The following is a 144,179-nucleotide window of genomic DNA, read 5'->3' as shown; positions in this document are numbered from 1 at the left end:
TCATTCTACCATGCATCTTACCTTCTTTCCCTCTTCCTGCCCCCACTGACCTCCTCAAACACTGTTTTGTGCGTATCACTCACCTGTTCGCCTTCCTGCAGCTCGGAACCCAAACAACGCAATCTGGGATTTAAAGTCTCCCACAATCTAACTCCTGATGTGAAATGCCATGAGGTTAACCTAAGGAGAAGTAGGTAAAGGAGGCCACTGAAGATATTTCCAGCATCTAACAGGGTGTTGAAGAGAGAAAACTAAGCCCAGGAGAGCAGGAAGGGAGAGAGATACAAGAGACCTTATTAAGAAATTAACGATGCACCATGTACCCTTCCTAAGGTTGGAGTGCACTCAGGAGGTCAAGACCAGAGTGAGCCCCACAGGAGAGGGAGGGAGAGAGACTGGAAAAATGGCCAGGGGAGATAATGGGAGGAAGAGTAGCTGCAGGAGAGGACTCAGCAGCCCCCAAAACAGTGTATATTTAAAATGCTGCATGAGTATAAGGATGCAGCTTAGTGGTGCATAAAAACACTCCACTAATGGTATTGATTTAGGCCCAAACCTTCTAATTAGAAGATAAAAGAAAAAAATGAGAGCATAAGGTAATTCTTTATGTGCTCCCAAAGCATAATGTTCACAATATACTGTTAATTGAGAAGGGGAGAAAGGACAACTTCCAGTACGGAATGCATAGGGCGACCTTGTATGCAAGAAAATGTGTTAAAGTCTGGAAGGGCATACCCCAAAACTGTTAGTAGTAGTTATCTCTGCGAGGTGGGGTTAGAGTGAGAGCCCGCTTTCTCGGTAGTATTTTCAGTTTTTTATAATAATTCTATGCTGGGTCAATATTTAGCCAGTTTAGCTGTATGGGTTGTTAAAATAATGAAATACTTCTGTATCAGTGGAAAAAGCCTTTGTCCCAAGAAGTCTCCCCATTCTACCCATGATCCAGCAAGTAAAGGGTTAACACCAGGTACCGCCAGGAGATTCCAGGTCCCCTGCTTTATCTCTAAGGCCAGTGTCCATTCTAACTGTTGATTTTTAAATATCTATTTTTATTCCAAAAAAAACTTGTATCCATTTTTTAAGCATGGTCCTGGCTCTCGTCGGAATTGCATAATGACAATCCTGCCAGAAGAATTTTAAAACATGGGTTTGCCATTTGTATTGCGGTCGCTACTCAGACATCAAACAACATTTACATACAAGACCCACTTGCTTAGGTTAGCCCAAATTTTAAAAATGATTTTTAAAAAATTGAAGCAAATGGTGCTGCAGGGACCTTGTTTATTCCTATTTGCATTCCACCCAGATGTAAGCTGCAGAACAGGGATTCTCTCTGCCTGGGATGCCTGTCACATGCCCAAGAGTGGTTGCCCCTTCCTAAAGGCCTGTGTCAGCTCCCTTCTCACCACTCATTTTATACTTGGCCTCTGTTCTTTAATATTTCCTATTATTATGTTTTGTCACCCTGACTGCTTTGTGAGCACTCTGAAGGCATATAATTTGGCAGGTTTCCTTTGCCCTCACTGTATCTAGCCTGCTGCCTGGCCCATGGTAGACTTTCAAGGATATTTATTGCTATTGATACTGAAACGTGTTATTTGCACAGTGATCCTCTTCACTTACTGCTGCCAGAGCCGTCTCTGGCTAGTGCTGTGCAGGATGCAAAGCCCACTATAGGGGGCATTAAAGGGGGATATTCACACAGGACTGGCATAAGAAATACTCCCCCACCTTAAAAAGCAATACCTGTACCCCTTGCTGTTGAGTCAGTTCTGACTCATAGTGACCATATAGGACAGAGTAGAACTGCCCCATAGGCTTTCTAAGAAGAGCCTGGTGGATTTGAACTGCCAACCTTTTGATTAGCAGCCAAATGCTTTTTTACAGGCCTCTCTTATTCTTAAAAAAAAAAAAATTTTTCTACCCATACCATTAACTGGTGACACCTATCATTCCCTTTTCTCACTAAAATGTATGTCAATGGACACAAATTCTTTGTCTATCCCATATGGTCCATGTTGGACATCAGAAGAAGCCATTGTCCTTATCAGCAACCCTGTGTTAGGACGTCAAGTGCCTTAAAACAGACGAAGACCTGCAATACCCTGCTGATTGGCTGATATATGGTTAATGAGGGTAATTCTAGTGTAAAAATGGCATGGGGTGGCATCTGACCTCCTCTGACTTCACAAGGAGGAAGGAGAATCAAGATCAACAGCCCAAGACTGATTCCTGTGAGGCGGAGGTCAGGCATGCCTCTACTGGCCAGCCCTTTTTGCCAATTCCGACACCATCTGTCCTTCCCATGGCGCTTTCTGCTTCTCTGCTGGGTTCGATAATTCACTGCAATGGCCATGCAGAACTCACAGGCGATACTCATGATTATGGGGTTTATTAGGGAAGTAGCAGGTTACAATTCAGGTTCAGGAATGCTCGGGATACAGTTCTTCCATCATGACAGCTTCTTCTCAGCCATGCCCACAGGCAGTCCTCTCTCTCGCCTTCAGCCTCTGCCCAGGTACGGCAAGTGTTATAAAGCTCTTTTAACTCTGCCAGTAAGTGCCCAGAGGCACCCCACTCTGCCAGTAAGCCTCCTGCCCCAAGGCACTAAGCTTTCTCGCGCTGTGGGACAGGAAGCCTACCGCGCTGTCTCCTGTCTCTGCTGCCGCTGTTTCTCTGCCACCCCTTCTCGCCGTCTTTGGTGTTACAGTTCTCTCTCTTGGTCTCCTGGTTCTAGGAACTTCTCAGTGCAGGGGTCCCGGGTCCAAAGGACGAACTCCACTCTTGGCTTTTCTTTCTTGGTGGTGGTGAGATCCTCTCCACCTCTGAGGTGGTTCATTTTAAGCATAGCAGAGTGGCAAAACTGACCAATCCCCTTTGTGGGCCACAATTACCTTATTTGCATAGTTACAAGATCATGGCGAGAAAGGCCATATAAAAGCAAGTCATTGCACTACACCAAGTCTGTGATAAGCAAACCCCAAATTCTGGTAGTTTATCACAAGAGTTTATTTTTCACTTGTATAAAAAGCACAGAGAGGGTATTTATGGCAACTTTCTCCCCTGCAGTGATTCAAGGGCCCAGGCTGTTTGCATCATGTGGTTTCATTCCCCACCAAGGTTATGGAATTATCTGCACTCAGTTGTCAGAGAAAGAAAGAGAAATGGAGACAGTACCCACTTCTTAATAAACCCTAACCCAGAAATGATACACATCCCTCTGCTCATGTTCTATTGGCAAGAACTAATCACATGACCACACACTGATGCAAGGGAAGCTGGGTAATACGGCCCCTGGCTGGGAAGCTGCCTCCCAGCTGCTATTCCACACTGCAGAAAGGGGAGCATGAATTTTTGGCAGACAGCTAGCCATCTGCCATAGCCAATGAATTTCAAAGGCTTAGATTAGAACATCATTAGTGAGGCTTTTAAGGAAAACCATCTCTAAATGGAGGCAAAGGAAGCATTTTTAGGTTTATTCTTTCCATGTCTCTTGATAACACTCCTGCTTCCTATCACAGGATGTGAATTTTTAAGGTAATGGTAATAGGGAAAACCCTGGTGGTGTAGTGGTTAAGTGCTACGGCTGCTAACCAAAAGGTAAGCAGTTCATAATCCACCAGGCGGTCCTTGGAAGTACTATGGGGCACTTCTACTCTGTCCTATAGGGTCGCTATAAGTCAGGATCGAATTGATGGCAACAGATTTATTTTGTTTGTTTGGTTTTGGTAATGGGGGAAGTTTTGAACTGGGAGAGGACATGTCACAAGGGTACAACTCATATAAATCTTCAGGCTTGGCTTGAAACATTGTATGGCTTGCTTCCATAAAGCCTGTGGGCATAAGGAAGTCAATGAAACATCCTACAATGCTTTAAGCCAATACTTTTACCACTGCCCACCAGAGTATCCTGGCACGTAACCAAGCCACACTTCTTATACTCGAGGCCAGAACCCACCTGGTGAGGGAAGCCTGCAGCAACACACAGAACACGTGTCTAATGAAGCTATCACTTTAAAATATATAAGCAACAGCAACTAGTCCATGATGGATGTTGTTATTTTTAAAGTATTTTCTTTCTTAGGCAAGAAATGTAATTCATTCTCCCCGCTCCCCCCCTCCAAAAAAATTGCTACTGGGAAAAGGATTGGCATTTGAAACCTAGTGGGAGATTACTCCAGCAGATGGTTTAGTGGAAAAAAGCTTTTAAGAATTTTTGACTGTGAGAGAAAAATAAATAAGAGATTTGATGTGATAAAAGAAAAAATGTGTCCCAAAGAAAGGAATCTTTATTCAAGGTCTGATGACTTAAATGATCCATGAACTAGATTATGGATTCCAAAGTCTGACTGTGCATCAGATTAGCATAGAAACCTTGCTTAAAAATACCTATGAGTTGTGTTTTAGTTACCTAGTGCTGCCGTAACAAAAAATAACACAAGTGGGTGGCTTTAAAGAACAAGAATGTGTCGTCTCACAGTTTTGAAGGCTGGAAGTCCAAACCATGGCATCGGCTCTAGGGGAGGAGCCTTCCTTCTCATTAGCCCCGGGAGCTCCTTAGCGTTTCTTGGCTTGTAGAGGGATCTTCATGTGGTATCTGACTTCCCCCTGTGTGTGTGTCACTGTGTCTATTCTGGTCTTTTTATAAGACACCACTCAGAAGGGATCAGGTTTAGGACCCACTCTGCTGGGATATGTCTTCATTAATGTAACAAAAGAAAACCCCTATTTCTAAACAGGTCACATTGACAGGTACAGGGGTTAGGACTTCCATATATATTTCTAGGAGGCACAGTTCAATCCATAACAAGCTGTTTCCACCTTTTGGCTATAATGAATAACGCTACTATGAATATGTGCGTACATGTATTCGTCTGAGTTCCTGTTTTCAATTCTTTTGGGTATACACCTAGGAGTGAAATTGCTGGGTCACATGCTAATTCTATGTTTAACTTTTTGAGGTACGGCCAAAGCATTTCCACAGCAGCTGGGATGAATAGATAAACAAATTGTGGTATATACATACCATGGAATATTATTCAGCCATAAAAAGGAATGAAATATTGATACATGCTACAGCATGGATAAACCTCAAAACATGATGCTAAGTGAAGGAAGCCAGACAGAAAAGGTCACATATTGTATGATTCCATTTATATGAAACGTCCAGAATAGGTAAATTCATACAAACAAAATACAGATTGGTGGTTGCCATGGGCTGGAGGGAGGGGGAAATTGGGAGCGACTGCTTAATTGGAATGGGTTTCTGCTTGTGCCGATTGAAAATGTTTGGAAACTAGAGAGGTGATGGTTGAGCAACATTGGGAATACACTAGATACCACTGAATTGTCCACTTTAAAAGGGTTAATTTTTATGTTATGTGAATTTCACCTCAATTAAAAAAAATAATATCTGTGGGTGGGTAAGGCCAAGACATCCATATTTCTTTAAAGCTGCGTAGGAGATTCTATTGAAACCCAGTGGCCCAGTTGTTCTGTTTGTGTGTGTGTGTGTCCGTGCTGTTGTTGTTCTAATAAAATTTTATTCTAATTCTAATGGAGTTAGGTGGCATAATCAGTTTAGCAAATATTCCGCACTCTTGGCCACACGTCTATCACATTGTATGCCCAGGCCACCAGCAGTAGGCTTTTCACCATACCCTTCATCTTTCCACACAAAGCATTTGGATGATGTTCTTAAGACCCCCATGGGCAAGGATGCCTATATGTTCGGTTATGTCATTTGGAAGCAAGGAAGGCAGAGTTCACGATCATTCCACACAGCACTATCTGCAGAAAATCAGAGCTATGTCAATCTCCATTGGCCACCTCCTCTGGGAAGGCAAGGTAACAGACTGGGAAGGACACAGGCTTCAACATAGTCAACTTTAACTCCCAGCCCTGCCACCTCCTAGCTGGGAGCCCAGGACAAGTCCTCCTAACCCAAACCCATTGCCCTAGAGTTGATTCAACTCATACCGACCCTATAGGACAGAGTAGAACTGCCCAACAGGGTTTCCAAGGCTGTAAATCTTTATGGAAGCAGACTACCACATCTTTCTCCCGAAGAGAGGCTGATGGGTCCTAATCTCCAACCTTTTGGTTAGCAGCTGAGCAATTAACCACTGTGCCACCAGGGCTCCTTCCCCCAACCCAGTTTATTTATAAAATTGTTGTTGTTGTTAGCTACTGCCAAGTCATTCCCTCACTCATGGCGACCCCATGTATGTAGAGTTGGAATGCTTTGTAAGATTTTCAAGGCTGTGACCTTCCAGAAGCAGATCACTCAAACCTGTCTTCTGAGGTGCTTCTGGGTGTGTTTGAACCACCAACCTTTCACCTAGTCATCCAGGGACTCAGGACTCATTTGCCATGTTTCTTAACCACTTCCTTCTCCCGGAAAGAGTAGAACCAATTAGCAAAGGCCAACAAAGAACATTCATATTTTCCCATTACTCCATGAATTTTCTACAAAAGGGTTATCCAGGATAGGATTTGAAGACAGATGTCACCCCCAACCAGAAAGCAACTCCTGGTACCTGAGGCCAATGGTAGGAAATGCCAGATGTGATTTTTGTAGCTATAACTTGGGTTATTGGAATGATTTCTATGAGTCCTGCATGGCCAAATACTAAATTATATGGAATTCAGATTAATCACATAGACAGGCATAAAACACCAGACTCTAAATATTATTTACCCAGCATCAAGCAGATGTTTGTTTCCAAAGCTACAACCTCCTCTAAGTGGCTGATGCTGTGCTGCATAAACTCCAATGCAAGCTTATGTTCTATAATGAAAGACAAATGCCTAGAAGAATCCTCTGTGAATTGGCAGCCTCCCCCTGTAGCATGCAAATTACATAGAAATTCCATCAGCAGACACAGATAAGCTCATCTGCATGATTGGCAGACTAGTAGCGGATAAGCAGACCCATGGATTCTTTGTCCAAATTCAATTTGGTTGTTTCATCTAAGTTTTTTGTTTGGTTTTGTTTTTTGTGATCGTTTATTTGTTAATTTATTCATTCATCCAGTGTTTATCGAGCAGCTATTCAGACACAGACATTGTCTCAGGTTTGAGAACTACAAAGATGAATAAAGATATGGTCTCTTAACTTTAATTTTGGTGAAAATACACACAGCAGAACATACACCCATTCGTAAATTTCCACATGTACAATTCCATAACACTGGTTACATTCTTCACATTGTGTCGCCATCCTCGCTGTCTCTACCCACATTGTTTCACCACCATTGACTTAGCCTCACTACCCCCTAAAGTTCTCACCTAGGCTTTAGATTTACTGTTGACAGTTTGATCTCATACAGAAAATTCTTTAAGAGTGCAATTCTCATGGTAAGCATTCTTTACTAGTTTAGCTAAATAATTGTTTAGTTTAAAGATGAATCCAGGGGGTAATTTTGGATTATAGTTTGTAGATTTTCTCAGAGCAATAGATTCAGGGGTTCCTTCAGCCTCAACGGATCCAGTAAGTCTGAATTCTGTAAGAATTTTAAATTCTGTTTCACATTTTTCCACTTGATTCCTTGATCAAAACATTCAGTAATGGTAGCCAGTCACCCTCCAGCTCTTCTGGTCTCATGGCTAAGGAAGCAGTAGTTCATGAAGGCAGATCTGCCATTCAGTTTCTTCTCCAATTTCTGAGTCTCCTTCTTTCTCTGCTGCTTCTACTGAATAGAGACAAATTATTGTATCTCGGATAGCCACTTTCAAGCTTTTGAGACCACAGGTACTGCTCACCAAACTAAGAAGATATGGTCTCTTCCTCCAAGAAGTCCACAATGAATTAGTATAGAAATAATTGATGAATGATTTGACAAGCACAATAACAGAGATGTGGGCAAGCTTCCAGGATAATACAGAAGAGGAATGATTGGCTCTAACCAGAGGGGTTGGAGACACCTTCACAGATTCTTGAGAGAGCTTAGAAGATGTTAGAATCAGATAGACAAGTTGTAGAAAGGGTGGTTTCAATAAAGAGAACAGCAAGGACACACAACAGAGCACACTGCATTCTGGAAACTATGAGCAGTTTGATCTTGCTAGAGCATAAGGTGCAAGCAAGTGTCTGCTCAATTTTGGCTCCTTTAAAATGTACCCAGGTGGGCATGAAAACTGCACAGCCCCTTTTAACGGCAAGATGACAATGTCTATCGAAATGCAAAATGTGCATGTCTTGTCTGAAGTAGCAAAAGATTTTTTTAAATGTGATCTTCTATAAACTATACCATAGTTTAAACTATGGTACATCCACTTAAAGAAATTTAATAACAAATTAAATAGTATGTTTTAAAAAAAAAAAGAATGTGTATACTCTCTGTACATATGTGAGAAGATTTTGAGATATGGAAAGATCTCCAAGGTATATTGTCAAATGAAAACAAAAGTGAGGTAAAGAAGAATATACATAGTATGCTACCTTTTGTGTATGAAAGAATAAAAATAGGAATATTTATTTTTATTTGCTCTATGTTCATAAATAAACTCAGAAAGTATATATATAAGTAGTATAAGAAACTACTACCTATAGGAATGGGGTCACTAAGAGTTGGTTGGCGTTGACTCAATGGCAACGGGTTTGGGTTTTTTTGGTTTCATAGGGATGGGGGGAGCAATATTAATTGAGATAGAGCTGGAGGTGAGACTTTGCAAAGTATACCTTGCATATCATTTCTGATTTTTGAATCATGTAAATGAATAGCCTGTTCAACAAGCAGAACTAAATTTTAAAGCTTACCTACTTCAGGGCCCAGCAATTCCAGTCTTGGTATCAACCATAGAGAATCATTCACACATGTGTGTAAGGAGGTATGTATAAAGATATTTGCTGTAGCATTGTATATAGTAGCCAAAAAAAACACCTGGAAACAACCAATACGTCCACTAGTAGAATCATGGAATAAACTTCATTATCTTCATATTTGGAAATAGTATGCACCAGTTAAAACAATGAGGTAGAATCTATGTCTACCAACGTGGACAAATCTCCAAGACTTAATGGTGCATGAAAAAAAAAAAAAAGAGGTACAAAAAGATATTAATGTAAAACACATACACCAAATAACACACTTCTATTACAGGCTGAAAATTTTCACACCAAACTGTTAGCAGTGTTCATTTCTGATCTAGAACAGGAGTCAGCAAACTTCTATCAAAAGGCCAGATAGTAAATATTTAAGGCTTTGTGGGCCTTATGGTCTCTGTCATGATTACTCAGCGATTACTCCGCTCTTCCACTGGAGCACAAATGCAGCCATGTACAATATGTAAATGAATGGGCCATTCCAATAAAACTTTATTTACAAAAACAGATGGTTAGCTGAATTGGACCTGTGGGCTCTAGTTTGACAGCCCCTGATCTTGAGAACCAGCTTGAAAGTATTGATCAAAGACTCTTTAATGTTTAATTATTTTTACAAAGAGAATGAAAGCATCTATTACTTGTATAACTGAAATTAATTAAAAGCAACTATGTGAGCCAAGACCTGTTCCTATAATAACAAAACACACAGTCCCCTCTCCCAGAATTCTGGAGAAATCAATCAAGAGCATGACTGTTCCCAGCATGAGGAGACCAGGCCAGGGGCCATACCTTCCTCTCTCCTAGCAGGTGCTTCTTCTCACTGGCAGGAATACTCCTTTTCCTAACAGAGTGCTGCTGTCCTGCTTGGGTCAGAAGTCTTTAAGTCCCTAGAAAAGGATACATTGAGGGAAAAAATGTACGGCAATAAATCCATATACCCTTTAGGGCCACATGGCAGTTTATTTGGACAAGCACAAAGCAGGTCTCTAACTCCCTATCTTGGAGGAAGGAAAGAGACACAGAGCTAGACTAAGTCCCTTAAGGAGCATAATAATGTGTAGCCCTTCAAACTTTTATTAGTTTAAGTATTTTTTCAACATTTATCTATAGACGGTCTGGGCCCACCATTAGGAAAGGGTAGAGCAATTCAGCTCTGGTCCAATTCCAAGCTACAATCAGGAAAACTAAGCCCTGAAGTCAACAGGGCCCCTTACAAGGCCAATTAGCAACCACCTGTTACTATAAGATCATGTTCCCTTCTGTGAAGGGCGGAGTGGTTTCTGTCCCCTAGCCCAAAGATCTAACAAGTGTTGGATTCTTTCCAGTTGCATTTGGTAGTCCCCCAGAAAGGAGTTCTGATGGATAAAATACTCTCAATCTCATTACGTTTCCATGAATTTTTAGCATCCTAGCCATATTTGTTGTCGTTGTTAGGTGCCATCAAGTCAGTTCTGACTCACAGCAACCCTATGTACAACAGAACAAAACATTGCCGGGTCCTGTGCCATCCTTACGATCATTGTTATGCTTGAGCCCATAGTTGCAGCCACTGTGTCAGTCCATCTCGTTGAGGGGTCTCCCTCTTTTTCGCTGACCCTCTAAGCCATAGGTAATGTCTGTTATAAACCAGCATGTCAGATAGCTGCCTGACTGGTCCATTCCATAATCCAGCACCGGAGAAATATGTGGGCTTAAAGCTGGAAAAGGCACAATCTTTGTTAAAGTCTTGCATGTTGTGTTTTTGTCTTCCAATATTCAAGTAATAATATTCATCAGATTTTTTTGTTAATTATGAATGCAGCCAAGGGAACAGAAAATTAAAATCATCTATAATCCCATTGACTACTGTCACCGTTTGGAAACAAGATATACACAATTTAACTAAAAAGATAAAGAAAACATTCTAAAGGTTTCTAAAAGAAAAACAGTTACCCTCGAATGAAGAAAAACAGAACATCATCAGACTTTCCTTCTCAATACTAAAGGGTGGAAGAAAATGCCACGATCTTTTACCGACCTCTGAGTTAAAAGTAATATGACCAAAGAATTGTATATGCAAAATGGCAAGGATTAAGAGCTATGTCACCCAGAGGATATTTCTGAAAAACCCAGTCAAGGGAGTCCAAAGAAAACAAACCCATTACTGTGGAGTCCACTTAGATTCATAGCAACCCCATGTGTGCAGAATAGAACTGTGCTCACAGGGTTTTCAGGGATGTGGCCTTAGGGAAGCAGATTGCCAAGTCTTTCTTCCAAGGTGCCTCTGGGTAGGTTCAAACTACCAACCTTTCAGTTAGTAGTCAAGTGCTTAACCCAGGGTTTTGTGCTACCCAGGACTTCCTCAAAGGAGGCCATACTATCTCTCTTTTATTCTCTATTTTAACACTCTATTTGTTTCCTTTATAAAACTTACCATGAATTTTTATTATTTTTTTCCTTCCTTTTTTCCTTCCTTTCTCCCTTCCTTCCTCTCTGTCTCTCCCCGACTAGAGTCTAAGCTCCATCAGGCCAGCAACCATGTCTGTCTTGTTCACATCTGTATCCACGGCACCTCCCAGTACTTTGTCATACTACATATGTATTAACTGTCAAATAAACGAATTAATGAAAGAGGTATGCCAGCTGAATAAAATACAACTCAAAATAACACTCTAAAAATAAATAAATAAATAAGATGGAGTATATAATAAACTCCAGTGAGCAATAAAATAGTTTAAATCTAAATAATCATATAATCCATGGTCTCTGGCCAGAATAAACTAGAAATTAATAAATTGACAGCACCTAACAACAACAACAAATATGGCTAGGATACTAAAAATTCATGGAAATGTAATGAGATCAAGAACAATTTATCCATCAGAACTCCCCTCTGGGAGACTACCAAATGCAGTCAACTACCACCACTATTGCAATCAAGTTTACACAGCTATAATTTTGAAAATATATCTTGGGTAGAAGAGGAAAATAATCTGAATTTTTAGGCTATCTTTAAGATAACAAAAATGAGAATTCTGCATATAAAAACATACAAAATGCAGCCAAAGGCATATCCAGAGGAAATTTTATAACCTTAGTGGTTTTTGTGTTTTTTTAATAAACAAGAAAAGTTAAAAGTAAATGAACCTAGCATTCAACTCATAAACCTATTAAAGGAACAAATGAAATAAAGCAAGAGATAGGAATTAAAAGTAGAGAATCATGAATTAGAAAAAAAGATGTTGACTTTTTTAAGTCTTCACAGTCTAATATAGTAATTAAAATACATATATGACATTTAGGAATGAGACAGATACAAAATAGATTTTGATTAAATTTTCAAAGGATTCTATCTGTAACTTAACTCCAAAAAATTGACTATTATGACACAATGCCTAATAGTCTAAGAAATTTTTAAAATCACAAAGAAGAAATAGAAGACCTGAGCAGATGATGGAAAAGAAAAATTTCAAAGACTGCTTCTTGAACAAGGACTTCAGAACTGGGGGAGGGAGGTACTATAGGCAAGTTCTACCAGATCATCAAGCAACCAGTGATTCATATTGTGACAAGGACAAATGCATTAAACTGTAAAGTATTTCTAGCCTGTGTCACTTTATTGCCTTCCAAGGAGGATTCTGTTTTTGGACTTCTCCCACGGCTCTTTCTTGTGTGGACAGAATTACTGAGAGGAGGGGAAAAATAGTAGAAGTTGCAGAGATAATACATTGATTTCTAGAAGAAGAGAGCGTGGCACTACTTAGAAGAATAGGTCCAGAAGGTAAGAGGAAGGAGAAAGAGTAGGGTGGGCTGGAGACATGGGAAAGAGACATTTAAGGGCAGGTGCTGCAGGGTGCCGGACTTGGAGAGAGGCAAAGAGATTTTCCAAAGTTTTCTACCTCTGTGCCTCTTCAAAAATTCACTAAAATGTTGCATCACTTCTCAAGGCTTTTGGAGTTGATTTCTATTTCTTTTAAACATGACACTGAGGAGTTGAGTCTCAACACAGGAGAAATAAAGCAGGGATTTACTCGGGTTCAATATTGTTAAAACGTAAGGTGGGAAGGAGGGTTCTTTCCTTTCATCTACGTGGGCTCCAACTGGCCCTTCTCCTTGGCTCTGAGGTGGCATATTTTCTCTGTTCAGCTATTCAGTTGCTGAAGGAGCCCAGAAGGGAGAGAGGGACCTGGAACCATGGAGACCTACAGCCTAGGATCTCTCTCCCTCTCTTCCCTCCTCCCTTTCTTTCGAGGCCCTTCTCTCCCTTCCCTCTTCCTCTCTCAGAATTAGTTAGAACTCTTACCCGGGCTAGCTGTGCCCATTTGGGGTTCATTTTGTGCATGTAAGACTGCTGGTGTAAGGAATATTCTTCAGAATTCCTTCCAATTCATCTTTAGGTGACCCACCACTTCGGAGTAGTAATTGCCAAGTTTCACAGTCTTCCTGTTCTGTGGCTCGGCATGTAGTTTCCTCTTCACTATTGCCTCTCTCTGTAGCTGCCAAGTAGATTTATTTCCAAACTCACCTCTCCTAGTCGAGGACCTGGGGCAGGTGTTTTTATGGTGCTGCTTGGCCAACTGAGGAGGACAGAGGAATCTAGAATGGCTTTGAGATTTCTGGGTTGGATCTCCTTACCCAGGATAAGAAAATACAAGGGAGACCCGGGTTGGGGCAAGGAAAGAGGTGATGATGAATACTTTTTGGGATATTGATAAGTTTGAGGTGCATCTAGGGTATCCAAGTAGAATGTTGGACATGAAGATCTGAAGCTCAGTCCTAAGAAATAACCCAGATGGAAAAAGGGGCAAAATATATGATCAGTTCACAGGAAAGGATAAATAACAGCTCTTCAATATATGAAAAGATGTTTAACCCCACCCATAATATGAGAAATGCCAATTAACTGCTCTGAATACCATTGCTCACCTCTCAGAGTGGGAAGAATCCAAAAGGTTGATAATGTATTTTGCTGATAAGGGCTGTAGGGAAGCAGGCACTCTCCTACATTGTAGGCAAGGATGTAATTTTATATCATCGCTCTGGAGGGCAATTTGGCACTCTCTAGAAAAACTACAAATGCATATGCCTTTTGTCCCGAAAATTTTACTTTGGGGAATTCAGCCTAAGGATATATGAAATTATATACAAAAACATGTGAAATTATATTAAATGTGTAAAATTATATTCACTACAACAGTTTTTGAAATGTAAGGGACTAGAAACAACTGAAATGTCTACCAGTAGGGGTCCAGTTAATACATTATGAGACGTCCATACAATGAAACACTGTGTGATTGTAAATTTTTTTCAAAAAAAGAAGTTATATACTGTTATGAAAATGTCTAAAGTGAAAAAAGCAAACTGCAGAATATAATATGGGAGTCCCTGGGTGGGGAAGATGGTGAAGCGCTTGACTGCTAGCTAAAACACTGGCAGTTCAAACATACCCAGAGGTGCCTCAGAAGACAGGGCTGGCAATCTGCTTCTGATACCCTATGGAGCAGTTCTACTCTGATATACACGGGGTCACCATGAGTCAGAACTGACTCATCAGCAACTAACAACAGCAACATGGTACCTTTGAGAGAAAAGAAGGAAAAATTATCATTTGTATTTGTATTTTCCTGAACATATGTAAAGAATCTCTGGAAGGATTCATAAGAAACTAAGAATAACAGTCTCCTAGGAAGATGGGAACAAGATATGGAAGGGAGAAATTTTACTGACCTTCCTTTATACTAGGAGGGACCAGTCCCTGGAGAAGGACGTCATGCGTGGTAGAGGATCATCGAAAAAGAAGACCCTCAATGAGATGGATTGACACAGTGACTGCAACCATGGGCTCCAACATAGCAATGATTGTGAGGATGGTGCAGGACCAGGCAGTGTTTCGTTCTGTTGTACACAGGGCAAGGGGTTCTGGTGGTGCAGTGGCTAAAGTGCTCGGCTGCTAACTAAAAGTTCAGTAGTTTGAACCCACCAGCTGCTCTGTGGGAGAAAGATGTGGCAGTCTGCTTCCATAAAGATTTAGAGCCTTGGAAACCCTATAGGGCACTTCTGCTCTGTCCTGTAGGGTCACTATGTGTCAGAATTAACTAGACCGCACCTAACAACAACAACCTTTATATACTGCCTGGGTTTTGTGTGTGTGTGTGTGTGTGCTTTAAGTGAAAGTTTACAAATCAAGTCAGTCTGTCATACAAAAACTTATACACAATTTGCTGTGTACTCCTAGATGCTCACTCCCTAATGAGACAGCACACTCCTCCATCCTGTATTCCCTGTGTCCATCTCATCTCGCCTCCAGTCAGGAGCTGCCCACACAATCTCATGTGTCTACTTCAGCCAAAAAGCTCACACCTCATAGTATCATTTTCTGTCTTATAGTCCAGTCCAACCCTTGTCTGAAGTGTTGGCTCCAGGAATGGCTGCAGTCTTGGGCTAACAGAGGGTCCAGGGACCATGAGCTCCGGCGTCCTTCTAGTCTCAGTCAGACCATTAAGTCTGGTCCTTTTACCAGAATTTGAGGTCTGCATCCCACTACTCTCCTGCTCCATCAGGGATTCTCTGTTGTGTTCCCTGTCAGGAATACTGCCTGGATTTTTACTTATGGAAGTGTAGTGCTCATTCAAAAAGATTTCAAATAACTGAAAAGGGAAAATCAAGTGACTGGAGCCTACAAAGGTATAGTTTGGAAGTCACACAGCCAGACAGTAGTTAAAGCCACAGAACAGATGAACTTGTCCAGGCCAATATGGAGAAAGAAGGCAAGAGGGTGGAAAACAGAACTTTGGGAAACAAAGGTAAGGGGTGAGGGAATAAGAAGAGGCTGAGAAGGAGCAATCAGGTACAGAACAGGAGAGACGGGTGGTCTCAGAAGGTCTAGAAAGTGCAGACTTAAGCATTTGGCAGCTGGACCATTTCTGGGATGACAGATTTAGTCGGAGCGTCTGTATAGTGTTTGCACTTTCTGTAGGAAGTATATCACACAGTTACATTTCTTCCCTGGATTTCCTTTGACTCCTATCAGTGAAACCTGATTGGAGATGTAAATAAACTGGGAGTCCTACCACCAACGCCGGACGTGAGCAATGATGGGTGGTACAAGGGCTGCATAATCTCCTCTTTTAATACTTGATTATCATCTCCCTTATCTTCCCCAGAACTGAGTCTCACACATTAAGATCGCTTTGTTCCTTCCACAATGCTTGTATCTCCATTGCATCTCCAGCCTCCTTTAATATTGTTCATTACTGAAATGAACACAGAAAACCAATTACCAGGGTGGCAGCAGGAGTTGGTCACGTGCCTACCCTGCTGGACGGAGACCCTGATTCTCTGCTCAGATGGACAAGAAGCCCTGGGCGCAACCAGAGTCTCACCTCCTCAGACTCTGGGGGAGCCCCCATGCGAGACATTCATGTGAGGTTAATTCAAACCATGTTTGTCAATGCAGGGTGTTGCAGGCGGGCACTGCAGGATGGGCCAGGCGGCTCTGCATGCAAAGCAGTTGTTAACACAGCGGTGAAGAACATAAAACCAAAAAAACAAACCTGCTGCTGTCAAGTTGATTCTGATTCATAGCAACCCTATAGGACGGAGTAGAACCGCCCCATAGGGTTTCCAACAAGTGCATGGCGGATTCAAACTGCTGACCTTTTGGTTAGCAGCCGTAGCTCTTAACCACTACACCACCAGGGTGAAGAATATAGACTCCCAGAATACCTGAGTTCGAGTCCTGGCTCCACTAATAAAGTTACGTAACCTTGGACAGGAACCCTGGTGGCCCAGTGGTTAAAGTGCTCAACTGCTAACTGAAAGGTTGGTGGTTCAAACCCACCAGCCACTCCATGGGAGATAGATGTGGCAGTCTGCTTCCATAAAGATTTATAGCCTTGGAAACTCTATAGAGCAGTTCTACTCTGTCCTGTAGGGTCACTGTAAGTCTATAGTATCACTGCGAGTCGGAATCCACGTGATGGCAATGGGTTTTGGGTTCTTTTTTTTTTGAATGATGTTTAACCTTGGACAGAGTCTGAATCTCTCAGGGCCTTAAAAACCAGTTCCCGTCAAGTCATTTCCAACTCTTGTCAGCCTCATGTACATCAGAGTAGAAGTGTGCTCCATACGGTTTTCAGTGGCTGATTTTTCTGAAGTAGATCACCAGGACTTTCTTCCAAGGTGCCTCTGGCTAAACTCAAATCTCCAACTTCTCCATCTGGACCACCCAAGGACTCCTGTAATGCCTTACACTCTGATTAATGGTGCCCATCTCAGAGGGTCGTTATAAGGATTCAATGTGTTGATGCTCGCAAAGCGCTTAGAAAACTGTCTCACATACACTGAATCACATATAAATGGATCATTATTGTTATTATTAGTCATTATTATTATTGGGAATGGGCTGTCCTTTTAACAGGCAAATGTTTCTCAGCTCTTTGCTGTCTGGGCAGATGGGTAGCTGTCCACATTTCCTGGGGCTGCTATAAGAACATGCCACAAAGTAGATGGCTGTAAAGCCCAGAAATTTATTTGCTTGAAGGTAAGCCCCCAAAAAACCAAACCCACTGCCATCAAGTCAATTCCGACTCATAGCGACCCTATAGGGCAGAGGAGAACTGCCCCATAGAGTTTCCAAGGAGCGCCTGGCTAAATCGAACTCCTGACATTTTGGTTAGCAGCTGTAGCTCTTAACCACTATGCCACCAAGGTTTCCTAGTTGAAGTTACGGAGGCTGAAAGTTCAAATTCACGTCTTCAGCAGGGCTATGCTCCAGGTGTTTCTTGATGTTCCTTGGCTTGTAGACAGATTCTCACACAGCACCTTCTCCCTGTGTGAGACCCTATGTCCGTTCTCGCCTTTTTTAAGACACCACTCAGAAGAGATTAGGACTAGGACCCTCTCTACTCTGATATGACTTAACTGATAACTTCAAAGACAGGCTCTATGTCCTCAAAGTCCCATTCATGGGCACAGGAGTTAGGACCATAAACATATCTTTCTGGGGAACACAATTCAGTCCATAACAGTTACCTGCCACCTTTACAGAAACCTAAAGATTTCAGGTGGTAAGTAGACCTTCAGTCCACTCCCTGGTGCAGGTGAAGAGAGCAGGTTCTCCTGTCTACACTGCTCAAGTCATCCTTTCAAGGGAATTGTGAGAGGGAAGGCGTCAAGGGCATGTGTGTAGGTCATACAACTCTTCAAAGATTGGGCTGGTTTCCGATATACTGAATCGTCCTAAGGAGACAAACCAATTCCTTAATTAAGGTAAAAATAGGGGCAAGGGATTAGAGAAATGCAAATTAAAACTACGATGAGATTCCATCTCACTCCAACAAGGCTGGCATTAATCCAAAAAACAGAAAATAATAAATGTTGGAGAGGCTGCGGAGAGACCGGAACTCTTATACACTGCTGGTGGGAATGTAAAATGGTACAACCACTTTGGAAATCTATCTGGCGTTTCCTTAAAAAGTTAGAAATAGAACTACCATAAAAAAAAAAAAAATGGACCCGTGGACAATGGGTTGCAGAGAGATGCTGATGAGGAGTGAGCTACTTGTATCAGGTGGATACTTGAGACTGTCTTGGCATCTCCTGTCTGGAGGGGAGATGGGAGGGTAGAGAGGGTTAGAAACTGGCAAAACAGTCACGAAAGGAGAGACTGGAAGGAGGGGGCGGGCTGACTCATTAGGGGGAGAGTAAATGGGAGTATGTAGTATGGTGTATATAAGTTTATATGTGAGAGACTGACTTGATTTGTAAACTTTTACTTAAAGCACAATAAAAATTCTTTAAAAAAAAAAAAAAGAACTACTTTAGGTGAAGAGAAAGACAGCACACAGTACAGGGGAGGTCAGTACAATTGGACTAAACCAAAAGCAAAGAAGTTTCCTGAATAAACTGAATGCTTCGAAGGTCAGTGGAGCAGGGGCAGGGGTCTGGGAACCATGGTTTCAGGGGACATCTAAGTCAATTGGCATAATAAGATCTATTAAGAAAACATTCTGCATCCCACTTTGAAGAGTGGCATCTGGGGTCTTAAAGGCTAGCAAGCAGCCATCTGAGATGCATAACTGGTCTCAACCCACCTGGATCAAAGGAGAATGAAGAACACCAAGGACACAAGGTGATTATGAGCCCGAGAGACAGAAAGGGCCACATGAACCAGAGACGACATCATCCTGAGCCCAGAAGAACTAGATGGTGCCCGGCTACAACCGATGACTGCCCTGACAGGGAACACAACAGAGAACCCCTGAGGGAGCAGAAGAGCAGTGGGATGCAGACCCCAAATTCTCCTAAGAACAGACTTAATGGTCTGAGACTAAAAGGACCCCAGTGGTCATGGCCCCCAGACCTTCTGTTGGCCCAGGACAGGAACCATTCCCAAAGCCAACTCTTCAGACATGGATTGGAATGGACAATGGGTTGGAGAGGGTTGCTGGTGAGAAGTGAACTTCTTGGATCAGGTGGACACTTGAGACTATGTTGGCATCTCCTGCCTGGAGGGGAGATGAGAGGGTGGAGGGGGTTAGAAGCTGGGGAAATGGACACGAAGAGAGAGAGTGGAGGGAGAGAGCAGGCTGTTTCATTAGGGGGAGAGTAATTGGGAGTGTGTAGCAAGGTGTATATGGGTTTTGGTGTGAGAGACTGACTTGATTTGTAAACTTTCACTTAAAGCACAATAAAAATTAAAAAAAATAGGGGCAAGCGGTAGCACTGTGATTAAGCACGTGGGCCTTAGAGTGCGGCTATCTGGTTCAACTCTTACTTCTCCTACTTGCCAGCTCTGTGACCCTCGGCAACTCTTTAACCTCTCTGAACCTCAGTATCCTCATCTGTAAAGTGTGTAATAATGTGTAGGTGAGTCTCCTGGGCACAGTAGGAAAGAGCAGCCTCTTCATGATCAATCCAGCTCCCTATTCTTTGTACACACACACGTGCGTACACATGCACACACACAAAATAGCCTGGTGGTACCTCCAAGGCTACCTTCACAACCCACTGTAATTCTTTTTTGTCTTTGTTGTCTGTCTCTCTGTCTAATCCAATCTCTTTCAAGATACGGGCTGTGTGTTTCCAGCACTTATCAGAGTAGCAGGCACAAAAGAACGTATACTGAACAAAGTGATTATGTAAACCACAGTTTCTCATTCTTCAGGCTTTCAAGTTCCAGTTTTATGATTTTTTTTTTTTTTTGCCATATTCACGTACTATTTGAACTCTTGTTTTAATAATACCAGTGGCCACCAAGTCGACTCTATCTCATGGCAACCCCATCCATGTGTGTCAGAGTAGAACTGTGCTCTGTAGGGTTTTCAATGGCTGAGTTTTCAGAAGTAGATCGTCAGGCCTTTCTTCCAAGGCACCACTGGGTGAAGCTGAGCCACCAGCCTTTCAGTTAGCAACCAACTTTGCTAACTGCTTGCCCCACCCAGGAACTCCATTTTAGTAATAACTTCATTTGAATCAGGGGTCAGCAAACTATGGCCCCCAGGCTAAATCCAGCCAGCTACACCAGTCTGTTTACATATTATCTATAGCTACTTTTGCACCACAATGGCAGAATCAAGTAATTGTGACAGAGACCAGGTGACCCTCAAAGCCAAAAATATTTACTATCTGGCTCTTTTGACTGTGAGCATGGTGCAGGACGGAGCAGTGTTTCACTCTCTGGTACATAGGTTCACTATGAGTCAGAACTGACTCGACAGCACCTAACAACAACAACAATCTGGCTCTTTACAGAAAAGTTTACCAAACCCCTACGTTAAGTCAACTCACTTTTTAATATAAGTGCATTTTTTTAATACAAGAAATATCTTTATTCATCCGTTAACGGACTTTTGTTTTGTTTGCTTCCTCTTTGGGACCCTTATTCATTATATCCATTCCTAGTCACGATATAGAGTGTCTATGTTTTTTATTTCGTTGTTGCTGTTGAGAATACACACAGGAAAACATACACCAATTCAACAGTTTCTACGTGTATAACTCAGGGACATTGACCACATTCCTTGAGTTGCACAACCATTCTCACCCTCCTTTTCTGAGTCGTTCCTCCTTCATTAACATAAACTCACTGCCCCCTAATGTTCCTATCTAACCTTTCGAGTTGCCGTTGTCAATTAGGAAATTTTATAACATCAATGTAATTCAGATACCAGTATTCCTTGTCTTAGATGGATGGTAACAACAGAATAAACATGTAATTATTAAAATAAACTACATAGCAGCTAAAAGTACCTACCATACCTCAGGAAACCAAACTGTAGTAGAGAAAGCAGTAGGCTAGGAGGGGGTGGGGTTTGCTGGTGGTAGAAACTTGGGAGCAGACTCCTCAGCAGGAACATGTGTAGAGAGAGAAAAGCAAAAGGTTTAGTGCTGGACCTTGAAGGCTATTCATGAATTAGTGTGGGATGAAAAAGAATAACCCAGTGTCTTAGTTACCGAGTGCTAGTATAACAGAAATACCAAAACTAGGTGATTTTAACAAATTTATTTTCTCACAGTTTTGGAGGCTAGAAGTCCAAATTCAGGGCACAGCCTCTGAAGGCTTTTTCTGTCTGCTCTGGGCGGGGGAGAATCCTTTTCTCAACTTTTCTAGCATTCTTCTTGGTATTCCTGGGGATCTTCCTGTGGCAGCTATGTTTCCCCCATCCATGCTTGGTTCTGTGCCTAGTCGGCTCTTTTTATATCTCAAACGTGGTAGGTTTAAAACACACCCTACACTGAAATTGCCTCATTAGCATAACAAAAAGAGTCTTATTCCTAAATGAGATTACAACCACAGCATACCAGGACCATTGCCTTCCAGTTTATTACAATTCATAGCAAACCCTATAGAACAGAGTAGAACTGCCCCACAGGATTCCCAAGGTTGTAATCTTTACAGAAGCAGACTGCCACATCTTTCTCCCGCAGAGCAGCTGTTGGGTTTGAACTGCTGGCCTTTCTGTTAGCAGCTGAGCACTTAACTACTGAGCCACCAGGGCTCCTTGTGTATAAGAGTTAGGATTTACTACACATATTTTTTTTTATTGTACTTTAGATGAAGGTTTAAAGAACAAACTAGTTTCTCTTTAAACAGAACACATATTGTTTTTATAACATTGGTTAACAACCCCACAACATGTCAATACTCTCAACCTTGGGTTCCCTATTACCAGCTTTCCTGTCCCCTCCTGCCTTCTAGTCCTTGCCCCTGGGCTGTTGTGCCCCTTTAGTCTCATTTTGTTTTATGGGCCTATCTTTGGCTGAAGAGCGAACTTCATTACTAAGCCAAAAGGGTGTCTGGGGGCCGTACTCTCAGGGTTTCTCCAGTCTCTGTCAGGCCATTAAGCCTGGTCTTTTTTTTGTGAGTAAGAATTCTGTTTTACACTTTTCTCCAGCTCTGTCCCAGACCCTCTATTGTGATCCCTGTCAGAGCAGTCAGTGGTAGTGGTAGCTGGGCACCATCTAGTTGTACTGAACTCAGTCTGGTGGACACCATGGTAGATGTGGTCCATTAGTCCTTTGGACTAATCTTTCCTTTGTGTCTTTAGTTTTCTTCATTCTTCCTTGCTCCCAAAGGGGTGAGACCACTGGAGTATCTCGGATGGCCTCTCACAGACTTTTAAGATCCCAGATACTAGTCACCAAAGTAGAATGTAGAATTTTTTTTTTTTTTTGTAAGCTATGTTATGCTAACTGAGCTAGATGTTTCCCAAGACCATGGTCCCCACAGCCCTCAGCCCAGCAATTCGATCCCTCAGGGAGTTTGGATGCAGCTATGGAGCTTCCATGACCTTGCCTTGGACAAGTTATACCGGCTCCCCAGTATTGTATACTGTCTTACCCTTCACCAAAGTTACCACTTATCTATTGTCTATTTAGTGTTTTTCCATCCCCACCCCTTCCCTCCCTCGTAACGATCAAAAATTGTTTCTTTTTTGTGTAAACCTTTTCATGAGTTTTTACAGTAGTGGTCTCATATACTTGTCCTTCTGTGATTGACTTATTTCACTCAGCATAATGCTCTCCAGATCCATCCACATTATGAGATGCTTCACAGATTCATCATTGTTCTTTATCATTGTGTAATACTCCATTGTGTGTTTGTACCACAGTTTGTTTATCCATTCATCTGTTGATGGGAACCTAGGTTGTTTCTATCTTTTTGCTATTGTAAACAATGCTGCAATGAACATGAGTGTGCATCTGTCTATTCGTGTGACAACTCTTATTTCTCTAGGATATATTCCTAGGAGTGGGATTGCTACATCATATGGTATTTCTATTTCTAGCTTTCTAAGGAAGGGCCATAGCGTTTTCCAAAATGGTTGTATCATTTTGAATTTCCACCAGCAGTGCATAAGAATTCCGATTTCCTTGCAGCCTCTCCAACATTTTTTATTTCCTGTTTTTTTAATTTGTGCCAGTAATGCTGGAGTGAGATGGTATCTCATTGTGGTTTTGATTTGCATTCCTCTAATGGCTAGTGATCCCGAGCATTTCCTCATGTATTTGTTGGCCGCTTGAATGTCTTTGGTGAAGTGTCTGTTCCTTTCCTTTGCCCATTTTTCAATTGGATTAGTTTTGTTGTAGTAGAAGTGTTGGATTTTCCCATAGATTTTTAGAGTTAGACCTTTATCAAATTTGAAATAGCCCAAAATTTTTTTTTCCCAGTCTGTACGTTCTCTTTTTACTCTTTTGGTGAAGTTTTTTGATGACCGTAAGTGTTTAATTTTTAGAAGATTCCAGTTATCTAGCTTATCTTCTGGAGTTTATGTGTTGTTGGTTATGGTTTGTATCCTGTTAATGCTGTGTATCAGGGCCTCTAGTGTTGACCCTATTTTTTCTTCTACAAACTCTATAGTTTTGGGCTTTATATTTAGCTCTTTGATCCATTTTGAATTAGTTTTTGTATATGGTATGAGGTATGGGTCCTGTTTCATTTTTTTGCAGATAGACATCCAGTTTTGCTAGCTCCATTTGTTAAAAAGACTATCTTTTCCCCATCTGATGGACTTTGGGCCCTTGTCAAAGATCAGGTAACCAGAGGTTGACTGATTTACATCTGGGTTCTCAATTCTGTTCCATTGGTCAATGTATCTGTCTTTGTACCAGTACCAGGCTGTTTTGACTACTGTAGCTGTACAGTAGGTTCTGAGGTCAGGTAGTGAGAGTGCTCCTACTTTATTCCTCTTCTTCAATACTGCTTTACTTATCCAGGGCTTCTTTCCTTTCCATATAAAGTTAATGATCAGTTTTTCCAACTCTTTAAAGAATGTTGTTGGTATTTGGATTGGGATTGCATTGTATTTGTAAATCCCTTTGGGTAGAACTGTCATTCTCAGAATGTTGAGTCTACCTATCCATGAGCATGGTATGCTTTCCCATTTAAACCATACATTTTTTGGAGTGCACAATTCAGTCCATAATATCCAGTAAGTGAGTCAAACAAGAAACACTCAGAGCAGTAGGAGAACCAGGATTTGTAACAGCAGGGACTCAGAGGGCATACAGGAAAGGGTGGCCATTGAGAAAGCCAGTGAAGGTTATAATCGAATCATGGCTCATCACAAAAGAATGGAGTAAGCAGAGGCCTAAAGAAAAAAGGACACTGAGAACAACAAAAAAAAATTATTTTCAACATCTGAAAGTAATAAGCATAATTTATAAACTAGATTAGAAAAGAACTTCTCAGCACCTTTATAATGAAAACAACTGATGCTAATAAGAGCAATAATATTTAAATAGAAATCTGTTTACCTTTGGGAAATTCTTGAATAACTTCAACTGCTGTACAGATTGACTTAAGGACCAGGGAACAGGCTGATTAATCCTCCTGGGTTTTGTTTTGTTTTGTTTTAATGGGTAGCTGGCTAGGGTGCAAAGGCCTACTGAGAATTCAACAGTCTAAACCAATGATGGGAGTAATTGGAACCAGGTGGAACAGAGGTCAGAGCAGCCAACCTGGTTGTATCGTGCTACAGTTCTTTCCTTTATGCACATCATTATCTTCTTTGAAAGCCTGGAGAAAGTTATGCCCTTCCTTCTCCGAAAAATACACAGAAATACAACACCAAAACTTTTGCATTTAAATGTTTCTACGTTGAAAATATATTTCCTGCACATGAATAGAAGTTAAAAACAATCTTTAAAAAAAAAGTCTTGGTTTCATTTTTTTTGTAACTTATTTTAAGATTCAAGGCGTATTTGAGTGGTAGGGGAAGTCGATCTCAAATTCCAAATAAAAATAAAATTAACAAAAAAAATTAATGTTGTGATTGCTTGGTTTAAATAAGATTATGCAGTAGTCTCTGGTTTCAATATCAAATCAATTTCAAATTTCCATTTAAATGGCACCAAAGGTCAAAAAGCCCTGACACCCAAAAACTCAGCAAAAGACAGAATTAACATTCCCATTTCTCACTTTGCCAAGTAAGAGTGTGGCTATGTCAGTAAACAAGGAGCCCTGGTAGCGCAACTATTAAGTGCTAACCTAAAGGTGAGCGGTTTAAATCCACCAGCGGCTCTGCAGGAGAAAAGACCTGGCAATCTGCTCCTGTAATGATTTCAGCCTGGGAAACATTATGGGGCAGCTCAATGCCACACAACAATATACCAACACCAAATCTTTCAAGATTTTTTAAGTTGAATTCATATCACCTGTTTTGCTTTTAAGTTAAATGAGGCTGAATTTGTGAATCCATGTATAAATTCTAAGATGGCTTGAGTATAAGTAACCTTCAAATGAGTTCTTCAGTGTTTCTAGATGTCTTCAGATTTTGGCACACCAAGAAATTAACAAGGCTTTGTCATTCCCAACTCCAGTCTTCAGAAACACGTCTTTCAGCCTTGTAAAGTTTGAGAGTTGCCCACCTGCAGTAACTGCTCGGCCAAGAGCTTACGGTTTTTCTGCAACATTCATAATGGTAACTGAAGGACCTTGAATGAAAATATTTGCTTCATTCAGATGGCCAATAATATCCTTCAAGTAAGTCTGGCAGTGAAAGAGTTCCCTGCCAAATTGTTCTGCCAGGGGACTTTTCATTCCCTCAAAAAGGTGACAATTCTGCCCAATGTTCAATATCTTGGGGACTTGTTTTCCAGAAAGGCAGCATATTTATGTGTAAACAAGAAGAACATAATATTCTGCTCCGTTTTGTGACAAAAACTCCTGAAAAGGCCAGGTTTCATGGCGCTAGACAAGACTTCTTCCGGGATTTTGGCTGAGTCTACTATGCCAACGTAGAGAGTAATGAAGCGTGCAGTCTCCACCCAAGCAAGGAGGCCATATGTGTTGTCACGCATGCCAGATGCTCCCTTCCATGCCTGAATATTTTCCCAGTAGAAGTTGTGCCTGAAAAATATAATTTTTCAGCTACTGTGGTTCCAAAAGGACCCACCAACTGAAAATGTTTCTTCTAATGGAGTCAAGAGTATGCATTCAAATGAAGAGTAGCTACTCTACACTGAAAGGAGTCAGGAGTTTCCTGCAGTTGCAAGCAGAAGGAAAGAGGAATAGCTGCAATTCCTGCTTCAAAATATCAAGAAGTGTTCGTGTTTCAGAGTAGGTGAGATTAGTTGATTGAAAAGCAAACCCACTGCCGTCAAGTCGATTACCACTCATAGCAATCCTGTAAGACAGAGTAGAACTGCCCCATAGCTTCCAAGGAACACCTGGTGGATTCGAACTGCCGACGTTTTGATTAGCAGCTGTAGCTCTTAACCACTACACCACCAGGGTTTCCTAGTTGACACAGGCACTGTTTTATTGGCTTCTCTACTCCAAACCATAAACCAGCTTGATCATTGCTAGAGCACAGGTCTTCCCCAAGACATCCCCTATTGTACGGATACTCCATTGTTGGGGAATGTGAGAAGCTAAGTTGTAGGATTTTTCAAGATGTGGCTTTGGGGTTAGGGCAAAAGGTAAGTTCAAGTGAAGTTCCATCCTTTACAAATACAACCTCCTTTTCAGGAAGCACACCCACACGGCAGGATGATTTATTGGGATGCTGAGATGGAAGGTGCTCCTTCAGCTTTGTTGGTTTTATTCATCCATTGACAAGTAATTTGCCTTCCAAGAACCATTGTATCGCTGTTGTTGTTAGTTGCCATGGACTTGATTCTGACTCATGGTGACCCCAAATGTGCAGAGCAGAAGTGCACATGACTGGATTTTCAAGGCTGGGACTTTTCTGAAGCAAATCTCCAGATCTGTCTTCAAAGGCCTCTGTGGGTGGGTTCAAAGTGCCAACCTTTCAGCTAGTAGTCTAGCCCTTAACTATCTGTGCCACCCAGGGACTCCTGCTGTAGCTCTAATGTCCCATTAAGTACAATGATGAAAATGAAACCAAAGGACACATGAGTTGCCTCAACCTTTTTTTCTTGATACTCACAACTTAGCTAAACTTCCTGTAAACAGAGACAGATTTCCTTAAGCATTATGGCAAGGGATATCTTCTTTAATTTCTATCAATGAGAAATTAATCTAGGCATTGACATATGAAGATCATAAACTTTGTATATAATCTCATTGAACAAGTATCCCATTCTACAGCACAATCATTAGGAATGGAACAATGCCTTAATTATATAATTTGACCCTAAAATTTTTTCATAGACATGATTTTTCTAAAGTAACAGGAAGAAAAAAGTATATATATATATATGTATGTGTATGTATGTGTTTGATTCATAGAACCCTTGACATTCACCCATAGGTCCCTATCTCTGCCCCCTTGCCCCTCACCTATCCCAGGTTAAGAAATTCTGCTATTAAACATGGACCCTAGTCCACCAACGCTTATAAGGTCTATTGGAACAAGGACTTAAAGTGGGGATAAACAAATGGAATTGTAGTGAGATGTTCAGGCAACCAGATCAAGAGATAGAGATCTCCACCCATTAGCAGCAAAGCACACATTCTTTTCCAGTGCACATGGAACATTTTCCAGAATAGACCACATTTTAGTCCACAAAACAAACTTCAATAAATTCAAAAAACACTGAAATAACACAAAGCATTTTCTCTGACCAGAACACTATAAAACTAGAAATCAGTAACAGGAAGAGCAGGGGGAAAAAAATTAAACATATGGAAACTGAACAACACCTTGCTTAAAAAACCACTGGGTAACTGATGAAATAAAAAAATTCCTAGAATTAAATGAGAATGAAAACACAACATACCAAAACCTTTGGGACACAGAAAAAGCAGTACTCAGAGGGCAACTTATAGCTATAAACGCACACATCAAAAAAGAAGAAAGGGCCAAAATCAAAGCACTAGCTCTACAACTCAAACAAATAGAAAGAGAGTAGCAAAAGAAGCCCACAGTCACCAGAAGAAAGGAAATAAAGATTAGAGCAGAAAGAAATGAAACAAAACAGAAAAACAATTGAGAGAATCAGCAAGATTCTTTGACAGGATCAACAGAATTGACAAACCACTGGCCAAATTGACAAAAACAGAAGAGACAAATAACCCAAATAAGAAATGAGTGGCATTATGATAGAACCAACTGAAATAAGAAGGATCATAACAGAATACTAGAAAAAATTGTACCTTAACAAATTCGAAAACCTGGAGGAAATGGACAGGTTTCTAGAAACACACTACCTACCAAAACTAACACAAACTGAAATAGAAAGTCTGAACATACCCATAATAAAAGAAATTGATAAGGTAATTTAAAAAAAAAAAAAAAACTCCCAACTAAAATAAGCCCTGGCCCAGATGAATTCTACCAAACATTCAGAGAAGAGCCCACACCAATACTACTCAAACTATTTCAGAGCATAGAAAAGAAGGAATTCTACCTAATTCATTCTATGAAGCCAGCATAACCCTGATACCAAAGCCAGACAAAGACACCACCAAAAAAGAAAATTACAGGCCAATATCCCTCATGAATATAGCCACAAAAATTCTCAACTAAATTCTAGCCAATGGAATTCAAAAACATGCCAAAACAAATAATACCTCACAACAACGTACCAAAAAATAATACATCATTACCAAGTGGTATTCATACCAGGTATGCAAGGATAGTTCAACATTAGAAAATCAATGTAATCCACCACATAAATAAAAGAACCACATGATTATCTCAATCCACACATAAAAGGCATTTGATAAAGTCCAACACCCATTTCTGATTAAAAACTCTCAGCAGAGTAGGAATAAAAGGGAAATTCCTCAGTATGATAAAGAGCATTTACACAAAACCAACAGCCAACATTATTCTCAACAGAGAGAGATTGAAAACATTCCCCTTGAAAATGGGAACAAGACAAGGATACCTATTCAATATTGTACTGGAAGTCCCAGCTAGAGCAATTAGACAAGAAAAGGAAATAAAGGGCATTCAAACTGGCAAGGAAAAAGTATAACTACCCCTATTCACAGATGATATAATTCTATACATAGAAAATCCCAAAGCCTCCATAAGAAAGCTATTGGAACTAATGAAAGGATTCAGCGGAGTGGCAGGATACAAGATCAGCATACAAAAATCAGTTGGATTCCTCTACACCAACAAAAAGAACTTAGAAAGGAAGTCAGGAAAACAACACCGTTTACAATTAAACACACACACACATTGCCAGCAAGTCAATTATGACCCATAGTGACCCTATAGGACAGAGTACAACTGCTCCATAGGGCTTCCAAGGAACAGCTGGTGGATTTGAACCACTGACCTTTTGGTTAGCAGCCAAGCTCTTAACCACTGCACCACCAGGGCTCCCACTAAAAGCAAAATACTTAGGAATAAATCTAACCAGGGATGTAAAAGACTTATAAAGAGAAAACTACGAAACACTACTGCAAGAAACCAAAAAAGACCTATATAAATGGAAAAACATACCATGCTAATGGGTAGGAAGACTTGACATTGTGAAAATGTCAACACTACCCAAAGCAATCCATACATACAATGCAATCCCAATCCAAATTCCAACAGCATTCTTTAACGACATGGAAAAACTAATCACGAGATTTATGTGGAAAAGAAAGAGGTCATGGATAAGTAAAGCATTATTGAAGAAGAGGAACAAAGTAGGTCTCACACTTCCTGATCTCAGAATCTACTACACAGTCACAGTAGCCAAAACAGCCTGGTCCTGGTACAACAGACACCTAGACCAATGAACAGAATTGAGAGCCCAGAAGTAAATCCATCCACCTATTCACCACTGATCTTTGACAAAAGGCCAAAGCCCATTAAATGGGGAAGAGACAGTCTCTTTAATAAATGGTGCTGGCAAAACTGGATAACTACCTGTAGAAAAATGAAGCAGGACCCATACCTTACACCATACACAAAAACCAACTGAAAATAAATCGAAGACATAAATATAAAACCTAGAGATATAAAGATCATGGAAGAAAAAATAGGGACAACCCTAGGGCCCTAACACCTGGCATAAGTAGTATACCAACCATAACTGAAAATTCACAAACAGTAGAAGATAAACTAGATGAATGGGACGTTTTAAAAATTAAACAGGTATGCTCATTCATCAAAAGACTTCTCCAAAATAGAATCTACAGACTGGAAAAAAATTTTGGCTATGACATATCTGAAAAGGGGTTAATCTCTAAAATATATAGAAAACTTCAATACCTCAACAGTAAAAAGACAATCCAACTGAAAAATGGGTAAAGGATATGAACAGATACTTCTCCAAAGAAGACATTCAGGCAGCTAACAAACACATGAAGAAATGCTCTTGATCATTAGCCATTAGAAAGATGCAAATTAAAACTACAGTGAGATACCATCGCACCTAGTTTCCTGAGGTTGCCATAATAAAATACCACAAACTGGGTGGCTTTGAAGAACAGAAACTTGCTGTCTCACAGTTCTGGAGGCTAGAAGTATGAGTTCAGGGTGTGATCAGAGCCACACATTCTCTGTCTGCTCTAGGAGAAGGTCGTTCGTTGCGTCTCGCAGCTTCTGATAGCCTCAGGCATTTCTTGTCATTCCTCGGATTTTAGATTCATCTTCACATAGCACCTCTGTGTCTGTTCTCCCCTTTTATAAGACACCACTCCGAAGATATTAGGACCCACCCTACTTCTGATTACCTCGTTAACCGAACTGATCATATCTTCAAAGAAAGACTCTACACCCAAACAAGGCCACGTTCACTGGTACAAGAATTAGCTTCAACATACCTTTAAGGCAGACACATTCAATCCATAGGACCACGCCCATCAGAAATATTGCCTTGCTTAAATTTACCATAGTCTTAGCTCCCATTGCCCTAAAATATCCCAGGTGAGTGTGGATGCTCTGATCAAAAGTGTTATAAATTAAAATTAAATGAAGTCTTTGGCACTTACAATTGGCTTGACAAAATGGGATCCGATGCATTCCCTTGCCCTTGGTTAAAATGTTTAATAAGGCCCTACAGTATAAATTAAAACAGGACCTTTAGAGATTAAAATCCATTATACAAGACCTATTTAGAGAAGGGGGAGATTATCCCCACTACTTCTCCATTTAACAGCCCAATTTGGCCTGTTCTTAAACTTGGAAGGAATGAATGGTGCCTCACCATGGATACTGCAAACTTAATGCCACATTCACCTCCATTAAGACACCATACCTCAATATGTCTAGGTTGAGGGAGAAGGTTACACATATTGGATGCTCCATAAATATCTGTTGAATAAATAAATGGTCCCAGTGTGTGAGGCTTGGGGACTGATTAGATACAAGGCAGAAAAAAAAAAGGAAAAAATCAAAAATAATTCAGAAATCAAGAATGAGAGGTTTGCCCTGATGTACTCCATCCCTGCACTTAGCAAACTTCCATGACTTAGAAAACAACAATTAAAAAAAAAAGTTTTGGTAGTGAGACATTCAGGAAGACCTATCAATAAATATCAAGGCCGGTCCTTTTTAAGACACTGTGTAGAAACGATTCCAAAAAGATGAGAATAAGTGCAGAAAGCAAGGAATCATTTTTTCCATATTATATTGATCATTTCAAGTGGAACTGTTAGCTATCTTAGAAAAATTGTGGTTCTGAATTGCTTTTGCCTCTAACTCTGAACCCCTGTTCCTAAAGGATTGTTTCCTAAAGGAAAACATTCAACCAGAAAATTTTAGCACATCAGAATCTCTCTAAAGATTAAGAAGTCTCTGTGAGGAACTGAATGTCTAAACTGAAAAGTTTTTGTTGTCACATTCAGGTATAAGTGAACTAGTTCTCCATACCCACTTCTTTTCCATCTGTAGCTCACCTATGTCAACTCTTCTCTCAGAAGTGAAACAAAATTAAAGGCCATGATACTGAGCGTCAGTCACGGAGGGCTGTGTCCCCAAGTTTGCATTTGCTAAAGTGTTTCCAGGGACACCAGTCTCATACCAAGTCTCCACTTAGTGGGCTGCACTTCTTTTCTACTCATTTTCACATAGTCCAAAAGTCACATTTCTGGTGCATAGTTTTCATTGGAGTAGCCTCATTAGGTCTGGCCACTGCCGCACCTACTTGAGACGTTTCTTATTTGAGGGATGAGTCCCCCCTCCACACTGTGTGAGTTGACTGTCTCCCCATCCAGGGTTTCTCAGAACAAAAATAATTGTCTTAACTCCTTGTCACTACAGCAAGAAGAGATGGCATTAGACTTCTCAGAAAAGGGTGTCATTATAGCTTGCTCCTTGTCAGCTACAGGTAAGACATTCGAGTGGCTCTCCAAGCTTCCCCAAGCCCTCTCTCTGCTGGCCTTGCCACACAAATCTTCCTGGGTATAGCATTTGACTTCCAGATTTCTGCCAGAAAAAGGGCTCAGAGGCCAACATTTTAATGATGAGGGAATACAGGGTTCTGGGCCCCCAACTTTAGTGATTTCACTGGCTTCTTTTGAGCAGTTGTGCTTCTACAGAACTAAGGGAATGCCTTTCAAAATGGTAGTCAACCATGTCAGCTGTTAGTTGGTCTGAACATGTAAAGCTCATTCTTCTCCATATCCAAAAGACAGTCAGCTGTTGGCTGGACCTCAGATGCTCAGGAAAGTTCCAAAGGCTACCTTTGGAACCCTGGTTGACATCACATGTGGACCTGGAAGAATGGGGAGGTACGGAAAAATCAGACTTCAGGCTTTTCTAATCTTTCCATCTTGATTCTCCTTTGGAACAAAGTTGATTTTTTCCTGCTAAAAGGACACTTTTATTAGGGCAATGGGCTGGGTGGACATGCCTTGATTCAGTGTTTTCAAATTTTCAATTCACAACACTTTCACCATTTTGGCTATGTATCATTTGTCCCATTATTTTCTGGGTTTGTGTATGTGTGTGTGTCTGCGTGTGGTAAATATATATGTGTGTGTGTGTGTGTATATATATATACATACATAAAACAAAGCATTTGCCATCTCAACATTTTTTACTCATGATGTTATCCAACCATCACCACCACTCACCATTTCCAAATTTTTCCAAATCAGCTCATTCTTTATTATTACTTTTTTAATCTGTAAAAATAGTGTGGCAGGGGCAGCATCTGACCTAGTCTAACTTCACACACACACAAAAAAAAAAAGGAAGAAAAATCAGCATCAACAACCCAAGGCTGATTGCAGTGAGACAAGAGCTCAGACATACCTCCTCTCGCCAAACCTCTTTACCAATTCTGACACCAACCATCCCTTCCACAGCACTCTTTACTTCTCTGCTGGGTTCAATAATTTGTTGTAATGGCCCCACAGAACTCACAGACTATACTCACAATTATAGGGTTTATTAGAGAAGTAACAGGTTACAATTCAGGTTCAGGAATGCTCAGGGTACAGCGTTCTTGCATTAGGACAGCCTCTTCTCAGCCATGCCTGCAGCCAGGTCTCTCTCTTGCCCTCGGCCACTTGGTCTGGCCTCTGCCCTGCTCCATCAAGTGTTACAAAGCTCTTTTAGCTCTGCTGGTAAGTGCCCAGAGGCAATCCACTCTCCCAGTAAACCTCACCCCAAAGACATTCAGCTCTAGCTCCATGGGTCAGCAAACTTACCCCCACCAAGTTCCCGGAGGCACCCCACTCTAACAGCAAGCCTCCTGCCCAAAGGCGCTCAGCTTTGTCACTCTGTGGGCCTGGAAGCCCACTACACCATCTTCTGCTGGTCTCCTGCCTCCCCTGATGCCATTTCTCTGCCTCCACTTCTTGCTGTCTTTGGTGATACAGCTCTCTCTCTTGGTCTCCTGGTTCCAGGAGCTTCTCAAGGCAGGGATACCTAGTCCAAAGGATGCACTCCACTCCTGACTCTTCTTTCTTGTTGATGTTGAGATCCTCCCTTCCCACCTCTGGGATGGCTCCTTATAAGCCTAACAGGATGGCAAAACTGACCAGTCCCTTCATTAGGGTTCCATACATCTTATTTGCATGGCTCTACTCCCACAGAGGTGCCATGCAGTTTATTTACATTTTTTTAGCAAGCTATCCAAACTCCTTGGTGGGCCACATGTACCTCATTTGCATAGTCCCACCCTGTCATTTGGTGGGAGTTACAAAAACTATGGCTAGAAGGGCTATGTTAAGTAATTCACTGCACCACAAAATCTTAAGCAATAATATCCAATAAGTAATGAGTTTGATGTGTTAGTTATATATTTTTTCCTAGTACGTAGTATACTAAATAGATAACCATTCAAATTTTTAAAAAATAATTTGGTACCACTGAAAATTATCTTCTACATCGTATGTAACAGTCAAGCTACCACGTGAGCAAGCCTGAACTAGCAAGCCTGAGCTAACCTAGTGGAGAATATGAGACCACACGGCGGGCAGTCCAACAACAGAGCCTACACAAGTTTATTTCCTAAGAATTTTTAAAACAGTATGGGAGCAATAGAAAGGCAAAAAAAAAAAAAAAAAGGAACCCTTGAGTTAACACAGAAAGAGTAACCTGTGTGAAGCTGTTACAACCCCGGAGGAAAAAAGGGAGGAGCCTAGAACCTAGAAGTTTGGAGGAAGAACTCTTTGGAGCTTAGACTCATGCCCTGACAGTGCTGGTCTCTCCAAAGAGCTCACGAGGCTAGTTTTGGGAGTGTAAGAGAAAAAACTAGAAGTGGGAATAACTGCTACCATAATTAACTGCCCCTGCCAACGTAAAGAATCATTGCTGGGGGGATGCTCACTGGAGGAGCAAGCAAATAAGGAAGGTGCCTTCTCCCTCCTCCTTCTTTTCAGTCTTCCTACTGACAGAACAAAACAGCCACAGCCACAGCCCCAGCATCACAAAGCAGAATACAGAATGGCGAGTTCACTGAGAGACAATAGGTTAACCGCCAGCACATCGTACTTGGCAAAATACTGCCGTAAAAGACTCTCAGAAGAGAAAAGCCAATTTGGGCAAATTATGTTGCGAGGGAGTATATGTGTGTGTGTGAGAGACAGAGAGAAGTTGGAACAGGCTTTCCAGACCCCCTCAAGGCCCAACAAACAAATTATAATTTAGGCAAGTCTGGGATTCTTCGCAGCTCAGCTTGTGGTGGGGGTATTAGCTTTGCAACTCCAAACAAGCTAAGCTGTCTGTGCGGAAACCCACTCAACAGCACCTCACTGGAAAACCTAGAGGTGCTGAAAACAGGAAGCTTTCAACTCTCGTTCCAGCCAAGGGGGTTGGTTTGGCAGATGGGCGCTACGTTCAGCCCTGGAAAGAACACCACAGACCTTGCACCCAAAGAGCTCGCAACCAAGATGGGGAAGTGTCTTAGCTTCAGTGTGCTGCTGTAACAGAAGCACCACAAGAAGGTGGCTTTAAAGAATAGAAAGTTATTTTCTCACAAATCTAGAGGCTGAAAGTCCAAATCAGGGTTTCAGCTGTGTCGATTCCTTCCTTATTGGTAACTCTGGGAGATCTTTGGCTCCTTGGCTTGCAGACGACTCTCACGTGGCATCTATTTTCCCCAGTTTGTGCATGGGTCTGTGTCTAATCTGCTCTTTTTATAACTCAGAAGTGCTTAGGTTTAGGACACATCCTCCGTTGATATGACCTCATTAACATAACAAAGAAAACCCTATTTCCAAACAGGATTACATCCAGAGGTATATAGGAGTTAGAATTCCAACACATATTTTGGGGGGACACAATTCAATCCATAATGACAGGTAGAGGGGTTAGGATTCCAGACATATTTTGAGGGCACACACAATTCAATCCATAACAATAGATATAGGGGTTAGGATTCCAACACATATTTTGAGGGGACACAATTCAATCCATACAGGAGGGAAGACATAAACTCTTGAAAGCTTCCATCACAATGCAGCACAAACCACCTTGGTCATATGCCCTATCATTGCCACTTCCTGCTTAAAAATCTTCTGTGCCTTCCAATCACACAAATTCCATACTTGGGTGAAAAAATACCCTCAACTGTTCACCCCTTACTGATACCACCCTTTATAATGTGCCTTTGCACATTCTCCCATCAAGAGTTGCAGTCTACTTCACTAAAGAAGATATGCAGGCAGCTAACAGACACATGAGAAAATGCTCTCAATCATTAACCATTAGAGAAATGCAAATTAAAACTATGATGAGATTCCATCTCACTCCAACAAGGCTGGCATTAATCCAAAAAACACAAAATAATAAATGTTGGGGAGGCTGCGGAGAGATTGGAACTCTTATACACTGCTGGTGGGAATGTAAAATGGTACAACCACTTTGGAAATCTACCTGGCGTTTTCTTAAAAAGTTAGAACTACCGTACAACCCAGAAATCCCACTCCTCGGAATATACCCTAGAGAAATAAGAGCCTTCACACGAACAGATACATGCACACCCATGTTTATTGCAGCTCTGTTTACAATAGCAAAAAGCTGGAAGCAACCAAGGTGTCCATCAACGGATGAATGGTTAAATAAATTGTGGTATATTCACACAATGGAATACTACACATCGATAAAGAACAGTGACAAATCTGTGAAACATTTCATAACATGGAGGAACTTGGAAGGCATTATGCTGAGTGAAATTAGTCAGAAGCAAAAGGACAAATATCGTATAAGACCACTATTATAAGATCTTGAGAAACAGTAAACCTGAGAAGAACACATACTTTTGTGGTTATGAGGGGGGGAGGGAGGGAGGGGGGGAGAGGGTTATTTACTGATTAGTTAGTAGATAAGAACGACTTTAGGTGAAGGGAAGGGCAATACTCAATACACGGAAGGTCAGCTCAACTGGACTGGACCAAAAGCAAAGAAGTTTCCGGGATAAACTGAATGCTTCAAAGGTCAGCGGAGCAAAGGCGGGGGTTTGGGGACTATGGCTTGAGGGGACTTCTAAGTCAATTGCCAAAATAATACTATTATGAAAGCATTCTGCATCCCACTTTGAAGTGTGGCGTCTGGGGTCTTAAATGCTAACAAGCGGCCATCTAAGATGCATCAATTGGTCTCAACCCACCTGGATCAAAGGAGAATGAAGAACACCGAGGTCACACAATAACTATGAGCCCAAGAGACAGAAAGGGCCACAGGAACCAGAGACTTACATCACCCTGAGACCAGAAGAACTAGATGGTGCCCGGCCACAACCGATGACTGCCCTGACAGGGAGCACAACAGAGATCCCCTGAGGGAGAAGGAGAATAGTGGGATGCAGATCCCAAATTCTCATAAAAAGACCAGACTTAATGGTCTGACTGAGACTACAGGAATCCCAGCAGTCATGGTCCCCAAACCTTCTGTTGGCCCAGGACAGGAACCATTCCCGAAGACAACTCATCAGACATGGAAGGGACTGGACAACGGGTTGGAGAGAGATGCTGATGAAGAGTGAGCTACTCGTATCAGGTAGACACTTGAGACTATGTTGTCATCTCCTGTCTAGAGGGGAGATAGGAGGGTAGAGAGGGTTAGAAACTGGCAAAATTGTCACAAAAGGAGAGACTGGAAGGGCTGGCTCATTAGAGGGAGAGTAAGTGGGAGTATGGAGTAAGGTGTATATAAGCTTATATGTGACAGAAGACTGACTTGATTTGTAAACGTTCACTTAAAGCTCAATAAAAATTATTAAAAAAAAAAAAAGAGTTGCAGTTTATTTCCTCACCTTTTGAATCTGGGCTGGCCATGTGACTTGCTTTGGCCAAAAGAATGTGGCAGAAACACTGGTTTGCCAGTTATAAGCCTAAGTTCCAAGAGGACTTGCATTTTTCCACTTTCTCTTAGAGCCATGCCACCATGTGAACAAGCCTGGCTGGCCTAATGGAGGATGCGAGACCACATGGAGGAGAGGCAACGTGCCCCAGCCAATAGTCAACCTACCTCCAGAGGCAGAGGCACCAGCTGACCCACAGCTGACTGCAGATGCATAAGGAGGCTCAGCCTAGACCAGAAGAACTGAGTGCAACCTAAATTGCTGACCTGAAGAATCATGAACATATAAATGGCTGTCGTTTTAAGCCACTATATTTTGAGGTAGTTTGACATGCAGCAATAGCCAACAGATACACATGGCCTACAAGGCTCTAAGAGAACTTTCCCTGCCTCCCTCTTTAGCGACATATTTCACTTTTCTCTCCCTCACTCACTATTTTTTGTGTGTGTGCATGTGTGTGCGTGATTTTTTTTTTTTCTCCCTCACCCACTATGCTCCAACCGAGGGGCAGATTACTCAATAAGGAAGGTAAGCACAGGCTTACTTGTGCTTACTTCCTAACGGTAATGAATAGTTTCACACAGGCTTCTGTGAAATCGTTCACTACAGATGAGGAAGAAAGCACAAGTAAACCCATGCCTACCTTGCTCACTGGGGAATCCATCCTTGTCCCAACCATTGCTGTGGAGTTGATTTTGACTCATAGTGACCCCATAAGACAGAGTAGAACTGCCCCATAGTGTTTCCAAGAAGGGCCTGGTGGATTTGAACTGCTGACCTTTTGGTTAGCAACCATAGCACTTAACCACTATAGCACCAGGGTTTCCCCCATCCTTGTCAGGGACTGTAAACTTGAAAAGAGGTTTTGATTCCATAGGAAGGTGCTGTGGGGTTGGGAGAGAGACAGATGCCAGTCATACCTAGAAGCAGAATCTTTGATGTGGTGAAAAAATGTCAAATTGTTCACTACAGATGATCTGGTAAGCAAGGTAAGCACTGTGCTTACCTTGTCTATTGGATAATCCACCCACCCCTGCTCCTTTCAAAAAAATTTTTTATTATAACAAGGTCTTTATAGAAGAGCTTCACAAACCATCATCCCTCTATTCCTCTTTCCCTTCCCTCACTCACCAACTCCAAACACATCTTTTTGATCTCAGTGACACTAGTTTTTTTTAAATATCACTTCCTCCAAGACCTCCCTCACTCACTAATAGAAATTAGATTCACATTTCATACTCTTCACAAAATCCTCTACTTTTTCCTTCACAGCACTTATCATAATTTGTAATTAGGTATCTAGCTGTGGGATCCTTCTTCTAATATCTATGTCCTCCACTCTCCTGGAAGCTCCATGAGGACTTCTCTTTACCCAGCACCTGGGCAATGCCTAGCACATAGCAGGTGCTCAATTAATTATCTGTTGAATGACTGAATGGCTTCCAAGTTAGATAGCTGGGCATCCTTAATACCAGATTCTTAAAGAAAGAAAAGTGGTCTATTTGAAGGGCCAAAGAGAAAAGTGGTGCTACTTTCTCTCCCCTACTATTGCCCCCTCCTTGTCCCAGTTAAGGATGCTTGAAATGGATATGACGAGGACAGATGCAGAACTATTGCCTCTTCCTGGACCATAATCCTAATGGGTTCTGAACCTGTGTGGCAGAGATGACTAACTGTCCTCCAACATCTATTCCCACCATCAACATCTATTCTGTAGGAAGGTGCTGTGGGGTTGGGAGAGATACAGATGCCATAGGGTTCTAGCAAGCAGGGCAGTGGTGGTTCAGTGGTAGAATTCTCACCAAAAAAAAAAAAAAAAAAAATTTTTTTTTTTTTTTATTCAGGAGACCCAGGTTCAATTCCCAGCCAATGCACCTCAAGCATAGTTACCACCTATCTGTCAGTGGAGGCTTACATGTTGCTATGATGCTAAAGAGGTTCCAGAAGAGCTTCCAGACTAAGACAGACTAGGAAGAAAGGCCTAATGATCTACTTCCAAAAAATCAACCAGTGAAAATCCTATGGATCACAATGGTCTGTTCCTGTTGTACACAGGGTTGCTGTGAGGTGGAGATGAACTCAACAGCAGCTAACAACAACAGGGGTTTAGCAGGGTATGTGACCACCCTACCAGAGTTCACTTCCCAGCTTCCCTTGCAGCTAGGTGTGGTCATGTAGCTAAATTCTCACCAATGGAAATATGAGTGGAAATGATATGCTGGCCTCTTTATCAATTTCCTTAAAAAGAAATTGCTGGTCCTTGATTTCCTCTCTTTTGCCCATCCTACAAGCTAGAATATGGATGTGATGCTAGTGAGTCAGTTTCAATCACACGAAAAAGAACAAAACCCCAGGGGATGGCAAAGCAATAAGACAAAAGGAACTCAAGTCTCTAGATGAGCTCTTGAAATGAAATTGCCTACTATACTCTGGGCCAACCTGGACTATAACATGAGAGAGAAGCTTTAATCATGTTTTCGAGCCATTGTATTTGGGGGATTTTTTTGTTATAGTGGAATCCCTGGGTGGTGCAAACAGTTAATGCATTTGGCTCCTAACAGAAAGTTTGGGGGTTCAAGGCTGCCCAAAAGTGCCTCAGAATAAAAGCCTGGTGATCTACTGCTGAAAAATCAGCCATCAAAAACCCTATGGAGCACAGTTCTACTCTGATACACATGGGATTGCCATGAGTCAGAACCAAGTTGATGGCAGCTCGTTGGTTATTGGTTGGTTGTTACAACAGCTTAGCTTGTACTCTAACCAATACACCTCATCAAGTTTTCTATCACTAGGGGAGTCAAAGAAGTAGTAACGAGTTCTCAGAACACCGTCTGAACACAATGGGTATAGAACATCAACTCCACCAGCCCTGTCTGTGACAGAGCTCAGAATCTTAAAGTGGTCCCATCCTGCATCCTCCCAGTCCCTCCTCTCCCACCTTGCTCCTGGCCTTCAGACAGAACAAATTCCCCACTGGTCCTTCTCCCTCACAGCTGTTACATTCTTCCTAAGACCCACTCGGAAAAATAGGAAACATATCATTTCTGACACAGCTCGTTAACTTGCTGAGTCTGACAGAGTTCAACTAATAGCAGAATTAAAACATTTACTAAAGTGTGATGAGCCTAGATGGTTCCTGGCTATCACCACCAACCATTCTCATCAGGGCCACGCTAGATACCTGATAGGATGAAAGAAAAATGTGGAATAGAACCTGAAATTTCTAAAAACCAACCAGACCTACTGGACTGGTTGAGACTTGGAGGACTCCCTGAGACTATCACCCTGAGACACTCTTCAAACCTTGAACCAAAACTATCCCCTGGGATCACCTTGTAGCTAAATAACAAATTGGCTCAAATGACTATCACCCATAAGTTCTGTGCTCCTTTAAAAAACCATCTGTATGAGACCAAACAGTCAACAACAACTTTAAAACAAAGTTGAAAATGTAAGGGGGCAGGGAAACTATATTAATAGAAACGGAATGATCAGAACAGAAATAATGAGAATGTTCACATGTTATGAAGAATATTACCAACATCACTGAACAACTTGTGTAGGAGTTTTTGAATGGGAACCTAAAGTGCTGTGTAAACCTTCACCAAAAACACAATAAAAAAAAAAAAAAAAAAAAACTTTCTTAATGTCATGAGTCAAGTCGTGACAACTCACAGAAAAATGGTATTTCTAACTCAGTATGTATTTTTAAATTAAACATACTTAATATCTAACCTAAACAGATGTAGTATGCCGGAAACTCCTTACACAGGGGGGCACCTGCCAACTGACACATAGCAGATCTCATTTATTCAGCCTCCTATGGATTGATAATTACTGGCGATTGGAATGCGAAAGTTGGAAACAAAGAAGAAGGATCAGTAGTTGGAAAATGTGGCCTTGGGGATTGAAACAATGCCGGAGAATGAGAGAATTTGGCAAGACCAACGATTTCTTCATTGCGAATACCTTCTTTCACCAACATAAACGGCAACTATACACATGGACCTCGCCAGATAGAACACAAAGAAATCAAGTTGACTACATCTGTGGAAAGAGACAATGGAAAAGTTCAATATCATCAGTCAGAACAAGGCCAGGGGCCGACTGTGGAACAGACCATCAATTGATCAAATGCAAGTTCAAGCTGAAACTGAAGAAAATCAGAGCAAGCCCACGAGAGCCGAAATATGACCTTGAGTATATCCCACCTGAATTTAGAGACCATCTGAAGAATAGATTTGACACATTGAACACTAGTGACCAAAGACCAGATGAGTTGTGGAATGACATCAAGGACATCATCCATGAAGAAAGCAAGAGGTCACTGAAAAGACAAGAGAGAGAAAAGACCAAGATAGATGTCTGAAACCTGCTCTTGAGCATCGAGCAGCTAAAGCAAAAGGAAGAATTGAGGAAGCAAAAGAACTGAACAGAAGATTTCAAAGGGCGTCTCGAGAAGACAAAGCAAAGTATTATAATGACATGTGCAAAGAGCTGGAGATGGAAACCCAAAAGGGAAGAACATGCTCGGCGTTTCTCAAGCTGAAAGAACTGAAGAAAAAATTCAAGCCTCGAGTTGCAATAGTGAAAGATTCCATGGGGAAAATATTAAAGAACGCAGGAAGCATCAAAAGAAGATGGACGGAATACACAGAGTCATTATACCAAAAAGAATTAGTCGATATTCAACCGTTTCAAGAGGTGGCATATGATCAGGAACCGATGGTACTGAAGGAAGAAGTCCAAGCTGCTCTGAACGCATTGGTGAAAAACAAAGCTCCAGGAATTGAGGGAATATCAATTGAGATGTTTCACAAAACAGATGCAGCGCTGGAGGTGCTCACTTATCTATGCCAAGAAATATGGAAGACAGCTTCCTGGCCAACTGATTGGAAGAGATCCATATTTATGCCTATTCCCAAGAAAGGTGATCCAACCGAATGTGGAAATTATAGAAAAATATCATTAATATCACACACAAGCAAAATTTTGCTGAAAATCATTCAAAAATGGCTGCAGCAGTATATTGACAGGAAACTGCCAGAAATTCGGACTGGTTTCAGAAGAGGATGTGGAACCAGGGATATTGTTGCTGATGTCAGATGGATCCTGGCTAAAAGCAGAGAATGCTAGAAGGATGTTTACCTGTGTTTTATTGACTATGAAAAGGCACTCGACTATGTGGATCATAACAAACTATGGATAACATTGCGAAGAATGGGAATTCCAGAACACTTAATTGTGCTCATGAGGAACCTTTACATAGATCAAGAGGTGGTTGTTGGGAGAGAACAAGGGGATACTGATTGGTTTAAAGGCAGGAAAAGTGTGCATCAGGGTTGTACCCTTTCACCATACCTATTTAATCTGTATGCTGAGCAAATAATCCGAGAAGCTGGACTATATGAAGAAGAATGGGGCAACAGGATTGGAGGAAGACTCATTAACAACTTGCGTTATGCAGGTGACACAACCTTGCTTGCTGAAAGTGAAGAGGACTTGAAGTACTTACTAATGAAGATCAAAGACCACAGCCTTTAGTATGGACTGCATCTCAACTTAAAGAAAACAAAAATCCTCACAACTGGACCAATGAGCAACATCATGATAAACGGAGAAAAGATTGACATTGTCAAGGATTTCATTTTACTTGGATCCACAATCAACAGCCATAGAAACAGCAGTCAAGAAATCAAAAGACGTATTGCATTGGGTAAATCTGCTGCAAAGGACCTCTTCAAAGTGTTGAAGAGCAAAAATGTCACCCTGAAGACTCAGGTACGCCTGACCCAAGCCATGATATTTTCAATTGCGTCATACGCATGTGAAAGCTGGACAATGAATAAGGAAGACCGAAGAAGAGTTGACGCCTTTGAATTGTGGTGCTGGTGAAGAACATTGAAAATACACCGTGGACTGCCAAAAGAACAAACAAATCTGTCTTGAAAGAAGTGCAGCCAGAATGCTCCTTAGAGGCAAGGATGGCGAGACTGCGTCTTACATACTTTGGACATGTTGTCAGGAGGGATCAGTCCCTGGGGAAGGACATCATGCTTGGCAGAGTACAGGGTCAGTGGAAAAGAGGAAGATCCTCAACAAGGTGGACTGACACAGTGGCTGCAACAATGAGCTCGAGCATAACAACAATTGTAAGGATGGCTCAGGACAGGGCAGTGTTTCGTTCTGTTGTGCATAGGGTCGCTATGAGTCGGAACCGACTCGACGGCACCTAACAACAACAACATGGATTGACGTTGCGTTGGCTCCCAGTCTTTTGCTATTACAAATAATGCTGAATGTAAACCCTTGCACACACTGTGATCCACAGGGTTTTCACTGGCTGATTTTCAGAAGCAGATCATTAGGCTCTTCTTTCTAGTCTATCTTAGTCTGGAAGCTTCGCTGAAACCTGCTCAGCATCATAGCAACACACAGGCCTCCAGTGACTGACAGCTGGCGGCTGTGCATAAGGTGCACTGGCCAGGAATCCAGCCCAGGTCTCCTGCACAGAAAGCAAGGATTCCATCACTGAACCACCAATGCTCTGTGCATGTAATTACACCCCCTTGAAAAACAAAACATTAAAGATGTTGTGTAATTGTCCTGATCAATCAACAAATCACTTGCACCAAAAAAAAATAAATGAAAAATCCCCTGCACAATTATTATTAGTAAAACACTGTTGTATTGATCTTCCAATTTCTAAAAATTTGGCCTCTGTCAAGGGTCACTGAACCATATGTCATGTTCAATTCTCTCTCTCAGGATCAGAAAACTTCAGGAACACAGACACAACAAATTTCTGGAACCCCGTGGCAAAAATCAATACTTGCTAGTAAAAGGGGGGAAATTATACCTTACTGAAAATTCCTTCACCAGCTATTATACCATTAAGCCCTTTGCAAATTAATATGTCTTCATAAAACATAGACGTCATTATTTTAAAGATAGCAACGTGCCCAAGTCACTGACATTTCTCATTTCATTAAAACCTACAGGATTGGCTGACCCTGGGTCTCTCCACCAATTGTTCAAGTACCTCATTTGAACCCATTTGATGGTGTCACTCAATAAGGGCACCTTTTTCAACTTGGCTGCCTCCTTTTGACCCACAATAATTTCAACCATTTCTATAGCTCCAGGCTCCACCAGCTTTTCTATTATTACATGTACCTTTCACAGTGATTCTAAAACTGACCTTGAACAAAGAAACAATTTTTTATCTGTTTGCTTGATTGTGCTTCTCATTGTAAGGCTTTAAGCCAAGACTTTTCTTTTGAGTTGCAAAAAAAAAAAAAAATACTAGTGCTGTACCTCCAAAGTCACTCAGGTGCTTTTTCAATGTCTCTGCCATGCCAATGTTCTGTTTCATGTACTCAGTGTTCAGACTTCTCCATCAAGTGACATATGGTTTAGGCCCATTTTAGCAACTCCATAATAAAACCAATTATAAAAATAAGCATCTAAGAATATCCTGTGCATTTTAGATTGACGTTGCTGCTTACTACTCAATGGCTACTTGTGCTCACAATGCACTCAGCGTCTTTGTGGTCAAGTTCACTGGCAAACTCAGGGGCAATGCCATATCACAACTCAGGGACTTTGGGGTGGATGGACATCCATTCATTACACGGCACCTGTTGCCTGTCTTTGCTTCAAACTCTTCTACCTCCTAGGTGAAATCATAATTCTAAAACGGTTGCTCTGGAAGAAAGTAAACGATAATCTTTAAACCTTAAACCAAAAATATCCCCTGAAGTCTTCTTAAAACCAAACAATAGTCTAGCGGAACTTATTAAAAAAAAAAAAAGTCTGCCTTGAGCATTATGTTCTTTTAAGAACTATCTGTATGTATTCAAGTTGACAACAGCAACCAGAAAGATTAGATAGGAACCTTAGGGGGCAGTGAATTTATGGCAATAGGCAGGAACAACTCAGAAAAGCAGGATGAGAATGGTTGTACAACGTGAAGAGTGTAATCAATGTCACTGAATCGTACATGTAGAAACTGTTGAATTCTTGTATGTTTTGCTGTGTATATTCTCAACGGTAACAACAAAATAAATTAAAAAAAAAAAGTAATGTCACATTCCCATCCTACTAGCTAGAGAACTTTGATCAGTGATTTGGTGTATTTCCTTTATAATTTTTGTCTACGTATGTTCATGTTTTTAAAAATAAAAGCACTCAGCTGCTAACTGAAAGGTCGGCAGTTCAAACCCACCACCTGCTCCATGGGAAAAAGATGTGGCAGTCTGCTTCCATAAAGATTTATAGCCTTGGATTATGCTGAGTGAAATTAGTTGCAAAAAGACAAATATTGTATAAGACCACTATTATAAGAACTTGAGAAATAGTTTAAACTGAGAAGAAAATGTTCTTTTGTGGTTATGAGGGGGGGATGGAGGGAGGGTAGGAGAGCGGTATTCACTAATTAGATAGTAGATAAGAACTACTTTAGGTGAAGGAAAAGACAGCACACAGTACAGGGGAGGTCAGCACAATTGGACTAAACCAAAAGCAAAGAAGTTTCCTGAATAAACTGAATGAAGGTCAGCGGAGCAGGGACAGGGGTCTGGCGACCATGGTTTCAGGGGACATCTAAGTCAATTGGCATAATAAGATCTATTAAGAAAACATTCTGCATCCCACTTTGAAGAGTGGCATCTGGGGTCTTAAAGGCTAGCAAGCAGCCATCTAAGATGCATCAATTGGTCTCAACCTACCTGGATCAAAGGAGAACAAAGAACACCAAGGACACAAGGTGATTAAGAGCCCAAGAGACAGAAAGGCCCACATGAACCAGCGACTACATCATACTGACACCAGAAGAACTAGATGGTGCCCGGCTACAACCGATGACTGCCCTGACAGGGAACACAACAGAGAACCCCTAAGGGAGGAGGAGAGCAGTGGGATGCAGACCCCAAATTCTCCTAAGAACAGACTTAATGGTCAGACTGAGACTGGAAGGACCCTGGTGGTCATGGCCCCCAGACCTTCTGTTGGCCCAGGACAGGAACCATTCCCAAAGCCAACTCTTCAGACGTGGATTGGACTGGACAATGGGTTGGAGAGGGTTGCTGGTGAGGAGTGAGCTTCTTGGATCAGGTGGACACTTGAGACTATGTTGGCATCTCCTGCCTGGAGAGGAGATGAGAGGGTGGAGGGGGTTAGAAGCTGGTGAAAAGGACACAAAAAGAGAGAGTAGAGGGAGAGAGCAGGCTGTCTTATTAGGGGGAGAGTAATTGGGAGTAAAAAATAAATAAATAAATAAATTTTTTATTTTTTTTTTAGCAAGGAGTATATGGGTTTTTGTGTGAGAGGCTGACTTGATTTATAAACTTTCACTTAAAGCACAACAAAAATTATTAAAAAAAAAAAAAAAGATTTATAGCCTTGGAAGCCCTACAGGGCAGTTCTACTCTGTCCTATAGGGTGGCTATGAGTCAGAGTCGATTCAACAGTAACAGATTTGGTTTGGTTTGGGGTTATTAAAAAAAAAAAAGTAAATGAAAATTAACACTATGCTTCCAAAAGCCAGAGTTCTCAGCAATACTGTGAATAATATATTCACTCTTTCTTTCAACGAATACTTATTGAGTGCCTATTTATATGTCAGGCACTGTGTGGGGCCCTGGAAATAGAATTTAAAAAAAAAAAAGTTGCCGTCAAATTGATTCTGACTCATAGTGACCCTATGTGTTGCAGAGTAGAACTATACTCTATACGGTTTTCCAGGCTGTAACCTTTTGGAAGTTTTTTTTTTTTTTTAACCTTTTGGAAGTAAATCACTGGGCCTTTCTTCTGAGGTACCTATGAATGGGTTCAAACCACCAACCTTTCAGTTAACAGTTCAGCACCACCCAGGGACTCCTGAAAATACAATAGTGAACAATAAAAACACAGTCCCTGACCACCTGGAGCTTACAGTCTAGTAAGATGTCGATGTTAAAGAAATAATCACACAAACAAATACATAATTACATATTATGAAAAGTGTTCTGAAGAAAAATATGCTGCTCTAAATGAGTGTAGGAGACCTACTTTAATTTGGAAGGTTAGAGATGTGGTATTTAAGGTGAGATCTGAAAGATAAATAAGAATTTCCCTGGTGCAACATGGGAGGAAAAGTATTTTAAGTAGAGGGAACAGCATGAGTGAAGACCATGGGGAAGGAAGGAGGGAATGCAGGCAAGGAGATGAGAAAAAGGTCAGCATGCCTGGGGTACTGGGATTGAGGATGAGTAAGATAAGACTGGAGAGGTTGGCAGAGACAAGCTCATGCAGGGCCTTGTAGGCAATGGTAAGAGTTTTGGCTTTTATGCTAACTGTAAGGAAGCCTCTGAAAGCATTAATGAGGGGAAGTAGCTTTACCAGATATGCATGTGTTCAAGGTTTCTCTGGATTTTGTTGGAAAAACAGACCAGGCAGACGGCAAAAGAGGAAGGGGAGAATCAGGAGAGAGGCTGTTGCCATATACAACTGACATATGATGGTGGCCAGGATTAAGATGATGACAAGTATAATGATTAATTTTGTGTCCACTTGGCTAGGCTATGGTTTCCAGTGGTTTGGCCAAACACTAATCTAGATGCTGTCATAGAATAATTACATGTGAATAAAACAGTTAGCCTTGGAGAGAGCAGATTTCCTTCCATAAGGTAATGCAATTTGATGTAATCACATTCCATAATGTAAACACTTTCCAAGATATAATCAAATGTGATATAAACAATCAATCAATTGAGGTCATACCAGTGTAGGGTAGATCCTAAACCTAATCATTTCTGAGTTATAAAAAGACCAGAATAGACACAGAGATACACACAGGAGAAGACTGAAGACATATGAGGGCCATCTACATGCAAAGGAACACCAGGGAGAACTGGCAAACATCAGAAACTAACAGAAAGGCTCACAGATGGAACTGGCATGACCAAGATTCTGACTCCCAACATGGTGATTTAGTGCATTTGCTCAGACATATGAAAGATAAAAATGTCCTTCAACAAGGCATTCTGGCTCCACACCTGTGGTTCTCATGGGAGAGTCACCATAATAGGAAAATTACGTTGGTCCTCTTACAACAAGGGGATGCCACCATGGAACTTTCTAAAATATAAGCTATTGACTGTTTTTGTAGAGCCAAATTTACAACTTCTTGGGCTAAGAATTCCAAGGGTTGCAGTAGTTGATTCTGGATAACTCCTCTAATTAAATTAGTTGAGGGATGAATTACAGCTCACCAATGTCCTAGTTTTGACAGTGTATTATGGTTATGTAAGGTATCATTGGGAAACCCTGGTGGCATGCTGGTTAAGTGCTACAGCTACTAATCAAAGGGTCGGCAGTTCGAATCTGCCAGGCGCTCCTTGGAAACTCTATGAGGCAGTTCTACTCTGTCCTATACGGTCGCTATGAGTCAGAATCGACTCGACGGCACTGGGTTTGGTTTTTTTTTTTTTTTAAGGTATCATCGGGCAAGTTGGATGAAGGGTGTACAGGAACTCTGTACTGTTGTCAACTTCTTAAGGGTCTTGAACAAGTTTGAAATAAAAAGTTATAATTAAAAATTAAACTGCAACTTAAAAAGTTAATTAGGGTAACGCTACCATTGAAGCACTCTGTGGCTGGACTTGTACATGCTTTGAGAGGGAAAAATATGCTTCAAAAGTCATTAAAGCTGCAAAGGTACAATGCAAGTCATATGAAAAGCCAGGTAGACACAACGCTATAAAAGTATCTCCACTGACAGAGGCGTCTGTATTCCAAGCCTATTGCCCCACAATGGTGAGCAGTAGCAATAGCTTCCAGGTCTTGCAGCAAATGTCATTTCCTATCCTGGGGCTCTCAGGAGAACAGCAGGAGTCTTCCACCAAGCCAGCCAACACCAGGGCACTCCCACCTTCCTCAGGTTACGTCCTGAGAAGTTCACTGGGCCAGTTGGCTGACCATGCATTTTTTGTCCCCTAAATCTCAGCAGGGAGCCCAGGTAGCACAGTGGCTAAGATCTCGGCCGCTAACCAAAAGGACAGCAGTTCGAACCCACCAGCCTCTGAGGGAGAAAGATGTGGCAGTCTGCTTCTGTAAAGATTACAGCCTTGGAAACCCTATGGGGCAGTTCTACTCTGTCCTATAGGGTCACTATGAATCAGAATCGACTCGAGAGCAAAGGGTTTGGTTTGGATTTTTTTTTAACCCTTGGCAGGGAGCCCTGGTGGCACAGTGGTTAACCGTTTGACTGCTAACCAAAAGGATGGCAGGTCAAACGTTCCAGCCGCTGCTTGGAAACCCTATGGGGCAGTTCTAGTCTGTCCTATAGGGTCACTATGAGTTGGAATTGACTTGATGGCAATGAGTTTAGTTTTTTTGTTTGTTTTTTAATGCTTGGCAATGGAACATTAATGGTTCAGTGGTAGACTTTTCACCTTCCATGCTGGAGATTCGGACTTAATTCCCAGCCAATGGTCCTCATGCATAGCCACACGATTCCGTCACTGAAGGCTTGTATGTTGCTGTGACGCTGAACAGGTTTCAGTGGAGCTTACAGCGTAGGACAGGAAGAAAGGCCTGGTGATCTGCTTCCAAAAATCAGCCAATGAAAACCTTTGAATCACAGCAGTCCAATCTGCAACCAATCATGGGGATGCAGGACTGCACAGCCTTTCGTTCCGTTGTGCATGGGGTTGCCACGAGTCAAGGGCCGACACCACTGCAGCTAACAACGGCAATTCTTTGTATAAATGTCCTCAAAAGTCCAGTAAGCCCAGAAGCACCACTAAGAATAACAATAGCTATCATTGATTGAACACTTCTAAGCCCTTTACATCCATTATCTGACTTCATTCTCAAAAGACCAAGAGGTAGATAAAATAATCCACTCTTAAACCAGTAATCCTAAACCAGCGACTCCTCTGTATGGTTCCCTGCTCCCCGTGGTAATTAGGGTCTGTCTCCCTACCCTTACCTGCGTTCCCAAACCTTCTGGAAAACCACAGCCCCTCCTTCTCCAAGGTCAAAGAATTTATAAGTGAAAAACCACTCCGTCTTTCTGAGGTGTGGAAGGAGAGGAAAAAATACTCCTGCCTTCAAGTAAGCGTGTGAAAAATAAGCTTAACCAAACCTGAAATAAAATTTTAAAAGCCTTCGAAAAGACTTCTAAATAGCATTCGCTCATCTCTGCTCTTTAAAATTATCACACATCCACCTGAAGTTTAAGCAAAGAAATCCGTTAAACAAACAAACCTGAAATCATAAAATCCAGATTTAGAGGTCTGTCCCCTCACTCTATTGAGTACCCAATTCAGGATACCATTTTGTGTTCAAAGAACCCTGCAGGTTCTTATCTTTTTTATCTTCCTGTACTGTTAGCAGAAATATTACAACTGTGAAAAGAGGAAAAACATAGCTAAAACAAAAAGGCTTTGAACTATTTAGGGATAAATCAGTTACAACAAACCAAAAAGAATAAAAGGAAGTATTTCAAACTAAGTTGACCCCTCTTACACATATTCAAATATCAATTTCCAAACCAGCATTAGGATACACACACACAAATTCAAGTGCTCCTGCAATGTCACTCAAGCCCCCATTCAATCAGTTAAAAAATGTCATTATTTCTCTAAGAAAGGAACCAGACTCTCAGAGAAGTAAAGCTTCTAGACCCTGATTCAGTTAGGCATTACCAGTCCCATGTAACTTCTTTCATCAAGGATGAAATTTATACATTATACACAGATTTGCTTCCACTTCATTTACGTTTTAAAATGCTTCTCTCAGCTGTCTGAGTTGCTGAGTGTTGTAACGAAGGGGAATAGCGGGTACCTCCAGGGCCTCCAAGTACAGCTACGCTGTTTGTGCACTGCACAAAGGCCCCTGGCCAGGGAAGTAAGTGGGGAGAGAAATCCAGTTCATGCTCTGATCACTAGTTAAGCCATCTGGCCCAAAGGGTTTAAGCCTAGAGCACAGAGTTTTGTTCAAAAAAAAAAAAAAACCCACTGCTGTCGAGTCGATGCCAACTCACAGCAACCATACAGGACAGAGTAGAACTGCCCCCATAGAGCTTCCAAGGAGATCCTGGTAGATTCAAACCGCTGGCTTTTTGGTTAGTGGCTGTAGCACTTAGCCACTATGCCACCAGGGCTTCCAGGGTTGTTGTTATTAGCTACCATCAAGTTGGCTTCTGGCTCACAGTGACCCCATGCTTAATGGAACAAACTGCTGCTCAATCCTGCACCATCCATGTGATCGGCTGCAGATGAGACCACTGTAATCCAGAGGGTACCCACGGATTGATTTTTGGAAGTAGATTGCCAGGCCTTTCTTCCTAGCCTGTCTTAGTCTGGAAGCTCAACTGAAACCTATCAGCACCATAGCAACATGCAAGCCTCCACTGACACACAGGTGGTGGCTGTGCTTAGGTGCATTGGCCAGGAATCAAACCTGGGCCTTCTGCGTGGGAGGCGAGAATTCTACCACCAAGCCACCACTGCCTCTCAAGAAGCGCCTTTTTGTATTTCATCCACCCCACACAGAGAGGGAACTTTTTAAAAGTTTACCTGCCCTGATGGGACACCTCTTCATAATCAACCTAAAGGAACCATAGGTGCCAGCTATAGCCTGGCCATCACCCACCTGTTACCCTCCCGGCTAAGTAATTCACACGCCACTTGTAGGTGAAAGTGGACTTTTCTCCAGAGCTGTCCTCAGGTTTCACCCATTATTTTAAACTCTGGACTTCCAGTCCCATATATTTGCAAGTCCCAGACCTATTCTTTCTGGTTCATATTTTACCTGGAAATCAAAGTACAAATGGTTGCCAAAATATTCAACCCTTGACATATACAGATCGTCTTGTATGATACATAATACAATTTCAGAGATGAAGAAAATGTCGCATTACAACTGAAGTACAAAACAATCTGGTGCCCGGAAGAGCACCAAAGAACCTCAGTATCATTAAAATTCTTACACTGTCATATGAAAGGGCCTGACAGATTTTCGCCAAGGTTGGAGGGTATGTCTGTGATGGTTTGATTCAAAATATAGGCCACACGGTGTATGGGAAACTCACCTGAGGGGCACCTAATAGAATCTCAAAGAAATAGACTGTTATGTTCTATGAGAGGCCCATGTGATTAGAAGACACGTGTCATATATATCAAGACGCTGCCAACTGAGAAAAGTAGCAGTGTTACCAATAGAAGCTCCGAATGGAAGGTCACAGGGCAGTTGCTCCTAACTGCAGATGTTGACTTGGGGTTTGGCTGCTTCTCACATGGGCAACTCCATACAGGCTATTCCAAGGAGATGAGCAGCAAAAATTCATTTATTAAACGATGTTTTGTAATTCTCTAGGAAATTGTCTCTAAGGTAAAGTGAAAAATCAGTGGGGAAAATTGCACAAATAAGGGAATAATTGTCCTTATTTTTAAAAGTTAGCCTTAAAAGTCTGCAATTTAAAAACCAAAAGAAATCCATATTGCTGTCGAGTCAATTCTAACTCATAGCGAACCCTGCTGGGCAGAGTAGAGCTGCCCCATAGGATTTCCAAGGAACAGCTGGTGGATTCAAACTGCCAGCCTTTTGGCTGGCAGCCAAACATTAACTACTGCATGACCAGGGCCCCACAATTTAAAAAGTACCCTTAAATAAATTCAGCAACTTGCGTGACACTTTCCTACACTATTTGTAGAATGCTGGTATCTCCTTAATTGGCATTTTCCTATGCAAAATACAATGGCTTCTTGAACACATGATAGCTTTTCATTCATTCCTTCAACAAATATTTGTTGAGCACCTACAATGTGATAGACTCTGTCCTAAGTCCTGAGGAAAGAGCGATGAACAAAACAGACAAAAGTCTCAGCCTCATAGCTCTTACATTGTGGGGTACAGATGGGGAGACAGGCAACGAACCAAAAAATAAGTAAACTGAGTAACATTTTAGATGTGCTGCAGAAAAAATAGAGCAGAGAACCGCCACCCTCACCCATTGCCATCCAGTTGATTCCAACTTATGGCGACCCATGTGTGTCAGAGTAGAACTGTGCTCCATAGGGCTTTTTTTTTTTTTTTTTTTTGTGTTTTAAGTGAAAGTTTGTAAATCAAGTCAGTCTCTCATACAAAAATTCATACACACCTTGCTATATACTCCTAATTGTTCTCCCCCAATGAGATAGCACACTCCTTCCCTCCACTATCTCTTTTCGTGTCCATTCCGCCAGCTTCTCACCCCCTCTGCCATCCCATCTCCCATCCAGAAAGAAGCCGCCCACATAGTCTCATGCGTCTACTTGATCCAAGAACCTCACTCCTCACCAGTATCATTTTCTATCCCATTGTCCAGTCCAATCCCTGTCTGAAGAGTTGGCTTTGGGAATGGTTCCCATCTTGGGCCAACAGAAGGTCTAAGGACCGTGACCTCCAGGGTCCTTCTAGTCCCAGTCAGACCATTAAGTCTGGTCTTTTCACGAGAATTTGGAGTCTGCATCCCACTGCTCTCCTGCTCCCTCAGGGGTTTTCTGTTGTCCATAAGCTTTTTAATAGCTGACTTTTTAGGAAGAAGATCACCAGGACTTTCTTCCAAGGCATCTCTGGGTGGACTCAAACCTCCAAACTTTTGGTTAGTAGCCAAATGTGTTAACCATTTTCACCACCCACAGGGACTCCTAAAGCAGGGAAGAAAAACAGGAATGAGCTTTGGTAGGGGGTAGTCTGGGAGGTGGCCATGAAGTGACATGGGAGCAAAGACCTAAAGGATGTAAGTGAGTAAATTATGAGGGTATCTAGTGGAATGCCTTCCAGGGAGACAGAACAGCAGTCACAGCACCTGAGGCCAGAGCATGTCTGGTAGATGACAGGGACAATGAGGAGGTCAGTGTGGCTGGAGGACGTAGGAGGTGAGCTTGGAGGAGTCAGGGGTGGGGTGCGGTGTGTCAGATCTTGTAGGTGATTTTAGAACTTTAGCATTGACTCTAAGTAACATGGAAAACCATTGGAAAGCTTTGAGCAAAGGCGGGTCATGATCTGACACTTTTTTTAATGGATCGCTCTGGTTGTTGGATTGAAAATAGACCCTAAGGGAGCAAAGTCTGAAAGTCTGAGACAGGGAGAACAGCTAGGTAGTTATTGGAGAAATCCAGCCAAGAGATGATGATGACTCACCTAGGATGGAATAATCGGAAGTGACCAGATTGTGTATTTTGTAGAACTCCTTACTCTTGAAGTTTTTCCCGCTACTTTTTTTTTTTTTTTTTTTTTAGCCCTTTCTACAATTACTTTCTACCACTCATCTATCAGCTGGTCATACTATGGTGGCTTGTATGTTGCTGTGATGCTAGAAGCTATGCCATCAATATTTCATACACCAGCAGAGCCATCCGTGGCAGAGAGATTTCAGCTCCCAGACTAAGACAGACTAGGAAGAAAGGCCTGGTGATCTACTTCTGAAAATTAGTCAGTGAAAACCATATGGATCACAACAGAACATTGTCTAATACAGTGCTGGCAGGTGAGCCCTCTAGGTTGGAAAGTACACAAAACACACGCTGGACATATAAATGAACTCGAGTATACTAATGTCATGAAGATGGCACAGGACCTGGCATTGTTTCATTCTGCTGTGCATGGGGTTGCCATGAGCCGGAGCTTATTTGAGGGCAACAAACAGCAACAATTACTTCACTACATTTTTGCCAACTTACTGGATCATGTATTTAAAAAACTGATCAAACACCTATATTTATCTTTCTTGCTGGGTATGTAGCGGGTGTTTAACAAAGTCTTAGCTCTCCCAGGATTTTCCCGCATGAACCAGCCAAACCCAAATCTGCAAAACGGAAGCTCTACAGTATCTTGACAGTTTTACTGCTAAGACTTCACAGCCTCAGCCTCTAAAATTATTTCATCAATTTCAATGGATATGTGTTCTTGAATTCTTTTCTATCTTATATTTTTTCCAACAACGTGGCTCACTATATTTCTGTAGCAGCCTTCTTATCTAAAAGACTAGTTGAAATGTCAAAAAGCATAGGATTTAAAAGCGTCTCTCCAGTGGAATGTATTTCTCCTTCACATATGACATGATAACTTGATTTGAAAAATGTTATAAGGGCATTTTCTTTCTTAGATTAAAATTTGTTTGCATGCATTTTTCAATAGCTTTAAGCTGTTGAGTGGCACTATTGCAAGAAGAAGCCAAGAGACTTACGTAACAGATATTTTATCTATAACCTTCACTGCTCCCTAAGGAAGGTGGGCTGTGTTGACAGAGAAGACTTTGTTCTGCTGAACACCTTGAGGTGTTTGTAAACGAGTTTGGGAGTATAGGTCAGAAAGAACTAAAATTCTCTGCAAAAAAAGGGTAGGAAGAATTGAAAACCCAAGAGAAGAAGATAGCTAATGAAGCTGGACATCGCAAGACTGAAGAGTGGTATTGAGGGAGCGCAAGAGCAAGAGAGGACCCTCAGCATTGAGAGAGCTAAGCGTGAACAGAAATGCCTGATGGATGTGTTAGCTGTTTGTTGTGAGCTGTGCAATGTAAATCCCACTTTGGCCTCCCCATCATAGTCATCAGTATCTATTTCTACATAACAAATTACCCCAGAATTTAGCAGCTTAAAACCATGCACATTAACACTCACCCATTGCTGGTGGGAATGTAAAATGGTACAGATGCTGTGGAAAACAGTTTGGTGTTTCCTCAAAAGGTTCAACATAGAATTACCGTATGATCTAGTAATTCCACTCCTGGGTATATCCCCAAAAGCATTGAAAGCAGGAACTCAAGCAGACACAGGTAGAAAAATGTTCATCGCAGCACTATTGACAAATGAAAAGGTGGAAACAAATGAAACGTCCATCAACAGATGAATGGATATTCAAAATTTGGTATATACACACAATGGGATATTCAGTCACCAAGAGGGAATGAAGTCCTGATACATGCTACAATATGGATGAATCTCGAGAACGTTATGCTGGGTGAAATAAATCAGTCACAAAAGGACAAATATTGAATGATTCCACTTATATGAAATATCTACAGTAGACAAATGTGTAGCAACCAAAGTTTATTAGTGGTTACCAAGGGCCGGAAGGAGGAGGGAAAGGAGAGTCACTATAAGACAGGGAGCAAAGGCCCTGAGATTGGAGGGTGCCTGTTTGAGAAATAGCGAAGAGACTGGTGTGGTTATGTTACCGGAATAAGGCTCTTGCCTCTCACTGGTCAAGAATGAGCAGTTAAGGCACGCGGTTTTCCACACAAGCAAAGGTTTATTGAAGAGGCTTGCAAGAGGCGATGAGGAGGGCCTAGAGCAACACTTACCCTCATCTCACAGAACAAAAGACAGGCCCGAAGCCGGAAAAAGATTCATGTTTATTCATAGGCACAGGCGGGGATATGTTAACTGAGGTGCCCACACGGCAGCCTTCCAAGATGGCTCCTGTCCTGGAGGCCTCTGAGATTCGTACCAGGACTTATTACGGGGCATCACACCTGCGCAGTCTCCCGCTCTCTGGGTTCGATTCCCCAACTGGGGCTGTAGCCCCTCACTGCTCCTGGTGGAAGGTCACACAGCCGTCACAGGTGGATGTTCTGTGCATGTCCCTGGGCCTGGTTTTCTCCAGCTGCTTCTGAAAGGCAACTTTGAAGAAGTTTACAAGCTATTTTTAGATACCCTGCCCCACTGTTCTGGGGAATGGCTTTGTTTCTGTGCCATGGCCTATTTCTTGTTACTTTGTTTGCAGATTTGGGGGCCTCTCTGTTCCTTGTCTTACTAAGTGTCTAGGCTCCACACTCAACCCCCTATTACCTCCCTGATAGTATAGTCTATTTCTTTTATTTGTTTCTCTTCTAACCACACCAGTCTCTTCACTATTTCTCAAACAGGCACTCTCTGATCTCAGGACCTTTGCTCCCTGTCTTTGTTAGAGGATAAGGAAGTAAAAGAGAAATAGACCACACTATCAGGGAGGTAAAAGGGGGTTGAGTGTGGAACCTAAAGACTTAGTAAGCCAGGGAACAGAGGGGCCCCCAAATCTGCAAACAAAGTAACAAAAAATGGGCCAGGGCAGAAACAAAGCTATTCCCCAGAACAATGGGCCAGAGTATCTAAAAATAGTCCACAAACTTCTTGGAAGTTGCCTTTCAGAAGTAGCTGGAGAAAACCAGCCCCAGGGACATGCTCAGGACATCCACCTGTGACCGCTGTGTGACCTTCCACCAGGAGCAGTGAGGGGCTACAGCCCCAGCCGGGGAATCGAATCCTGGGGAGTGAGAGACTGCACAGGCGTGACACCCCATAATAAGTCCTGCTATGAATCCCAGAGGCCTCCAGGACAAAAGCCATCTTGGAAAGCTGCTGCACAGGCACCTCAGTTAACATATCCCTGCCTGTGTCTATGAATAAACACGAATCTTTTCCTGCCAAAGAACTTTTAAAAACCCAGGCCTGTCTTTTGTTTTGTGAGACAGGGGTATGCGTTGCTCTAGGCCCTCCTCATCTCCGCTTGCAAGCTTCTTCAATAAAGCTTTGCTCATGTGGAAAACTCTATGTGCCTTACCTGCTCATTCTTGACCCGTGAGAGGCAAGAACCTTACTCTGGTAACAACTGCTTAGAGGGCACTGAGCTTCTGTTAAGGGTGATGGAAAAATCTGGAAAGAGATAATAGTAATGGTTGCAAAATATGACAAACGTAATTAATATCACGGAATTGTACATGTAAAAAAAGTTGAAATGGTAAACGTTTTGTTTTATACATTTACCACACACAGACATACGTTTATTATCTTAGTTTCTGTGAGTCAGGAGTTTGAGCAAGATCAACTGGACCCTCTGTTTCAGGGTCTCTCACAGGCTGCAATCAAGGTGTCGGCCACGTTTCATCACAAGGCTCAACTGGGGAAGGATCTGCTTCTATGCTCATTCACATCATTGTTGACAGGATTCATTCTTCACAAGCTGTTACCAGAGGCTGCCCTCAGTTCCTTGCCATGTGGGCCCCTCCATGGGGTGGCTCACAATATAGCAGCTTGATTCATGAGAACAACAAAGCAAGTGACAAGAGAAAGTGTATGCCAGCAAGACAGTTACTAATCTTTTGTGATCTCATCTCAGAAATGACATCCCATCACTTTTGCTGTGTCCTACTCATTAAAAGCATGTCATTACATTCAGCCCACATGCAAGTCCATAACTTTGTGGAAAGGGATTACACAAGGGCATGGATACCAGGAGGTAAGGCTCTTTGGGTGACACCTTAGTAGCTGTCTACCATAATTACCTGCCAGTGCTTTTCTATAAATGGATTCTTTGAGGAGACTCACATCTCGGGCAATGAGGTACCTAAATAGCATGTGCTACGGACTGAATTATGTCCCCTAAAAATATGTGTTGTAAATCCTAAATGCCTACACCTGTGGATGTAATCCCATTTGGAAACAGGACTTTGTTATGTTCATGAGACCGTATTAGTGTAGGATGTGTCTTAAGCCAATCACCTTTGAGATATAAAAGGAGCAGATTAGGCACAAAGACACAAGCACAAATGGCACGGAAGATACATGCCACACGAAGATTGCCAAGGAACCGAGGAACAGAAGCTAAAGATATACAAGGACCTTCCACCAGAGTCAACAGATAGAGAAAGCCTTCCCCTAGAGCTGATGCCCTGAATTCGTACTTCTAGCCTCCTAAACTGTGAGAAAATCAATTTCTGTTTGTTAAAGCCACCCATGTGTGGTGGTGTTATAGCAGCATTAAGAAACTAAGACAGCATGCAATCAGGAAGAGCCCAGAGGCAGTAATTCCCCAGGAATTCACAGAAATCCTAGTGAGGCCTTGGTTTTCCTTGGCCATGGAACTGGGGGCCCCTCACAGGCTGGGCAGGCTCAGCCAAAGCCACATTAATTTGCAAGTTATGTCCAGGGTCATCAACTACAGTGCAGTGGCCAGCTATGCCCAACCCAGAAGTAAGAGGTATGCATTCTCATTACACCAATGAGAACCCCGACCAGATAAAATGGTTCTCACTGCTGTGTGCTGTTGAGCTGATTCTGACTCATAGTGACCCTACAGGACAGAGCAGAACTGCCCCATAGGGTTTCCTAGGCTGTAATCTTTATGGGAGCAGATCACCAGGTCTTTTCTCCTGTGAGGCCACCGGTGGCTTGGAACTGTCAGCCTTTTAGTTAGCAGCTGAGCACTTAACCACTGTGTCACCAGGGCTCCCATTCAGATAAAACAGGGGAGCCTTAATTGACCTGATTCAGGCCGATGCTGGAGGTAGACCATCAAAAAGAGGGACAATGGAGAAACTTCTCTGGGATTCAGTTTGGTGGGGGAGGGGTGTGCAGTCTTTTATACTGGGTATTATAAATTGATCAGCCGGTGGGCCCTGGCAGGAAATAGATGGCAGATCCAGATGGGGTCACTGAGGAGAGCTGAATGAAGAGACTATTTACAAAGGTGTGAGCAGGGTCAAGAGAAAACAAGGAATGTGAAGTATCCTGGAATTATCAACAGCAAGAGCCCTCACCACCCAGGCCTAAAAGAGAGAGGGAGAGAGGTTCCCGGAACCCAGAGAGAGCTGTAGCTATAAGAATGAGCCTCCCAACAGGAGCTGTGGCCTTGAAGGAGGAAAGGAACCACGGCCATCCTCAGCAAGGAGGGAGCCAGGGGATAAACACCCCGACCTCTCTCTCCTCCCACCCTCCAGTCTCCTGCTGGGCCCTCATTGGCCAATCCCAACTGGAAGCCAGAGGCAGGAGAGCCTATCAGGCTCCCCGGGGCAGAGCAGAGTTGAGAGGAGCAGAGAGTGGCTCTGGAGGTACCAACAGAAAGTACCCAAAACACCAACAAAAAGCCAGGCGGCTTTAAAAAGTACAGAAGTCAAAAAGATTCTTGAGTGGGAACGAGCCGACACTGTAGCCTTTTGGAAGCTGATATCTGAACCGGCATGAGTAGACATAAAACAGCTTTTAAAATAGAAGTCTTCCCTGGAAGGGAAAAGGTGGTCTCTGGCAGTATGTTAGGGTTCCTGGTGACACAAACGCTTTGCCTTCAGCTACTAACCAAAGGTTGGAGGTTAACAGTAACAACGTGACCACATATTGTCTCCAAGCTTTGGTTCTTCCATTTCTATAGCTAAACATGTAACAAGACTAGTGCGGGTGTCATTATCCCACTAGTGACTAGTCTGGACAGACACAAATGTTAAATTCCTGACTATATACCAAAAACAAACAAACCCATTGCCATTGAGTCGAGTCTGACTCATAGCGACCCTGTAGGATACAGCAGAACTGCCCCATAGTGTTTTCAAGGAGTAGCTAGTAGATTCAAACTGCCAACCTTCCGGTTAGCAGCCCAACACTCAATCACTGCGCCACCAGGGCTCCAACTATTACCAGCAAGGAGAAAAGAGCCCTGTATACGTGCAAAGAGCAGAAAGGCCTTTCCATCAAGTCACTTGACAAGGTGCTGCTGGATGCCATTCAGAAAAATCAGACTTGATGAGACCCAGATGCTGTGCAGAAAAAAACTCAGAGGACACAAGAGAACTAAAGAGCCCCCCTCTGCATCCCGGAACTCTTAGGATGTTAAACTGAGAAGAAGGAAAGCAGAAGATGATATTGGCTGCCTGCAGGGGACAGAAACCATCAGCTCCATTGGACTAGCAGACCTGAGTCCAAACTTGGGTAACCTGGAGTCATTCAGGTATGACTCAGCCCCCTGCGGCCAAATTCTCAACAAGGAGCCCCAGGAGGATGGGAGGAGCAAGGCTTCCACCTCCAATTAGAAGTATCTCCAGAACGAGTCAAGGGCTCGAGGCGAACGAAGCCTGCACACTAGTTTGCTATTTTGTCGTCTGTTTAAAGAAAGTTTTCAGAAACCAGATCCTTGTTACCCTTCAGACACTCATGTGGGAGACTCCAGCACATGAGGGAGACGCTTAGGGTTGGTAGGGACCTCGTGAAGCAAAGATGCTCATACCCCGTTTGTTCTGGTGATAAAGAAAATGGGAAATACGTGATCAGCAGGCTGCTAACCAAAAAGGTCAACAGTTCAAATCCACCAGCCACTCCTTGGAAACCCATGGGGCAGTTCTACTCTGTTCTATAAGGTCACTATGTTCTACTCTGTTCTATAAGGTCACTATGAGTGGGAATTGACAACAGGTTTGGTTTTGGGTTTTTTGGCACAATAAAAAACACATTGTGGGCATCCAAACATGAAGGAAAATAAACAAGGAAGGGAAGCCAATCTACCCAATTTAAGTATCAGAAAATCCAACCTAAATTTGTTCATGTGACCAAATGGTCTAGGAATGGATCTGTAGGTATGGTTTGATCCAGGGCTCCAGCTCCAAATCTTTTACCAGGACCCAATTTCCATCACTCCGTTTCTTAATTCCATTCTTCTCATGTCATTTCTTAATCCCATTCCTTCATACAGCCTCCCCTCTCATGGTTGGAAGATGGTTGGCTAGTTCACGTCCAGAAGAAAAGAGAGGCTCTCTCTCTCTAATCCTACAATTGAATAAAAATCCAGAGTTCTCATTGGCCCATCCCTGAATCAACCACTGTGGCTTGGGGAATGCTGATTGGCTTAAGTGAATCAGAGCCCACCGCTGGAGATGAAGGTGAGGCTAACCCCACCTAATCCACATGAGTGAGAGTTCCCAAGGAGTGGTTTCCCAAGTGAAATTCACAGTATTGTGAGGAAGCAGGAATTGATGCTAAGTCACTATAAATGACAAATGCTGACTACCCAGGCAAAATATAAATAAATACACCTGGCCTCCTCTGTAGTAAAAATCTAAAGATTCTAGAGGAAGGGGCTGAAATGGAACAGGATGCCCACCCAAGGACACTTCTTGTCAGGGTGGAGTCAGAGACACGGACGTGCTTTCCAGGCTAACCTTAAATCCCAGTGCTAGTATACTTCAACCAAAGATGCTGCCTGTCTCTCAGCCACTTGTATACGTCAGCCACTTTTGTCTACCCAGAACTCATTTACCCTCTATTCTATGTATTCGTTTTCTATTGCTGTGTAACACCGCCAGAAATTTAGCAGCTTAAAACAACACAAATTTATTATCTCACAGTTCTGTAGCAGAACTGTAGTAGTCCAAGCACAGATCATTTGGGCTCTCTGTTCAAGGTCTCACTGAGCTGAAACCAAGATGTCGGCCAGGATGCAACCTCATCTAAGGCTCAGAGTCCTCTTCCAAGATCACTGTTGTTAGCATACTTCAGTTCCTTGTGATTATATGACTAACCCAGTGCCGTCTAGTCGATTCCGACTCCTAGCGACCCTATAGGCCAGAGTAGAACTGCCCCACAGAGTTTCCAAGGAGCACCTGGCGGATTCGAACTGCCGACCCTTTGGTTAGCAGCCGTAGCACTTAACCACTTTCTTTTATATGACTAAGTATCTGTTTTTGTGCTATCGACCAGGGCTTCTTAAACTTCCTAAAGGCCACTCTCAGTTCCTTGCCATGTGGCCCCCTCCACAGGCCCTCTTAAAACTCTAATTATCTCTGACCACAGGATGAGCCCAGTGCCTTTTGTGGGCTCACCTGATTAGGTCAGGCCCACCCAGATAATCTCTCTTCTGATTAACTCAAATGATTAGTAACCTAATCATGGAGTGAAATCCCATCACATCCACAGGCTCTTCCTGCATTTATGGGAAGGGAGCAGGGATCTTAGGGACCATCTTAGAATTCTACGCACTATATTATGGTAATGGAGCCCTGGTGGCACAGTGGTTAAGAGCTATGACTGCTAACCAGAAGTTCAGCAGTTCAAATCCACCAGTCACTCCTTGGAAACCCTATGGAACAGTTCAACTCTGTCCTATAGGATCACTATGAGTTGGAATAAACTCTTCTGGAATCAGCCCTTTTCTGTTCAGTCATTGTGATCTGGGTAAGATTCAGAGTAGGCTCCTGACCTAGGCTTGGTTAATTGTTGTACTTAATTGTTCTGGCCACAGTGGTCATATCACTGATAGGCACTTGCCTCAAACAGGCCCAATCAGAGGTTATCCAGGATGTTTCCTAAAGTGGCTAGAAAAGATCAATTTCTCTCTCTCCTTCTTTCCCTCTCTCTCTCTCAATATTGCTGAAATGTGAGGCAATAAGCCTCAGGTTGATGGTGGCCACCATGAAAGGAAGCCTAAGAAAGAAGTCAATCCTGATGAACGCCAAGTCAAAAGATAATAAGAGGGAGACTGAATCCTGGGATGTGCATGAGTGGGGAGGTGACCACACACCTGGGGGAGAGCCAACTGGCTCCTTCATCTGGGATGCTCTCCCCTGAAGATGGGGCCAGTGTGTCTATTCCATGTGCTATCACTTGACTTGAAAATCCTCCTGGGAGACACAAAGTGACAGGACCTTGATTGTACCAAGGAGTGCAGCTAAGCTGTAGAGTTGGAGGGAATGATTGCTGGAACAGGGAGTGCTTCAGATGAAGGAGTTTGGTCAGTCGTTAGATACAAAGTCTGGTGTGGCAAAGTAGGTGAGCCACTATGTTATGAGCATAAGCTATGACCCCAGCTTTCCTCTGGTACCTGAGTACTATGATCCCTGGTTTTGCGGGTGGGGTAGGACAGAAGTTTGGGGCCATCATTAGGTATCAACTGGCATAGCACACTTTGGAGACAGAAGATATTGATAAATGGGCATAGCATACATCGAAAATAATGGGGAGGATGAAGCAAGGACTATGGTGTAACATCTTTCTGTCAATAGAATGGGACCAGCACTGTGCAAGAAATGCATGTTGAAGACAGGGTGTGTAAGTCAGCTTTTGCTGCAGTAACAAAAAAAAAAAATAATCCCAAAATTTCAATGGCTTCCCATAACAAATATGTTTTTCTTGCTTATGACTCTTCAGTTTGACCGTGGCTCTACCAGGCTTGGCTGAGCTCAGCTTGGCTCCAAGCTGCCAGATGGGTTCAGGTCTGCTCCACGTGTCTCTTCACATGGAGAAACAGTTACCTGACATGCTGTTCTGATAGCTGAGTGCAGGAACACAAGAGGGCAAGCCAGATCACACAAGCACATTTAGAACTGCTGCTAAGGTTGAGTCTGCTCACATTCCAATGAACAAGCCTGAGGTCAGTTGGGAGTGGAATGGGTGCTACCTACTGAAGTGCACTCCAAGGTCACCTGGAAAAAGACTTGGATGTACAATCCTAACCAAGGGAATAAGATGAATAGCTGGGAGCCATCATCCAGGCCACCCCATAGGGGGATGTGTCAGGAGGTCTCAAACACTAGAGGGAAGTCCCCAGAGCCAGGGTCGTCCGGGGCAACAACAGACCCCACTACCCTCTCCCTCTACATTTCATTTCCATATATCCAGTCTGGCTCATAAAAAGCCAGGATGAAAGTGAAAGTAAATAAAGTCTCCACCGATTGGTGAATCGTAGATGTCTCCAATGATCAGACATGGCCCTGACTCTTCTGAAATAATCAGCGGTTGGGCCAGAGGTGGCAGAAAAGTATAACATGAGCTGCCTGTGGCAACAGAAGAATCCAGGAACTGCTGGATGTCTCTCATGGACTTTTGGAGCAAGTACTCATGTCAAGACCACTTCCTGACATACACTTTGTAGATGTCCTTAAGGAAACACTGTGTGGCCTGCAAATTCTGCACTGCTTACCTTTTTAATATTGACATACATCTGTATACATATAAATTTTTCAAATATATTTATATGTCCCTGGGTGGTGCAAATAGTTAAGTATTTGGTTACTAACAGAAGGGTTGGTGGTTCAAATCCACCCAGAGGCATCTCGGAAGAAAGGCCTGATGATCTACTTGCAAAAGGTCGTGCTGTTGTTGTTGTTAGTTGCCATCAAGCTGATTCTGCCTCATGAAGGCCCTATGTGTTACAGAGCAGAACTGCTCCATAGGGTTTTGTTGGCTATAATCTTAACAGAAATGGATTGCCAGGCCTTTTCTTCTGCAGTACCACTGGGTGAGTTCAAACCACCATAGCCATTGAAAATCCTATAGAGTGCCATTCTACTCTGAAACACATGGGGTCACCATAAATTGAAATCAATTCGACAGCAACAGGTATATAGATATATATAGATATATATGAAGCAATATAGATATTTTTAAAGGCCCTTTAGGAGGCAGAGATGGACAAAGAACTTTTAAGGACCAAGAACTGTTAAGGACAAAGAATGCCTAATAGTTAATATTAAGTTGTTTACTGTGTTGTAACTCTCTTCCATAACACCATTTATTCACTAAAGCCAGGTAAGCACACACACATATCCCAAGACACAGAAACCTTTCCTTGGCAGGACAGCCCATCCTCAGCAGCTGTGACTGGATCCCCGGGTACCGGGACTAGAGGGAATAACTTAATTCTAATGACCACTGGATGGTAGACCAAAGTTCCAGGTAAACCTCCAGCCCTCATTAAGCCAGGGGCTGCAGTGGGCCTGAAGGCGGGCGTTCCAGCACAAGGATCTAGCTGGGATGACTTTCAAAATATTTAATAACCATTAAAAAAAAAAAAGTTTTTTTTTTTTTTTTATGGCACAGGTCCCTGGCCAATCAGAACAGACGCCCACCAATCAGAACCGTGGCCAGACACTGTAACCTGCATGCAGGGGACCCTGATCCCTCCATACAGCTGGGGGAAGTGGTCAAAGACAAAGGGTGGGAATTCAGTGGCAGGGCTGACCTTGAGAGGTAGACAGGAGCCACACCTGCCAGCGTGACCTGCTGCTTTCCTACGTGCAAAGGACTGTGCATTTCAACCTGAGACCTCAGGGGTCCTGCAGGGCATAAGCTCGATTTGTCTTTGTGCCTGAGGCAATCACCAATTATGTGTGCTGTGAGGCAAGCTGGCCTCCCGCCAGAGGGGAAAGAGAGGGATTTATAAAATCTCTCTCTGATCTAACTTGTTAGAGAAGCTGAAGGGCACCCATCCAGGAGGTAGCATTGTGAAGAGATAAAGGAAACCAAAAACCAAACCCATTGCCATTGAGTCCATTTCGACTCATGGCGACCCCATGTGTTGCAGAGTAGAACTGCTCCCAGGGTTTTCTTGGCTCTAATTTTTACGGAAGCAGAATGCCAGGCCTTTCTTGCAAGGCACTGCTGGGTAGGTTCGAGCCACCAACCTTTAGGTTACTAAAGATCCTAGTCGAGGGCAAATTGTTTGTGCCGCCCAGGGACCATGACATAAAGAAGGTAAGATTTAAATCCTTACCATCTGTGAGGCCTTAGACTAGCGCCTGGGCTTAGTCCCCTCATCTGGACAATGAGAGTCACGGCAGCACCTACTGGCAGGGTCATCTTGATGATGAAATGAGCTAACGATACAAACAAAGCCCTTAGGGCAGAGCTTGATGCAGAGATGGCCTCCCAAGATGGCAGAATGAACCAGGAATTACGGCAGAAACAGGAGGTCAGGAGTGAAGGTGAAATGCAAAAGTGACATGAAGTTGGCAGTTTGAAGCCTGACCTGAAGGAAGGCTATTTCTCTGATTTCCCTTCAGTTGCCCAGGATACCCAAAGCTGGTATAAATCAAGGACGCTGGGTAAGATGCAAGGCCATTCCGATGGGAATCTGTGTTGGCAGGTTCTCATCCAGCACCCCTCCAAGCAGCTGGACCAGCCCAGCTCAATGGGGGGCCAGCTGGTGTTGTTTGTAACGAAATAAATGATCCGTGCTTGGGAAAAAACACTAGTTGCCACTTCCCCACCAGGATGAAAAAGAGCCAAATCAGGCCCTGAATAGCACTTACAAGACCCTGCCTTTTGTACTCGATCCCTTTATTTTCTGTAATAACCCCATGTGACATCTGAAAACACGCCAGTCTCTACACCTACGGATGCCGCTGTGTAAAACCTGCCCAGCTCTTACAGAACACTACACGTTTTTTGGAAACTCAAGCAGGCTTTTCTTCTCATCTCCAGATGAGACGTCAGCCACGATGTGTGACTTGGAAGAGAACGCAGGACTTCCTGGTGGCAGGAAAGAAGCACCCAGGATATCTGAGGAGCCACCCGAGGAATATCATGCCAAGTGGCTTTATTGCTGCCTTCGAGAACGTGGGACACCTGGGAGGTAGCAGAGTATCACTGCTGGCCACCTGTCTGAGCTCTGACCTCCTGAGCCTAAGGCCACAGGCATCCTGGGGATTTCCAGAAGTGACTTCACCCCAGCCTCCAAAAGGATGGGGTCAATGGGTTGGGATTGGCTCTGCGGTGGTATAATCAAATGGGTGACTGACTTACACAATGTATCTTTTTATTACTATTATTTCAAACCTCCCAAAGCTCAGAGCAACTTAAAAAAGAAGGGAAAGAGCCACCACCTCCACTCCCCCCCAAAAAAGGGACACTTTGAAAGCTTAACTGATAACTTCACAGGAAATGGAAGGCATCTGGAAAATGTATTTAAAAATTGATTTAACGTTGAGCCATGTTAAATGTTTTAATTTCCCAGCAATGCAATGCCCACCAAAACATCAATTAGTCCCAGCAATCAGACAGGGATATCGGCTATAGCTGAGGGATTCATTTACGTCAGCTCTGCTAAATATCTAAGAAGGAAAAATCCAATGCAGCCCGTAGCTCCAGGGAAGTGAAATCAAGCCAGTGTAGGACCCAGATCTGGCCCTGGCTGAAATGGTGCCTTTTTCCTGCACCCCCTCTCTCAGAAGGGGGGCAGTAACTGCTGTGTAAAGTCTTCACTCTACTGGCAGAAAACTGGCACCCTATTTCCCTCCCCACAGTTTCTGTCTCCAAGCAGGGGAGGGGAAAAGCCTGCAGCAGGGCAGAGACTGGCCCCCTGCTCAGGACACAGGCCAGCTTCAGAACTTGCCAGATCATTTTTAATAATTACTTTTTCCTTGGGGTGCCTTTGAAATATCAGGGCCCCGGGGCCCCCTGTCCTGTTTGAGGCTCTGGGTCCAGGCAGGGGTCTCCCACAGTCTGGTGGGCCCTCTGTCTTGACAGGCCTTAGCCAGCTGCACAGGGCACCGGAAGGGCGAAATGCTCACACCGCTCACCACAGGGGCTTGGGCATTAGAGCCAGCAGAGGGCAGCCAAGCCAAAGACCCCAGCAGATGGCCACTCCTAAAACAAAACACAAGGCAAGAGTGCCTGTGAGGTCTCAGCAGCCTGCAGAGGGTGGATGCACCATGCCCCACTCCTTGAGTCTCTCTCTGGGACACAGTCTCACTGAACCTTGAGTTCCTTGCCCCTTAAATGAGAATAATAACCCCAATAAGGGGGGTTGTGAGAATTAAGTGAGATAGTGTGAATCAGGAGCCTTGATGGCTCAGTAGTTGAGAGCTACGGCTGCTGAGAGGTCAGCAGTCCGAATCCACCAGCCACTCCTTGGAAATCCTATGGGGCTGTTCTATCTTGTCCTTTAGGGTCTCTATGAGTCAGAATAGACTTGATGGCAATGGGTTTTTGGGTGTGAATGTGAGTACCAGATATGCCTTAGTCATAAGTCACCTGGGGAGCTTGTCAAAAATGCAAATTCCAGGTCCCTCCCCTGGAGATTCTGGGACAGGGCCCAGGACTTTGAATTTTAATCATCAATGCCCCCCACCCACCCCCCAGATAATTCTGGTAATTAAGCTAGTTTAAGAAACAGGAGAATAAATGGCCTGGCCCACAGGAAGGGCTGGCCCAACCTCAGCCCCACTGAGGTCTGTGGGGTACATGGAAGGAGGAGGCATCTAGGATCTTGGCTGGCTGAGGACCTTGCAGAGAAGAGCTTTTTAAAGGGCCCTCATCACCTTCTGGCCCTGCTGGTTCAAGGAAAAACTGGTACACCCTCCATGGAAGGGACCTGGCAATATCCATCAAAATCATAGATACACATACCCTCCAAGCCCGGGGTGCCACTTGGAAGTGTTTATCCTACAGACATACTCAAACATATATAAATTACACACAGTTAATTGCTGCAGCATTGTTTGTAACAGCAAAGAAATAGAAATGGAAATGTCCATCTACATAGATCTGGTTAAATATCTGGTTAATATAGCCATAAAACCAACAATGGTACAGCTCCGACGTATGGATAGGGAACCGTCTACAGGGTGTGTTGTCAGGTGAAACTGCAAGATGCAGAGCAAGGTGTAGAACAGGTTCTTGTAAAAGCAGGTAGATCATCTATATTTGGTTTGCTTTCATATGCATAAGATACCTCCCAACAAACACACAAGAAGCTGGAAACATTGGCTGCCCCTGGGCAGTGAGAAGGATGAAATGAATTTGGTACCCAGAGGTTCTGGAATAGATAAGTAAATACCTTATGACAAGCCCAGGGAATTTGCAGTTTTTCAAAAGCTCCCTAGGTGACTTTAAAGGGCAGCCAGAGTTGAGAATTATTTATGTAAGTTCGGTAGGGACTTGGGAATTTTTTCTCTGAGTGAAGAATTCCCAATTCAAAGACCCCGCCCTGAATCCTAGTAATCTTCCCGCCTCAAGCGCGGCAGAGCCAACCTAGGGACAGGGAAGGGGGTCGGGGTGGGGACAGGCAGGGGACAGCTAGGCTTACCTAAGGGAGAACGCGAGGAGGGGGCCCGGGTGGGGCTGGCGCTCAGGGGCGCGTCCAGCCAGGAGCGGGTCTTGGCGCCATCTAGCGCCAGCTGGAGGCTCTGCCGCTGCAGCATGCTGAGCTGCCGGCGCTGGGCGTCGGTCACTGCCGCCGCATTCTCGGGGCCCAAGGAGGCGATCTGCTCTGGCGACAGCTCCTGCAGGAGGGAAAGGGAATGACGTCCTCATAGAGGCCGCGCCCCGGGGGTTCCCGGACCTCGGTCATCCTCCTAGGGCCCACACAACTTTGCCACACCACATACCATTTGTGCTCGGCTAGTATTTTTCCTTAAGATCAGTCCATTCTTTTCACTACTAAAATAAACTTATTTTAAATTGGGCAAGTTTTCATGGAAATGTCAAAAATAGAAAATCAGCACACTCATTAAAAATAAAACAACACTTAAATTCTAGCTGCCAGCCAAGTCTGAACTTGAGGCCAGAGCTCTCTTTAATTTAAAAAAAAAAAAAGAAGAGGGATGTAAAAACTATTACAGGGGTGTTAAAGATATTTCAGCTCCAAACTAAGACTACCTTCTTGAGGTAATCAGAAGTATTAACCCAAAATCCAAAGCCTTTGCTGTCCAGTCAATTCTGACTCGTAGCGACCCTTGAGGACAGAGTAGAACTACCCCATAGGGTTTCCAAGGAGTGGCTGGTGGATTCAAACTGTCGACCTTTTGGTTAGCAGCCAAATGCTTAACCATGTGCCACCAGGGCTCCAGAAGTATTAAAGGAGAGCTAAAAAGGAAGTCATTTTCTCACTGTGTGATTTAATGTCATTTAATGCAAGGCAAGGTACCACTCCAGTGCTTCATGTCCCAGCCTGAGGAAACACTGATGTGGAGGGGAAAGCACAGACCTAAAGTCAGAGAGTTGAATCTGACCCCCAGCTCTACCACATACTAGCTGTGTGACCTTAGACAAGTTACACAGCCTCTCTGGGCTTGTAGGGTAGATGCAAGATGGCACGATCTCCTATGCGGATTCTGATCCTTTGGTATGACTGCCTGAACACCATGCTCATAAGACCTACTAGGGCTCAACAGAGGAAAAGTGCAGCAATCCATTGGTTATGTCTGCCCTAGACATGGGACGTGGGGACACAGCCATGCATACTATGTCTTTGAGAGCTCAGAATGGAGAATTTTCTGAAGTCATGTCCAGCTCAAGGACTTGGTGAGTAGCTCCAGTGGGACTGGAATGAGATGGGAGAGGAATCTGCTTTTGTGCAGGGGCCTCTAAAGCCATCCAGGTTATTTTCTAGGGCCCCAAAGAGTCTGGGAAAGGTGGTTAAGTTCCCACAATTCTTCCTTTTCTCTCATTCAGCCTCTTTTCTCCTGTTCAGGTAGATGCTTTCCTGGGACCATGTCATTCCCCTGCTTAGAGTCCTTCCCTGCCCTGGCCCCGAGGACATAACTCAAACTCCTGAACACGGCCATGAGGCCTTCAAGTTCTCTGCCTGGAACACTGTTTCTCCCTCTCCACCTAGCTAACCTTTCCCTCAAAATTCAACAGCACCTCCTCCCCTCTGACCACACACACACACACACACCATTGGTGTTCCTTTGGCTTACATCTACCATTAATGTGGAATCTGTATTATAAAAATTATCTATTTTTCAGATGTTGTTGACTCATGACCCACAGGCCAGATTGAATCTATAGACCTACTATGTTTGATGTGCATTGTTTTTAAAAAAATTAATTCAAATTGGTTTGGCTAACATTTAATTATCAGGAGATTTCACGTGAAAATCAAGATTTATGGCTTCTTCAAAGAAATAGAAGATCCAGCAATACTGGGCCCACTTCATCACACAGCATTAATGTGCTGGAACTAAGAAGTAGCCGTCCTATTGATAAAGGGCTGTCTCATTCATCTCAGGCCCTACCCAGCCCACTTCACTTCTTTATGTCACCTTCCAGGTCCCTTCACCAGTGTTATCTCCAACACCTCACCTGGAATCAGCCACGACGTGGTCAATAGGAATTTCTGCAATAGATAATAAGTACCTGAATAAGGAAGCAGACTGCTCTGCAGAAGAGACCAAGAAAAGTGCTTAGCAAAGTGCCAGCATCCAGGGCCAGGCTGCCTGTCCCATGCAGAGAGAGAGGCTTCCCAAAGAGATGCAGCATTTACTCAATGGCCTTGTCGTTGTTGTTGCTGTTGTTGTTGTGGTGTACCATTCAGTCAATTCTGACTCATACTTACCCTATAGGGCAGAGTAGAACTGCCACATAGGGTTTCCAGGAGCACATCACTAGGTCTTTTCTCCTGCAGAGCAGCTGGTAGGTTTGAAGCACTGACCTTTCAGTTAGCAGCCAAACACTTAACCATTACATCACTGCAGCTCCTTTCAATGACCTTGAAGATTACTATTTATTTCCCCTGTTCTGTGCTGGGTAAGAAGCCCTGGTGTACAGTGGTTAAAGCACTCAGCTGCTAACTGTATGGGTCAGTGGTTCGAACCCACCAGCCATTCCATGGGAGAAAGATGTGGCTTTGGTGAAGATTTACAGCCTTGGAAACCCTATGGGGCAGTTCTACTCTGTCCTCTAGGGTCACTATGAGTGGAATCAACTGGATGGCTATGAGTCGGAATCAACTCAATGGCACTGGGTTTGGTTTTTTGGTGCTGGGAACTGTCCCAGGTGCTGAAATGGTTCAAGGTCTGCTGTCTTGAAATGAACCAGTTATGTGGCATCATGGGAGTTTGGTGGCCTTATCCAGTTGTGGCAGACAGAATGTGTTTCCAAGTTACACAGTAAGCAAGGATGCCTGGGTCACTCCCTTTTCATCGGAGCAGGCCTTCCCACCAAACACTCTATTAGTCCTCATACAGGTACAGGAAGTGAGGACCTCTCATTAGATACCCCACTTTCCAAACTTTGCTTGATGCAATTTCACTGTCTCTATTTTTTTTTTTTTTTACCATATTGGCTTATCACATGTCCTAATGTGGTTTTCTTAACATTCTTCTTTAAACCACCTAAAAATTTTTTAATTATTTTAAAAGGAAATGTTACGCAGGTCCACAATCTGCCAACAGCGATTCTGATATCCAAAAAGCCTGCAAACTGAAAGTTTTTCCAAAGTTTAAGGCAAACTTATTTGCCATTAAAGCCTGACCTGAATTGATTTGAGGCTATTTATAGTCTCTATTTATTCCAATTAGTGTGACTTGTCATAGATTTCTCTGCAGAAATATTAATGTGTTTGCTTACAAGGTGCTTTCTCAGACTCTGCTGGGGTGTTAAGTTACACACAGTATATGCACAGACTGATTTTCTAAAATGTGAAAAATTCTTAATCCCAAAACATATCTGATAAGGATTCTGAACCTGTCACACAGCCATAAATAGAAAATGAGTACCACTTGCTATAAACCGAAAGCAACCATAAAAATAAATACAATTAAAACATAAATGAAAAATTTAAGAAGAAAAATTCACCCTGAACTACCTAAAATTATCTTGTGACCTGTCCGCTGTCAGCATTCAGATCTCCTCTGGCCCTATCAGCAGAAGCCAAGCCCTGTTCGCAGGTTCCTAGAACCGGAGGCCTGTCGTCTGCTTCCCGTGTGATTCTAAACGGGGTCAAGCCCCCATTTCTCCTTGAAGAACTGAGCACCTACTTTGAATATCTCATCAGGAAGGCATTTTACTGCTGATGGCTGGAAATACGGCATCAAGTCTTTGTCGAGCATTTGGAGTTCTTCCTTAGTTAATCCAGCTGGGGAGAGAAATGATTCACGAGGGTTTAGTGCAAGCCATCAGAACGCCTCTTGTTTTATTAATGGTGTTGCATAATGCACAGACCTGCGAGTTCCAGGCAAGCATCTTCCTTACAAAAGACCCTTAAAATCACACTGGGAAGGCAAGCTCCTTAATCAACTCAGAAAAAAAAAAAAATGTGGGTCACATTAGCCTTGATTAGCCTCCTACCATGAAGTGTATGCCCAGAAGGAGCTTCACTTTACACAGTTTCAGATGGTATATAAGGGCCAATTAAATCACATTCTAAGCCAGTGTTTTTTGAACCTTAGTGTGCACGAGAATCACCAGGGGGGATTGCAGACCCCATCCTCAGCAACTTTGAGTCATGAAATCTAGGCGCTACTGTTACTTTGTGCAGGTTCACTATATATGGTCAAGAATTCTTTTACTGTCTGTTGCCAGATTTAAGGCTGGAAAGAGAGAGAAGCATGCTCAGGGTGCCTCCTACCTGCAATAGTCCCGAGCTCCTGCAAGATGGAGCTGGTCCACTCAGTGGGATCCCCAAAAACGACTTCTGCCTTCCTCTTAAACTCAGCCAAAACATGGGTGCTGCAGAACAGGGTCCCGATCCTGGCCACCACCACTCTGGTTAAGAGGGAGGGGTATAGTGTGAGCCTGGGGGACTCTCCAGCCAAAATAAGACATGCAAAAGGTGGGCTCAGCATTGAGAAAGGATCCAGCTAACCCCACTCCCTAATCCAGCCCAGAAAGGTGACAAAGCATCAGGAAGTGAAGAGCATCTTGCTGAATGCATGAAAGAATCAATCGATCATTTTCTACTTCGCACACTAGTGCTTTGGTTACCTGAATTCTGAGATCTTTATAAGCGGGATTTCAGTGATATTCATAGCACACAGGGTTGCACCAAGTCCTACTAAGTGAAAGCTCTTCAGATCCTGGATAGCATAGCCTGAATCTTCCAGGAACCCTTGCAGAATGGATTTAGCCTATAAAGATGAGGAAGAACAGAAGATGAACTATCCTGGGATGAGCAAGACTCCAAGTCCTGAGAGGATAACAGCTTCCTGACTAGTCCCCCATCCTATCCCTTCTGGACGCCCTCCCCACTCCAAACACTGTGGCCATTGCATCCAGCTTAACGTCCTCAAGGTGCTCCTTCAACTGAGTATGTTCTCTGCTCTATGGAGGTGTCTTTAGACCGTGAAGCTCTTATATCCTTTGCCAATATTAAAGAAACTTGTGTCCTGTGTCAGTGTCTGCTGGTTTATTTCCTTCAGTCACTCTTATTACTTTCACAGAGTTTGGGCATAAGTTCTTCTACTCAGGATCCGAATACTTCTAGCATCTTTTCTACCACTTTCCAGTAGACCCTTGTATTTCCTGCCTCCATGCCTTTGATCAAATGAGCCCCTCCACCTGAATTGCCTTTCCTGCATCCCAGCTGTTAAAACTCAACCACTCTTTTATTTTTTTGGTTCAATTCAAATGTCGCCTTCTTCATGAACTCTTCTCTGACCATTTCACCCAAAATTAATTTTTCTTCCTCTAAGATCCCACAGAAATGCATTTGCCCTTCACTCTTCAGTGCCAGGGAGTAGTACCTAAAATGTTTCGGTGTTAACCACATAGGGATTTCTCAAGTGACCTTTGAGTTAGGAGGGCTGATATGTAGAATTCCTGTAATTCTGGCATAGTACCCATTCAATGTTCATGACTTTCCCTGGGGAACCACCCCTCCTGCACCCCTACTTCCTTTGGGTCAGTTGGTGCTAACTGCATCTTGAGATCCAGGGGGGTGATCATGTGACCCAGTGCTGGCCAATCAGGTCATCATTTAGTCCACCTGCAGTGATTGGTTCTGGATTAGGCATGTGATCCAGTAAAAGCCAACCAGGACTTTGGCTGGAGCAATTAGGAAAGAAAATAGTTCTTGACTCTGGACTTGAACTTGGAACGATATACACCTGAATCTGCTAGAAACCACTGTAGGGAGAGCCTGCCTCTGGGTGAAACCAGAACAAAGAAAAGCAGAATCAGAATATGGTTAAAGACAGATTCTTAACAATATTGTTGAAGCCCTTGGATCCGGCCATACTTCAACTCTACTTTAAATTTCTTAGTTATAGCAGTCTATGTGTATATATATATATTCTTTTTTTTTCTTGCTCAAGCCAGATTTAGTTGGGTTTTCTGCCACTTGTAACTAAATGAGCCCTGACTAATACATTTAAGATTCATCTGACCAAATGACATGCACAAGTAAATATACAGAAACTAATGTTCATTAGTGGTTATCAGGGATAGAGGGAGAGGGAGAACCACTCTCTAGATAGCAGACACTTGTTATTTTCTTGGTGATGGGAAAGGTAACACCAAATAAGGGTGACATATACACAGCTTGACAAAGGTAAACAAGGTCACTAAAAAATACACAAGAAAAAAGGACCTGTTGGTAATTGATATGGCACACATAATTTTGAAACAATAGCAAAAACAATGAAAAATATTATATGCAGCTATATATGTATGTAGGCACATATGTGTATAGTTGTGTATATAGGTGTATGCATATGTATATGCACCTATGTGACTCTATGCATATATACTCATACATATAATAAACCACATAGGGGACACAGTTACGGACACTTCTTAGACATAACCAAACACCTCACGAAACTGGATTTCTGGGTTTGAAGGATTAGGACCATAGTCTCATGGGACATTTCGGTCAATTGGCACAAGATAGTTCATAAAATTATGTTCTACATCCTAGTTTGATGAGTAGTATCTAGGGTCTTAAAAGCTTGCAAGCAACCATCTAAGATACAACTATTGGTCTCTAGTCATCTGCAGCAAAAGAGAAAGAGGGAAGCCAAAGACTCAAAGAATAAACTAGTCTTTATAGGACAAGTGGAAACCCTGGTGGCACAGTGGTTAAGTGCTATGGCTGCTAACTAAAAGGTTGGCAGTTCAAATCCAGCAGCCACTCCTTGGAAACTCTATGGGGCAGTTCTACTCTGTCCTCTAGGGTCTCTATGAGACAGAATCGACTTGACAGCAATGGGTTATTTTGGTTTTTTATAGGGCAAACAGTCTACATGAACCATGGCTTCATCTGTCCTGAGACCCAAAGAACTAGATGGTGCCCAGCCTCTACTACCAGCCATTCTAATCAGGGCCACAATAGAGGGACCCCGATAGAATGGGAAGAAAATGTGGGACAGACTTCAAATCCCCAAAAAAAGAAAGAAAGAAAAAAAAAAACAGACCTACTGGACTCATTGTGACTGGAGGATTCCCCAAGATATTGCCCTGAGATACCCTTCAAACCTTGAACTGAAACTAACCCCAGAGGTCACCTTGTAGCTAAATAACAAATTGGCTCAAAAAAATAATGTATATCACCCGTAAGTAATGTGTTCCTTTAAAAATTCAAATGGTCAACAATTACTTTAAAACAAAGATGAGAATGTAAGGGGGCAGGTAAACTAGATTAGTGGAAACAGAACAACCAGAATGGAAATAATGAGAATGTTCAGATATTGTGCAGAATGTAACCAATGTTACTGAACAACTTGTGTAGAAATTGTTGACTGGGAACCTAAACTACTGTATAAACTTTCACCAAAAACACAATAAAATATTGTTATTAAAAAAAAAAATCATCTGACCTACCTATGTTGGACCTGAGGAGAGATCCAAGCAAACTCCTTCGTGATGAACTATATAATCAATAACTATTATTTTTGGATGCAGATTCCTGTTTCATCAAAGACATTTAAGTCAAAGTGTGGTGCCACTGAAAATCCTCACAGTAGTTGTGAGTTTGGTAATCACTGAGGGCAACTTAATAAAGATCTTGACCAATCTGATTTACATAAACGTTTCATTACGTATGATTAAGCAGAGAGTCATCCAAAACAAGGAAGACCCTCAATGAGACAGAACGACACAATAGCCTCAACAATGGGCTCAAACATCTCAAAGATCATGGAGATGGTGCAGGACTGGGCAACATTTCATTCTGTTATACATGAGGTCACCACGAGTTGAAGCCAACTCAATTGCAACTAACTACAGCAACAATGAGCTCCACAATAAAGTCTGATCCTTCAGTGATCATAGGGGGAGGTGCAGAAGATTACAAGAGGACAAGGCTCACAAGGCAAAGATGAGGAAGAGATACCCGCGGACAAACATCTCCTGAATGGGAATGAAGTTCGCAGGGATACATCTCCCATTAATCTTTTTCCATCCCTATCACATTATATGGATGACTACAGGGTCAAGGGAAGGATAAATTTGGGAAAGATTGTGAAATGTTGCAGGGGGAGTCCACTTTTCATGTAGCTGTTGCTTTCTCATCCCTCAGGTCTGTTTAAATGCTACCTCATCAGAGAAGACAGCCCAGATTCCTCCATCTCAAGAACCCTCCCTCCCTGCTATCCCCATGAGCACCTTGTCCATTTTCTGCTTATCACTTACTACAATGTTTTTTTCATTTTTAACTGTGATCACTGATTTTTTTTTGGGGGGGGGTCTCCCCAAGTAGACTCTGCAAAGACAAAGACCACATCCAGCTAGTTAACCATTGTCTCCCCGGGACCTAGGACCATTCCTGGCACACAGCAGTTGTCCAATGAGGACTTTTAAGTGTGTGAGTGAATGATCTATAGAAGTCATAGATAACATACACTCCTTTGAAATGGCATCATATCACTGCCTTTGTGTGATCGGTTGGCTTCAAGGAGATAGCCTATATTTCCACAAATCAGATTGGTCAATGTCTTCATTCAGCTGCCCTCAGTGATTACAAAACTCACAACTACTGTAGGTATTTTCAGTAGCACCACACATGGACTTAAATACCTTTGACCAAACAAGAATGTGCATCCAAAATAATAATTTTCCAGTTGCCGTCGGGTTGATTCCAACTCATGGCAACCTCGTGTGTGTCAGAGCAAGGCTGTGCTCCATAGGGTTTTCAATGGCTAGTTTTCAGAAGCTGATCACTAGGCCTTTCTTCCAAGGCTGCTCCGGGTGGACTCGAACCACTAAACTTTTGGTTAGTAGCTGAGGGTGTTAACTATTTGCACCACCCAGGGACTCCAAAAATAATAATAGCTAAGATTTACTGAATACCTACTGTGTGCCAGAACTGTTTGAAGCACTTTACATGTACTACCCCATTTAATCCTCACAACAACCCTATGCGATAAGTATTATTACCCTTATTTCACAGATGAGGAAACTAAGGCACAGAGAGGTTAAGTGGCTAGGCCAATGTCACACAGCTAGTAAATAACAGTCCTAGGATTAAAACCCAGGCCATCTGACTCCAGAGCTTATACTCATAGCCAGTAAAGAAGTTAAGATATGAAGTAAAAAATGGAGATTCAAGTTAGCTTTTGTATTTTTCTTATTAAATGTTCGCAATGAGGTATCACTAGTTGGCTTTTAGCAATTTGTACTTCCCAGCTATAATGCATGCCCATTTGAAAACATAAGTGTAAAAACACAGTTCAAATAAAATTACTTTGAAAATGTGGTATTAAATTGTCCTCACTACTGAAACCTGGAAGATGCAAGCTCAGCCTGCAAGGTGATGAGTCAAATTTTATTCCCTTGAATAACTGGACCAGCATCTATGTAATGATGCCAAGACAATTAATATCAACACTTTTAAGCAATATTAACCACTGAGAAATGAATAGCCATAAGATTTTCATCTTTCTGTTCATCCCTCTGGCTTCTGTAAGAGTTTTTTTTTTTTTTTCTTACATTGGTTTTTAAGCTGAGCTGTTAATATAGTTCCTCCAGTTCTGACTATTAATCTAGAAACATGCATTTCAGGGTTTGATTGGGAGCTAAAGTTGAGGAACTGACTGCAAATGATATATGCAAATGTTAGGTTTTCATATCCTCTTCAAACATATTGATAAATCGCAGTGCCAACCATGGGAATTAAAATCGGTGCAAAGGGAAAGAGATAGTTTCTGAGTTGGGTGTGTTTTTCTGTTTTCTCCCAGACTGCAGATAGGATGATTTTAGCATCAGAAGTGTGATGTGGAACTTCTCAAGCTACTCAAAGCCAGTCTTCGAGTCACAGAACCGCAAGATGATAAAACGTTAGGGTGGAAGCAACCTCAAACTCCTGGATTTAACCCTCTCATTGTACAAATGAGGAAACTACCCCAGAGAGAGGGAGTGTGATATGATGATGATGATGATGACAAGGACAACTAGGGCAACAACAATGAAAACAACAATTTTTATTGAGTACTAAGTCCCAGGCATTGTTCAAAATGTTTTACACGTATTAGCTCATTTGCTCCTTGTTATGGATTAAATTGGGCCCCTCTCCACCTCACCCACCCAAAGTATGTGCTGGAATCTTAATCCCTATACCTCTGGATATAATCCTGTTTGCAAATAGGGTTTTCTTTATTATGTTAATTAGATCATTCCCAAATAGAGTGAGTTCTAAATCTAATCACTTCTGAGTTATCAAAAGAGCAGTTTAGGCACAGAGACACACACATGGGGGCAGAGGGTGGAGCAGAGGTAGAGACAGACACCTTGTAAGGACTGTCTATAAACCAAGGAACAAAGGACTGCCTGGGACTACCTACAAGGAAGGAATTGACATAGCCAAGACCCTGATTTGGACTTTTATTCTCCAGAGCTGTGAGAAAATAAATTTCTGTTCTTTAAAGCCACTCACATGTGGTATTTCTGTTATCGCAGCACTTGGAAACTAAGACATTCCTCATGACCAAAACGTCCATGTTGCCCAACTCCAGGGACACCATTCACACTATTACTTGAATGATACCACTCAAAGTTATGTGACATGGCAACCCCGATTACAAAAATCTCATCAGAGTAGGGGACATGTACTGGTTTTGCCTGCCCAGCACTCATTCTTCCTTGTTTGATAATAACACCATGTTTTTCCTTTGGGGGACCCCTCTGTATTTGTTTCCTATTGCTGCTGTAACAATTGCACAGTTAGCGGCACAAATTCATTATCTTACAGTTCTGGGGGTCAGAAGTCCTAAAATGGGTCAGCAGGGCTACATTCCTTCTAGATGCCCTAGGGGAGAATATGTTTCCTTGCCTTTTCTAGCTTCCAGAAGCCACCTATATTCCTTGGCTCATGGTCCATCCTCCATCTTTAAATCCAGTGACACAGAATCTTCAAATCTCTTTCTCTCTCTCCTTCCATAATTTCATCATCTTCTGTATCTGTGACCCTCCTATCTCCCTCTTATAAGGACCCTTGTGATTATATTGGGTTCATCATATAACCCAGTAATCCAGGAAAACCTCCCCATCTCAAGATCCCTCAATTAATTACATCTGCAAATTCCCTTCTCCATATAAAGTAACATACCCACATGTTCTGAGGATTAGGTCATGGACATATCTAATCTCTGGGGTGCCATTGTTCAGATGGTTTTTTGGTTTTGGGTTATTGTTGTGTGTTGCCGAGTCAATTCCAACTCACAGCAACCCTATATGATGGAATAGAACTCCTATATAGGGTTTTCTAGGCTATAATCTTTATGGGAGCAGATCACCAGGTCTTTTCTCCTACAGAGCCACTGGTGGGTTTGAACCACTGACCTTTTGGTTAACAACCACACACTTAACGATTGCACCACGAGGACTCCTTTATTCAGACTACCAAACAATTCTCCACTCACAGTTCATGTGTTCATGCTAAGACAGACTCCACTCCCTGATGCATGCCTGGCCTACCAACACATCTGCCTCTGGCCAGAGTGATTGTTCCGTGGTGGGCAAGTATATGAATGGAGTCAGTGTTGGACTTTTTCAAGAACTAATGATAAAAAAGCCACTTTGTGTGTGTGTGTGTGTGTGTGTGTGTGTGTGTGTGTGTGTGTGTGTGTGAGAATGCTAACCTGACAGTATGTAAGCCTAGTGCTGAAAATGATGACTGAGGGATAGCTGCCTGAAAACAAAGATAATGGTATTACACACCTTAAACTTCTCTCGCAATGGAAACAATTAAAATTCCGGGGAGAACTCCTGCTTAAGCATGAAGGATGAACGGTCACAGCAATTTCCCTCCCACTATAAACAACTAGGAAGCTGAACATAATATATGGAACAACTGTATTCAAACATTGGACAACAGGGACTGTGATTCTGAAAGAAGGAAAACAAACAAGATAAGCCCTAAAAAATTGCCCTAGCTCTATTGTCTAAAGACACTTTTGAAGCCACAGGGCAGGGAAGGGAACCCCAGCAAGTCCAATGGTCCAGCTGAGTTGAGGATACAAACAGCCAAGTTCAAAGAGGCCGGGCCCCCTAGAATTTGTGGGGGAAGGTACTAAGGAGGAGAAAACTGCACAAAGAGAGAGCTCTGGATATCTGCAGAGATGTCTTCTCAAGTCTTTGTCTGGGTACTGATTGCACTCAAGGGATGAAACTCCACATAGAAAGGGAAAGAGCCATCAGAAAGCAGTAGACTGACCAATTCCCAGAGATCACATGGAGCTGGGAATAGTTCACAATCCCACCAGCCAGAGTGGACAGCTCTTAAAACACATGGGGAATTAAGTAGAGTCCTCAGAAAAATCACGTCTTAGTAATGGCGTAAATTGACCACAGAATAAAGGCTACTCTGAACCTGTCCTAATAAAGCTTAAAAGAAAGCCTCAAAAGGATCAAACTGAATCGAACATAACTTAAGTGTATGCCAGAACAAAGCTCAATATTCTTTAAAGGAATACAACTAAATCCAGCATTCAACAACATAAAATTCACAATGCCCAACATTCAATCAAAATTACCAAGCTTTCAAATAAGCAGAAAGATGTGACCCATAACTAGGATAAAAATCAATCAATAGAAACACTCAGTAATGACGGAGATGATGGAATTAGCAGCCAGGATTTTAAAGTGGCTGTTATAAATATTATTTATATATTCAAGGATGCCAAAGAAAACAAACTAAATTAAGAGAAATAGAATAATTTAGAGATATAGCAACATCCACCTACCTGTCCTGAGGTCCATTCTGTCTGCTGGCTTAGGGAAGCCACTGTGTCAATGGAGCTGAGGTCCAGCTGCTCCAACTCACTCTCATTAAGAGCCAGAGCAATGCGTCCCAGGGAGACAATATGGTGCTGTCTCCAGTAAAATGGCACATCCCAAACCTTCAGGTGAAAAAAAAAGCCAGCTCAGACTAAACATTAGTGACAACACTTAAAACAGACATAGAGTAAATCTCCTTAATATATGAAGCTCTCTTATAAATCCATAAGAAAAACATGACTACTTTTATTGAAAAATAGACAAAAGACAGGAACAGGAAATTTACGAAAGCAGAAATAAATATACGGGAAAAGGTTCATTCTCAGTCAAATTACAGAAATGTAAATTAAAAACAATCAAAGAATACCAAGTTGGCCCATCGTTTTGGCAAGGAGTAAAAACAGTTATTGTTTATGTGCTGGAAAGACATGAGGTAAAGAATACCCTCATTTGATGCTACTGAGAATATGAACTGTTTTTTAGAGGGCAGTTTGGCTATATGCACTAAAAGCTTTTTAAATTTTTATGCTCTTTGACCCATAAATTCTACCTCTGGGAATTTGGCCTAAGGAAATAATGAGACAAGTGCCCAATGATATAGGTGGAAATACATTCCTTGTAGCATGAAAAAAGATACAAACAACCTAAAAATCTAACAATTGGCTAAATAAATAAGATCCAGCCATAAATTGAAATATATGGCTATTTAAAAATAGTAATAGATATTTATTTTTCTGATATGGAAAAATACCCACTCCATACTGTTGGGTATGGAAAGCAAGTTATAAAATAGTAAGTGAATATGATACCATATTTTGTTTTATGTATATATGTGTGTATGTGTATGCACATATATAATTATATGTGAAATACATAAATATATTTCACACCTATAAACAGAAGTCTGGGAAGCTATATACCAAAATATTAACAATACTTATCTCTGGATAAAGGATTATGACTGATTTTCTTCTTTATTATTTTCTGACTTTTCTCCAATAAATCCGGACTACTTATACCTTTTTTGAAAAATACAACTATAAATATAATTTTAAGGAATTTAATTTTTTTTTAACCCCACAGGGGTAATGAGACATTCCACAACTATCCTAACAGCTAGGACCCAAAACAGGCCACGAAAATGACCTTTTTAAAGCTGGCAAACTACTTCTAGTCCTCTTTTTACTCCTTTTTGCTACATTTCCAGGTGAATCTGCAGCAGATTCTCAGAAGGCCTGAGGCAAGCAGCAGTTCAGCTTATCCGAGTGGAGGGAAAAAAGGCACAGTCCCTGGAACCACTACGGTCAGAGGCACCAGAAACACACACAGAATCTGATTCACTGAGCATTCACTACGCACCAAGATCCATCGTTCCCCGACACAGTGCTAAGAAGGGGGAGCTAGAAACTTCCCCGTTTCTCAGATGAGGAAATCACAAGTATACCACTAAGCTGATGCGGTGAAATTTTAACATAGGGAACACCCCTTGAGGAGGGCTCTATCTATGCACAGAAAAGCTGCAGCTGTTGGTTTTCCCCTCTGTTTAATGCTTCCCCCTCTGACGTGGGCTCTACCTGTATTGCCTTCTCCTTCAGGGCTATCAGTTGAGGCCGGCTGAAACCCTTGATCGTGCCCAGAAGCTCCACATTCCTAATGAACGTGTCCTCCCCCATGCAGAGCAGGGCGTCGGGGGTCCAGCAGGCATTGGCTTCGGCCAACTTGAGGATGTCATCCGTAGAGGGAGCAGCAACTCCATGGCAACCTGAGGAATGCGGAGAAGCAGGTTAGGAACGGAGGACAGAGAATTTCAGGGAATTTTAGTCTATTTCTTTTTCTTTTTTGATTTATTTGGTGGTTGTTGAAAACATACACAACAAAACATACACCAATTCAACGGTTTCTACATGTACAATTCAACGACATTGATTACATTCTTCTCGTTGTGCAACCATTCTCATCCTCCTTTTCTGAATTCTTCCTCCCTCATTAACATAAACTCACTGTTCTCTAAGGTTCCTATCTAATCCGTCAAGTGGCTGTTGTCAATTTGATCCCATATAGAAAGATCTTAAAAGAGCACAATGCTCAAGGCAGACATTCTTTGTAAGACGTTCTTTAGTAGTTAAACTAAACTATTGTTTGGTTTTCAGAAGTAGAGGAACCCTGGTGGAGCAGTGATTAAGAGCTCAGCTGCCAACCAAAAGGTCAGCAGTTTGAATCCACTAGCCAGCTATTTCTTGGAAACCCTATGGGACAGTTCTACTCTGTCCCATAGGATCGTTATGAGTCAGAAACTACTAGATGGCAATGGGTCTCTCTCTCTCTCTCAGGGGATATTTTTAGTTTAAGTCTTAAAGATTATGTCAGGGCAATAGTTTCAGGGGTTCATTTAGCCTCCATGGCTCCAGAAAGTCTGGAGTCCATAAGAATTTTAAATTCTGTTCTACATTTCCCCCCTTTTGGTCAGGATTTTTCTATAGAATCTTTTATCAAAATGTTCAGTAACAGTAGCCAGGCACCATCTGGTCTCATAGCAAAGGAGACAGTCGTTCATGGAGAAAATTAGCCACACATTCCATATCCTCCTCCTATTCCTGACTCTCCTTCTTCCTCTGTTGCTTCAGGCAAATAGAGACCATATTCTTCTCCAGTTGTATTTACTCATGAGAGGCAGTATAGCAGACGCAGGGGCCAGTTTGAATCCCACTTCTGTCATTTCTTGCTAATTTTTCTGGTAACAAAATAGTGGAAATTCTAACTTTTTGCATACCCACATGCACACAGTAGAATCTTTGCAAAATTATAACTGGACTTTGAACCCCTTGAGGGCAGTAGAAGCTGCTGGTGAACAGTTCTGGATTTAGGTTTAAATCCAAAGCTATTTAACCCCTCTGTACCTCAGTTTCCTCATCTATAAAATGGGGATACATTACCTCATAGGATTGTTGTTAGGACTATATATGTTAATATAAATAAAGCACATAGAACAGTGCCAGTCATACAGTAAGCACTCAATAAATATTAGCCATTCTTACTATTTATGTTACCTGTCTGGCCCCACCTACGCATTTGAGTTTGCAACCCAGCATTAAGGAGTCCAGGATTATGAGGAAGGATCACTCCTATCCAATTTGTAGGATGATTTGCCTTCCATCAAAATTATAGTAGGGGTCAGGGGGCTTAAAAACTAGAGAGCAGCCATCTAAGATGCATCAATTGGTCCCAACCCATCTGGAGCAAAGGAGAATGAAGAACACCAAAGACACAAGGAAAATATTAGCCCAAGAGACAATAAGGGCCAAGTGAACCAGAGACTCCATTAGCCTGACACCAGAAGAACTAGGTGGTGCCCAGCCACCACCAATGACCGTCCTGACAGAGAACACAACAGAGAGTCCCTGACAGAGCAGAAGAAAAATGGGGTGCAGAACTCAAATTCTAGTAAAAAGACCAGACTTAATGATCTGAGATTAGAGGAACCCCAGAAGACATGGCCCCCAGACTCTCTGTTAACCCAGTGCTACAACCATTCCTGAAGCAATCTATTCAGACAATGATTAGGCTGGACTATAAGACAAAAATGATACTCACGAAGAGTGTGCTTCTTAATTCAAGTAGATACATGAGACTAAACAGGCAGCTCCTGTCCAGAGGTGAAATGAGAAGGCAGAGAGGGACAGAAGCCGGTTGAATGGACATGGGAATCCAGAGTGGAAAGGAGTGTGCTCTCACAGTACAGGGATAGCAAGTAGGGTCACATAACAATGTGTGTATAAATTTTTGTATGAGAAACTAACTTGAGCTGTAAACTTTCACTTAAAGCACAATACAAGAAAAATTATCGTGGGGGGCTGTGGCCTTCCTGTCCCAGGAGGGAGGAGCCCATTTCCTGAGCAACAGGGGAAGCCCATTCTTTATGGTCTTTGCATAAGTTGAGCCTTACCTGACCAAACCAGTTACCCATCAACATGCAAGTAAAATATTGCCTCTGCTGGCCTAGATTTGCCCAACCTGGGGGGGAAAAAAAAAAAAGGCTCTTTGTGTTAAAAGAAATTCTAGATTTCTTGTCTTAGCAGCTAAGTGCAAAACATGCTCGCAGACTGACCTGCACTACCTGGGGCCAGGGCATTTCGCAAGCCCTGTGGCCACTCCCTTCTTGTTGCACCTTTAATGGAAATTCGCTTGGCTCCAATCAAGAAGTGAGACAGGGCCAAATCAAGGGTACCAGGGGTGGTCCTCGAACATCTATATCACAATCCACTTCAAGAGGAGAAAAGACCGATAGCTTATAAACTCTCCACCCCACCCCCAGTGAAAATAGGATTCAGTGATACCCTGGTAGCACAATGGTTAAGCACTCAGATGCTAACCGAGATGTCAGTGGTTCGAACCCACCAGCAGCTCCTCAAGAGAAAGATGTGACAGCCTGCTTCCACAAAGATTACAGTCTTGAAAACCCTATGGGGCAGTTCTACTCTGTCCTATATGGTCTCTGTGAGTAGGAATGGACTCTACAAAAAAAAAAAAAAAAACAGCAATAGGTTTTGTTTTGACAACAGAATTAGAGAGGAAAAAAATGGCTTAATAGAACATCAGGGACTTGATCTTATCACTGATTAGAATAGAGCCTGGCAGCAAATATTTGTTGAGTGAATGCACACACATACACACACAGTAAAATTAACAAAAATAAAACCAAATAGTAATTTCTGCTAATTCATCAATTACTACAAGGACAGCAGTAATTAATACCCAGACAACATAAGAAAACTTGGAATATGCGCCGGCACAGAGCTTCCCCTCCCCGAGGCGTGTGGCAAGCCTAACTTCCGCATATCCACATGCACACCGCAGGGGGGTTACAATGTTGCAACTGGACTGCTTGGCCTCCAAGGGCATCACGAGCTGGTGCAATACACCACCAGTATAAATCAAAGATCTGCCACTTAACTAGCCCTGTGACTTTGGCGGAGTCCTTTAATCTCTCTAAACTTTAGTTTCCTTCACGGAGGAAACAGAAGAAACCATAGTGCCCACCTAGAGGCTACAGACGAGGCTGAGGCAAATGCTCAGAGAGATGATCACCAAAGGTGAACCCACGATGAACTGTGACACTTCTTTGATCAAACGCCCCCAGGGATATTCCTCCTCAGAAACACTCACCAGAGCTGGGGTCAGAGCTGGGGTTCTCATCACTGCTGTTTCGAACAGATTCAAAGACAGCCCAGAGGAATTCTTTGGGGGGCAGGGTCCTGGTCATCTTGGAAGCTGTTTGTTGAAAGATATCAGGGAACTATGTGGGGGAAAGGGGATGAAAGAGGAAGAACAAATAATAATTAAAGCACATGGCCACACTAGTTTAATCAGAGTTTAAAGTGTTTAAACTGTAACACTGTTTACTGCTTTGTTTTCTTTACAGAAGTTTCTCCTATAAATTTTATCCCTAGCCCAACTAACCTGGTATCTACAGAATCCTATAATAACCTTCAACAGTAATCCAATCAATGCTACATAACATAAAGATACATCATTTTCCATCTATCAGATTGTCAAAAATAAAACAAAGTAATAATACCCAATGCTTGCCAAGATGTAGTAAATGATCACACTCATTTTTCTGTGGGACTGTTTGCAAGACAATCTGATACTATCTACCAAAAATGTAGGTATGCCTACCCCTTTTTTGGTTTGGTACTGCTTTTAATTTTATATTTTCATTAAAAGGAGAAGGAGGATTTCTGAACCAGCAATGAGAGGCTCTGGTTGCTTTGGAGAAAGTAGTATTTCTCATTTATAACTAAGGCACTTTGTCAAGATTTAGGGTATTGTTGGAAGACCTGTCCATGAACTCAGACAATTAAGCAAGCCTTCTCATGCATCTATCTACATGCCACTGTGGCCCAGTTCCCTCAAAGGGAAAAGCACCACTCGGATTAGAGTTCCTCTTTCTATTCTAGAGCTAATCTTCAGAATTAGAGTCACAGTCTAAGCCAGTAGTTCAACCCTGGCTGTACATAAGAATCACCCAGGGATTTTACAGTCACCCAGATCCCACCTCTAGAGATTCTGGCTTGTTCTGTGTCAGTCCATTTTAAATCTTTCCAGTTGATTTTTTTTATTGTTGTAAAAATACAAATATCACAACATTCGCCATTTCAACAATTTTCACGTATACAATTTCAGTGAGACCAATTAACATCAGTCAGGTTGTGCAACCATCTCCAATATCCATTGGCCATTTTTCTGGGGAAAAATGCAAATCACCCAGAAAAAAAAAATGTGGGGAACACATAAACAAAAACTCAATGCTACCTAAACAATGATTCCTCCCTTTCCTCCCATCTCTCCTGCCTCCGGCAACCAGTGTTAAACTCTGATCTCTTTATGCCTATCCTAGGTATTTCATTTTAGCGAGAGCCTAAAATATCTGTCCTTTGGGGACTGTCTTTAATGTGCAGCTAAGGTTGAAAGCAACTGCTCTAAGATAAGTACTTAACTTGTAAAAGCAACACCCGTAGCAGACTGAATGGTATTTTCCATTCTGTATTTTTAAAAGTGATAGTGTGTATAGGCATTAGGTAGGGTTTTTCTGAAAGAATGCAGAAAAAAGTGGGAACAGCAATTGTACCTGAGGAGGGAGGCTGGGGAACTAGAAGTGTCAGGTAGAAGGGAGGCTTGCTTTTCATCATATATCCTTTGGTTGAGTTGGGATTTGTTTTAACTGGGAACATGCATTGCTTATTTCGTCAAACATTTCAGGCATAAAAAGGTATAAAGAATAATACAACAAAACACCCATATGCCCACCACTCAGCTTAAGAAATAACACATCACAAATACAACCGAAGACTCTATCGGTCCCTCCCTTACCTTTTGCCTCCCTCCTTCCCCAGAAGTAACCAGGAATTTGGCATTAACCATTCTCACGTATGCTATGAAATTTCTCTTTTCTAGGTATGAACGTATAAACAAAATATAGAATTGTTTAGCATATGTTTAAACTTTAACTAGTATCTTGCCATATAGATTCTTCTGCAACTCAGTTTTCATTTATTCTACACTTTTTGAGACTTCACCATGTTGATGCAAGGCTTTTTCAGTTTAAAAAGTTAATTCAGGAAGATTAGATCAATATATATAATTTACACATCCAGTGTTTATGACTCTATGTTTGGACACCCAGGAAATGATTTTATTATGACTGGACGTAAGAACGTGTACAGGGCATATGTGAGTCTGGGTGACGTTCCATGTGTAAGGCCTTGCTAAGCATATGTGAGAACGAGTGTCTCGTGGGTACAAGTAGAGGTATTGAGAGTGTGTGGATGCGCTTTGTGATAGATTCGATTATTGTGCAGCAAATATTTACTACTTCCCCAGCCTCCACCCATGGAAGGAGACTACTTCCTGTCCCCTTCAAATTCCTTCTGCTTTCTTAAGAGGTACCTTTGTGGTGATAGAGCTTAATTCATCTCCTGAAAAAAGCGCCAGAAAAGGTCCCAAGTCCTTCGTGGTCTCAGCTGTCCAGTTCTGAGGGAGTCTAAGAAAAGATAATAAGCGGTAAGGTGAAAAATAAAGTTTTAATAAATATCTGTTCCCCTCGTCCACCAGCATCCTTTTCTTTCAGGAACAGATCATACTTATACCTGAAGAGGCTGTTGCGTGGCCCCATCTCTCTGACCAAGAAAATGGGCATATGATGCAAGCTGGCCAAACAGAATCATCCATGGAAATTTTGAGGGCATTACCAGAGAAGCTGTTTTTTTTTCCCCCCTGAGATTTCTAGCAGTAAGGAGGATTTGGGGGGCAATTCCTGTCACAAAGTGGAGAAAATAAAGTCCACACCAATACAGAGCTGAGAAATGGAACGTATTCCTGCTGATATAATTGGAGCCCCTGAATCCAGCCATTCCTGAAGTCCACCCCTGGAGTATTCCATTGCGCTCCATTTCTAAACTCAATAAATCCCCACTTTTTTAAGTTTGAATTGCTTTTTTGTTATTTACATCACAGTGTTTTCTTCCTCCCCATCCTCAATAGAATTGTAGAGATACATTTCTTTTAAATTAGCAAAACAGACTTTTCTTGAAGTAAGTCAAGATTTCCTCTTGAACTTGACAGGAAAATAACAACATTGACCCAGTAGCCACTTTTTTTTTTTTAATACAGGTCTCCAGTGTCCAAAGTGAAGTGCATCACGCTATATTTGGTGACATCTCTAAAGGTGGTCTGCCCAGTTAGCAGGGACAGACTCTGTCTAGAATAGAGGAGAACCAGCCCTGGCCAAAGAGATACTGCCCCCCTCCCCCATTCTTTGATTAAAAACATTAGCCACTAAATTCTAAGTTCTATGAGGACAGAAACCATACCCACCTTTATAACCACTGTCTCTTCAGCACTACTAATGATAACAATAGTTATCACATACTCAGCACTGTGTGCCAGGCACTGTTCCACAATCTTTACATGTATTCACTCATTTAATCATCACAACAACCCTATGGGGACGATTACTGTCCCCATTCTACAGATGCAAAAATTAAAGTACAAAAAAATTAAAAATTTCTTAAGAGCCAGTGAGTGATAGAAACAAAATTTTAACTCAAGGAGTCCTGCTCTGAAGTACACACCCTTAAACACTAAGAGTTCAGCACCTGCGACACAGAAGACCTCGTGGTTAAGGGCTCGGCTGCTAACTGAAAGGTCAGTGGTTCGAACCCAGGTCCACAGAAGTGACAGTCTGCTTCCATAAAGATTACAGCCTTGGAAACCCTATGGGGCATTTCTACTCTGTCCTAGAGGGTCACCATGAGTCAGAATCCATGCAGCAGGTTTGGTGACAGGTGCCTGGGACACAGTAATCACTCAAATATTTGTTGTCTGTCCTACTCAAATATCCAACCTAAGCTCAGAAAACCCTGCATTGGGACAGAACCATCCTGTCTTCTTCCAGGAAGCTCTCCCTCACCCAGAGCTGACAGTGCCTCCATTGCTTGCATCACCATCATCATTATTAAATTAAAAAAATAATAATAGCACCATGTTACATTTGTAAGGTGCCATCTTTTCAAAACTCCAGTCCATTATGCCAAGTGTCCTGGTGTCTTGTGTGAGGCCTACAGAATACCTACTATTGCTCTTACTTTACAGGGAATCTGAGGCCAAAAGAAGAAACCTAAGTATCTAAGGGGCCAGGTGCCCTTTCACCCACCACACCCACACCCCCGCTGCCACGCCTGACGCTCACCCATGCTGCTCCAGGAGCCTGCGCCGCACCACAGCCTTCTGCTCCGGGCTGAGGTCTGCACAGTCTCTGAGGCCGTGCAGGGCGGTAGCCCAGGCCCTGGGCGTGATCCCGTGCTCCATGATGGCTGCCGGCAAGTGGCAGAGCAGGCTCCCCAGCGTGTCCACGGCGTACTCGTCGGCGGTGGAGTCGTTCTGAAACTGACAAGTGAAGCTGATGAGACGATAGAGCGGGGCTCAAGATCATGATCCCTTCAAAAGGACTTCCCAATCGCAAACCTTGTAAAGATTCTGGGATCTCAGTTGGCTGCCCTGCGGTGGACTGGTAATAGGTGGCACCGGCCTGATTTTATTCCTGGATGCAAGCCTCAGAAGTTTGGAAAACCCCAGTGGGGAGAAGTTATGGGTAAGTCTTGGCACATCATAGACACTCAATAAATGTGAGCCATTGTTGTCATTGCTCTGGGGATATTTCGGATTTCATCAACCATTATAATAATTCTACAACAGTAATAAAAACAGCACCTCAAACTTTGCAGAGCACTCGACAGCCTTTCAAAATGACAAAAATCACTAACATTTACTGAAGGCTTACTATGTGCCACATACTGTTATAAACGTTTGCAGGTCTTAACCCATTCATCCTCAAAGAAACCAGAATAGCCCAAGCTGGTTGCCATCGAGTCGATTCCAACTCATAGCAACCCTACAGGACAGAGTAGAACTACCCCATAAGGTCTCTAAGGAGTGCCTGGCGGACTCGAACTGCCAACCTTTTGGTTAGCAGCTGTAGCACTTAACCACTAAGCCACCAGGGTTTCCAACCAGAAGAGGTAGGTACTAATATTATCTGCTTTTTAAAGAAACTACCAGCTAGTGGCAATGCTGGGATTCACACCCAGACCATCTGGCTCCAGGGTCTGACCACTGGGCCTTTGCATTAAGCAATGCCTTGCCTATTTCGTCCCCTCAATAATTCTACACCCATCTTATTGATGAGGAGACTGAGGCTCAGGAAGGAGAAATGACTTGTCTCAAAACCACATAACTAATCACTGGCAGAGGCATTCTAGAATCCAAGTCTAGACTCCAGACTCTGAGTACAGAGCTCTTTCCTATCCTCTAGATTGGCCTTTTCTCTTCTGGAATTGGGAGTCTCCACAACCAAGGGCCAAAATAGTCCCAGCCAGCTCTGAAATTCCCTAGTCAGACCTCTAGCCATCACAGCAGGCAAGACCCCTGCCAGATCCCTTTGAGGGTTCCCCATGATGTCGGTCCACAGACACCAGCGGGGAAGGAACAGCAGAGAAAGTCTCACCCAGGAAAAGTGTCCTTACCAGGCACTGCTGCACTTTCCTGAGGACCAAATTCTTTTTGTGAGAATCTAAAACCAAGGAGTCCAACTGACTTTTGCCCAGGCTGATCACAAAGGGCACACACTGGGAAGCTGGGACTGAAGCCAAGTAGCGGGCCCTGGAGAGAGATGGGGAGTACAGGAGGAGGGAAAAGTTGGCTGCTCTGTATTCGCCGCTGAACTCCGGGCCCATGTGCCCAGAGCTTATCACAAGGCTGTTATTTAAACGTTTTTCTCCCCAGTGGTTTGTGTATATATATAGTTCATTTTTGGTTGTTGTTGTTGTTGTTGAGAATATACACAGCAAAACATACACCAATTGAACAGTTTCTACACAACTCAGTAGCACTGATTACATTCTCTGAGTTGTGCAACCATTCTCACCTCTTTTTCTGAGTTGTTCCTCCCCCATTAACATAAACTCTCCCCGGTGATTTTTGTGCCTCTTTTTGGTGGTTAATCCCACCCACGCTGCTCCTCTTCTATGGCAGGAAACAAATTTCCCGTCATGCTCCTTTTCTATGTCCCAGCACCACTGATCAGAGAATTGGTTCTCCACAAACTTATGTTGACTGGTGTACTAGTTGGGGTAAGAAGAGGAGAGAGGAAAGGAAAAAATGGAAAAGACACAAAGAGGAGAGAGACTAAAATAGAAATTAAGGAAGAAAGATGGGGAGACAGTAGACAAAAACAAGAGCAAAGACTCCAAACTCCATCATCTCCTGCCCAGAACACTCTCCTAAGCTCCTGACCATCCATGTATTACCAACAGAGGCAATCCCTCCTCTCATGGGGAGAAAACTGGTTCTTGGGGATAAAAATTAAAAAATATATATATATATATATATATATTACAATGATTTTGACCCTGTAAAGCTCAATTGTACTTGACAAACTCTTACTCTTTAGTTTATAATTTCTCTTGCTGTGAGAAATTAAATTTTTCTCCTTAGGGGGTGATTATAGTTAAAGAACTTGAGACAAATGGATAAACAAAATGTCCTATATTGCTGTATCCATACAATGGGATATTATTCTGCCATAAGAAGGAATGAAATTCTAACACACGCTACAATATGGATGAACCTTGAAAACACTATACTAAGTGAAAGAAGCCAAACACAGAAGACCACTTATTATATGATCCCATTTCTATGAAATGTCTGGAATAGGCCAATCTATAGAATCAGAAAGTAGATCAGTGGTTGCTGAGGGTAGTGCGGTGGGGCTGGCAGGGGACTGATGACTACGGGACATGGGGTTTCCCTTTGTGATAATGAAAATGCTCTAAAATTGACTGTCGTTATCGTTGCACATATTTTTGAATATACTGAAAACCATTGAATTGTACACTATAAATGGATACGTTTCATGGTATGTGAATTATATCTCAATAAAGCTGTTTTAAAAATAAATGTTGAGAAACACTCCCTAAAACTATGAGCCTGCTCGTCATCACCATTTGAATATTCCAAAGCCAAACTCGACACCTTCCCTCAAACAGGTACATGTTCTTCCTCCTCTATCCTCACCACCACCTGTTGCTGAGTCGGTTTCAACTCATAATAACCCATGTGTGTCAGAGTAGAGCTGTACTCCACAGAGGTTAGATTGGCTGATTTCTTGGAAATAGATTGCCAGGCCTATCTTCCGAGGCACCACTGGATATGCTCAAACCTCCAACCTTTTGGTTAGCAGCCGAGCACATAAACAGTTCATACCATCCAGGGACTCCTTCTCTGTGCTAGCCTAGGTTATTCCTAAATCTATCATTGCTATCTCCTTAATATCATTCAAGTCTGTTCTCACCTCTCCACTCCCACTGTCTTATTTATTTCTTCATTCATTCAACAAATATCTACGACTCATAGCAACCCCATCGGGTTTCCGAAGCTATAAATCTCTACGGAAACAGACTGCCACATCTTTCTCCCCCTGAGCTGCTGGTGGTTTCAAACTGCTGACCTTTCAGTTAGCAGTCGATTGCTTTAGCCACTGTGCCACCAGGGCTCCTTATCTACTGCATGTCAAGTGCTATATTAGACACCAGGTACGGCAATGAACAAGGCATGAGTGGCCCCTGCCTTCATGGTGCTTACATTCTAGTGGGGGAAAGAAAACACACAAACCAATGAATGAAACATTTCAGCTAGTGATAAACATAAAGAGGAAAATAAAATGGTTCTGTAATAGAGAACAATGATGGCAGTAACAGGGGAGCCCCTTCTAAGGCAGCTGAGACATGGATGAGTGGAAGAAGCCAACCACACCAACGTCTGGGTTACTAAAATAAGCTACCGCTGTCTCCCTTGTTCCAGCCAGGCCCCCTGCATTCCCTCCTCTACACAGACAGGGGCAAAGATCTTTCTGAAACATACATCTGATGGCTATACCCAGAGTGCAGGTGAAACAGCTCAGAGTACCACAAGAGGCCCTTCGTGATCGGGCTGCCCTTATTTCTCTGGCCTACCCTCTCCCAGCTACTCTGCATGCACACGCTGTGTGTTCCCCTGAGTGCTCTGCTTTCCTCATCCACCACTGAATGAGATGTCTCTTGTGAGCTGCCTGGAGTACCCACCTTAAACTCTCTCGAGCTTTAGTTCAGTCTCCCCTGACTCTCCAGTCTGAAGGAGATAGTCCCTCCTCTGTGCCCAGTGTCCATTACAGCTGATTTTCAAGAAGAACCACCCCCTTCACTTTAAGTCTAAGAGGGTGGAGCCAATTCCATGCCCAGCTGCAGGGGTGCAATACAGACGGGGGTGCAACACAAGTCAGTCAAAGCTACCCATCCTCCCAACTCCAGTGATTGGTTTGAGGGGAGCAAAGTGGCTCAAATTAGGCCAAGAAACATTGAACTCATTACTTTTATTAAGAATGATGGGAAGAAAGTCTTTCCCTTTTCCTTGAATATGAATCTAGGAAGATGAACTGCCAGGGGGCACCAGAGAGAAAGAACTTGCCTAAGAGTGAAGTCAACAGTGGAAAACTAGGGCAAGAGACAGGGAGACAAATGACATCATTTGAACCCCTGGATCCAGCTATGCCTGAAGTCCACCCTTGAACTTTCCAGTTATCTGAACCAAAAATTCCCTCCTATCATCTAAGGCAGTTTGAGTTAAGATTCTGTCATTTTCAACCAAATATCAACTTGATATTATAATTGGCTTCCTGCTCATCTATTTTTCCCACATGAGATCGTAACCTCTTAAACTGGAAAAAATTTTGTTATCTCTGAGAATTAGCACAGAGTAAGCTCTCATCTGATTGAAAGAATGAAGACAAGAACAGGAGGAGGCAGGAGAAAGAAATGAAGAAGGAGAAAAGGAGAGAAACAGTGTCCAGGCAGTGTTTGAAAAGCAGGGCTTCCCCATAGGCCTGGAGTCTGAGTATCCAGGAGAAATGCCCACTGCTCACATCCACCCTGGTTTCCCTGGATCATGGACACAGCTGAGGCCAGCCCAGACAGGACTTGCTTCACTGGCACTCATTCAGACTTAGCTGCTTTTGCTTTGGTTTTTAAGTTCCAGGAAAAAAAAAAAAGCAAGAGGGTCTTCTGAAATGTCTATGTGGGGCTCAGAGTCTAAATCCTGGTCCTCAAGAAATTAACTGTCTTAAGACATCCTCTGCTCAACCTCTGATTCCTTATGAAGACCCAAGAGGAGAGAATCACTTTGACTTGAGTGATTCCCACCAGTTTTACTACTGAGCGAGAAAGTGGGATCGATGTTCACTTACGGGAGTGTGGCCAAAAGAAATGGCGGCATAGAAGACCTGGAAACTTTCCAGTATTTCCACGCCAAGCAATTAACCTGAAAGAATGAAGCAGTTCTAGGAATTGAGTTCAATAATAATTATGGTTACAAATAATTTTTATTACTCTCCAAAACCCATTATCATCAAGTCAATTCTGACTCATAGCGACCCTATAGGACAAAGTAGAGCTGCCCCACGGGGTTTCCAAGGCTGTAGATCTTTAGGGAAGCAGACTGCCACATCTTCCTCCCATGGAGCAGCTGCTGAATTCAAACAGCCGACCTTTTGGCGGGCAGCTGAGCATTTAACCACTGGCCACCAGGGCTCCTATTATTAAAAAAAAAAAACTATATCATTATTATAAACCTGGCTCAATATTTGGTCCCAAATCATCACAAATAGTGCTTTTCGTGTGCCAGGCACTGTTCTAAGTGCTTTATACACGTTCATTTCTTTAACGTAGTAACATCCTATGATGTAGGTACCGTTATTGTGCCCATTTTATGGATGAGGAAACTGACAAAATAAACAGAGGCAAAATTTACATCTGAGGATGTACCTCACAGTTTATAACTGCAAGAAAGTGAGGTATAACTTTAATGTCCCTCAATAGGGATCGGTTAAATAAACAATGGTTTAAACATACAATGGAATACTATGCAACTATTTCGGTTTAATAAGGTAGATTTACATAAATTAATATGGAATGATATACATGCCCTTTTTCATATATATTAAAAAAAAAACTAAATGCTTTGCCGTCGAGTCAATTCTGACTCACAGAGACCCTACAGGACACAGTAAAACTGCCCCATAGGGTTTCCGAGGCTGTCATCTTTACTAAAGCAGACTGCCACATCTTTCTCCCGCGGAGCAGCTGGTGAGTTCAAACTGCCAATTTTTCGATTACCAGCCGAGCACTTAATCACTGTGCCAGCAGGGCTTCTTTTTATATACAAAGTGAAACAGACCAGTATGTGTAAGCTTAATTATGTTTTTTAAATTACATAAAAATCTGATTTATATATTAAAAAAGGGTCTCAAAGTCAATAAACAAGCTTTTCACTGTAGTTACCTCTAACCCAGGGTTTCTCAACCTCAGCACTACTGATAATATTGGACTAGATAATTCTTTATTTTGGGGGGCTGTCCCGTGCATTGTAGGATGTTTAGCAGCATCCCTGGCCTCCACCCACCAGATGTCAACAGCATCTTCCCCTCCCCTGCCTCCTCTTCTGCCCTTGTGACAACCAAAAATGTCTCCAGGCTTTTTCAAATGTCCCTGGAGGACAAAACTGCCTCCTGCTCCATTGAGAACTACTGCCTTTGGGCAGGCTTACGAGAAATGTTACTTTACCTGTATTGTTGCTTTTTTTTATGATTATGCATTTTCAGCAAAAATGAAAATAAATGCAATTGTTCTAATTAACTGGTATTTGAAAGGTTCCAAGAACTGCAGAGAGTCTGGGTTCATTGCAGGGGCGGGGCAACTCTTCATACTCAAACATGTAGGTCTTCCTCAAAGCGGGTCTGACCTCCTTCCGGTTAATCCAGTATCACCTTCCCTGTCTGGCCAGGGCTTTTATTAGCATGCAATGGTTCTCACCAGGGAACTGGTTAGAAATGCAAGTTCTCAGGCCTCACCCCAGATCTACTATAAAGAAACTCTGAGATGGGGGAGGGAGGGAGACAATCTGTGTTTTAATAAGCCTTCCAGGTGATGCTGATGTGGGCTTACTCTTGAGAACCACTGATATAACAGACAGTGACAGGGCTTCATTAAAACTGCATATTCCCCTAATGAGCCCACAGTATAATACAACAAGCTTTACACTTCCTGCCTCTGGGGAGAGAATTCACTAGTGGGAAACTTGTAATTCTGAGCTAGAATGGAGTTGGGAAGACACCTGGTATATTCACTTGCTCACTCTCAGGATTCTGTAGAGCCAGGAGTTTACACTCAAAGCCCAAATGCTCTTTCCTTAACTCGTTGCCATCAAGTGGGTTCCAATGCTTGGTGATCCCAAGTGCCCCACGTTCCATAGGGTTTTCTTGGCTGTAATCTTTACGAAAAGGAGCCCTGGTGGCGCAATGGTTAAGCGGTTGCCTGCTAACCAGAAGGTCATTCTTTTGAACTCACTAGCTGCTTTGAAGGAGAAAGATGTAGCAGTCTGCTTCTGTAAAGACTGCAGCCTTGGAAACCCTATAGGGCAGTTCTACTCTGTCCTATAGCGTCACTATGAGTCGGAATTGACTCAACAACAATGGATCTTTAATCTTTACAGAAGCAGATCGCCAGGTCTTTTTTCTGCCACTGGTAGATTCGAACCACCAGCCTTGAGGTTAGTAGTCGAGCACAAACTGCACCACAGGAATCTTTTACTTGCTTAGATACTATGAAAAGTCAATTACTGCCTCTGGTCTCCCTAAGGGTTAAAGAGTCTCTATAACAGTTTGGGGAAATCCTGGTGGCCTAGTGGTTAAGAGGTCGGCTGCTAACCGAAAAGGTGGGCAGTTCGAATCCACCAGCCACTCCTTGAGAGCTGCCCTATGGGGCAGTTCTACTCTGTCCTATAGGGTCACCACGAGTAGGAATCGACTCAATGGCAATGGTTTTTTGGGATTTGTAACAGTTTGGTAAATGAAGTTTTAAACGAAAAAGAAAATTCTCTTAGAGTATTGCTCACGTTCAGGGCTACCTCTAGAAAGGACAGGAATGTTAGAGGAGGGATTACATTCCGTCCCAGGAGGACATAATAATGAACATGCAAAATAGTAAGTCCTACAAATGCATTTTAACGTTCAAATCTGAGTGTGGAATGATCAACCTGTGGGAACGTTGACTGCGGCAATACAGGTATTAAGACCTTTAAAAAAATAAACTGGAGAAGACCTGCCTCAACATTTGGTCCCAAATCATTAGTTGCATCTGGACAAGTGGCATAAGTATCTTTAGATGCCACAGTCAACCCAGCCCAGCACCTGGGTAGACAGAGAAATCTGAAGCGGCAGAATGTTTAACAGTACCTGATATGGTGATAGCAAGGAGAGGTTGTTCTCAAAATATTGGAAATGGGCCAGGAAGGTGTCCGAGCTCATGGCCTCAATGTGTGAGCACTGCACACCTTTGACCAGCTGCCCTGCACTGGAAAACAAAACAGCAGACCTGGGAGAAAGAAGAAGGGTTAGGGAAGAGAGCAAAGAAGGAGCAAGAGAAGGCAGGTTTCATATGAAACAGGCTACAGACATAACTGTCCAGCTCTCCCTCCTGGGAAATGAGACTTCTCTGGCATAAGGCTCCCAAGGGCTCTTCAGCCCCAGTTACATTCTCCTACCTCAGGAGCTCATCGGGCCTTCTTGTTGTCTTTGACAGAAGCTCATACAGGAACAAAGCCTAAGGAAAGAGAATAGTTACCAGAGTGGATGTGGCACTCACTGTGTGTCCAACACTATGAGGCCCTTGAGGAAAGGATGCTACGAGCCCATTTTACAGATGGGAAAACAGAGGCCTAACAGGTTATGTTACTTACCCGACATCAAAAACCAAACCCGTTGCCATCAAGTCAATTCGATTCAATGCAATTTTGACTCACAGAGCTGCCCCATAGGGTTTCCAAGGCTGTGATCTTTACGGAAGCAGACTGCCACATCTTTCTCCCATGGTGGGTTTGAACTGCTGACCTTTCAATTAGCAGCTGAGTGCTTAATCACTGTGTCTCCAGGGCCCATTTGTTATTTACCCAAACCAAAACCCACTGCCATTGATTCGATTCTGACTCAAAGCAACCCTTACAGGACAGAGTAGAACGGCCCCATATGGTTTCCAAGGCTGTAATCTTTACAGAAGCAGACTGCCGCATCTTTCTCCCTCGCCGTAACTGGTGAGTTCAGACCGCCGACTTTCCAGTTAGCAACCAAGTGCTTAACCACTGTGCCACCAGGGCTCCTTGTTACCTATCCAGGAAAATACAACTGCTAAGTGGCGGAGCTGAGATTTGAACCAGTATCCATGTGATTCCAGAGCCCATGCACTTACACCCCTGGTGACCCTCATACTCTGAGAGGTGAAGGAGGAGCAAAGGTATTGGGCAGCAAGGCTGGAGGTTTGTCTCCTGTGCTTTAAGCCCTCGACCAGTTTGGGACTGTCCGTAGCCTCTATTTACATCTCCACCCACTGGTTCCTGAATACACAACATCCCAGAAAGCAAGAGCAGAAGAGATGGATGAATAGACCAGAACGTACTAGAAAATACCATCAGTAAAGTAACTCCGGCTCACAGCCCGCGCTCCCCTCAAATCCTCCCAGATGAGCGCTCTAGGAGAACAATACATAGTAGTCAGGGGAGTCATTTGTTTTAACGAATGTAATTTTACAGAATACCTAACTTACAGGCGCGATCAAATACAACATCCATCTATTTTATGGACTCTGAAACTTTGAAAATAATTCCCCAAGCGGAATAAATTATGAGCTAGAGTGAGGCAGAGGCATCTGTGACGTGGCAGCTGACTGAGGAGGTCCCTAAGCATCATAAAGACCCAGGCAAAAGAACTAGCAGAAGAGGTGACTTCTGGGTGTTTCTGTGTGGCCCCAGAGATTTCCTCAGGCATAAGGTCAAGTTCTGGGGTCCTCCAACAGTCTTCCCCATTTCAGGAAATGGCAACTCCATCAATTCAGTTACAGAGAAAACATATCTTGAAGTCATCTATGGAAGAATGTATTTTCCAAAATGGCGGCAACCGTATTTCCTGCCTAACATGCTCGTCCAGAACCTTGTCACTGCCCCCATCAAGGGATATAGAGTTTATGCTCCATCTGCTTGAACCTGAGCAGGGCTTTGTAATACCTCAATGAATAGACTGCAGCTAAAAGTAGGTCCCCCAAAGCTAATAAATAGCAAAGCCGGAATCCATGCTCTCGTCTTGTCTAACATTTGAACACCATGCTAGTCTGCCTCCTGGATTTAATCACACAGAAGTAAGTTTCTTTTACCAAATTAACCTTAAAATTGACATTCTCAGGAAGATAAGAAAAAAAAAAAAGTTGCCACTGAGTCAATTCTGACTCAAGGCAACCCTACGTGTTTGAGTAGAACCTGCATTCCATAGGGTTTTCAACGGCTTATTTTTCAGAAGTAGATCATCAGGCATTTCTTCCAAGGCACCTCTGGGTAAATTCAAACCACCAAACTTTCAGCTAGCAGCTGAGTGCATCGAGAGTTTGTACCACCCAGGGACTCCCCCAAGAAGCCAGGAAGTCAGAAATATAGGAGCGATCTATGGGAATCAAGGTCATACCTGACTCTTTCGCAGCTCCTTTTCCTTTAGAACTGTAGAGTTGAATCCAGGTTCCCTCCACAAATCGAACAGAGACACTTCCTTAAAGAAAACCCCTCGTATATCTCCAAGGGCTGAGGCAGCATCTCCTGCTTCGGTCATCTGCCAAAACTGAGAAGAAACAATGAAAGCCCTGTAAAAGCTGCATTGAGCTTTGGGTAAGAGCCAGGCACTGTGCCCAGCACTTCGCAGGCAACAAAATCCATCAGATCCACTCAGCAACCCTATGATGGAGAGGCTATAGTTATTCCCATTTTACAGATAAGAAAACTGAGGCTTAAAGAGTAATTGGTTGAAAACCAGTAAGTGAGATTCAAGCCCATGCCTGTCTGATTCCCAGACCCAAACTCTCTATCGTAACTGTATGTACTACTGCTCTCTGTGAGCTGTTGGTGGTTTCCGCCAAAACCCTAGGTTTGGCTTCTTAGCAGATTTTGCAATTGAACATAACGGGTGTGAGAGAGTAGGATGGCTCGAAGACCCACTGCCAAGTGAGATCCACTGCCGAGTGAGAAGGAGGAATGTCGGCGTGACTTTGCACCATGGAAGGGGCTTCCAGAAGTACTCTGAGAACATCCAGATTAGCCTGGTTAGGGAAAGGGGTGGGGCCTGGGAGAAATGTAGTCTGGCCTGAAGGGCTCTTTCTGGGAAGGCAGGAAGGAGACCATCAGGAGATGACAATCTACAGGTTCAGAACAACCCTGTACAGCCTTAAGGCTGAGATAATCCTGGTACTGACTTAACGGCCCAAAGTTACAGCCCACTCACAAAACCCCAAAAACCGTGTCCTCAGCGAGCCACGTGCCTGAGAACAAGGCGTCTTCTCACCTTGCTGAGGACTCCCTGCTGCTGGGCAGGCGACAGATGGGACAGGTGCTGGGACGCAGTGCTTCTCATGAACTGCACGAGGTCCTTGCGGTCCATGCTGTACAAGGCCTGGGTGCTGACCCCAGCCAGCAGCACGCCCATCTGGCTGACGTTGTAGAAGGATAGCACCTGGGAGAGGACCGGAGCAAGGGTAAGACTCTGCTCTGGGCTTTCCCCTCTCAGACCTTTGTTAAGCCCAGTGTCTGCCACGTATTGAGCAGGCTGGGTGCTGGGGGCACAAGAGTGAGCAAGACAGGTGCTGTCCTCACAGACCTTCCTTCCTTCTACCAGGAAAGAGAGGTAAATACCCAAGACTGAGAAGTGGGGTAAACACTCTGCTGGGGGGTTATTATGCTATCCCAGGCCACGGCACCAATATCAAAAAGTGGTGACAACAGTTTGGCAGTTCCCTCAAAAGTCGGACATAGAACTGGCATATGACCCTGCAATCCCAGTCCTGGTTATATACCGAGAAAAAGTGAAGGCAGGAATGCAAACAGAAACCTGCCCACCAATGTCCATCTGCAGCACTTTTCACAATAGCGAAAACGTGGAAACAACCAAAATGTCCATCAACAGATGAATGGATAAACAGAATGTCGTAGATACACAGGATGGAATACTACTCAGCCAGGAAGAGAAATGAAGTCCTAATGCATGCCACAACATGGATGAACCTGGAAGTCATCATGCTGAGCAAAATAAAAGACAAACAGCCACAAAAAGACAAACACTGTGTGATCTCACTCATGAAATACGCAAATATACAGAAACCAAATATTATTAGTGGTCACAAGGGGTGGGAAGGAGGGGGAAAGGGGGTGTTTTTGTTTGGAAGGCATAGAGTTTATGTTAATGCTTGGGGAATAATTTGGAAAAGGATAGAGATAATGGTTGCACAACATGAAGAACCCAGTTGGTGTCACTGTTGTACATTGTACATGTAGAAAGTGTTAAAATGGCCAATGCTTTGTTGTGTATATTTTCACCACAAGAGGAAAAAAGCCTTTAAAAAAAAAAGGCAATGATACACCTGGCCAGGAGATGTGGGATTTTTTTTGTTTGTTTGTTTAATGTGAACTAATTGGCAGTATTTAAAAATTGAAGGATTTCCCAGAAACAACCTAAATGTCCATCAACAGATGAATGGATAAACAGTGGCATATGCTTACAACGGAATAAAGAGAAACGAATTCTGATATATACTATGACATGGATAAACCCTGAAAACTTTATCCTGAGTGAAATATGCCAATCACAAATGAACAAATATTATATGATCCCACTTATACACTTACAGGCAAGTGTATAGAGACCAAAGCTTATTAGTGGTTACCAAGGGTGGGAGGAAGGCAGAGAGGAAGAGTCATTGCTAAAGGGGCAGTGAGTTTCTGTTAATGGTGGTGGAATAATTTGAAAATGAATAGTGGTGATGTTTGCTCAACAGGGTGAACTTAACCAGTGTCACTGAATTGTACATGTAAAAAAATGTTGACTTGGCAAATGTTTTGTTATACATATATTTTTTTACCACAATAAAAAACAAAAAATGGAGTATTTCCCATAAAAATCCATATTTAAGATTATTTAAAAAAAAAAAAAAACTAAAGATCACACAATACGGGGCCCACATTCCCACCTGCCAGTAATTGGCAAGAGCTTTTTTTTTTAAGGAGCAGTTTGGGGTCCTGGTGGCACAGTGCTTAAAAGTTAGGCTGCTAGCACTGTTTACAACAGCAAAAAAATGGAAACAACAGACAAATGGATAAATTACAGTACATACACACAATGGAATAATATGCAGTGATAAAGAATAATGATGCCTCCATGAAACATCTCATAACATGGATGAATCTGGAAGGCATCATGCTAAGTGAAATTAGTCAGTCGCCAAAGGACAAATATTGTATGAGACCAGTATTATGAGAACTCAAGAAAAGGTTTAAACACAGAAGAAAACATTCTTTGATGGTATCGAGGGTGGGAAGGAGGGAGAGAGGAACTCACTAAGGAGATAGTAGACAAGAATCATCTTAGGTGAAGGGAAGGACAACACACAATACAGAAGTCAGCACAACTGGCTAAATCAAAAGCTAAGAAGTTTCCTGAACACAACCAAACACTTCAAGGGACACAGTAGCTGGGGCTGGGGTCTGGGGACCATGGTTTCAGGGGACATCTACGTCAACTGGCATAACAAAGTTCATTAAGAAAATGTTCTGCATCCCACTTTGGTGAGTGGCATCCGGGGTCTTAAAAGCTTGTGAGTGCTTATTTAAGACGCATCAATTGGTCCCAACCCACCTGGAGCAAAGGAGAATGAAGAACACCAAAGACACCAGGAAAGTATTAGCCCAAGAGAAAAAGGGCCCACATAAACCAGAGACACCATGAGCCTGAGACCAGGAGAACTAAATGTTACCCGGCTACCACCAATGACTGCCCTGACAGGGAACACAACAGAGAGTCCCTGATGGAGCAGGAGAAAAGTGTGGAGCAGAACCCAAATTCACGTAAAAAGACCAGACTTAATGGTCTGACTGAGACTGGAGGAACCCCTAAAGCCGTGGCCCCCGGGTGCTCTGTTAAACCGGAACTAAAACCATTCCTGAAGCCCACTCTTCAGACAAAGATTAGCCTGGACTACAAAACAGAAAATAATACTCGTGAAGAGAGTGCTTCTTAGTTCAAGCAGATACAGGAGACTAAATGGACGGCTTCTGTCCAGAGGCAGGATGAGAAGGCAGAAAGGAGCTGGTTGGATGGAGCTAGGAAACCTAGGGTGGGAAGGGGGAGTGTGCTGTCACCTTATAGGGATTGCAACTGGTATCACGTAACAATATATATATAAATTTTTGTATGAGAAATGAACTTAAGTTGTAAACTTTCACCTGAAGCACAATAAAAAATAAAAAAGAGTTAGGCTGCTAACCAAAATGTCAGCAGTTCAAATCCACCAGCTGCTCCTTGGAAACCCCGGGGCAGTTCTGCTCTGTCCTCCAGGGTCACTGTGAGTCGGAGACAACTCAACGGCAAAAGGTGTGGTTGTCTGATTTCAGAAGCACTTACTGATGGAACACTTACTGATACAGATCACAGCCTTCAGTATGGATTACACCTTAATGTAAAGAACACAAAATCCTCACAACTGGACCAGTGAGCAACACCACGATGAAACAGGAAATACTGAAGTTGTCAAGAATTTCATTTTACTTGGATCCACAAAGCCCATGAAAGCAGCAGTCAAGAAATCAAATGACACGTCGCATTGGGCACATCTGCTGCAAAAGACCTCTTCAAGTGTTAAAAGCAAAGATGTCCCATTGAGGACTAAGATGCACCCGACCCAAGCCATGGTAATTTCAATCAACTCATATGCATGCAAAAGCTGGACAATGAATACGGAAGACCAAAGATGAATCGATGCCTTTGAATTATGGTGTTGGTGAAGAATATTAAATATACCATGGACTGCCAGAAGAATGAACAAATCTATCTTGGAAGAAGTATGGCCAGAATGCTCCTTAGAAACGAGGATGGTGAGACTTCATCTCACATACTTTGGATATTTTTTATCAGTAGGGACGAGTCCCTGGAGAAAGACATCATGCTTGGTACAGGATCGGTGAAAAAGAGGAAGACTCTCAATGAAATGAATTGACACAGTGGCTGCAAGCATAACAATTATGAGGATGGCAGAGGATCGGGCAATGTTTTGTTCTGTTGTACATAGGGTTGCTATGAGTCAGAACCAACTTGATGGCACATAACAACACAAGAAGGAGTCCCTAAGGAGCCCTGTGGCACAGTGATTAAACGCACAGCTGCTAACCTGAGGGTCAGTGGTTCAACCTAACCAGCCACGCCAAGGGAGAAAGATGTGGCAGTCTGCTTCTATAAAGGTTACCCACTGCCGTCTAGTTGATTCCGACTCATAGCGACTCTATAGGACAGAGTCGAACTTCCCCACAGAGTTTTCAAGGAGCGTCTGGCAGATTTGTATTGCTGACCTCTTGGTTAGCAGCCATAGCACTTAACCAATACACCACCAGGGTTTCCTCTGTAAAGGTTAAACCCAAAACCAAACCCAGTGCTGTCAAGTCAATTCTGACAATTCTACAGGACAGAGTAGGATTGCCCCAGAGAGTTTCCAACGAGCACCTGGCGGATTTGAACTGCCGACCCTTTGGTTAGCAGCCGCGGCACTTAACCACTATGTCACCAGGGTTTCCAGCTGTAAAGGCTCAGCCTTGGAAATCCTATGGGACAGTTCTACTCTGTCCTACAGGGTCGCTGTGAGTCAGAATCGACTTGACGACAACAAGTTTGGGTTTTGTTTTGTTTTGTTTTAAGGAGTCCCTGGACAGTGCAATGGTTAAGTGCCCAGCTGGTAACTGAATGAAAGGTTGGTGATTTGAATCCCCCTAGAGGTGCCTTGGAAGAAAGGCCCTTGGAAGAAAGGCCTAGCATTCTGCTTCTGAAAGGTCACAGACATTGAAACCCCTACGAGTGCAGTTCTACTCTGACAACATGGGGTTGCCATGAGTGAGAATTAACTCAGTGGCAACTGGCATGATTTTTGGTTTTTTTGAGCAGAAGCCAGTCCTTCAGATGGATCATGGGTTCTCAGTTCACCTACCACCCTTCTCCAGAACCTTGAGACACCCTACCTTTCTCATTTATCTCACCTGACACGCAGGTGACTTGGCAGAGCTCTCACGTCTATCTCCACGTAGAAGCTCTGAGTTGAAATGTTTCAGGATACAAGTCTGATTTTTCATGACAAATATGACTGTAGTTGAGAGCCCTATCAGGGAGTACACTTGGCTGTTTTTCCTCCTTTAGCAAGAAGATGCTTAATAGTTTTCCACATAATGAAGGATAGGTCTTGGTTCTACAAAAAGACATTTGAGTGGTTTCTTTTACTTATTCCCTATAGAACGAAGAGTCTCTTACTGTCCCCAAAGAAGGCAAGACCTTTCGAGCTCTTGGCTTCTTAGTAAAGGTTGCCTACTCTGGCTGCTCAGGAAGAGGCAAACCACTATGTCCAGGGTCTTCTGGGAGGGAAAGAACGAGTCTACCTCAGCTCCTCAGAATCAAATTCACAGATATTTGTCAAGGTGGCCCCAGGTGGCCCCAATCAAAGTCCAAAAACAGTGAAAGGTCACTAAGCCTTCAAAATAAAGGCACTATGAGGCTAGAAGGGACAAATCTTGGCCCTGAGTCAGAAAGTGAGAAGGGTGGACCGTGGTCAGGCTGGAAAGAGTACAGCAGGGGCGTTAAGCAAGCAGCTTCTGACGTCAGAGAGCCTGGGTTCAATCTCACCTATAACGCTTAACATAGCCTTAGCAATTCCCTTATGCACTATGAGCCTCATGTGAGTGACCACGGAAACGAAGATTATTACAGTGCTGACCTCATAGGCTTGCTGAGAATGATAAATGGTGAAAGCTCTTAGAATAGAACCTGGCACACAGTAAGTGCCAAGCTCTCGGCTGCTAACCAAAAGATTGGCGGTTTCAACACACCCAGCAGCTCCGCAGAAGAAAGACCTGGCCATCTGCTTCCATAAAGATTACAGCCAATAACACAGCTTATAAAGAAAAAATTCTACATTCTACTTTGATGAGTAGCGTCTGGGGTCTTAAAAGCCTGTGAGCGGCCATCTAGGATACTCCACTGGTCTCACCCCTTCGGGAGCAAGGAATAACAAAGAAAGCTAAAGATACAAGGGAAACATTAGCCCAAAGGACAAATGGACCACATCTACCATGGCCTCCACCAGACTGAGTCCAGTAAAAATAGATGGTGTGCAGCTACCACCACTGACCGCTCTGACAGGGATCACAATAGAGGGTCCTGGACAGAGCTGGAGAGAGATGTAGAACAAAATTCTAACTCAAAAAGAAAGACCAGCCTTGCTGGCCTGACAGAGACTGGAGAAACCCTGAGAGTATGCTCCCTGGACACCCTTTCAGCTCAGTAATGAAGTCACTCCTGAGGTTCACCCTTCAGCCAAAGATTGGTCTGGCCCATGGAACAAAACAAGACTAAAAGGGCGCACCAGGCCTGGGGCAAGGACTAGAAGGCAGGAGGGGACAGGAAAGCTGGTAACAGGGAACCCAAGGCTGAGAAGGAAGAGCGTTGACCTGTCATGGGATTGTTAACCAATGTCATAAAACAAAATGTGTACTAACTCTTTAATGAGAGGCTAATTTGTTCTGTAAACCTTCATCTAAAATACAATAAATAAATAAATAAGATTACAGCCAACAGGGTTTGAAACATGGCAGACGACGTAGACCAGCAACAACTACCAACACAGTAGAGATGCCCCTGGATCTCATCAGCCTCAGCCTGGATAAGTGCAATTTATATGAAAATGTGAAACAACCGAGGGCTTCGAGGAAGATTACATGCTCGTGATCAACATTTAAATGAGATATTGGGAGATGGGGAAGAAACTGATGAAGAAATATATGAAGAGATACGTAAATCAACGAAACAGAATATCCCAATGCTCTTTGTTGCGGGAGATGGTGTACCAGTTGGCGCTCCACTGAGAGTTGGCTGAAACAAAAGATTTTTCCTGTGTGGAAAAGCAGAGACTTTGTACCATTGCCTCTTTATTGTAGAATATATTCAAAAGAGAAACCTGCATAAATTTTTGATTTTCAGAAATGCCCAAAGTCTTCCACTCCTGAAATGATTTGCAGATCACTCGCAAATTCTTAAGCTAAATGACATTCTTCTTTTTCTCCAACCCTTCCAGGAAATGTAATCATGGAAATGCAGACCTCTTTTTGCAGAGAATTTTGGATTTTTTTTTCTTTAAATTAAATCTGATTTTTTGTCTCTTTTGGGTTAAAAAAAAGCAAAAAAGATTACAGCCAAGAAAACCCTGTGGGGCAGTTCTACTCTGTCACATGGAGTTGCCATGAGTCAAAAACTCCTTGATGGCACCCAACAAGGTCTCATTGGAAATGGTCCCAATCCAATCCTCATGAACCAGTTTACATCCTGAGAAGCAGCTCTGAGTGTGAACTGAAAGAGCAGGACTCCAAGGTGTTTAGGGTTCACATCTCGGGGGCCTAGAGCCCTTTCAACTGAGTGAGGTACAAGGAGATTAATTTCCCAGTAGGAAGGCCCGTTTCCTACCCGGTGGAGCAGTAGAGCATGGACTAAGGCTCCTGCCTCCTCCAGACAGGACCTTATGTGGTGACAGTTCCTTCCTATAGCCCGAGGCTGTGACCTCAGGATGAGAGATTTGCTCACAGCCTCAACAAGGAAGAAAATCGTAGGATAGATCCCACCTAGGGATTGATCAACAGCTCAGTGATGGCTAACGCCTACTGAGCTCATTCTCTATGACGGATTCTGTCCCAGCTCTTTATGGGTACCAACTCACCTAATCCTTGCACCAGCCCTATGGAGTAGCTGCTCCTGTTAACCCATTTTACAGACAGGAAAAGTGAGGCAAAGAGAAGGTAAGCAAATTTTCCAGTTACACATAGCTATCAACGGCAAAGTGAGGATTCAAACCCAGGTAGTCCTTATCACAATCCTCCCACTCACTGGTTGCCCTTGCTGTGTGGGGACAGCTGGGCCTGTGGTCTCAGGACACTAAAGAAGAGTTCACAAATGCGTGAAGTTCCGCAGTTTGGATATGCAGGGTCACTGTTGTATAGGTTGAGCATTCTATTAGGTGGTGCTTCCTGAATGTGTTAGTTTTGTAAACTTTTGTCTTTTTTCCCTTGATTTTTGTAAGATAAGGCTCGTAAGCATAATTATGACTTTCCTGTATGATAGTTAGGGAGCCCTGATGGGTTTGTTTTGGTTTTTCTGCGTCATATGTGGAAAACCAGAGGTTCCCCATGCAACCTAATGGAAAGGTGTGCACAATAAATTCTCTATTTAGCTCTTAAAAAAAAAAAAAGAAGAAGAAAAAGAAGAGTTTACAGCTCCAACTGACCTTCTCATGGGCCAAGTACTTCGAAGACAAGATGATGACCTGGCTCTTGGCCCAGCCTGAGACCTGGTTGAGGGTGGAGATGGCGCGGTGCACAGCCATAGGGGAGAGGGATTCCAGCTGATCACAGGTCAACCCCACAACGGCATCCGACAAAGAACCCAGCGTCTCATTGAGGGTCTGGTTCTTGGTGGCAATGTCCAGGAGGTCGGCTTTGAGCTGGAAGGGGAGCAAGCTGAGAATGAAGGCTGACAGAAACCAAGGCAGTTGATCCCGATTCCATCCCAGGGTCTGAGGATTCTACAACACCCTCCCCCAAGCCTGGCCCCATCCAAGGCTCTGGGCCCACAGACAAGAAGGAAGAAGGATTTTCGCCTCATCCAGACACTGAGCCGCCCCATGAAAACACCTTCTCTAGCCTTGGCTTTCATGTGCTGCAAATTCACTTTCTGCTTCATTTAAATGTTAATTTGTTATTAAATCGACTTTAAAGCACAGCAGAATGAAATTTTGTTTGCTTCCCTCTTAACTCTACCACACTATTTTCCTTTCATGACCTTGAACTTTATATCCATATATGTGGTTGTTTCTCTTTCAGGAAATATCCCGTGGCGTTTTTTTTCATGATAATATATAATCTGTGTAAAAATCCTTCTCAACAGTACAAGAAAGTAAGTCTCCTGAAAATCCTACCTCATAGCTATGATTAGCAAGACTTTTTATGCCTATATAAGTAGAATATATAATTTTTGCATAGTGGTAAAATGAATGGTTCCATATTTTTCACTTAAAATTACATCTTATACACGTTTTGGAGCCCTGGTGGTGCAGTGGTTAAGAGCTCGGCTGCTAACCAAAAGGTCAGCAGTTCAAATCCACCAGCCGCTCCTTGGAAACCCTACAGGGCAGTTCTACTTTGTCCTATAGGGTCACTATGAGTCAGAATCGACTTGATGGCAATGAGTTTTTGGTTTGGTGTACACGTTTACATGTTTCTGTGACCAACTTACTAGTTATTTTATTGTAATACACCTGCCTAGTCAAGTGTGTTTCCAACTGCTTCCGGTAGAGAAAGTTATAAATTTGTCTATTCTAACATGACCTCTGCCCAGAATACAAGAACGGTACATGTTTCAAAGCCTGAATTTATGTGAATCATACACAATGTATTCAGACGTATGCACACAACTGTTCCCTGCAATATTGAAATGGCCACAGGGGGGCAGCAGAGAGAAGTAGAAGAAACAACTGTCCAGTACCTGCCTGATTGTCTAAATTCAGCAACTCCCCTTCCCTAGATCTGTTTTCATAACTGTAAAACAAAGGGGTGAACTAGAGCAGTTCTTCTCAAAGTGTGGTCCTCAGACCAGCAGCATCAGCGGCACCTGGGAACTTGTTAGAAATGCAGATTCTCGGGCCTCACTCCAGACAGGGAGATGGGGCCCAGTAATCTGAGTTTTAACAAGCCCTCCAGGTGCTCCTTGGAAACGCTATGGGGCAGTTTTACTCTGTCCTATAGGGTCACTATGAGTAAGAATTGACTCGACGGCAATGGGTTTGGTTTTTTAGTTTTCCAGGTGATCCACAGGGTTTTCATCAGCTAATTTTGGGAAGCAGATCACCAGGCCTTTCTTCCTAGTCTTAGTCTGGAAGCTCTGCTGAAACCTGTCCACCATGAGTGGCACTGCAATAAGTATTTGAAATACCAGTGGCGTAGCTCCCAACATCACAGCAACACACAAGCCACCACAATACAACACACTGACAGACAGCTGGTGGCAGCATTTCGTTCTGTTATACATAAAGCTGCCACGAGCCGGAGCCAACTAGCAACACGCCAGGTGATTCCGATGCACCCTCCAGTCCCAGGACCACTGGACTAAATTATCCCAAAGGGCTCTCTCATATCTAATTGTCTCTGACTTTCTTCTTGTTCAGGGCTGCCATAGCTACCCTTGTAGCCTTAAAATATACTTATTTTCTTATTTTTGCTTGCGAGGGGTTCTTTTTCTTGAAAACAGAAATGAACACTGGCCAAGGTAGATGGCTGCCATATCTGATGTCAAGTGTGATTGGGGACTTCATGGTTGTGGGTGAAAAACTACTGTGCAGTTACTGATGGCTTCATCAAAAATTTTCTTTAATAGTGCTCTCATGTCATGCTTTCAGTAGAAAAGAAATGAGAAGGTACCAAAAGGAAGTGGGGCAGGGGGGTAGAACTGAGACTTTGGAAGAAGAAAAAAGAGAGAGATGGGATGGGGGAGGGAAAATGAGAGAGAGTCCGCCTTTGGAGATTTGTCCAGAACGCTGCTCAAGAACTCAATAAATATCCTCTAACCAGTGTTCTGAACCCTGGCTGTATTGGAATCACCTGTGGAGCTTTTAAAACTTACCGCACCCAGACCACCAAAACCCAGTTTCTCTTGAGTCCGTGCTGACTCATGGGGACCCATGTGTGTCAGAGTAGAGCTGTGCTCCATAGGATTTTCAAGGGCTGGTTTTTTGGAAGTAGGTCACCAGGCCTGTCTTCTGAGGTACCTCTGGATGGACTCGAACCACCCACCTTTCCATTAACAGCTGAGCACGGTAACCTTTCCCACCACCCAAGGACTCCGTAGCCAGGCCACCTCCCACACCAGTTAACATCAGACTCTCTGGGGGGATGGAACACGGGCACGGGCGTGACTTATGTACAGTAAAACCTGTGAAAGCTGGAACCTGTGTAAGACAGAAACCTGTCAGAGAAGGAAAACGCAAGTATTTTTCACCAAATAGAGAGCAATAGAAGAGTGGTGACCGCACCTGACAAAGGCGGAAAACTTGCGAGACCCAGAAAAACAAGGCAGTCCGGGCCAGCTCCAGCTCTCACAGGCTTCACTGTATATCCAGGGCTGAGAACCACTACTTTATCTCTTTGCTGTTCAAAGAATGATCGCTGGACCAGCAGCTTCCCCCTCACCTGGAAGCTTGTTGGAAGTGCAGAGCTGCCAATCAGCAGCTGCTCTTAAGATTCCAGGTGACCTTGACACACATTAGCATTGAGACAGCTGCTCTGGCTGAATTTTTTATCTCTGCAAGTTTTTCCCTATGCTTTTTTTTTGTCATTTCTCTCATTTTAAGCTCATCCCAGTGCTCAAGATACCGCCTGCTGCAGACGGACCTAGGCTTGATCAACCCCATGCATTTTCTCTCAAAGACCAGACAAGGCTGTTGTCCCCGTTTCTCTGGCTAGTGGAACCAAGGCAGAAGCCCCAGGGCCAGGCAGCCCATCTGCACCTTCTGAATGCCGGCCTGGAAGCCCCTCAGGTGGCTGCACTTGACCATCTGGTGAAGGAGGACTCGGGCCACAGCGGCGTCCAGAAAGTCAAGGTCATCGTAGAAACAAACCAGCAGCCCCAACCTGTGTGAGAAGACAAGGGATGCTGGTGGAGGACTCGGAGTTGGGGGCCACAACCACACTCCCCCTACCTCAAGTCAGAGCCAGTGAGGATCATGACCACTGCAGCTAACCATTTGCTGAGCCGTTTACCTAGGTTATCTTATCAAAATAACCCTACCACATAGGGGCTCTCATTAGCCCCACTTCACAGAAGGGCAAACTAAGACTCAGAGAGATCAAGTGACTTGTCCAAGGCAAGTCACGGGCCTGGGACTTAAATCTAGATCCATCTGATTATCCACCTGTCCTCCTGGGATGATAAAGGGCAGGAGGGAAGAATGGTGCTGAGTTAGTCACAGAAAACACCCCATTTTCCACTTATGGATAATGAGTTCACCCTGAGGGAATCTCTGAAACAAAGATTTATTTCCAGGATGCCTTTACTGCCTACCCTCCCAGATGATGCAAAGACTTCAGAAGGAAATAAAAATAATAGACAGGAGGAAGAAGTAGAGGCAGAGATGGGATTTGAAGCCTGGTCTAGCTGGAAGCAAGGTAACCAGCATTTAAGAGCGTAGATTTAGGTTGCCTGGAATTAGAAGCCCAGTTCTATGAGATGTCTGACCTCCAGCAAGTTACTTAAATTCTCTTCAAGGTTGTCATACACAATTGTGCAGTGCACATCCTGCACTACTGTACAGGGTGGCCCTGCCTCTCTGAACCTTTTATAAAAGGGAAGTTTGCCTTGTTCATCACAGTACATCATAATGAATACAATGAATGAAGGAATGAGGATTATCTTGAGAAGAGGCATACCAACTGGTCAGCATAATGCCTGATGGATACTAAGCACTCAATCGTTGATGGAGGCTCTTTGAGTTAATGTGAACTTGACTCAGCATCGCTGGACCACCTAGTTGGCCATGTTCAGACCTGGCTCCACCTTCTCAGAAAGACACTGACATGCTCAGACATGTCCACAGGACAGTAACAAGGTCAAGGAAAGAATTTGAAAGTGTGTCTGATAAAAAAAAAAAAAAAAAAAGGAATATGTCTAACCCTGAGAAGACTTGGGGGAAGTGAAGGCTGAGTATCAGTAGGAATAACTAGGAATAACTAATATTTCTTGAGCACTTAGCATGCGTCAAGTCCTTATCGAGACAGGCAGATTATTCTCTCCCACTTTATAGGTGGGGAAATGAAGGCACAAGATCACACAACTTTCAAGTGGCACAGCCAGGATTAAATCCAGGAAGTGTGACTCCAAGCCCATGTTCCTAACCCCTTGGCTTTTTTTTTTGCAACGATGGAAAAATGTGACCAATGTTAATGGATGAAAATTACAAGGGATGGGGAAACAAGGTATAATAGTTTCATATGAGTATATTCCCTAAAAGCGGTCCACTGAAAACATTTAAGGTAATATGGTGATGTCAGAGGAAGCACTGTGACAGTAGGTTGAGGTGAGAGTTGGAGAGAAGATGGCTGGACAGTGCCCACCACCCCTCCCCACCACACATCCATCCCCACCCCTGACATTAAAACCCTGCTTGACATTCATGGAGCCCTGGTGGCACAGTGGTTAAGAGCTTGGCTGTTAACCAAAAGGTCAGCAGTTTGAATCCACCAGCTGCTCCTTGGAAACCCTATGGGGCAGTTCTACTCTGTCCTATAGGGTCGCTATGAATCAGAATCCACTCAACAGCAACAGATGGCATCCACGGAGCCAACTTTTTTCCGGGGTCACCAGTACACAGCTCCTGGCCCTTCCCTGCTGGAAATGGCTCCCAGCAATCATGTTACAATCTCTAAATTCTACAGTTAATCTCATGTACGGGCTCCTCATCTGAGAGCCTGACGCCATCTGAGGAACTCCCTATCTGAGTTCATATATCTGGGGGCCATAATCTATTTGGTACCAGAAAGTGGGGGTGCTGCTCTAACAAATACCTAAAATGTGGGAGTGGTTTTGGAATTGGGTAATGGGTAGAGGCTAGAGAAATTTGGATGCGTTTGATAGTAAGAGCCTGGATGGCCTTGAAGAGACTGTTGGTACAATTACGAGACTTGACTCAATGTAATGGAAATAAGCATTTGCTCTGGACAGTGAGTTTATGTTAATGAAGGAGGGATAATTCAGAAAAGGAGGGTGAAAATGGTTGCACAACTTGAAGAATATAATCAATGTCACTGAATTCTACATGTAGAAACTGTTGAATTGGTGTACGTTCTGTTGTGTATATTTTCAACAACAAAAATAAATAAATAATTTTTAAAATTAAAAAAAAAAATTGCCCCGCAATGTAGCAAGTACCAGGTATGTGACACATTCTGTTTCCGTGTTTGGGGCACTTGGTTAGGTTGTCTAACATGCCTGGCATACAGGAGATGCTCAGAAAGCCTTGGTTCCCTTCCCATCTTCCTAACCCCTTCAAAGGGAATGTCTCCTATCACATGTACAGAAACCAAAAACCAAACCCACTGCCGCCGAGTCAATCCCGACTCATAGTGACCCTACAGGACAGAGTAGAACTGCCCCATAGGGTTTCCAAGGAGCGCCTGGTGGATTCGAACTGCCGACCTTTTGGTTAACAGCCATAGCACATAACTACTGGGCCACCAGGGTTTCCCACTTGCGCAGCGAGGTGTGGAAATGTTCAAAGAGATGCGCCCGCCACCTCCCTCCCCTCCCAGGGTCTTCGGCTACTCAGAGGAAGCTGGTGCTTCAATCTCCTCTTGGGAAACAGCTCGGAGGACCCAGAGCCCATGCCCTTGCCTGTGGATGGTAGAGGTATTCCTCATGTCGAAATTGGAGGAGCTGATCCTATCCAGAAACGCCTGGGCCAACCGGGGGGTGATGTCGTAAACTGTGTCCAACTGCTTGGTGGCGTTGTCATAGCTGATAAACAGCCCAATCTGGGGGGCAAGGGTGAGAAGATCAGTGAGGAGGGCTGGCACAGCCCCATGAGGCCCCACCCTGCTGCTCAGTGCTGTACCCGGTCCCAGATTCTTAGGTAACCCCAGTTCTCACGGTCCTCGATTTCTTAATGGTCTGTAACTGCCGTTATGGTTTCCTCTTCAACCCCAGTTATTAGGAAAGTTTTTTTTTTTTTTAATATTAGCACAGTCGAACTTTTTCAATGCTAATATTTGCATACTTATTTCTGAATGTGTTATATTGAGGTCAGAGATGGTGGTCAACAAAATTTCTGCTTTGGAGAACCAGATTTTCTTTCATAGATGAGCGAGTTTACAAATGGCCCTCAGGTGACAGAAAAGAAAATGTGTTCTCTTTGTAAGATACAAGGCTTTATACCTATGTGGTGTGTGTGTGTGTGTATAGATACATACACATATACAGTCCACTTCATTAAATATATTCTTTAGATTCTCTATATTGAAGTTGAAGTTCTCTGCTACTAGAGAGGGTTCATGTCCATTTTTTCCTCATATTTCTAACAGATTTTGCATTATATATTTTGATGCACTACAATTCTGTGCTCCGGGAGGCTCATAAAGTGGCCTCTCCCTGTAGACTGTACTCTCAGTGTTGATATTCTGTGACTTCATCTCTCTTGTTTATATTTTTAGACGAGGATGAAAAGTTGCAAGTGGCTTCTTGATCTTAGAACTTCTTCTTAAGGGGGCCCAGCTTCCTAAGAATATACCTCTGTCTACTTCCTGAATATCATACAATAATGGGAGAGTCAAATGGGAGTTTAATCCTAGAACTGAGGGTTTTAAAATTTGAGAGACACCTGAAATGACCCCAGCCTCCTAGGTAAAAGAGAGAAAGCTAGTTCAGCCTCTGGTTTCATACTAACCAAACATTGCAGCATCAACTGGTCCTTGCGTGAACGAGTCAATCATTTGATGCAAACCCTTCTGCCACTGGCCAGGAGAAAGTCAGGGCATACATGATAAAAACTTATAGGTAAGTCCAGAACTCTTTATGAATGCTCCCTATTGGCAGCATTCTTTGGAGGCTGCATTCCAGAATCATGACACCCAAGAGATTTTAGTGTCATTGAGTCAACATCAGGAGAAGGAAAGAGACACAATGACCCATAAGCTAAGTAACCTTAGAACATGTGCCTATATTTCTCCACTGTAAACTCTAGAGTTAACATCCAGGCATTGAGCAAGTTGTAGTAGCTATTAATAGAAGTAGCTGTAAATAGAAGTAGCTTTTTTTTTTTTTATTAATCTTTGTTGTTTTTGCTTTGGGTTCTTGCTTCCAAGGACCGTAAGCTCTATAGCTATTGTCCTTGGCCTTTCTTGGGTACAAAAATACCCTTAAATGATTTCTGATGCCTAGCCAACGTTCCCTTTATACCATGTTTGTTCACATCAGAGCTATCTTAGTTACTCACAATTCTTTTTCTTTTCTTAGCTCTTCTATACCAGAACACAATCCTATGACTTTGTTCCAAGAGTTTTCTTTAGAAGCTCAAGATACATTAGGCTGAGGCAGGTGTACAATTTCCAGGTGACCTTGACTGAATGAACATTAGAGGTTACCCTATAAGAGATAAATTAATGTACTTTTCCAACTTACTTCTGTAGGACTAATTTTCATAATTTCTTCAAATGACAGGTGAACCATGTATCTGCCCAAAATCCATAAGTTTTCTGCACTGACCCATGAAACAGAGTCACCTACAAAAAATAACAAACAGAAGTTTAAAAGCTTTTACACTGGCACGTGATACTCAAAAGCATCTTTGATGTCGGGACCTCCTTCTTGTATTCATTAATTTATCCGACAACCATTTATTGAGGGCCCCCTACCTGTGAGACAGTATGTTACGCGTAGGCAGTCACTAGATACCCGCTACCTGAAGCTCTCTGCTCAGTAGTGTGGTCCCTAGATCACCAATACCAGCATCATTTAGGAACTTGTTTAGAAATGCAGATTCATTTTTACTACTTGGGATCACAAAAAAGAGCTTTATATTTTAGTTCAATTCGTTCCTAAATAATAACCTGACAACTGGAAATATGTTTGACTCTCTTTTATTACTGTCAATAATAATCATTGTCATCCTTATTAATTATCAACATCTTACTATACTTGAGCCAAACGGAACTACTCATCATTTTCCACAGATATCCCAAGTGTTCTCTTCTCCAAATCCTCTTAAGGGGAAGGCGGGGACAGGTTTGACCACAGATGGAAGAAAAGAAGGCCTCGTGACCACAGAGGCAGAGATAGGGTGTGATGCAGCCACAAGCCAAGAAATGCTGGCAACTGCCAGAAGCTGGAAGAGAGACAAAAAACAGATCCTTCCCTAGAGCCTCTGGAAGGAGCGCAGCCAACACCTTAATTCAGCTCAGCGATGCTTATTTCAGACTTCTCAGATTCCTCAGTAACATGTTTTATTTTTAGACTAAAGTTAATTCTATTTGGACGGTAAAAAAATTCATTCAACAACCATTTATTGAGTGCCTCCTACGTGTGAGACACTATGTTACACGTAGGCAATGACAGATAACTGGCACCTAAAGCTTTTTGCTCAACAGTGTGGCTGGCCTCCAGAACTGTGAGAGAATAAATTTCTGTGGTTTTAAGCCACCAAGTTTGTGGAAATTTGTTCCAGCAGCTACAACAGGAAACGAATAAAACAGGGGGTGGGGGACTCAGAGAGCAGACTTTTGGATTATACACGCAGTTACTAGCTCAGTTCTGAACCACTAAATTCACCAAGAACCAAGCTGAGTTGCTCACTTTTAATTAAATATTAAGCATGAACTGTATCTCTGCAGACCAATAATCCCCTAACTTGGGATATTATCAACATTCAAAGTATCTCGAGCTACCTCAAGAAATTTCATGAAAAAAAAATTTTTTTTTAACCCCCACACTTTTAGCTCAGTAATGAAGCCACTCCTGAGGTTCACCCTTCAGCCAAAGATTAGACAAGCCCATAAAACAAAACAAGACTAAATGAGCACACCAGCCCAGGGGCAAGGACGAGAAGGCAGGAGGGGACAGGAAAGCTAGTTATGGGGAACCCAAGGTCGAGAAGGGGAGAGTGTTGACACATCATGGGGTTGGCAACCAATGTCACAAAACAATACGTGTACTAATTGTCTAATGAGAAGCTAGTTTGTCCTGTAAACCTTCATCTAAAGTACAATTTTTTTTTAATGGAAAAAATTTTTTACGCTCCAAATATAATTAACTTTAAGAACGAAACGTGTCACACAGGAATCTGAGAAGGAAAGACGCCTAATTAAACTCTGACAATAAGCACTCAGGAAAGTGTCGACAGGTTGAGTGACCACCTCAGCGTGACACAGTGTGAAACTAAGGCTGATTCTGGGGCGCCATAATTATGCATCAGGCAGAGAAAGTTCCGCTATGTGTTTAAGATATTGATTATTATGCTGTTTAACATTCCTGATGTACAAATCTCAGAGCTTAATTCTAGGAAAAGGACTGACTGGCACTTCTTACACTCCAATCACTCTGGCTTCATGTTTCCCCAACACACTCCTACCTCAGGGTCTTTGCACTTGCTGGTCCCTCTACGTGCAAAATCCTTCCTCCAGAGCCTCACATGGAGGCTAAAATTGGGTCTCACTTTAAATATTACCTCCTCAGGGAAGTCTTCCCTGATTCAGGGCTCAGCAAACTATAGCCCTTGGCCAAACCTGGCCCACCACCTCTTTTTGTACAGCCTGCAAGCTCAGAATGGTTTTTATATTTTGTCTTAGTTATCTAGTGCTGCTAGAACAGAAATACCACAGGTGGGTGGCTTTAATGAACAAAAATTTATTTTCTTACATTTTAGGAGGATGGAAGTCCGAATTTAGGGCACCAGCTCCAGGGGAAAGTTCTCTGTCTCTCTTCTCTGGGGGAAGGTCTACGCCTCTGTTCAGCTTCTATTCCTAGGTTCCTTCATAATCATGTGGCGTGTATCTTTTTCCTCTGTTTGTGCTTGCTTGCTTAACCTGCTCCTTTTATACAGTAACCCGTTGCCATTGAGTCAATTCCAACTCACAGCAACCCTATAGGACAGAGTAGAACAGCCCCACAGGATTTCCAAGGAGCAGCTGGTGTATTCCAACTGCCAACCTTTTGATTAGCAGCCAAGCTGTTAACCACTGTGCCACCAGGGCTCTCCTTTATACAGTAGTCCCCCTCTTTTCTATGGTTCCACTTTCCACTGTCTCAGTTACCATATTAAATGGAATTTTAAATGGAAAATTCCAGAAATAAATAATTCATAAGTTTTAAATTGTGCACCATTCTCAGTAGCATGATGAATCTTGTACCTTCCTGGTCTGTCCCACCCGGAAGTGAATCATCCCTTGGTCCAGCATATCCATCCTGTATACGCTACCCACCCGTCAGCCACTTAGCAGCCTCCTCGGTTATCAAATCAGCTGTCTCCGTATCACAGTGCTTGTGTTCAAGTAACATTTATTTTACTTAATAATTGTTCTATTTTATTATTAGTTATTGTTAATCTCTTACTGTGTCTAATTTATAAATTAAACTTTATCATAGGTATGCATGTGTAGGAAAAAAACATAGTACATATATATGGTTCGGTACTATCCGAGGTTTCAGGCATCCACTGGAGGACTTCGAACATATCCCCCACAGATAAAGGGGAACGCCGTGTATCTGGAAACCCTGGTGTCGTAGTGGTTAAGAGCTACAGCTGCTAACCAAAAGTTGACACTTCGAATCCACCAGGCACTCCTCGGAAACCCTATGGGGCTGTTCTACTCTGTCCTGTAGAGTCGCTATGAGTCGGAATCAACTGGACAGCAACAAGTTTTGTTTTGGTTTTATTGTGTATCTCAAAAGAGATTGACTTAAGACACACCCTACACTAATATTGCCTCATTAACATGACAAAGAAAACCCATTCCCAAATGCTGGGGCAGGTTAACCAGTAACCATGGTATGGAGGGTACTTTGATGTGGCAAACGACTGGTGAAATTGTGCACTGTAGATTAGTAAGTAAACACAAGTAAGCCCCTACACACCTTGCTCATTATGTAATCGGTCCCTGCCCAAATGGGATTATAACCGCTATACCAAAACCAAACCCAGTGCCATCAAGTCGATTCCGACTCATAGCGACCCTACAGGACAGAGTAGAACTGCCCCATAGAGTTTCCAAGGAGCGCCTGGCGGATTCCAACTGCCGACCCTTTGGTTGGCAGCCGTAGCACTTAACCACTACGCCACCAGGGTTTCCATAACCACTATAGGGGTGAGGATTTACCACACACATTTCTGGGAGACACAATTCAATTCCAAACATATTTCTTAATGGTTGAAGGGAAAATCAAAAGAATATTTTGTGCCGTGAAAATTACTATATGAAATTCAAATTTTGGTGTTCATAAACGAGGAGTAGCTGGTGGATTTGAACCACCAACCTTTCAGCTAGCAGCCAAGCACTTAACCATCGTGCCACCAAGGTATCCCCAGTAGCTGGCACATAATAGGCTTTTAATAAACATCTGTGACATACATTAATCCTGACCTAAGTCTGCTTTGAGTGTTTAAGAAGCTCAGACCTAAATTTTGTGCTTTATTGTCTGGATTTTCTAATAAAATTATCTTGTCCCATCTTAACTTATACAGATGTTAAACCTGTAACGCTAAAGATTCTCATCGAATCTAGGATATCATCATTATCTACATTCTAATAAGAAACTAGGACACACCATTGATTGTAAGATACAGACGCATCCCTTATTTCAGAGACATCAACATGTAAAAAGAGTGTTGATAAAATGGGCTTTGTGTTTATCCCATAAGCCACCTCAACCCCTTTTTGGAAGTAGGGACTAAAAATCATAAGAGACAAAGAGATCAAACCCCTGTTTTCAGAGATGAAGCCCTTCTTTAGAGGATGGACTTCCCCAAAGAGTAATCCTATCTTGAAGCAGGGGCTCACTGGTGGCGTTGGAAGATGTCTGCAAAATCCCAGTCATCCAGGAGTAGAGAGCTCGCTGGGTATGAGCCGAGGTTTGGTCGTAGAGATCTTTGAACACCGCAGATCTGAATGACACAAACACAGGTGTCAATTCAGGAGGAAACAGGTGGGCCCTGCTTAAAGGAAGGGAGGGTCAAAACAGCCAATGCACCCCCACTTCATTGCTATCTGGAGCTGTATTCCCATTTTTCTCTCTTTCTCTTCACAGCCAAAAACCTTCCAGAGTGTGGTCCTCACATATTGTCTCCAGTGTCTCACCTCTTGGTCACTTTTTACACCACTGCAATCTGGTTTCCCCATCACCATACTACTCCTTGTGACCCAAGTCACCAATGATCTCCTTGTTGCCGTGTCCAGAGGGCTCATTTGGTCCAAATATGACTTCATCTTCCAGCAGCATTTGGTCCTGATGACCCCCCAGCTCACCCTTCAAAACTCAATTGAGTCTCCTCATCCTAGAAGCCTTTCCTCACCCGTACTCCATCCACCGGTAGAAACAATTCACCAAATAACCAATTCGCCAACCTTTTCTAAACTTAAACTTTATCCCTACCACCACTTACCCACCTCACTGGGGAACAGGCAAACTTTCTTCTCTAATTTTTTTTTCTTTTTTGGTAAGAGCGAAAGTAGGTGAACAACAACAACAACAAAAAAACACAAACCCATTGCCATAGAGTCGATTCTGACTCGTAATGATCCTACAGGACAGAGTACAACTGCCCCATAGGGATTCCAACGAGTGGCTGCTGGATTCGAGTTGTCAACCTTTTGGTTAGCAGCCATAGCGCTTATCCAATATGCCACCAGGCAATGATAGAGTCAGGATTTTGCAAATGGGCAAGATTTTCCTTAAACTTCATATTTTTAAATTTTTTGAAGAAATTTATCTGCCCCTTTTGGGGAAGTGGTTAAGAGTTCACCTGCTAACCAAAAGGTCAGCAGTTCAAATCTACCAGCTGCTCCTTGGAAACCCTACGAGGTAGTTCTACTCTGTCCTAGAGGGTCGCTATGAGTCAGAATCAACTCAATGGCACAGGTTTGGTTTTTTGGTTATCATTCCCTAGTAGTCTGACTTAAGGCAAGTTTTTTCAGCATTCCAGGCCTCAGTTTCCTCATTTGGGAAATGGGTAGGGGGTTAATGACATCATTCTCACAAGAAGAGGCATGGCAGGGTGGGGTGGAAAGAAGCCAAAACTGGGATTTGGGAGACCTGGGCTGAGTGAAGATTAATTCAAGTCCCATGGGGTCACCTCAGGGATGCAGTCCCCCTTTGGGCCTCAGTTTCTTCATCTGTGAAGGATATCCATTAGGATGGCTTCATTGGAAGTAGGATATATTTCAGAAAAAAATTTTTTTTTTTTTTTACTCAAGAGCTGGAAATCTGGAGTCAGACAATGTTACATCTGTATTTTTCTATTGTCTTTGTGTCTGCAAGACTCGGACCTATCCCCTGGTTCTTATTCAGGGTCTGAATAACACTGGTTGTTGTAGTGAACATCTGTGGGGTTTGCCTGCCCAGTATCCACCCCTCTTCTCTCACAACAACTCCTCAATTTTTCTTGGGTAAACCGCCCTACTCCCATTCTTGGTCCACGTTTGATTGTGACCCACATCTAAGCCATTCAGCATATTAGATACCCTTAGCAACAGTGATTGGCTCAAGGCTGGGCACAGGACCCAGTCTGAACCAATGAGAATCAGGTCTAGGGCTCTTTTTGGAACTGTTGGAAAGAGAGGCTCGTTGACTCCCTTAGCCTTGGCACTCTAAGGCGGTAAGCCTGGAACTGCCGGTGCCACCACATCTGCCTGCCTGGGAGTGAGGCCAACCCAGAGGAGGGCAGAGCTGAGAGATAAAGAGCCAAAGATGTTCCCGATGGCATAAATGGAGCCTCTGGATCCAGCTGTGCCTGATTTCAGCCTTACACCTAAACTATTTGATTACATGATTCAGCAGTTTCCGGTAGGAATGGGTTTGCTGTCACTTGCAACCAGATGCACCATGGTCAATAAACTGCTTCCCTCAATGATGTTCACTCCACTTCCACTCCCATAATCTGAGTGAATGGGGTGGGAGAAAAGTGCTGAAATTAAGAAGGTTTATGCAATGACCTACAGAGCAAAGGGGTTTCATGTGATATGTATCTTGATCGAAAAAAAAAAAAAGGACATCCTGGAGACAAAATAAGGTCAGATGTCTGTTTCTCCTGTGGTCCTTTGGCTATAAAGAGAGATGATAGAATCTTCCAAGCCACTGTCATCCTGTTGGTCTTTTCCTTCTCCTAAATCATTTTTAAGGCCCTAAAGAGCTACAGGGGCCCTGGTGGTGCAGTGGTTAAGAGCTATGGCTGCTAACCAGAAGGTCAGCAGTTCTAATCCACCAGCCACTCCGTGGAAATCCTATGGGGCAGCTCTACTCTGTCCTATAGGGTTGCTATGAGTCAGAATTGACTTGATGGCATTGGGTTAGGGTTAGATTAAAGAGATACAATTAGTAAAAGGAGGGAGCTGTTTAGAGCCCTTCGATTCCTAGATGTTGTTGTTGTTAGGTGCCATTGAGTTGGTTCAGACTCATAGCAACCCTATGCACAACAGGATGAAACACCACCCAGTCCTGCGCCATCCTTACAATCATTGCTATGCTTGAGTCCATTGTCGCAGGCACTGTGTCAATCCACCTTGCTGAGAGTCTTCCTCTTTTCCACTGACCCTGTACCTTGCCAAGCATGATATCCTTCTCCAGGGACTGATCCCTCCTGACAACATGTCCAAAGTATGTAAGATGCTGTCTCGCCATCCTTGCTTCTAAGGAGCATTCTGGTTGGACTCCTTCCAAGACAGGTTTGTTCGTTCTTTTGGCAGTCCATGGTATATTCAATATTCTTCGCCAAGACCACAATTCAAAGACATCAGTTCTTCAGTCTTCCTTACTCATTGTCCAGCTTTCACATGCATATGATGCAATTGAAAATATCATGGCTTGTGTCAGGCGCACCTTAGTCTTCAAGGTGACATCTTTGCTCTTCAACACTTTAAAGAGGCCCTTTGCAGCAGATTTGCCCAATGCAATGCGTCTTTTGATTTCTTGACTGCTGCTTCCATGGCTGTTGATTGTGGATCCAAGTAAAATGAAATCCTTGACAACTTCAATCTTTTCTCCATTTATCATGGTGTTGCTCATTGGTCCAATTGTGAGGATTTTTGTTCTTTATGTTGAGGTGCAATCCATGCTGAAGGCTGTGGTCTTTGATCTTCATTAGTAAGTGCTTCAAGTCCTCTTCACTTTCAGCAAGCAAGGTTGTACCATCTGCATAACGCAGGTTGTTAATGAGTCTTCCTCCAATCCTGATGCCCCATTTTTCTTCATATAGTCCAGCTTCTCGTATTTTTTGCTCAGCATACAGGTTGAATAGGTATGGTGAAAGAATACAACCCTGACACACAACTTTCCTGACTTTAAACTAATCAGTATCCCCTTGTTCTGTCCGAACAACTGCCTCTTGATCTATGTAAAGATTCCTCATGAGCACAACTAAGTGTTCTGGAATTCCCATTCTTCGCAATGTTATCCATAACGTGTTACGATCCACACACTCGAATGCCTTTGCATAGTCAATAAAACACAGGTAAACATCTTTCTGGTATTCTCTGCTTTCAACCAGGATCCATCTGACATCAGCAACAATATTCCTGGTTCCACGTCCTCTTCTGAAACCAGCCTGAATTTCTGGCAGTTCCCTGTCAATATACCACTGCAGCTGTTTTTGAATGACCTTCAGCAAAATTTTGCTTGCGTGTGATATTAATGACATTGTTCTATAATTTCCACATTCAATAGGCTCACCTTTCTTGGGAATAGGCATAAATATGGATCTCTTCCAGTCAGTTGGCCAGGAAGCTGTCTTCCATATTTCTTGCCATAGACGAGCGAGCGCCTCCAGCGCTGCATCTGTTTGTTGAAACATCTCAATTGATATTCCATCAATTCCTGGAGCCTTGTTTTTCATCAATGCCTTCAGAGCAGCTTGGACTTCTTCCTTCAGTACCATCAGTTCCTGATCATATGCCACCTCTTGAAATGGTTGAACATCGACTAACTCTTTTTGGTATAATGACTCTGTGTATTCCTTCCATCTTCTTTTGATGCTTCCTCCTTCATTTGATATTTTCCCCATGGAATCCTTCACTATTGCAACTCGAGGCTTGAATTTTTTTCCTTCAGTTCTTTCAGCTTGAGAAACACTGAGCGTGTTCTTCCCTTTTGGTTTTCCATCTCCAGCTCTTTGCACATGTCATTATAATACTTTACTTTGTCTTCTCAGGCCGCCCTTTGAAATCTTCTGTTCAGTTCTTTCACTTCATCAATTCTTCCTTTTGCTTTAGCTGCTCAACATTCGAGAGCAAGTTTCAGAGTCTCCTCTGACATCCATCCTAGATACAGTCATCTAATTAGGTGATCCCCAAAGTGTAATTTTACATAAAGCTAAGTGCTAACAAACATTAATTAGCCTACCATCCCAAAAGGAAAAAATTACTCCTTTTTTCAGTGCTCTGTCAACCCTTCTGCTTTCCTTCAAGCAGGAAGTCTCAGTTTAGTGATAGTAGGCCTTTACTAGACCAGAACCAGTTACCATCTGGTCCATTCCAACTCATGGTGACCCCATCGTGTCAGAGTAGAACTGCGCTTCATAGGGCTTTCAGTGGCTGATTTTTCAGAAGTAAATCAATAGGTCTTTCTCCCTAGTCACCTCTGGGTGGACTCAAACTGCCAACCTTTTGGTTAGTAACCGAGAACACTAACCATCTGCACCACCCAGGGACTCCAGTAGATTTTTAACACATGCTAATCTCCTCCCAGTTGTGGTATTGGGGAAGAATATTGAATCTACTGTGGACTGCCAGGAGAACAAACACATCAGTCTTAGAAGAAATACAACCAGAATGCTCCTTAGAAGCTAGAATGGTGAGACTCTGGTTCGCTTACTTTGGGCAGGTCATTAGGAAAGAGCAATCACTTAAAAAGGACATCATGGTTGGTAAAGTGGAGAATCTGTGGAGTTGAAGGAACCCCTCAGTGAGATGGATTGACACAGTGGTGAAAACAATGGACTCAAACATAGCTACGACCATGAAGATGGTGCAGGACCAGACAACATTTTGTTCTGTTATACATAAAGTCACTATGAGTCGCAGTCTAATCAACATCAGCTAACAACAACAAGTCTCCTTCTTTAAGTAAGGAAATAGGTCCTAGGCTCAGAGCCTCAAGCAGGCAACATATCTAGCTAGGATTTAGTGACATGTTTGTTTTCATTGTATTTACTTTTATGGTTACAAATGACATTGGCTTCCCATTTACAGTAATGATACCAACTTTACTTTTTAAATAAATATTTTAAGTAAAAAGAATGAGTCAATATAAAGAAAAGCAGCAATAGTACAGGTGGTGTATGTTGATGTTGTTGTGTGCTGTCAAGTAGATTCTGACTCATAGGAACCCTATTAGGACAGAATAGAACAGCCCCATTGGGTTTCCTGGGGTGTAATCTTTATGGAAGCAGATCACCAGGTCTTTTCTTCCACGAAGCCACTGGTGGGTTCAAATGGCCTTTCGGTCAGCAGTTGAAGCCTTAACCATTGCACTACCAGGGTTCAGATATGGCTAAAATTGTGAAAACGGTACAAGAAGGATTGAAATTTGGGAGGAATTGTTTTAATCAGACCATATCTGAATACAAATTTTAAGCTTCTGCTCCAGTCTTCACATCTGAACCTGTCCCCCTCTGCCTTCTCCCCTCTGCCATATATTTCCTCCTTGAGTTCTCATAACAGCTGCTGAGGGTAGGCAGTGAAGTTAAGAGGGGCTGAAAGGAAGTACTCACAGGTTCTTAAAAGCGTCTTCACGAAGGTCCCGGGGAAGCCTCTGTGTGATGTCTGGCTGGAGAAAGCTGCCTGAGGAACCCCTCAGCACCCTGCCCAGGATCTTCACACACTCTAGGGCATTCAGCACCTGGAAACATCTCTCCAGTGTGACAAGAAACAGGCTGCGGTTCACACCAGGGCTCTGCAAGGCTTGTTCCCGAATCTCTCCCAAGTCAATGACAATGTCCTCCAGCTCCTGAAGGAATGAAAGACACCAGGGTTGTCCTGAGAGCTGCCTCTCAATTTGGAAGCCCTTGAACGAGACCACACTTTGCAGCAGTGGAGAAATCTAGAACCACTAGCCAACATCACACTCCTATGTCAAACCTTCTAGAACTCTCCGCAGCCTACAAAGTCAAACCCTTCACCTGTTCCACTCACACTAGGTGACTTCTCACCGTCCAGACACTCTACAACTATTACCCTTCAGGCCTTGTTGTAGCTGGAATGCGCTTCCCATCTCCTTCTAGAGAAATCTAAGACCAGAAAACCCCAGACCATTGAGTCAATTCCAACTCATAGCAACGCCACGTGTGTCAGAGCAGAACTGCATTCCATAGGGTTTTCCATGACTGTGATCTTTCAGAAGCAGATCATCAAGGCTTTCTTCCAAGGCACTTCTGGGTGGCTTCAAACCACCAACCTTTCAGTTAGTAGTTGAATGCTTAGCCATTTCTGTCACCCAGGGACTCCTTAGAGAAATCTAGCTCATCCTTTACGGCCAAGTTCAATCATCGGCTCCTCAGTGAAATCTTCTCTCATCCCCTCCAACCTCGGTCAAAACAAATCTCCCTCTACTATGTGCTCCTGGAGCATTTGGAATGAAGTTCTACGATGCATTAAGATGTGTATGGGCCTGCCTTGTCTGCAAACCAGTGGTTCTCACTCCTGGCTACCCGTCAGTATCACCTGGGGACCCAAAGAACTAAAGGGCCACATGAACCAGAGACTCCACCTGCCTGAGACCAGAAGAACTAGATGGTGCCTGGCTACCACCAACAACCACTCTGACAAGGATCACAACAGAGAGTCCCAGAAAAAGTGGGAGAAAGATGTAGAACAAAATTCAAATTCAAGAAAAAAGACCAGACTTAGTGGTCTGACAGAGACTGGAGGAACCCCCTGAAACTATGGCCCCTGGACATTCTGCTAACCCAGAACTGAAACCATTCCCAAAGCCCACTTTTCAGACAAAAATTAGACAGGTCTACAAAACAAAAAAATAACACACTTGAGAAATGTGCTCCTTAGTTGAATCAAATATATGAGACCAAATGGGTAACTACTGTCCAAAAGCAAGATGAGAAGGCAGGAAGGGACACGAACTGGACGAATGAACACAGGGAACCTGGGATGGAAATGGGGAGCATGCTGTCATATTGTGGGCATTGTAACTAATGTCACAAGACAGTATGTGTATAAGTTTTTGAGTGAGAAATTAACCTGAGCTGTAAACTTTCACCTAAAGCACAAAAAAAAAAAAAAAAGAACCACCTGGGGAGCTTTTTAAAAATACTGATTCCCAGCACCACACCCCTAGATTCTGATTTAATTAGTCTGGGGTGGAACCTAAACAGCCGGTTGATTCTAATGTGTAGCCAGAATTAAGCAAAAAAGTTCTCGAGGCCCAAGCCATGTGCCTATGGAGTACGTGGTACCTAGAAGTTACTGAAAAAAGAGCTTGTTAGCATGAGTAAGTGAGTGGTTCATTTAGACCACAGAACCCAGGAATGCTGACAAGGTTAAGTTCCAATCTGACCAATCCCTCTGACCTTTACCCAACACACCCTCGAAAAATGACAGCTACTACTTTACTGAGCATTGACTACACACAAGGCACCATGCCAAGCATGGAGCAAGCATGCACCATCTCATTTAATTCTCACAACTGTTAAACCTATAGGTTAAACCCAATAGTCTTAGGATCAGACATTCCTAGGTTCAAATCCCAGGCCCTCCACTTATTATCTCTGTGTGCTTGCATACATTATTTATCCTTTTTAAGTCTCAGGTTTCTCCTCTGTAAAATGGAGATACAACTAGTGCCTACCTCTTAGATATATGTAAGAATTCAATAAGATAATAAACGTAAAATGCCCAGTACCTAGTAAATACTCAGCAAATATTACATGCTATATATTTCAATATCACAGATGTGGTGATTAATGTTATGTGTCAACTTAGTTAGGCTATGGTTTTCAGTAGTTTGGCAGACACTATGTAATCATCTTTCATTTTGTGATCTAATGTGAGCAGCCGATTTGTTGGAAAAGGAGTTTCCTTGAGGGTGTGGCCTTCATCCAGTATATAAGTGAATGTTCTGGCAAAGCTCACTCTCTCTGCAATCTTCTCATCTGACCTCTGGTTTTGTGATCCGATGTAATTATCCTCTGTGTTGTAAATTCTAACCTCCATGATGTTAACGAGGCAGGATTAGAGGGAGTTATGTTAATGAAGCAGGATACAATCTATAAGATTAAGTTGTATCTTCAATTTCTTGGGATATAAAAGAGATTAAACAAACAAGCAGAGATCAGGGGACCTCTTACCACCAAGAGGCAGGAGCAGAGTACATCCTTTGGACCCAGGGTCCCTGCACTGAGAACATTCTAGACCCAGGGGAAGACTAATGCCAAGACACATGGAGATCTCCAGGGAACACTGGGCCCACAGGTGTTGAAAGGAGACAAGGACCTTCCCCAGAGCCAACATAGAAAGACTTCCCCTAGAGCTGGCACCCTGAATTCAAACTTCCAGCCTCCTAAACTGTGAGAGAGTAAGCTTCTGTTTCTTAAAGCCACCCACTTGTATTCCTGTTACAGCAGCACTAAGTAACTAAGACACTAGAACATGGCTGTGCCCATTTGTTTATCTATCATCTATGACTGCTTTAGAGCTACAATGCCAGCTCTAAGCAAGTGAGTGCAGCAGAGACAGTGTGGCCCATAAAGCTTCAAATATTTATTATCTAGTCCTTTACAAGAAGCCCTGGTGGCATAGTGGTTAAGCACTCAGCTGCTAAACAAAAGGTCAGCAGTTCGAACCCACCAGCTGCTCTGCAAGAGAAAGATGTGGCGATCCACTTCAGTAAATATTGCCCATTGCCGCCTAGAAGATTTTGACTCATAATGACCCTGTAGCACAGAGTAGAACTGCCCCATAGGGTTTCCAAGGAGCAGGTGGTGGATTCAAATTGCCGACCTTTTGATTAGCAGCTGAGCTCTTAACCACTGTGCCACCAGGGCTCCTCAGTAAAGATTACAGCCTTGGAAACCCTGTGGAGCAGTTCTACTCTGTCCTAGAATATCACTATGAGTTGGAATCAACTTGACAGTGACGGGTTTAGTCCTTCACAGAAAAAGTTTGCTGATCACTCCCTTGAATAATACCTGACATGTAATAAACCCTCAATACACATTAATCGATCTCTTTCTCACAGACCACCATGCCCATTTTTGCCACATCTTTGCACTGCCTTCACTATTATTTACATCACATTTTCCTTTACGAACTGTTTTTTAACTTAAATTTACTTCAAAGGAAAATAACTCATCCCTACCAAACTCGCAGGTTTGAGGTGTTCATTATATTTAAATAATTGAAATTAAAATAAACACATAATTATCAAAATGTTCATATGTTTCAACCCCTTTTGGAAAACACCGCTCCACATTACACTGTCTCCGACAAAAAAAACACCGAACTTCACCCTTCCAGGTCCTGAGAACCTTTTGGATCCAGAGGCTTTTTTATGTCGCTAATTTCATTTTGTAAAACTGATCTCCTTCTGTTTTTTATCTCCTCTCCAGACTGTAAGCCCCTTAAGGGCAGACAGTCTTTCATCTCTGAACCCAGTGCCCACTGGTGCAAACTTATTGTTCATGGATGTTTATGAACCAAATTACTGGAAGGTCCTCAGTTCCCCCTCACTTCTTAATACCCATAAGAACATGAACCGTAAGGCTCTTCATTTGAGCTTTGAAGTAGGTGAGAACCAAGGACCTGAAGCTTCCAAGGGGGTTGAGGAGGGAGAAAAAAGGAGGGAGAGATATAGAAGGGCCAAATCTGAGTCAAACTTATTCAATTCAACAAACAACCACAAGCCCTGGACTACCCTACTCCCAAGGTGCCAAGAACATCTCACCAAGCGGTCCTTCTTGTCTTCTAAGAGGCATTTCATGGCGGTACGGAACTGCTGGGCATCTGTTTCCCTCAGGTCCTCCAGTAGCTTCTGGGGCTGGTACAAACGCTGCTCCAGGTGATTTTCCATGGCTGCCTGGATGTGCAGTCAGGACAGTTGGTCAGAACAGGCTGGGAGCTCATGGTCAGCACCATGGCCAGCGGCCCAGCCATTGCACCTACTTCACAGCAGAGACTACAAACAGGCACCCTGCAGATAAATTCCTTCTGGCTAGCTCCAAAATGGAAACCCTGGTGGAGTAGCGGTTAAGAGCTATGGCTGCTAACCAAGATCTTGACAGTTCGAATCCACCAGGCACTCCTTGGAAACTCTACGGGGCAGTTCTACGCTGCCCTATGGGGTCACTATGAGTCAAAATCAACCTGACGGCAACAGGTAGGGTACGGGTAGCTCCAAAATGTTTCATTAGCTGCCAATATTTAAAAGTCAGAGGATTCCACACAAGAATCCGGATGTCCAACTTCTGTTGGAAAATGCAAAGATATGATAGCAACTCTGGGCATGCATCCCCACCTGATGATAATCAGAAGGGCCAAGGGGCAGTTGATCCCTGGAATCACTCCCCAGCTCCCAGCCAGCCTGATTTCCTCATTACTCCACCTATCTGATCTCTGTAGATGATTGAGTTTTTAGACCAGAGCAGCTGGCATCTTCCCAGAAAGCTCAGTACACCAAATGGGTGCTGGATAAAACTCTTCCCATGCTCCACGCTACCAGCACAGGAGCAAAATTCAGGCAGAATGGACAAACACACCTCTCTGGTATCTAGGGAATTCTTTTCTAAATCTCCCTTAAATGAGGTGCTCTAGGAAGGTAGAATAGTGTGGTGTCAGGGGCAAGACGTGGGCTCTGGAACCAGACTTTTTTTTTTTTTTAATAGTGATTCTTTTTTTCGTTTTTTTATTGTACTTTAGATGAAGGTTCACAGAACAAACTAGTTTCTCATTAAACATTTAGTACACAAATTGTTTTATGACACTGGTTAACAACCCCACGACAAGTCAACACTCTCCCTTCTCAATCTAGGGTTCCATATTACCAGCTTTCCTGTTCCCTCCTCCCTTCTAGTCCTTGCCCCTGGGCTGGTATGCCCCTTTAGTCTGTTTTGTTTTATGGGCCTGTCCAATCTTTAGCTGAAGGGTGAACCTCAGGAATGAATGACTTCATTACTGAGCTGAAAGGCTGTCCGGGGGCCATATTTCTCCAGTCTCTGCCAGGCCAACAAGTCTTGGAACCAGATTTCTTGTTAGCTGCCATCAGGTTGGCCCCAACTCGTGAAAGCCCCATGCACAATGGTATCAGGCCATAGTGATACATAGGGTTTTCACTGGGTGATTTTTTTTAGAAGTACATCACCAAGCCTTTCTTCCAGAATCAGAGTACCATGTGTAAATCTCTGCCTTGCCACTTACTGACTGTGTCGTTGAGCAAGTTACTTAACTAGGGTTGCTAGATAAAACATAGGATGCCCAGTTAAATTTGAATTTCAGATAAACAACAAATAATTTTTTAGTATAAGCACGTCCAAAACATTACATGGGACATACTTACACTAAAAAAAGCAAATCTATCCCTTGTTTATGTACAATTCAAATTTAACTGAGTGTCCTATATTTTTACTCACTAAATCTGCAACACCACCTCTGGGCCTATTTTCCTCATCTGAAAGAGACAATAATAGGACTTTCCATGTAGGGTTGTTAGGAGGATTAAATGAGTGTGTAGAGTGTTTACAATAGTGCCTGACCCACAGTAAGTGCTCGATAAGCATCAGCCATTATTCTCTATCATGAAGGGGTTGAATAATTATTTACTTAACATCTCCCCACTAGAATGAATCTAGTTCGTGCAGGTGGTAAGCATGGCTGCCTTGTCCTCCACTGAGTCACCAGTGTCTAGAACTGTTCCTAGCACAAAAAACATTGCCAACTCACAGTGACCCTATGTGGTGGAGTAGAACTGCCCCATAGGGTTTCCAAGGAGCAGCTGGTGGATTCGAACTGCCCACCTTTTGGTTAGCAGCTGAGCTCTTAACCATGGTGCCACCAGGGCTCCAAAAGTAGATACTAAATAAACAGATATTGAATGAAAAAATGTGTGTGTGTGTAGTCCCCGAGGTGGTATAAATGGCTAAGTGCTTGGCTTCTAACAAAAATGTTGGCAGTTCAAGACCACCCAGAGGCACCTCGGAGGAAAGGCCTGGTAATCCATTCGCAAAGGGCCACAAGCAGTTCTACTCTGACACATATGGACTTGCCAGGAGTTTATATATACATATATACATACATAAAGTGAGGTAGTGTATCTCAGATCAAAGTATGCATATCTCATCAAAAACGCCATTGCTAAAGAGGAAAGGCAAGGAATTGCCTTTCTTCCGGTTGCCACAGACGGATGTACAGGAGAAAGAACACAGATGCCATAAAGCCATCAATCAAAAGACCAAACCCATCGCTGTCGAGTGGATTCCAACTCATAGTGACCCTATAAGACAGAGTAGAACTGCCCCATACAGTTTTCCAAGGAGCACCTGGTGGATTCAAACTGCCAACCTTCCCGTTAGCAGCCGTCGCTTTTAACCACTATGCCACCAGGGTTTCCACATGAGGTCTTCAGTCACCTCCAACTAGTGGTGTCCTGGTAAACGGCTAACAAGCAGTGCTCTGACTGTAGTTCTGACGTGAATGTTGATTGATATTTCTGTTTACATTAAAGAGTGAGAAGAAACTGAAATAACAACGACGTATGTCAGAACTTCACTAGTTTCTCAATGATGGGAGTGACTTCTTGGCTCAATCAGATAATAGCCCTTTTTTTATCGTGGTGAAAATATACACACCAACACTGGTCAACAGAACTTCCACATCTGCAACTCAGTGACATTGACTAATAGTGTGCCACTCAGCTAACAGTCTGTGAATGCTGAAAGAACAGCTCCTCAGTTTTCCATGCTATTCACAATGTAATGGCTGCAGGCACAGCACGCTTTTAAGTTTAGTCTGCATCATTAACACTTTCTTAAATCTAGACCACCAAAAAAGCAATAAATTAAGCCCTGATCTGTTATTAAGTGCCGTCGAGTCAGTTCCGACTCATCGAGACCCTATGTACAGCGGAATGAAACACTGCCCGGTTCTGATCTGTCGGGAAAAAAAAAAAAAAAAGCCTGTTGCCATCGAGTCGATTCTGACTCATAGCGACCCTACAGGACAGACTAGAACTGCCCCATAGGGTTTCCAAGGAGCAGCTGGTGGATTTGAACTGCTGACCTTTTGGTTAGCAGCTGAGTTCTTACCACTATGCATCTGTAGCATTTACCAATTCCCATGGTGTAAATATTCCCACCATGACTGATTTCAAGTTAGCGAAATGATGTCACTGAAAGCAGAGGTGAGCCTCTGTGATTCTGAAAGTGAAGTATATTTCTGCCCACTTCTCCAACTTACCTGGCCCCTGAGTTTGCAATCCCCGAGCACTGATTGGGGAACATACCTATGCGGCTCAAGTACTCACCTGCAGGCTGGCGAGGGTGAAGGCGACATTCCTCGAATTCAGATAGGCCAGGACTCTGCGGGGCAGGTCTGCTGTCCACACATGGGATCTTCCACCGAAGACAAACGGGTGAAGGTTGTGACTACAGGTTACCCTACAAGCAGTGCTGTGCTAGCTGAGTGCCCAGGGAACTCCAGAGAGGATAAAAGGAATGGGCCAGGGATACCAGGAGCTTTGTGCTTCAAAGCAGTTTATTTGTTATGCTGGCCACACCATGGGAAGTTCTAATCTTAGGACTCCGCCTGGATCCCATTCTCTCAAAGTCGGTGATCAATTTCCGAGCTGTCTGCAATATTCTAATTCTCCAAACAACCCACTTAAATCCAAACATATTGATTTGGAAAGATGTCTGTACTATATTAAGTTTAAAAATCAGGCGCCATGTATATACCACGAGAGACTGGTATAGGCACCATTAGAAGTGTGGCCTCAAAACCTGGATTTGAATCCTGGCTCTACCACTTAGTTGTGTGACCTTAGGCATATTTGCTTAAATTCTCTGTGCTTCAGTTTCCTTTCTATGTAATATGGATAATAATTGTGAAAATTAAATTAGTTCACACACATGTAACGTGATTAGAATGCTGTCTGACGCAGTAAATAAATGCCCGCTAATTGCCTTTTAGAAAACTTGGTGGCGTAGTGGTTAAGAACCATGGCTGCTAACGAAACAGTCAGCAGTTCAAATCCACCAGGAGCTCCCTGGAAACCCTATGGGGCAGTTCTACTCTGTCCTATAGGGTTGCTATGAGTCAGAATCAACTTGATGGCAACAGGTTTAATTGTCTTTTGGGGCCCTGGTGGTACAGTAGTCAAGAGCTTGGCTGCTAACCAAAAGGTTGGCAGTTTGAATCCAACAACCACTAATTGGAAATCCTATGAGGTAGTTCTACTGTGTCCTGTAAGATCGCTATAGGGTTGCTATGAGTCAGAATCAACTTGACAGCACGAGGTTTGGGTTTTTTGTTTCCTTGTCTTTTATAATCCCATTTTTGTTGTATATAAGTAAAGGAAAAAATAAAATCTTTAGCTGAAAGGATATACCCAAAACTACCAATTGGGGCTATTTTGGGGAGAAGAGTATTTATGGCAATCTTTTATTTTAACATAATGGGGTACCCCTGTCATGGCCCCCATTTCTTCATGGAGCTCTTCATATTAGAATTACTTGTCAACATCTGTCTTCCCACAGCAGTCTCTATCTCCCTGCCCATGTCCCCAGGGCCTAACACAGTCAGTGTGCAGCAGGCAGCGTACAGGATGACAGTGAAGGAAGTGGGCCCTGGAGCCAGGCTGCTCAGCACACACGCCACATCCACCACTTCTTAGCTCTGTGAACTTGAGCAAATGATTCACTTCCCTGTGCCTCACTTTCATTAATCTATGCAATGGGATAACAGCAGGACCTACCTCAAGGGGTACTTGTGAGGATTAAATGAGTTTATATGGGTAAAGCACTTAGAACAAACACACCTGTCATAGTAAGACCTTGATAAATGTTAGTTCTTCTGCTAGTACAGAGGAAGAATAAATATGCCTGGAAAAAATGTGTCTACTTGAAAACACTTGGGCATCGATTGACATTTTTGTAATGAGCATGCATCACTTTGTACACCTAAGAAACTTCCATTAATAATTTTTATTAAAAATCTATCCCATCTCCTCTCCTCCCCTCCCCTCTAGAATGGGTTACCTTTGAAACTGTATGAGATCCAGTAATGCTACAATGGGAATAAAATGAAAAGACAACTTAAAAAGGAATCATTCCAGAGAGATCACAGCCACATTCTGTTTGAAATTCTTGGAAGAAGCAAGTGGGGACAGAGTGGGTTCATTACCGTTCAGATAGCTTCCCTCTATTATTTCTTCCTAAAAGGCAAAGCGATAATGTCAACTATAACAGCCAAAAGTTGGCATGCTCCAGTAGAAGGGATTTTGATTAAAAGAAAATGGAATACTTACTGCCATTTTTTGCAACAATGGATGCAAATCTGTAAGAAAGCCATTGAATGTGTAACTAGAATTGAATTATGTGACCTTGAAAAATACAAATATGAGTTAGTAAAAGAGCCCAAAAGAGTCACTCATGATGGAAATTTTTAGTGAATTTTAACCATACCTGTGTCCACATATACCCAGTGTGAGAAAACCTTGGTTTCAAAAACTCTTTTAGAATAGTCCTGAAAATCCTTCATACACACACACACACCAAAGCACTCTAAAACGTCATGCACATAAATTGAGCTATACCAAACACACTTCATTTTCTAACATGTGCAGAAAACACGTAGGGTGATCTCTCCCTTAGGACTTACCCTGCCTGGAATTTGGAACTCTCCAATTCGCCACTGCATGGCTCAGAAAAAGGAACAGGAAAAGGGAGTACATCCTAGGGTCCTGGGATATTCTCCTGTGGTTAATACAAGCAGAGAAGTGATTCGGGTTTGTATTTAAAAAAAAAAAAACAAAACTATTTAAGAACATTCGGAAGACTAATAGACCCAGCATCCCTTAAGGATTTTTTGTTTGTTTTTGTTCTTGTTCTTTAGATATTTTTACCTTGTTCCAGCTAAACCCCTATACTAGTCTAATACACAATCATGTCTTTCCTGGGTGACTACAATGGCCTGTGTACATCCCCCTCCGCACCCTATTCTTCTCAGTCTAGCAAAAAGAAGTGGTTAAAAGCATAGACTCTGTTATATTTGACAAGGGACTTGTATCAGAATGTGAAAAGAAGTCTTAGAATTCAACAAGAAGAAGACAAACAAGCCAATGGAAAAAAGATTCAAACTGAAACTTCACAAAAAAATGTCATGATGGAGGAATTGGCCATGGATAAACTCTCCTGCCTTATTAGAAAACCTACAAAAGGATATTAAACAAAGGTCTGGGACATTGGACAATAGGTAGCACAAGACTGAGAGCCTTGAGAGACGGGAAACAAGTAAACTGAGCCCTACAATTGCTCCAGCTTACCACTGCCTGGAGTTTCCAGGCCACAGCACAATGAAGGGAATCCAACCAGAGCCTGGAATCTTGCTGAGTTGAAGAGACAGAGTTGGGAGTCAAGGTAGCTAGAACCCATAGAGAAGAACATTTGGAGAGGACGGAACTGCACAGGGAAGGAGTTCTGGGGACTGGCAGAAGGGTACCTTTAAGTCTTTGGCTGAATGGCCCATGTATGTATGAAATCACCTGAGGCTGGAGAAAGAACCGCCAGTAGACAGAACAATTCCTTGAGGTCACACAGTGCTGAAAATTATTCCTATCAGGGATAGTCCTCAGAAGAGTATTGCCTCAATAACAAATTAGCCCTGGACTACAGTCTGCTCTGGATCCTCCCTAACAAAGCCTAAAAACAAGCCTTGAAGGGATCAAACTGATTCCAAGTAACTTAATTATATCCCAGAACAAACCCCAACAATATTTAAGAGAATATCATATAATCCAGCAACCAGCAATGTAAAATCCAAAATGTCCAGCATCCAATCAAAAATTATCAGGAAAATATGACTTATTACCAGGAGAAAAAACAAATCAGCAGAAACAGACCCAGAAATGACACAGGTGGTTGACTTAGCAGACAAGGATGGCTATTATAAACATACTCTACATTCAAGAAGGTAGAGAAAAGCATGAGTATGTTAATGAAAAATGTGGAAAATACAAAAAAGAACCAAAAGGAACTTCTAAAGATGAAAAATACAATATCCGAAATTAAAAAATATGCTATATATGATTAACAGCAGATTCGACATTGTATAAAGGAAGATCAGTGAACTTGAAGTCATAGCAATAGAAAATGTTCAAAATAAAAACACAGGAGAAAAAGACAAAAAAGTGAAGAGAGCTTGGGTACAATATCAAGCTATGTAACATAAGCATAACTGGAGTCCCACGAAAGGAAAGAGTGGCAGAAAAAAAATTATTTGAAGAAATAATGGCCAAATTTTTTTTTAAGTTTAATAAAATTATCAACCCACAGATTCAAGAAGCTCAGCAAACCCCAAGCAAAAGAAACATTAATAAAACCAGGGCAAGGCCCATCATAGTCAAATTGCTGAAAACCAATGAAAAAAAGTCTAACAAAGGACATGTATCTAGAATATATAAAGAACTCTCAAAAATGAACCATAATAAAACCCCAAACAATCCAATCAGAAAATGGGCAAAAGACATCAACAGACATTTCATCAAATGGGTATACAGATGGAAAATAATCACATGAAAAGATATTCAACATCATTTGTTGTTGTTCTTGTTAGCTGGCATCAAGTCAACCTCTGACTCATAGAGACCCCACACAAAACAAAATGAAACACTGCCCAGCCCTGTGTCACCCCGTTATGGATTGAGTATTGGGCCATTGTGATCCATAAAGTTTTTGTTGGTCATTAGGAAAATTAAAAATTACAATATCATTATAGACCTATCAGAATGGCAAGGATAAAAAAAATAGCAATAAAACCAAGTATTGGAGAGAATCCGAGAAACCGAATCACTCACACATTGCTAGTAGGAATATAAATGGTACAGTCACTCTGTAAAAGTAATTGAGTGGTTTCTCATAAAACAAAACATGTGTTTGTAATTGCACTCTTGAGTGTTTATCCCAGAGAAATAAAAACATAAACAGCTATCCACAAATGTTATAGTAGTTTTATTCATAACAGCCAAAAACTGAAAACAATCTAAATGTCCTTCGGTGGGTGAACGGTTAAACTGTGGTACAGCATAACATACATGGAATGTTACTCAGCAATAAAAAGGAAGAAACTATTGATACATGAAACAGCTTGGATGGACCTCAAGAGAATTATGCTGAGTGAAAAAAAGCCAATCGCAAAAGGTTACCTAATGTATGATTTCACTTATATAACATTCTGGAAATAATGAAATTATAGAGATGGAGAATGGAGTAGTGGTCTCCAGGGACAAAGGGAGGAATGACTATTAAGGGGTTCTATATCTTGATTGAGGTAGTGATTACACAAATCTAGAGATACGACAAAAAAAATTTTTTTTTAACTATATATACATACACACACAAAGAAGTGCAGATAAAGCTGGTGAAATCTTAATAAACTCTGTGAGTTGTACCAATGTCAATGTCCTGGTGTTGATACTGTACTAAGTTATGCAAGATGTAACCACTGGGGGAAAGTGGATGAAGAGTATATAGGAACACTCTGTACATTTTTTGGCAACTTCCTGTGAATTAAAATTACTTCAAAATACAAAGGTTTTTTTTTTAAACACCCAAAGAAAAAAGACACATTATGTGCGTAGTAAAAGAAATAAATTATTGACATACGCAACAACATGGATGAACCTTAAAAACTTTATGCCAAGCAAGAGAAGCCAGTAACAAAAGAAGTATATATTGCATGATTCTATTTGTATGAAACTCTTATTCTGGAAAATACTCTACAGTAATGGAAAACAAATAAGAAGTTGCCTGGACTCTACTGGGGTGGGTTGGGGGCAGTTTAGTACAAAGGGGCACAAGGGAACTTGTTAGAATGATAGAAACTTCTGTATCTTAAACGTGTTGGCGGTAATACAAATCTCACCAAACTGCATTCTTAAAATGAGTGCATTTTATTGTGTGTAAATTATATCTCACAAAAGTTTATTTTGAAAAGAAAAGGTAAAAAGCATGGACTGGTGCAAACAATTAAGTGCTCAGCTACTAACCAAAAAGTTGGTGGTTTGAATCCACCTAGAGGGATCCCAGAAGAAAAGCCTGATGATCTACTTCCGAAAGATCACAGCCACTGAAAACCCTATGTGGCACAGTTCTACTCCGACACAAACGGTGTCACCGTGAGTCTGATTTAACTCAATGGCAAGTGGTTTGGTTTATGGAGTCAGACTACCTGGTTTGAATTCCATCTCTCTGCTACTTATACTAGCTATGTGACATTGGGCAAGTTACTTAATCTCTCTGTGCTTCAATTAATAATCATACCTGCATCATAGAATAGGAGGATAAAATAAGTTAATATTAGTAAAAATAAAGCAGGGCAGGAAAAAGAGAGTCACAGAAGGGAGTGGGTACTGTTGCAGACAGGGTAGTCAGGGAAGACCTGGCAGGATGACATTTAAGTAGAGACCTGAGCAAGTGAAGGAATGAATCATGGGAATATCTGGGGAAAGAATGTTCCAGAAAGAGGAGAGTAGTATGAATGTTCAATAAATCACAAGAAGGCCAGTATGGTGGGAGCAGGGCAAGTGCAGAGAGAGCAGTACGAGATGATGTGGGAGAGGTACGGAGCCAAAGCGAGTAGGGCCT

At 42.8% G+C, this 144,179-nt stretch overlaps 1 protein-coding gene, 1 long non-coding RNA gene and 1 pseudogene across 2 annotated transcripts; 1 reads left to right on the top strand and 2 right to left on the bottom strand.

Annotated features, from left to right (window-relative positions):
* Positions 1–68,299: 68,299 nt before the first annotated feature.
* OTOA (otoancorin) lies at positions 68,300–139,413 on the bottom strand. Its single transcript, XM_049904394.1, has 24 exons — positions 137,843–139,413; positions 134,273–134,439; positions 130,089–130,324; positions 124,168–124,271; positions 119,798–119,898; positions 118,016–118,155; positions 115,137–115,260; positions 111,864–112,079; positions 103,853–104,020; positions 102,986–103,135; positions 101,023–101,081; positions 100,715–100,853; positions 97,670–97,743; positions 93,918–94,053; positions 92,585–92,781; positions 90,784–90,877; positions 88,501–88,630; positions 84,912–85,099; positions 83,304–83,459; positions 75,112–75,254; positions 74,756–74,892; positions 74,166–74,263; positions 70,490–70,685; positions 68,300–69,048 (listed from the first exon to the last, which is right to left on the bottom strand). Exons 2-24 carry the CDS (start codon positions 134,396–134,398, stop codon positions 68,978–68,980), a joined length of 3,183 nt encoding a protein of 1,060 aa, XP_049760351.1. The 5' UTR covers positions 134,399–134,439; positions 137,843–139,413; the 3' UTR covers positions 68,300–68,977.
* Positions 110,178–110,465, top strand: LOC126087188 (U6 snRNA-associated Sm-like protein LSm3; annotated as a pseudogene).
* A 167-nt stretch (positions 139,414–139,580) lies between the features above and the next one.
* LOC126087189 (uncharacterized) lies at positions 139,581–140,286 on the bottom strand. Its single transcript, XR_007519682.1, has 3 exons — positions 140,197–140,286; positions 139,844–139,872; positions 139,581–139,750 (listed from the first exon to the last, which is right to left on the bottom strand). It is a non-coding gene; the product is annotated as an uncharacterized LOC126087189 (long non-coding RNA).
* Positions 140,287–144,179: the final 3,893 nt, after the last annotated feature.

Source organism: Elephas maximus, chromosome 12 (assembly GCF_024166365.1).
Source record: "Elephas maximus indicus isolate mEleMax1 chromosome 12, mEleMax1 primary haplotype, whole genome shotgun sequence".
Lineage (NCBI taxonomy): Eukaryota > Metazoa > Chordata > Mammalia > Proboscidea > Elephantidae > Elephas > Elephas maximus.
The sequence above is the reverse complement of the archived record's forward strand: the minus strand, read 5'-3'. Positions and strand labels throughout refer to the sequence as shown.

What these genes read in the sequence shown, in the direction of transcription:
- OTOA (XM_049904394.1), bottom strand. Translation starts at nt 134,398, where the DNA reads ATGGAAAATCACCTGGAGCAGCGTTTGTACCAGCCCCAGAAGCTACTG. An exon ending in AGTACTTGGCCCATGAGAAG is followed by an intron (nt 104,021 to 111,863) that starts GTCAGTTGGAGC and finishes GTCCTCTCCCAG; the next exon opens with GTGCTATCCTTCTACAACGT. An exon ending in CTCCTCGCGTTCTCCCTTAG is followed by an intron (nt 69,049 to 70,489) that starts GTAAGCCTAGCT and finishes GTTTTGTTTTAG; the next exon opens with GAGTGGCCATCTGCTGGGGT.